This window comes from Delphinapterus leucas, chromosome 10 (assembly GCF_059928025.1).
Source record: "Delphinapterus leucas isolate spDelLeu-1000000601 "Yukka" chromosome 10, BTC_Dleu_Yukka2, whole genome shotgun sequence".
Taxonomy (NCBI): Eukaryota; Metazoa; Chordata; class Mammalia; order Artiodactyla; family Monodontidae; genus Delphinapterus; species Delphinapterus leucas.
In genome coordinates, this window is record NC_143138.1 from 2,936,025 (window position 1) to 3,057,920 (window position 121,896).

Genomic DNA, 121,896 nt, shown 5'->3' on the forward strand with positions numbered 1-121,896 from the left:
GCTGGGTCGTATGGTAGTTCTATTTTTAGTTTTTTAAGGAACCTCCATACTGTTCTCCATAGTGGCTGTATCAATTTACACTCCCACTAGCGGTGCAGGAGGGTTCCCTTTTCTCCACACCCTCTCCAGCATTTATTGTTTGTAGGTTTTTTGATGATGGCCATTCTGACCTGTGTGAGGTGATACCTCATTGTAGTTTTGATTTGCATTTCTCTAATGATTAGTGATGTTGAGCACCCTTTCATGTGTTTGTTGGCCGTCTGTATATCTTCTTTGGAGAAATGTCTATTTAGGTCTTCAGCCCATTGTTGGATTGGGTTGTTTGTTTTTTTGATATTGAGCTGCATGAGCTGCTTGTATATTTTGGAGGTTAATCCTTTGTCAGTTGCTTCACTTGCAAATATTTTCTCCCATTCTGAGGTTTGTCTTTTCGTCTTCTTTATGGTTTCCTTTGCTGTGCAAAAGCTTTGACGTTTCATTAGGTCCCATTTGTTTATTTTTGTTTTTATTTCCATTTCTCTAGGAGCTGGGTCAAAAAGGATCTTGCTGTGATTTATGTCATAGAGTGTTCTGCCTATGTTTTCCTCTAAGAGCTTTATAGTGTCTGGTCTTACATTTAGGTCTTTAATCCATTTTGAGTTTATTTTTGTGTATGGTGTTAGGGAGTGTTCTAATTTCATTCTTTTACATGTAGCTGTCCAGTTTTCCCAGCACCACTTATTGAAGAGGCTGTCTTTTCTTTCTCAAGATTGCTTTGGTTATTTGGGGTCTTTTGTGTTTCCACACAAATTGTGAAATTTTTTGTTCTAGGTCCGTGAAAAATGCCATTGGTAGTTTGACAGGGATTGCATTGAATCTGTAGATTGCTTTGGGTAGTAGAGTCATTTTCACAATGTTGATTCTTCCAATCCAAGAACATGGTATACCACTCCATCTGTTTGTATCATCTTTAATTTCTTTCATCAGTGTCTTATAGTTTTCTGCATACAGGTCTTTTGTCTCCTTAGGTAGGTTTATTCCTAGGTATTTTATTCTTTTTGTTGCAATGGTAAATGAGAGTGTCTCCTTAATTTCTCTTTCAGATTTTTCATCATTAGTGTATAGGAATGCCAGAGGTTTCTGTGCATTAATTTTGTATCCTGCTACTTTACCAAATTCATTGATTAGCTCTAGTAGTTTTCTGGTAGCATCTTTAGGATTCTCTATGTATAGTATCATGTCATCTGCAAACAGTGACAGCTTTACTTCTTCTCTTTTGATTTGGATTCCTTTTATTTCTTTTTCTTCTCTAATTGCTGTGGCTAAAACTTCCAAAACTATGTTGAATAATAGTGGTGAGAGTGGACAACCTTGTCTTATTCCTGATCTTAGAGGAAACGGTTTCAGTTTTTCACCATTGAGAACGATGTTGGCTGTGGGTTTGTCATCAAAATTCTTTTACAAGGCTCACAAGCCAATGTTTGAAGACACTGGAGTAGGACACTTGCCATCAAGGATCGCGGTTATTTTTATTACATGTCAGCATGCATTAAGTTCCTCCTTCGGGCCAGGCACAGTGGGCTTTCTTTGAAATAGATGGGTCTCCCTGTGCTGGGTCTCCCAGTGGTGAGTCACCTGGTCTCAAAGCTCTCCTGTCACCCCACACTGAGGAAAGTGTGCATGAAACTCCTGTGACTCGCCCCAGAGGCCCTGGAGGGAGGGCAGCTGGTACCCAGGCACAGACGGTGGGGCCTTGTGTTCTCTGTGTCCAAGTGCGTGAGGACATGGCAACTCCAGGTGGGCTGTGCTCCAGAGCTGGTCTCCAGGTGGGGTGCGGGTCCCCTGGGAGGGCACTGGTGGTCCAGAGAGCCAAGCCACAACAGGACACACAAGAAGTCTACAAGTAACGGATATACATACATACTGGGAGTGGCGCTCAAAAGTGTCCCCCACAGGGGTCATGATCCAGCAGGAGATCAGTGTGGGGCATCACCCACGAGGCCACTGCAGAGGAAGCTGGGCTGAGCCGACCTTGAGTGATGGATGGGCTGTGGCTGTGGATCCTTGGAGAGAAGCAGGGAAGATGCCCAGTCGCAATCATTTAGGCAGACGTTTATCAAACAGCTGGTCTGACTCAGCTCCGCTCAGCACTCCGAGGAGTTGGGGGAGGCGGGCACACATGTGATACGGAGTCCAGGGGCGCACATGGGGACAGTCCAGGTCTCACGCCAGGCAAGGCCGTGTCCGTGGTGCAGGGAGTGCCCCGGGAGCTTGGGAGTGGGAGAACTCACATCGGTTGGACGGCTTAGGGGCCAGGGTGGCCCTGCACGGGGGTAAAGAGATGGGCGGGGCCGGGAGAGGTGAGTAGGATGTGGGAAGAGGGCGGGGCATCGCCGGTGGGGAGAATAGGTGCCTAGGAGTGGACAGAGCTGACCGCGGGGGGTTGAACAGCAGGGAATGGCCGCAGAGTGTTAAATGCCAGGGCTGGCCCGGCTGCTAAGATGGCATTCCTTCAGCTGGCAAACATTCACGGAGCACCCGTTCACCAGGTACTGCAGGAACCCAGCGAGGAAGACCGCTCAGCCTTGACCCTCACAGACACTGAACCAGAATTGGGATTGTGAGCGGGGCTGGGAAGACGATGGTCAGATGGTCAGGAAGCTCATGAGAGGCGGTCTGACCTGGTCCGGGGCGTATGAAGCGTTGTGGGCATCAGGGCAGACTGGTGGGTTTGAGGGGGCACCGGAAAGTACGTGAGTCAGACTGGGGGGCATCTCCAGAGCCCAGGAGAAGCCACTGCTCTTTGTTCCCAGTGCCTTGGGGACCACGAAGCCATCGCATGTTCTTCTCCAGGGAAGTGGCTTATGGCTGGTTAGGCCCAGGAGGATCCACGTAAGGCAGCGTGCAGGACGGGTTTGGACAGAGAGGGAGTGGCCACCGGGGAGCCAGTTAGGGAGACGCTGGGAGAACTTAGGAGGGATGGTACACACCCTGCATCGTTGGGTTCCAGGCCCACAGGGAGGACAGATGCACCCATGCCCTTGATTTAAGAAAAGGTTCCCACCACAGCTCCATGGACAGTCTCTAGTCGCCACGGACGTGCTTCCAAGGGAGAGCTTTAGACCCCAGGGGAGGGGGGTAGGCTATGAATATATAAATCTTGATAGAAAACAAACAGGAGACAGAGTTATCTTTTTGAAAGTATAATTACATTTCCCCACATTCATTTCAAGCTATTATCAGCTTCTTTCTTTCTGTTCTGTTCTTCTTTCCTCTTTAAAAAAATCTTAATGTTCTTGTGTGAGTATGATTATTATATTCAAAGTGCTTGCAACGAGCCCACCTTAACTGAAACCACAGCTCTTAGGATCTCACCCCAGTAGGATCTGCACCCCAACAGGGCAGAGAGGAAATGCAGAAATGGGGCGGGGCCTTCCACTGCCCAGCAATGGACAATAATAACCAGACCGTGGGATCACACCTCAGGCCCTGGGAAAGCGCGGGAGTGTTTAGATGGCTGTTTCCAGGGAGCACTTGGGACATGTGCGCATGGAAGGCACCTCCGCAAAACCCGGTCCAGCTCGGGCAGGGCCCAGGGCGCAGGGTCTGGCGGCAACTGAGCTCTTTCCCCCTGGTCGGAGCCCAGGGCCAGGAGGACTGAACTTGCAGGGCTGATTCGTGGCAGGGTCAGCTAGCTTGGCCCCGAGGAGAACTATTCTCTCCACCAGCTGTGCCCCCAGCCTGGCCAGCATCAGACAAGCACAAGCCGGGTGGCAGGAGCTGTGTCCTCCCTGGGGAAACCAACTGGGCGCTCAGCCTCTCGGCAGGCACGTCAGGGTCATTATATCTGCAAACGCCTCCCCTGTAATGTCTTCAGTCCCCTTCCTGGGAGCCACGCCATGAACATAAAATGTTCCCATTTAGACTTGAGGAAGGAAGCAGTGTCCGTTGGGTGAATCAAAGGCTTGGACATGGAAAGAGCCAAGATTTGCTTCCCATCTTTATGGAAGATAATCTGTTCTCGACATAAAAAGGTACTTAAGGCCAAGGGAGAGTTGATGTGAATCATTTTAACCAGAGGCTCAAGGAAGCGCAATGGGGTACGACCCCAGCCCTCTCCCCAGGGTACACAAGCAACAGTTTCTACAAGTGAGGTCTTGAGCACCAGATGTTAAAAGGCAGAGTTTATCAGCAATCTCTGAAACACCCACGGCTGTTCCTCTGACCATGAGCTTACGTTTGACAAGAGACTTGAGCTTGTCACTGTACCTTTTCTCTTTTCCTTTTAGATGTTTAAAATGCGTGTCTGAGCTCATTTTCAGTGGCTCCTGTCTACCTACAGGAAAGAGAAGACGTCAAATCCCTGCCAAGCCAGATGGTCTGGCTTTATCTTCATTTTGGCTAAAAATGAGATGTAGCCTGTTCTAGATTGTCACGCACACCAGGTGTGTCCTTTCACGTAAGCCATGGTCACTCTTTCTTTAAAGAGCCTCTGCATTGCTGCAGTAAAAGCTATGCCTCCAAATGCTTTCAGGCTAGTTTTAATTGTTTTACTCTAAGAAGGTATCAGACATAATAAAGATGTGTTCTTTTTACTTGTTTTACTGACACCTGTAATTCCTTCAATGACATTTCCTATTCTCTCTCCAAAGTTGATGCCAAGCCTTGATCTACTTCATAAAGATACATCTTTCTGGACTCAAGCCTGAGGGTGTGGGGCAGAGTAGGAAGTGCAGAAAAGACAAAGTGTGAAAGCATGAAATTAAAAGAAAAATTAGTCCATGGAAATCATGAGCGTGCCATCTTTGTTATTACGCAAATCCTTTGTTATTACGCAAATCCTTTCCAGATTATTATTTAGATGCTCATTTTGGAAATCAAAACATCTCTATCAAAACATAAACAAAGGGCTTCCCTGGTGGCGCAGTGGTTAAGAATCCACCTGCCAATGCAGGGGACACGGATTCGATCCCTGGTCCGGGAAGATCCCACATGCCGCGGAGCAACTAAGCCCATGTGCCGCAAGTACTGAGCCTGTGCTCTAGAACCCGCAAGCCGTAACTACTGAGCCTGCGAGCTACAACTACTGAAGCCTGCGCGCCTAGACCCTGTGTTCCGCAACGAGAAGCCACCACAATGTGAAGCCCGCACACTGCAACAAAGAGTAGCCCCCACTCACCACAACTAGAGAAAGCCCGCACACAGCAACGAAGACCCAAGACCGTCAAAAACAAATAAATAAAATAAATAAAAATATTTAAAGCCAACATATCTAAAGATTAATATTCTTAATGCATTCAAAAATATTTGGTTGAGCTGATAGTCAACAGTTTTTTGACCTACAAAAATGTTAATTAAGACGCAAGAGGGAGGAGATATGGGGATATATGTATATGTATAGCCGATTCACTTTGTTATAAAGCAGAAACTAACACACTATTGTAAAGCAATTATACTCCAGTAAAGATGTTAAAAAATGTTAATTACACATGATTCAATTTAATACTAAGACCTTACTGGATAAAGGGGTCCAGATTATTAGTGGAAAATACAAATGGCTTAAAACATGTGAAAAATGTGTGACTTTACTAATAATTAAATAAATGCAAATACAAAGCACAAACAATCCATTTTCAGCTGTCATAAATAGCGGGGATGTTTAGAGAGTCCGCCTGTCCGGTGCTGTGTATAGGGAAACAAGAACAGTGCTGGAGGGAATACAAGACAGCACAGCCTTTTTGGAAAGCAAACTGGCAATAATGTAACAAAAAAAACCTTTTTTTAAATGTTCAAATCTTAGTTCTAGTAATTCCAGTTCTGTGAATTTATCCAGGGGAAGAAAATGTTCTGTCCAAAGATGTACATTGCAGTATTTATAACAGTAAAAATTTGGAAGCAAACCCACGTCTAAGAATAAAGAAATTAGGCAGTAATTAGAAGCATGGAAAGCAGAGTCAAACAAACTTGTCTATGAATCCCTCTTTGGCTGTTTAAAAATTGTGTAATTTAGACAAATTGCTAAAACTCTGCGCCTCAGTTTTCTTATCAATTTACATGATGAGAATAAACTTCTACCTCGTTGGGCTGTTACTGGAATTACATTGAAAAATGTACATAAATTGCTTGAACAGTGGAATGATCAAAGCATACAGTTAGATAGAGATCATGGTCCAGACTCCGTAAAATATGCACAGAAAAAGAAGATAAGAACGCATGAAATGTAAGCCAAAATTTAACAGGGGTTGTCGGGGTCTCGGAATTAGGAGCTACTTTCCTAACGCGCTTTCAACTTCTGTGTCATTTCTAACTTAGTTATAATGAAAATGCGTTATTTTTTATCAATGGGAAGGTTAAATTGTATTTTCCTCACATACAACACCTCTGGTGTTGGCCTCCAGACAGAGCAGGTAATTGTTTTTGTCCCTGGCTCCCAGGCAGGATGGAAGGGCAGCTGGGACGCAGGGACAGAGACCAGACAAACACCTGGGACACCTATCTTCAGGGTCCTGGATCTGCAACCCTGGCCCCAGGGTAGGGGAGCTTCAGGGAGATCAAGGCTTCATAGTGGAGCCCATCACCCCCTCTCAGGATGCTGCCCCACTCATGGTCCCCTGGTTCTCTGAGGTACTTTGGTTCCCTCTCCTGCTGATGGTGGGATGGAATAATTTGGCTTAAATATTCAGTCAGCTCTTATCCCTTTTTATGGGTTGAATTGAGTCCCCTTCCAAATTCACGTGTTGAATTCCTAACCCCCGGTACTTCAGGATATGACTTTATTTAGAAATAGGGTCATTATAGATGTAATTAGTTGAGATGAGGTCATTAGGGTGGGCCCTAATCCGATACAACTGGGGTCCTTATAAGAGTGGAAATACGTTTTCGTTTTTGTTTGTTTTTGTTTTTGTTTTTGTTTGGCCGCGCTGAGCGGCTTGCAGAATCTTAGTTCCCCAACCAGGGATCTAACCCGGGCCCCAGCAGTGGAAGCACCAGGTCCTAACCACTGGACCTCCAGGGAAGTACCAAGAGTGGAAATTTGGACACAGACATGCAGACGGTGGCACTCCCTCCACACAGGGAGAACGCCATGTGAAGATTGGAATTACACTGCCACAAGCCGAGAAACTTCCAGAAGCCAGGAGAGAGGCCTGGAACAGCTCCTTCCCAGCCCTTCAGAGGGAGCCTGGCCCTGCCGATACCTTGATTTCAGACTTCCAGCCTCCAGACTGTGAGACACAAAATTTCTGTTGTCTCTGGTACTTGGTTACTGTGCCCTAGGATACGAATAAGGCCGCTGTTCACTCACTGATGTCATCTCTCCCTCCTTCCTGCCCTTCCAGTGACAAAAATGAAAGGCCTCTGGATCAAATGAGTGTCCGGCTCTGGTCCAGCGGGCAGAACGGAGCGGAGAAGCACGCCCAGGCGCCGTGTGGCCTGTGATGCAGGGGAGTTGCTCTGAACCATCAGAGTCCAGCCCTAGGCGCTCTCAGCCCCACGTGGGGAGGGTGCTACATAAACTCTTCCACCTGTTGCCCAGACGTCTCTTTATGGTAAGAATCTCCCTCCCCTTTCACTGAGTGTGTTTGTATCCCGTCTACCATAAAAATGACAGAGGCAAACATCAGAGGAAAGGCAGTAGGAACATACCTGAATTACTGTGTTTGTTAACTAATTAAGTTGGTCTGGATGCAAAAAAAAACGGCCCCAGATGTGGCTTAACACGTTAGAAATTCACTTCTCTCTCATGTAAAAGTCCCAGCTGGCGTGGGGGACTTGCTAGTGAGGTCTGTCTTTGTTACAGGCTGAATCTTTGGGGCCAGTCCTGCAGAGTGCAGCCCGGGGTTCCATGCCACTCCCATTGATGGCTGCAAGGGACACACACCCACGCCCCCCCGACATCACCCACCTCCACTCCCTCCATGCCCAGTGTCAGGGTCAGGGCTGGGTTAGGAAGCAGGTTGTGCAACTGTAACGTGAAGAGGAAAAAAGTAAGGGTTTACGGTGAAGAAAATTGGAGCGGCAGCCCTCATGGTAATTCACGGGTGTGGCAGACACATCGGCTTACCTCTGTCTACGTGAAAGCAAGCTTTTATTTCAACATCGTTCCCAAAACACTTAAATTATAAGCTGTAGGGAACACAGATGATCAACCCACTTACTCGTTAAATTTTTAAAATTAAACACTTTTGGGGGGGAACAAATTAGCTTCTATTTTCAGAATCAGCATCTTAGAGATTTTTATTGCCTACAAATAAAAACTGACTTCATCTAAATACCAACCACCATACCTTTTCCTCTGCTTTATCTCCATTGCCCTAGTATTGTCCAAAGGTGTGTATGTACGAATAAAAATGTCTATCAACATCAAACAAAAAATATTTTTAGGCTCTTTAAATTTTTTGATTGCTTTCTTCAATGGATCTTGATACATTTTATACTTTCCTTTTGTAGGGGAGCAAAATTTGTCAACCCAAAATGTGTCTCTTTGTTTGTTTGTTTTTTGCAGTACGCGGGCCTCTCACTGCTGTGGCCTCTCCGGTTGCGGAGCACAGGCTCCGGACGCGCAGGCTCAGCGGCCATGGCTCACGGGCCCAGCCGCTCCGCGGCATGTGGGATCTTCCCGGACCGGGGCACGAACCCGTGTCCCCAGCATCGGCAGGCGGACTCTCAACCACTGCGCCACCAGGGAAGCCCCAGAATGTGTCTTTATGGCATGAGGATTAATTTAGGCTGATTATTTTTCAGGAACAGAAGACTCAGGAAGTCTCTCTTTTTACCACCTCCCACTTCCCCCTTAGCTGCCTAAAGAATCGAGACAAAGGGCCTGTTCCTGGAACAGGGCATCCCCAGAGACATCTGCCCAGTATGGGCAGATGGGGTGAGGGAAGTCGGCACGGCCCAAAGACCAGAGTCCACTCTGTGTCCCGCTGTCTCCACCTGGCCCAGCAAACAATTATTTACCAAACACTTGCTTTTCCATCTTCCTGTGAATTGCCTTCCTCCCCTGTGACATCCCAAACCACTACCCCCAACATCTTCTTTGGCTTCAGCTAAAGATGGTGTTGAAGGTGGGGGTTTTGGCCATTTGGGCGAGTTACTCAGTCTCCCTGGGTCTCTCCCATGTGTACAGGTTACTTGACTTTTGTTTGATTTTTCTCCTGCTAATCTGTCTCATGTCACTTTAATTCTTAGGCCAGCCGGAGGAACCTAAGAAGGGAAGAGGAAATTCTCTTCCTCCCGTCATTCTTCAGACTCCTTCCTGTTTCTTTAAGTTTCGATCAGTGACTCACCCCGTCTCTCTCTCCACCTCGAGTACAGAACACGGTGATGGCATATAACAGGCACTCAATAAATACGCGATGACTGAACGAGTCCCTGTTAATGATTCTTAATATCTGGAATAAAGGCTCCTTAGGGAATGTGATGAAATCAGTGGATTCCCTCCTTAGGTAACTGAACCCACACACAAAGTTGCATAACAGTTTCAGGGCTCATAAAACCCTATCCTCTGACCCCGGGGTTCTTTAGACCCCAGGTATCACATTAAAGTGTGAGCATTCTTGAAAGCACTAAAAGCTATCTGTTATAGGTTCCTGGTGTAGGAAGGAAAGATGGTCTCCGGTATTAGATTTATGATCGGGTAATTTAAGACACACTCCCTCACTACTGATCCTACAGGCACCATCTATAATGAAGAAAGACCGTTGGAATTGGTACTCAAAGGGTCCACAAAACTAAGTTAGCACAAAAGGCCCAAAGGGAGGCCATCTCCAGGCCTCCTGCCTGGCAACACTCTGCCTCGGGCTGAAAGCACCGCTGGCGTGAGGCACGGCGGGCCTGAGGAGGATAGACGGGGAGTATTCCTTGTACCCGCTCAGCACACTTTCTCAACAGACACTCTTGGTGAGGCAATTCTAGCCCAGATTTTCCTTTGCTTCAAGTGTCCCCGCGTTCTGTAAATGAGTCTTCTAACCCCCAGACAATAGACTTGGACATTTGTTGTTTGTTTTCTCACACATTGGGGATATTTGAAATTTCTGACTGATCTTGCTTTAGGGGATGCGTGAAAAGTAGGTCACGCTTCTTTCCCTAAACAGAGTTCAGGCAGATGGCTCCCATGTGCAGTCTGGTTTCTATCTTGTAAGCTTGGGAGCCGGGCTTTCTGGTAACAGTGGCCGTACTTTGCTCTATACAGGGGTTTCTCAACCTTGGGATTACTGACATTTGGGGCAGAATAATTCTTGGTCCTGAGGGCTGTCCTGTGCACTACTCTGGCCTCTACCCACTGGACGGGTAGCACCCACACACATCTCCCACCACCCTCCTGGTGTTGACAATCAGAAATGTCTCCAGACGTTGGCAAATGTCTCCCAGGGGGCAAAATCCCCCCCAGGTGAGAATCATTGCTCTACACCAATGCTTGGTCCTTTGAGTCTCATAATTGTAAACTTGAGAAGCAAAGGATTTTAGACGTCCTAGGAGCAAAGCCACCTCCCGGAGGTTGGCCAGAGACAGACCACCAGTGACTGACTCACTCTTCCCAAAACACACAGTCACACTTCCCACACCTGGCTCAGTGCTCACAGAGATGACAAAAGGGAAAAGAGAAAGCCCGGCTCCCTTGGAGGCGCTGGCTAGAGCTTGACGCCCTGTGAATTGGTTCTACCAAGCTCCCAACTACCCCACAGGTGAGTTTCTGGGGGAGGAGAGAGCCCTTGGCAAGGGCCACATACAGGTCACACCCCTTCAAGGGGAAAAGCAGTTCGCCCCCAGCAGACACATAACGCGCAAAGGGCGTGGGCCTAACTGCCGAGGGACAGGTGGCTCCTGTGGCACCTGGAGAGAACTCAGGTGTACTGCCCGAGTGCGAGGAAACCCTTGTCACTCGTCAGGCACAGTCTGCTGAGGACCAACTTGCGCAGCATCTCCCAGCGGCCACTGCAGGGAGCCCTGGCGTCCCGCCCGTCCTGCCTGCCCTCTCCCTGGTCTCACGGCACCTCCCCTCCCACCCCCAGCACACACAGACGCTCCTGGAGAACTCAGAAGGTGAGAGCAATGCAGCAGTACCTTCCGCAGCCTCCGCTCTACAGGAAAAGGCCCGCCTGCGCTTCCAGGACTGAACGCCCTGGGATGGCTCCAGGACCGCCTCTCGCGGGCCCAGCTCAGCCCCGGGCAAGGGCTCAGCAGTTCTGACCGACCACTGCGCACACAGCAAGCCAACCACCCAGGTTAAACCCAAACCCACAAAGACACAGAGATCAATATGTTTTAAATCACTCTATCGAGCTCACGACCCGCAGGCAGCTTTCCTGCACCCCAGGCAGTAGGCTCAGCCACTGCAGCCCCCAACTAAGGGATCCTCTCTGTCTCTTTTTTCCTCTGCAGTCCCGGACCCTCTAACTCCCCCTCCTGCTTCCACCCAAGCCCAACTCACCTCCACTTTTTTCTCTCCCCCTTCCTGGATCTTCAGTCTTTCCCTCCAGGAGCTGTTACAAAACTCTGTCCGTGGCATAACCACATCAGTGTGCCCCGGCAGTAATCGTGTGAGTCTGGGGAGCCTGGTGTAAATGCCATCCTCATATTCGTGAAGGTTTACACCAAAGTGCTCAGCAGTGTTTTGGTTTCCTCAATAAATGCTTGTGAAAAATGTTCTTAAAGAAAAGCTGATTTTATTTTCCAAATAACCCGTTCAGGTTGCAGCTGCTTTTCATTTCTAAGTGATTTTTTTATTGGCACCCGGCCCCATCACTTTAAGTATCTCTGCCTGAAACCTTCAAGTGACTAGTAAGCTTTGAGCGAGCACTTAGATGTGCTTGAACGAATTCACTGAAATTATTTATCATAGCTAAAAATTAGAAGCAACCAGAGTGTAAAAGGGAAAAGAGTAAATAAATCGAGTCCGTCTTCATACAGTGGAGTGCCATGAGTCACGCTCATATCCTCAAAGAACACTGCATCTGATGGCATACTTTAACAATTCTAAATTATGGTCCCATTAGATTATAATGATATCCATACATTAAGGAGAAGTGATGTTATGAGTGGATTTTCATTTCCCTCCTTGGGAATCCCCGAGGATTTCAGATTCCACCCTATGAACTTATTTGCAATCAGAAAAGAAAACGAAACACAATTTTAAAAATTTCGCCTGATATGAATTCTGGTCCCTCCCATCCCTGGTGCACCTACCCAGTGTGGCCCTGTCCCCTGCAGCGTGAGCAACACCTATGATACCACTGAGGGAATTGTGTGAGAGGGCAAATGGAAGAGATTTTTGCAGATGCAATGAAGCCTGTGATCAACTGACTCTAAATTAATCAGAAGGGAGATTGCCCTGGGTGGGCCTGGCTTAATCAGGTGAACCTTTTCAGAGCGGGTCAGAGCCAAGAGACTCAAAGCGGCAGAGAATCTCTCCTCCCTCCAGAATCCCTAGAAATGGCCGGAGAGCCTTCCTGGGCTCAGGAAGAGGGGACAAAGGTCAGGGAGGGCACACAGAGAGAAAAGAATGAATCAAAGGGAGGCCCAGCCTTCCTGCACCTTCTCCTGCCTTGGAGAAGCAAGCTGCCGTGAGATGTGCAGGAGAGGAGCCGGATTCTGCCAACAAACACCTGCACTTGGAACAGGACCCCGCCTCAAAGGGGACCCCAGCCCCAGCTGTCACCGTGACTGCAGCTTTGTGAGACCCTAAATGCACCTGGACTCCTGACCCATGGAAGCTGAGATTACGAATGTGTGTGGTTTAAAGTTACTGCGCTGGTAGTAAACGTTCGCACAGCAATAGGGAATCCCTACAAACATTGCTATAAAAATCCAAAGTAAAGCCAGCACCCCCGCTGCTACACTGGTACCCACGTCACTGGCCGGGAGCAGGCCGGGAGGGCAGGGCTTGTCAAGGGTGTTGGCCAGGCCGCCTTGAATGGAGATGCAGCAGCTCACCTCCAGGGCCCACACTTCATCCCTTACACCTCGCCCCGCCGCAATGGTCTCTCTCCTCTCCTCTCCATTAAAATGGAGCCCCCCTCCTGCCCTATCCACCTCCTCTCCCGTGCGGTTGCTTCTATCTCTGCGGCTTTAGCTACCAGCCCAAATACCCATGCTTCCCCACAGTCTGTCTGTGGTCTACTTCTGCGTAATTCTCCTGCTCCTGTGCTGCCCTTGACCAGAGCTCCTGCGAAGCTGCTGTTTCCGCCTCTAAAATGCATCTCACGTGTCTGTTCACGACTTCCCACTTCATGGCCACAGCCATCGGCTCTCCACTGAATCGTCTTGAACCTTCTAGGTGCACAAGGTCTCCAATTTTGCTTCCCATTAGAATCACCTGAGATGCTTTAAAAAATTCCAGACTGCACCCCAGACCAGCTAAATCAGAATCCCTGGGATGGGACTGGGGGCACCCAGACAGCAGTATGATTTTACACTTTCCAAGGGATCACAATCTACAGCCACGTTTGGGAACCTGTGTTCCAAGTGGGGGGTCTACGGGTGACCCCTCCTGTCCATTCTCCATGTGAGAGCCCAAGGGATGATTTTAAAGTGGAAACTGACCCTGGCACTCTTTACTTAAAACCCGATTTCACGGGGGGATCAACTCCAAACTCCTATGTTGGCCCAAGGCCTCGAGGGTGCCCTGTCTGCCGGGCCCTCCCCCTCTCCCACATCCTCCCACCCAGCTCCCACCTCAGCCCTCAGCCCGCTCCCCCCTCTCCTGCGGGGCGGGGGCTTGCTCGTCCTTCCCCTCCCCTCCGCAAGGAGCCCCTCGCTGGCCCCCGCCTTCCATCCCCCTTATCCTCTCCTGCAGCACCGGGCTCTTTTCCTTAGCAGCGCTTATTCTAAACCATACCCGTCTGCTTCCTTGTTTGTTCCTCCCCAGGGGGGCAGAGACCACGTGTGTTCTGTCACCACTGTATACCTAGCACAGTGCTGGCAGAGAGTAAGAGGCTCAACAGAAAACATGTGAGAGACGAACACTGACTTCAGGGAGGAACAGGGGCAGGACGTGCACGCTTGTTTATAGAGCCCGAGGCGATGGCCATCTCAGACCTGCAAGGGCCCTTTACACCCACGAGATTCACCGGGCGCTTTCAGGAAGGTTCAGAGTCCTGAGCAGCACTCCAGCAGGTAACGCCCTCGATTTCCTAGTCTGCAGAACAACTTCTCCCAGGCTCTGGATGAGACAGAAATCGCAGTGAGTGAGGCACCACAGGGCAGACGAAGGCTCCCACCCTTCTCCCTCCCAGGTCACCTTTGCTCCTTAGCGAACTCACAGACCAGTCCACGCCAAGGACCTGGCTGCTCACTCAAGCTCTCCCCACACTAGGGATGTGAAATCGGAGGTTGTCAAGGTGGTGGTCCTGAGGTCCAGCTCCCCAGCCTTTGCCCTTGCTGTCCTTTCCGTCTGGAGGGCCTGTCTGTCTTCTCAGCCTGCTAACCTGCAGTCTTCCTGATTCAGGCCTCCTCCCTGCTGGGTTCCCCGCCGCCCGCCGTGCCCCATAGCTTCTGAAGACCCCTGCACACCCCGATCCCAGCGCAGTCAGCAAGCGGCGCTGCTGTTATCTGCCAAGTTCCCCGTCCCTCTCAGCGGCCGGGCACTCCATACTGCCCAGGACCAAATCGTGTCCGGCTGTTACTAATCTCCAACACTTCGCGAGTGTATGCGTTTGCTAGGGCTGCCACGACAAAATACCAGCCTGGGTGGCTTAAACGACGGAACTTTATTTCCTCAAAGTTCTAGAGGCTCCATGGTTCTGGACGGCATCTCCTGAGGCCCCTCCCCTTGGCTTGCAGACAGCCGTCTCCTCCCCGTGTCCGCGCATGGTCTTCCCATATGCCCACCTGTGTCCTGATCTCCTCTTCTTAGAAAGACAAGAGGCATATTGAATTAAGGCCCACACTAATGCCTTCATTTTAACTTAATCACTTCTCTGAAGTCCCTGTCTCCAAACAGTCACATCCTGAGGTGTGGGGTTTAGGACGTCAACATATGAATTTTGGAGTGGACACAATTCAGTCCAGAGCAGGGAGAGACTGGCTCGTAGATATAAGTAAATGTTCCTGCTGCAATCAGAAAAGAGGGCTGGAGGAAAATAGAGAATGAGCAAAGGCACGAGCTCAGTCTCTAGCTGGCAGGTCAGTGATGCCACTCCCGAAGGTGACAGGAGGAAGGAGAGGCAGGAACGAAGTGGGCATGTGCTGTTTCCCAGCCGGACAGGCGCGCTCCTGAGTCCGGTCTCTCCCTGGTCTCTTAAGTGCTCACCCCCCACCCGGACGAGCGACTCTGACCCTAAGTTCCCTCACCTGTAAAACGGCGATCAGAAATACAATTCTGACTCCAATCCCAATGTGTGTTTTTTCTTTAAACACCAAGCAATTAACTCAGTTCTCCTCGGACAGCGACCCGATGTCCCACAAATTCAATTCAATTCTGATACCATCTACCAGGAGATAGATCAGATCCCACAGGTGAAGGGCTCAGTCCCATAAGACGCCCCCCCCTTCAGATGCCAGTCACAAGGCCAGGTGGTCACTGGTGCTTCTGACTGACTGTAAACCAGAGTTTCCCACAACCCCTTCCTGGGGTTCCATCTGGGGTTAATCTGCCAGAGCTGCTCACAGAGCTCAGGAAACCCGTTTGCTCGCTAGATCGCCAGTTTATTACAAAGGATACTAAAGGATACAAGCCAACAGCCAGATGAAGTAATGCATAAGACAAGCTCTCGAACAGAGGACCTTCTGCCCCCGTAGAGTTTGGGGCCCAGCATGATGGCACATGGATGCGTCTGGCTCACAAACCCAGAAGCTCTCCAAACCCCATCCTTTTGGGGTTTTATGGGGGCTTCCATTACAGAGGCGTGACTGATTAACCCTTTGGCCAATGGTGATTGAACTCAACCTCCAGCCCCCCATCCCCTCCCCAGGACAGAAAGCTCCAAGCCTCCAATCACATGGGGATTCCCTCTGGCAACCAGCTCCATCCTCAGAGCTTCAAACAGGCACTCATCGACATAACAAGAGACACCCATATCCCTCTTATGGCTTAGGAAACTCCAAGCGTTTCAGGAGCTCTGTGCCAGGAATGGTACAAAGACCAAACGTGTATTTCTTGTTATAGATCCCAGTGTCATGGGAAAACACCCAACTCATGTGGTTGTTTGGAGGCCTAACTGAGACAATGCACCTAAAATGCTCGACAAAGCGCCAGGCACATCATCATTTATTTAATACAGCACAGACCCTGTCCTTGTGCCACGATTACTTTGCAGCTTACTAAGCGAACAAAATAAATATGTACACATACTCCAAAATGTCATCCAGCTGGATTTTTGAAACAGCATTTTCAGTGCCTGATAAAATAGAACTTTCATTACCTAGCTGTGATTTAGAAATGTACACCACGAAGTTCTGGCTGAAAAAAAAAAAAGTTTTAAATCCACAATAAAAGTCAGATATTCGGAAAAGAGCAAAGAAGAAAACTAATATTGAAAAGCTGCTTCCTTCCACCCAGTGACCTCTCCTCGGGTACCCATTCCTCTATCAGAGCCGAGATGATGGAGCTATTCCTGATCCTTCCTTCCCCATCCCTGCCCTGACCAGGAGGAGAGGTGGTGCCCTGTGCATTTCAGTAAGTGCCGTATTACGCTTCCTGGGGGTCTGGGTGGCACAGGCGGTGTCCTCACACTGTTTATGTATTCCTTCGGGACTCGTGATTTTATTTTTTTATTTGTAAATTTATTTATTTTTATTTATTTTATTTTTGGCTGCATTGGGTCTCCGTTGTTGCACGCAGACTTTCTCTAGTTGCAGCGAGTGGGGCTACTCTTCTCCGTGCATGGGCTTCTCACTGCGGTGGCTTCTCTTGTTGTGGAGCACGGGCTCTGGAACACAGGCTCAGTAGTTGTGGCTTGCGGGCTCTAGAGCACAGGCTCAGTAGTTGTGGCGCCCGGGCTTAGCTGCTCTGTGGCATGTGGGATCTTCCCAGACCAGGGCTCGAACCTGTGTCCCCTGCATTGGCAGGCGGATTCCTAACCACTGAGCCACCAGGGAAGTCCTGGACTCGTGATTTTAACTTTAAGATTATTAGAGGGATTGACAGCCTCTCGGCCCTTGTGACAGAAGCCGTCATCTTCATGCTTGTAGCAGAGGCTGGGTCCCCAGGTCAGCTGTGCTGCCTTCACCACGGTCCCCCGTGGGCGGCCACAAAGCATCACCTTCCTGGGACACCTTCCTGGGAGTGCTGGACACCTGCTCTCTGCCCTCAGCAGGGGGCCCTCGGAATGGCCACGAGCCGTGAGCATGGGGTCTGGAAACCCTGCTGAGTCACAGTTTCGCCCTTGTCCAGCCCTAGAAGTGACTGGGGAGCCTTCCTGGGCTTGGGGAGAGGGGACAAAGGGCAGGAAGGGACGCAGAGGGAAAAGAATGAATCAAAGGGAGGCCCAGTCTTTCCGCACCTGCACCCAGACCAGCATGTCCTCAGACACTTTCCCTGCCCACCGACCTGCCCTGAAAGGGACGGGGTGGCAGCTGAGGCCACTAGTCAGGGGAACCTGAAACCCCTGCCTTGACCAACGCTCCTACCGTTAAAATCCCACGAGGCGCTGAGGCCCAGGGTTAATGTCCAGGCCGGCATGCACGTCCAGGGGCCGCACACAGCAGCCCGGGACCCCACAGTTCTGCTGGCCTCTTAACGCCCGGGGTTTCCATCTCTGCGGTGGGGTGAGAACAGCCCTTAGCTCATTGGTCTGTGAGGTCAGGACGGGGAGGATGAGTTGAGCGATTATGCAAAGCTTGTGGCGTCACCTGGTGCCTGGTAGACGGAGCTCAAATTCCATGGCCTTCGGGCGTTGTCTTAGTGGCTCTGGCCCCAAAACAAATACCGCTGACTGGGTGACTTACGAACAACAGAAACTTATTTCCCCGCAGTTCTGGAAGCTGCAAGTCCCAGATCAAAGTGGCAGCCGCTTCTGTTCCTGGTGAGGGCTCTCTTCCTGGGCTTCAGAAGGCCACCTTCTCACTGTGTGCTCATATGGTCCAGAGAGAAAAGGGCTCTGGTCTCTTCCTCCTCTTAAAGGGGCACTGGCTGGATCAGATTAGGGCCCCACCCTCGTGACCTCATTTAACCTTAATTACGTCCCCCAAACCCCACCTCCAAGTACATTCCATTGGGGGTTAGGGCTTCAACGTGTGGGTTTGGGCAGGGGGACACAAGCAAGCAGCACGTAACAGGCAGACTGCATTTCCCCTGGTTGGGGGCTCGTGTCACGCAGAGGGATAACCCTTAGGTGTGCAGCTGGGGTGATCCCGTCTGATCAGCACATTCATGATACTGCACTGCCAGACGTATTGCCTTGACGTGGGGGGCAGTTTCTTAGACCCATTTCCAAGCCTCTCTCCTGTCTGGTTTCCGAGGCTCCCATCTCATCAGCTCATATCCAGAATCTCTCTACAAGAACAATGCGCTCAGCCTGGTATTTGATTTTGCGTCTCGGCTGCTGCCTCTCGGCGGGACCCTTTTGCTCTCTGCTCCACAGCCTGGGGGTAACTCATGCACCTCCGTTGCTGGCTCGTGGGATTCTGAGAGCTGGGACCTGCAGGATGGACTCGACAGTCATGGGCAGAAGGGGAGCTAGCAGAGTGTGGGCTCTGTCCTATGTCTGTCTGTAACATGGAGAAATCAAGGCAGTGTAAAGGCAGACAAAGGGAAATATGGGGATATTAAAATAAGGGGATATTAAATAAAACATCCCTTTGTAGTTTCTCTCCCCCAGATTGAGTGCAGGGATGCCCAGAGACTCGGGCCCACGCCCCTATGATGCAGACAGTGGATAGTGCCATTGTACAGATGAGTGTATGACTGGGGCAGGGGCCGGCTCCTCCCAGGGGACAGGCCTCTATTCTCCAGGAGCTCGGCGCGGAGGGAGCCGGGCGCCACCCACACGGGACGATAAGGCTGCGGGGCGCAAGGTGGTTGCCCTGTTTGCCTTCTAAGGTGGCTTCTCCCAGGCCTGCTCTCCTTTCCCTCCGGCAGGTGCCTCACACCTGGCCAGCCCCAGCCAACTCGGCCTGGGGATCAGTGGGTCCAGAGCATTCTGAGAAACGCCGGGAATTTGCTTGGAATTTGTTCGGATGGCCCTCAATCCGCTGATAACCAGGGAACGCAACCTGCTTCATGCGGAAGCAGCACACGGGGCGGGAGGAAAGGAGAATGTCCTGGAGACGCACGGCGTGCGCACACAGGCTCACAGCGCCAATCACGCGATTCAACTCTCACTGGATTGGTGTTGAGCACCGCCCACCCCAGCTCCGCCCGGCTGTTTGTGGACAACTGGGGAGGAAGGTAGCGGTCACTCCTTAATGGCCCACAGTGACGCCGTTTATTTCAAGATGTTTCCCTCCAGATGCGAGGGCCACGCGGCCTTCTCTTCCTGCGCGGGTGGCGTCCGGAGGAGGCTGCTTCCCGCTCCTGCCCCACCCCCTAGCCCCGCCGTCCACGCAGCCACAGCCTCTCCCAGGCACCTCCCCGTTTCTCTGTGTCACAAGCACGTCAGTTTATCAAATGTGAAACGGAGGAAGGGATAGAGAACATTTTATTCCTAATGCATGAATAGGGGGACCTCACTTTATATCCCCCAAAAACCCCGATTATAAGATTATTCTGGAGACAGAACAACGGTGTCCAAATTAAGGCCTGGCTCTGCAGTCCTTACCCTCAGAAGAGAACATCTGTTTGAGCTCCAGAAGGTGAAAGAGGTGGGGAGAAAGCAACAGAGGCAGCATTGTACTGGGGCGTTCGGGTGGCCGGAGACATCTCCTGGGGGCAGCCAGAGACGTGGCAGAATGCCGGCACCAGGCAACAGCGGAGAGACCTGCAGTGCTGGGCACCTGCGAGGCTTCCCAGGTGTGGGACGGAGGGGGCGGGGCGGGAGGACGTGGTGCCCATTGCACATGATGGCGGGATGGAGGGTCGGCATCAGTGAGCCCACGGGGCTCCAAGCCTAGGCCTCGACCCCCCGCCGGTCCCGACGCCCGCTGCCTGGACCTCCTGCGGGAGCTGCAGTGACAGGCCAAGCGCATCCGGCTCCCGCCTAGTCAAGGTGGACACGACCTAGTTCTCGATGCAAAGAGAGCGCTGCTGGTGGGTCCCAGGGACCTGCTGGAAAGCTCACTTGAAAGGGTTCTGATCTGAGAGCAGAAAAGCTCAGAGGAAGGAAGGAAACCCCATTTTTCTCTGCAGACCACTTTCTTAGAACTCCGTACACTAGGCTCAGAGGATTTTCCCTGGGTTGCAGCTACCAGAACCACGAACCCCGCTTCCCCTCCCTTGACACCTGCCGTCCATCCCTCTGCATTTGTTACCTGCCCTCTGACTCTCCCCCAGGGACGTGACAGTGAGGGTTGTGGTGGGACTGACCGAGCCTGGAGAAGCGGCAGGACTCTCCAGCCTTCAGGAATCTAACCGGCTACAGTGGCTGATGACCCATTTCCTGACAGGGAGGAAGACCTTCCTGACAGGAGCGCTTAGGGACCAGGTCCAGGGCCCTTCTCCTGGGTGGATTCTGTGTCTCATCATGTAGGAGGTGCTTCCTAAAAAAGAGCAAATATCGGGCTTCCCTGGTGGCGCAGCGGTTGAGAGTCCGCCTGCCGATGCAGGGGACGCGGGTTCGTGCCCCGGTCCGGGAAGATCCCACATGCCGCGGAGCGGCTGGGCCCGTGAGCCGTGGCCGCTAGGCCTGCACGTCCGGAGCCTGTGCTCCGCAACGGGAGAGGCCACAACAGTGAGAGGCCCGCGTACCACACACACAAAAAAAAGAGCAGATATCAGGTTACCTACACAGACTGGCATCATTTGCTGTCACTGAGACTCAACGAGGGATGGTCACTAGGCAGAGAGGCCAACAGGTCCTGATGGGAATCGGTACAGGGTCCCTGCCGGGGGTGGCCAGCCTCCCTAGGGTTTAGGATGCCCTTTCTGGTCTCAGTATCCCAACGAATGTCCTTTCTGTGCACAAAGTACTGAGCGCAGCACTGAGGCCCTGCTAGAAATCAGCTCTGTTCTCAGGTTCTCCAGGGACCAGCTGTGCCTGGGTCGATGACACTCAGGGAGGGGGAGTCCACAGTGGGGGTGATTGCACGCGGCTGCCCCGAAAGATGACCAGCGAGCCTCCAGCCCTGCCATCCCTGTTGGACCCTGGGAAGTAAAGGGAGCCGGGCACGGCAACATGCTCACCAAACGCCGTCCTGTAAACCCACCAATCAGAGGTACTTCTCCCCTACAAGCTCTCCACTGGGACAGATGCTGAGGCTGCAAGGTGCTCACAGCTTTGTGCCCTTGGCTTTGATTGGAACCCCTCTGAATGGAGACCCTTTAATGGGGGGTGGGGAGCAGAGAGAAGGGGTCCTTGGGGAAGTTCACGCCTGAGGAAAGAGCAGGACCCTCTTTACCAAAGGTCTGAACCCCTGGGACCAGGGAAGAGGAGGGCAGGTGGGCAGGCCCACCCTGCTCAGGCCCCAGTTCTCCCTAGATTGTTACCTTGACAACACCAGGACTTGTCTGGCGGGCACATCTCACCTACCCTCATCCAGACCTAGCATCCCAGGAGGCACACCACGCTTCACTCCAGCTCAAAAGTAAGACCTGGACCAACCTTCAAGGACATGCGGTGGAGTAGACAGACTTCTAGTCTCTGAGAATTTTTTTTTTTTTTTTTTTTGCGGTACGCGGGCCTCTCACCGTTGTGGCCTCTCCCGCTGCGGAGCACAGGCTCTGGACGCGCAGGCTCAGTGGCCATGGCTCACAGGCCCAGCCGCTCCGCGGCATGTGGGATCTTCCCGGACCGGGGCACGAACTCGTGTCCCCTGCATCGGCAGGCGGACTCTCAACCACTGCGCCACCAGGGAAGCCCTAGTCTCTGAGAATTTTTACAGTGAATTAGTCAGGGCTCTTCAGAAAAACAGGATGTTATATCTCTACCTATATATAGGATCTATGTATGAATAGGACGGGGAGAGAGATGTATTGTAAGGGACTGGCTCACGTGATTGTGAGGGCTGGGCAGCTGACAGACTGGAGAATCAGGCAAGGGCTGATGGTGCAGTCTTGAGTCAAGGACGGTCTGGAAGAAGAATTCTTTCCTTCTTGAGGAGCCTTGGTCTCTTAAGGCCTTCCACTGACTGGATGAGACCCACCTACACTGTGGAGGGTAATCTGCTTTACTCAGGGTGCACTGATTTAATCACTTCCTTTAATAAAGCATTAAAAATAACAACGGAGTGGAAGCCGCAGTAAGACTTGGTGAACAGACCAGTGATAGTCTAGTAGCAGGTGCTCTAGGCAAAGCCACACAGAGGACACTCCCGCCTCCCCCCGGCCCCCCTCACACGAGGAGAAACTGCACGAGACCCATTCCATCTCAATCTCTTTAATGTCTCTGGGCAAAGGAGGGGGTGCCCCTCCCACCTGAAGGAACGCCTGCCCATTCTTTTTCTTTTCCATGAACTCTGGAGAGGATTCAAAAACCAGAACTGCCCTACTCACCAACATAGTTTTACCTTGAATTTCACCAGCTATGTCAATAGCTCCAATACATAATGAAGTTTGGGACTCAAACTCTGAGAAAGCTGAAAATCTCACAGCAACCCCGGGTGGCTGACACATTCGATTCAATCCAGCTGACACTTGCTGGGCGGCCAATACGCCGAACGTCGTGCTAAGTGGCGTGAAGGGCACAGAAGTGAGTTGAATCTCTCCACCCAGGCACCCACCTTCCCCTGACCACCACAGGTGGGACTAGGTGGGGACTAAGGGTTCAGATGGTCTGCGAACGGGTCAGGTCATGGCCTCCCCCTACCCACTCCTCAGAGGCTTGAACAGCTTCCCAGGCCACTCGGTGACAGCCAGCGTCCTTCTGGTGCTTCATGGCCCGTCCGACCTCCCAGGCCGTTCCAGACCTCCCTGACCGGTCCTCCCACATGGGCCGGCTCCCCTCTGGCCAAAGTCGCCACCTTCCTCAAAGTCTCAGGCACAGCGGCACCCAGACTACGGGGAGGGGTAATACAACGGCAGGAACACCAGGGCTGGGAATCTCGGGGCCACCCTCGTCGGTCTGCCACACGCTTCCACTCCCAGCTCGCCGCAGCCTAAAGGACCACTAGCCCCGAAGGAGTGGAGTGGAAGGAACTCCTGCACTGAGGTCTTAACCTATTTGATTTCTTTGGGCCGGAGCCTTCCCAGATATCCCCCAAAGCCAGGGAAAGTTCTGATGTGCAGAGACACGCAGCTGCTGCGGGGTCGGGGTGTGGCCTGAGGAGGACAGCGTTTTCCTCTATCTCCCTAAATGAAATGGAGCCGGCAGGGGTGGACCTAGCGCTTAACCAAGAAGCAACTTTTGCACCAAGTAATACCCACCTGCTGCTCCCAGAAGCAGCGTCCAAAACCCCAACCCGGCGATTGTCTGTGTGCAGCCGAAGAGCAGACAGCCCCGAGCACGCAACTAGACGCGTGGTGCTGACGGACAGCCTTCCCTGTCAATGGCTGCTAAGTGTTAAAAAACATTTACTCCAGTGCTGGGCTCTTGCTTCCCGCTTTATGGCACTTGACCCCATAGCTGTGAGACGGCCTGAGCACAGCGCACGTGGAAAAAAGGGCCCAGCTCACATTCTTCAGGTACCCCTCCCTCCTGGCAGTAACGTTTTACAGCCTTTCTCAAAGGTGAGCCTTCTAAAAACTTAATCACCAGGCACGAGCTTTCTTCTCTCTCCACAATAAATTGTGAATTAAAAGAGGACAACATGCTGGGCTTTAATTTTAAAAGGAGCCACAATGAGGGTGGTGGAAACACAGAGGCTCTGACTCTCTGTTTGGCTTCTGGCCAAGGGAACAGCGGGTGTTCCAGAGGCACCAGCTGTTGGGACCTCCGCTCTCAGCCCACCCCCACCCCCAGGTTGTGGTGGGAGAATCTCAGGGTCCTCACCGAGGGAGGGACCGTGGAAGAAGTGGACAGCAGGACACGCGCACGGAACATCGCGCAGCTCCAGGTGGGGATCTGGGTTCGGCCTCCACGTCTTACCCTCTTATGCCTTTGGGCAAGACGCTCACCTTCACTTGTCACATCTGTGAAATGGAAAGACTAATAATAACCCTACTCTGTCCACCATGCAGTGTTGACAATCACCATCAGTATTAAGGGCTTGGTCACCTGTGATGTATTTGCAAATAGAAGGTGATAGTGCTACTATTAAGTTAGCGTTTTTCCCTCTATCCCTTCATCTTACCTTGTTTCCTCCATTCTCTATATGGAATTTTAAAGTCATAACCACAACCTTTATAAAATTTAGGAAGCAAGACCCCATATCACTGTGACACTGCTCAGAGAACATCCCCTGGGTGCCTTCTTGAACCTATGCTTCCCCCACCGCCCACAAGTCCTTTCTATGATGAGGACTCAGTGGTTACTACGGGGACAGGGGCCTTTGAAAGGAGGGCAAGGGCTCGGGGCAGGGAGAGCGCAACCCCACCTGGAATGCTGCCTGGAATGTTCCCTAGCCCTGTCCATTTCCCTCACACCCTACCCACCACCTGGAGCCTCAGAGCAGGCAGGAGAAATGATAACCTTGATGTGTGAGTAAAGGCTGTATTAGTCAGCTCGGGCTGCTACAAAAATTCCATAGGTGGGGCGGCTTAACCACAGAAATGTCCTCCCTCACAGTCTGGAGGCTGGACGTCCAAGGCCAAGGTGTCACAGGGCTGGTTTCTCCTGAGGCCTCTCTCCTTGGCTGGGAGATGCCGCTTCCTTCCTTTGTCCTCACGCGGTTTTCTCTCTGTGCGTCTGTGTCCTCATCCCATCCTTTTATAAGGTCATCTATTGTGTTGGATGAGGGCCCACCCTATGACCTCATTTTAAATTAATCACCTCTTTCAAGACCCTGTCTCCAAATACAGCCCCACCCTGAGGCACTGAGGGTTAGGGCTCCAACGTGTGAATTCGAGGGAGTGCACAACTGTGCCCATAGCAGGCGTCCGTAACGGTGGTATAGCCCCGTGATGAAGATAGGGTTGGGTGAGGAAAGGGCCACGTGAATGGCTCACGTTCCTCGTCTTTAAAAAAGCTGTTAGAAGGACGACGTTCGGTCACTATGTAAACATTTGATACACGGCCCCTGAATGGGAACTAGAACTCTGTGGAACCTCCCAGTGGCTCCTGTTGACAAGCTGGTTTTTCTTGCTGCCCTCTTCCTATCATTATGACCCCAGGAGCAGAAACCAGACATGTTTAGTCACCAAGTAATAGAATACTTCACTGCTGCTCTCTGAAGATGATGGCATCTCTGAGATCTTTATCTTTGCAGCAAATGAACTGAGGGCCAGAGTTTTCTCATCAGCTGAAGGCAGGAACCTGGCGGGTGGGCCCGAGGGGAGCAGGGCTGACGGAGGGAGCGTAGGTCCGAGAAGACACCCAGGGGATGTTCTCTGAGCAGCGTCCCAGTGATATGGCAAGGACAAGGGGTCTCTTTCTGGCCACCACAGGAAGCTGGAGAAATGCCGACAGATCACAGGGAAGGATGGAGGCTGCCTGCGGCACCGGAGCCTCTGGAGAGGACACAGACCTTCACTGCAAGGACCAAACTGGGCAAAGGAAATGGAGACAGAGCCATGGGGACCCCCAGTGCTGGGCCAGAGGGCCTAGGAGGGCAGGGCGACCAGGAAGTGGGTCTCTTCGAGGCCAGAGGCAAGTCCTCCCTCCATTCAGGGGCAGAGGGCCCGCAGGGCTGGGTGGACATGCTATAGGAGGTGGGGACAGAGAGTGTCACACCCCAGGCAGCATCACCGATGAGGAAGAACAGGCGCCAGGAGGTGGGGATGGTGCCGAGAACAGAAGGCTCACCTTGCCCCACCAGCGAAGGGCCCTGTGTCCAGCGGGAAGCCCTGTCGTTCTTGTTCATGAAGTCAGGAAACGGGCCACCCAGAGAATGGTCGTTAACTGAAAATGAGCCCCAGACAAGTACGGTTTCAAGACCCCAGGATGGCCAGGACCCAGGTGCCCACAAGCACCTCAGAGGTCTTTCTAGGAGCTACAGTTGGGTTGTTGGATAAAATACAGGATGCCCAGGTAAAGCTGGATTTCAGATACACGAGGATTAATTGTTTAGTATTAGGATGTCCCATGCAATATTTGGGAATAAAAATTATTCATTTATGTATCTGAAATTCAATTGAACTGAGCATCCTCTGTGTTTACTTGCTAAATCTGGTAGCCCTAGCCTGTAGGGTCACTAGCGGCCGTCATTTTTAAGTTGTAAGAGTCGGACATGGGTTGGACAGGCTGTTCCTGCAGGCTGCAGACAGTGTGACATCACAGATGGTTAGCAGGGCTGATTCAGGGCTCGCTCAGCCCTCCCTAAACGTAGTAATGCTCTCGGCTTCCGCTTATACACATCTGATTCAACCGGCTTAACCAGAAGAACGTTTACTGTGCCCCATAACTGGGAATCTAGATGCAGCATGATCAGTGGTGTGTACCATCAAGGACCTTCCATTTGTCCATTATGTCATCCTCCGAGCTGACTCTACCCCTGGGCTGAGAGCGAGACGGCGGCAGCAACCCCAGCATAGCTCCCAGGCATGGTCAGGCTGTGTTGCTGGCATGACTTCTGAGCTGCGGTTGAAGAACAGGACAAAGGTAAAGGGCTGCCCAGGATCCCATGACGTCCGCGTGCCTTGTGGCCAGCGAAAAGCACGAAAAGATAGGCAGACTGAGTCAGGGTCAACGTGTCAGGTGGAGAAAGTTATCCAACCTATGTACTAACATATTGAGAATTACAATAAATGTGAGGGCAGTAACTACATTTAAAAATTGGAAAAGGGACTTTCCTGGCTGCCCAGCGTTTAAGACTCTGCGCTTCCAGTGAAGCGGGCACAGGTTCGATCCCTGGTCGGGGAGCTAAGATCCCGCACGCCATGCAGCGCTGCCAAAAACAAATTTTTTTAAAAAATAAAATTTAAAAATTGGAATTGACTGATTATAGAGTAAGGAGTAGGATATTGAGGGGACCGCCTGAACAGCATCCTTACATTCTTTTCTAAAATGTCACATGACTCCCGAAGAACGGACTGAAACATTTGGTCTGCTGCATCCCACCTTTGGGAAGTTACCTGTTGCTGACAAATGCACTAGGCGCAAAACTCAGGAGCAGCTTCCTCTGTGCTTACAAAGGAAAACACTGCGGCTGATTTATGGAAATGCTTCCCTGCGGGGTCATCTCAGCAAACGAGACACCATGTGAACTTGACCCTCATTCACTCTTTTATCTGGTCTCTTCTTTAAGTTCCTTCTAAAAGTAGAGGACTGTTATCCAGGAACAAAACTATGTGAACAGTGTAGATGCTTTTAAAAGGTCATTTAAAGGCAGTTCTTTGAGAAATACTGCCAAAGGGTCCATACTTTAACACAGTGAGAGAAAATACACACTGGCAGTTGTACACCCAGCTTTTTCTTGACTTGTCTAAAAATAAGAAAACATATGGAAGACCATACCGAAGTTTTGAAGTATCACATCCGAAATCAAATTTGTCAGATTCGATTTCCAACTTTCTATGAAATATGAGGGCAGAGTTAACATAGGTAATAATATCTAAAAGAAACCCCCGGCATTGTATTGCCTCTTCTGCTAAGTAAATACCCCTCTAAGAAGCTCACATACAGACTAGAGCACATACAATAAAAATAAAACCCTTGTGTTATAAGTGTCTTCAGGTACCCTTTCTCCACCAAATCAGTCAGAAACCAATATTTATCCGGATGAGTTATTTATCAAATCTCTTCCAAAAATCTTGAAAATGCATTCAATCTCAATGTACTTTTGAGGGTGCTTCCAATCTAAAATTGGCAACAGTGGAAAGGGTGTTAACTCCAAAGGCTGGTTTAACTAAGCGGACCTGGATTCTGCTTTTAGCTCTGGCCCACACTGTGACCTTGGGCAAGATGACACTTGCTGGGCCTCAGGCTCCTTGTATCAGTAAGGATGGCATTCAGCGGCCTGTAACTGAAAATCTAAACCACAGTGGCGTTTCTAAAAAGGGTTCATATCCTCAGAAACCTAATGCCCTGGGCTGATGCCGCAACCCCGCCACGGTGTCAGCACCCCAGCTCCCCACTCCTGCATTCTCTGCCCTCTCGAACGTGTCACTTCCATCCTCACGTTTGTCACTTTCGATGGCATGACGGCTGCTCCACCTCCAGTCTCACAAAAAGAAAGAGAGGAAAGCGGGAAAGAAGAGACTGGGCTTCCCGAGACTCGAAGATCACATCTGCACAGTGACTGCTCTGCGTGTCACGAGGCCCCCAGCCTCGTTCTCCCTACGTGCAAGGGGCCTGGGGAAATGAGGCCTTTCCCTGACGCACTACTGCCCCCAGTGAAATGGAGTTCAGTTGATGAGGAAGAAGACGGAAATGTGTGTTTGGCTGGCAAACAGCAATGCCTGCCGCATGCCTCACGTGAAACAAGGGCTCCGCTAGCTCCCGATCTACTGTCCGTTCCTTCTTGCACTCAACAAAATACACACGGGAGGCCCCTCTCTAGACCAGTCTTCTAGGTGCCGGGATGCACCAGCCTACCTGGGACCGAACTGGGACAACAATAAGTACTGACTGCCTTGGACCGTCAGCCCCCAAAAGTGGTTCCGGACAAACTGAGAGCTGGTTTAAAGCAGAGACTTCCCTTCCTCACTCAGGGTCTCAGCATGTGAGGAGGCAACGAGTCTAACCGTGGCCTGAGCTGTAACTTGTATCTGCTACTCTCGCCTTCCTGCTCTGGCTTAGCGCTTTAGAACGCCCCAGCTCTCCAATGGTCCACGAGCAGAGGGAATCCCTCTTGGAGGAAAGAGCCCAGATCCTCTGTGGCCCGTGAGGCCACACGCCTCCTCCCACCTGTCCCCCAGGGACAGCGGCTCATCAGGAGACCCTTCCAGGCAGTCCATTTCCATATCACCATTTAAATAAAAACTCAGCTGAGAAGCCTGGAACCTTCACCTACTGTTGCTGCCCAGGGCAGACTGTGCAAGCCTTTGGGAAGCGCCGGGGAAGGTCACATCAAGAGCACCCAAGCCCTTACGTTTGCTGGTTTTACTTCTGGGAACCAAGCTCAGGAAAATCATTCAAACTGTAGAAAACGTTCATGCACTAAGGTGTTCACTGTGGCATTTGGTGTAACAGCACACCAGGGAAGCAATCCACATATTCAGCAGTGGAAGAATATGGTGGGTGCGCTCTGTAAAATACAACCGCTAACTCTGATGGTTATAAAGAGCAGAGCTCATCAAGAAAAATGCTTCTGTGGGGCTTCCCTGGTGGCGCAGTGGTTGGGAGTCCACCTGCCAATGCAGGGGACACGGGTTCGTGCCCCGGTCCGGAAGGATCCCACATGCCGTGGAGCGGCTGGGCCCGTGAGCCATGGCCGCTAAGCCTGCACGTCCGGAGCCTGTGCTCTGCAACGGGAGAGGCCACAACAGTGAGAGGCCCGCGTACCGCAAAAAAAAAAAAAAAGAAAAAAAGAAAAATGCTTATGTGAATGTATAGGTGAAAATTGCAAGATACAAACTTATAGTTAAATGATCACTACAACTTTAAGTATACTTACAAGGAAGAAATACTTGAAAATGGTAATAGTGGATAAAGGATTATACAAATATGGGTGGTCAGATTTTAAGTGACCTATTTCTCTTAGTCTTCAGATTTTTATGTGTGTTTATAGAACTTTTTGATGGAAAAATAGATTCATAATTTGAGAAAGTTCAGGGAAATTCAAGGCTCTGTGAACTACTTCACCTTCTCTAGTGTGATGGATTAATTCTGGGAGAAAATAACAACTCAGTAAGTGTTTTCACTGGTATGGCTTAGAAGGAAGATGACAGGAAGAGAGAGAAACAGGAAGGTAATGCTTTTTCTGAATTTTACCAAACTTGATAGGACTCACTTTTTTTTTAACCTACCCCTAGTAGTTGAATAGTATTTAAGGAAGCTCTTGTCCCTCTGCTTAAACTCCTAAATTCCAAAACCCATCTTTCTGCATAGGGCACAGCATCATGGCAACAGTCTGGATTTGCGGGCCACCACTGATTTCCCCTGAACCATCTGAACAAGGCAAGCAAAAGATTCCCTTTTAGCCCACCTGCAATTTTATTTTTCAAAGCAGAACAGGTTTTACCTGTTTTACCTTTTTCTCTTTTCACCAAAACTGCCTAAGCAAAGCTAGCCAACGCGTTTGCAAGCCACGTTATGTCCACACTTTACCAACTTGCCCCAACCTGTCCTGGCAACCACACAGGAGAGAGGAAACTTGCTGTCCCTCCTGTGGATGGAAATGAGCTCAGCCTCAGGCAGGGATGTGGGCCTGAATGCTTCAAGTCTCTCCTCAGCTCCTCTCCCAAGTCAGGCTGCAGAGTGATGGCCCCTGGAGGCCCCTCAGCACCCTGCTCTGATGAATCCGAACCTGTGGTTACTTGATGAGTTTCCAGAACACCTCGCTGGTTCAGAGATCTGAGCTCAGCCTCCCACTGTTGGGGACACAGAATGGTTAAGTCCCTGCCTTCAAGGAGCTTGCAGCCCAGTCAGGAAGGCAGACGGCCACAATACACAACACGCACACAAACAACAAATGGCCACACAGAAGAGGTGTGGGCTGGGGAGAGAGACGTGCGCTGAGAAGAGAATCCATATCTCAGGGCTTTAAGTTCAAACACAGGCGACAGGGCACGGACAGGGCCAAGTTTCAACCCCGTTCTGGAGGTTGTGTCGAGGGTGTTCACGAACTCTCCGTATCTAAGGGTCTAGAACAGTGGTTCTTGACTCTGGAGGGAGCGGCGGAGAGAATCAGCTGAGTGTTACGGAGCCCTGTCCCAGAAGAGTGCACACCATCTACACGCTAATATTTGCATGTCATTTCAGAAGTTTCATGGACTGCATCCTTCCAAAGCCATCCATCGACCTCCAAGACAACACAGTAAGATTATAACTAATATCGAGCATTTGCTGTATTGTAGGATCCGAATTCATGCTGTACCTATATCCTTTCCTTTCATCTTTCCAACAATAATAAGACAAACGAAGCGCTGTTTCAGTCACATGCATGGAAAAACCGAGGCTCAGACAAGTTACCCAAATTAGAAGGCGGATTCAAGCCAAGTGAGGCAGCCAAATCTGTGCTCTTTCAAACAACTGCAAGAGGTAGAGCCGCCACTATTACAAACGAGGGAACGGAGGGCTCAGGAGGTTAAGTCACTTGCCCCGGGCCACAGGACCACTGATTCAGAGCTCCTGACAAAGAAGCAGGACAAAAGGTAAATGCTCTGAAACCCCAAGCGAGGCGTACTTGTGGGGAAAGTTCCTGAAGCAGAAACTTCGCATCTGGCTCGCCACCCGCGCGCTTGTTTCTCTCTAGTGGGAGGCAGAGGGATAGAAGGCTGCGGTCGGCACTGTCCACTTGCACTGTGACCCTACTGCAGCCTGAGACAGCAGGGAGCCCGGACCCCCAACCGGAGCGAGTCAGTGGCGGCTGGAGGAGGCGCTCTGTGAGAACCACACGCCAGCCTGGACGTTCTGGACCTCAGGCTCCAAAGGACGAAAAGGAGAGAGGTGAGCAGGGACCCTGACGTGCACGAGACGATGGCGCGCTGCGCAATCCACCCATCAATGTCCTGCTCAGTGAGCCTCGCTGCTGTGCCCAGCGCGTGGGGAGGCCACCCATTCCTTCAGGGCCAGGCATGCAAAAATGCTGTGGGGAAATGAGAGAATCGACACTGGTCAGGACCACGCGTGCACCTGCCAGGTCCCTTCACAACACGTGTCTCCGGAGAGCCAACACTTCCTTCCACCATCGGATAAAACATTTCTAAATGCCTCACTTGGAAACAATTGCAAGCCAGTGATAACACGTGAGTCTCCCCTCATTTTAGACTGAAAGTGGGATTAACCACCATATTCACCATGGTCGGTACCGGGCACTCGGTGCTGCTTTCAGAAGTCAGGTTCGCTAGCAGAGGATGTGATCATCTCCCAGCCTCAAGGACAGTCGAAAACTATGGCTCTGGGAACAAGAGGTTACTTCTGATCAGAGCAATCAGAAAGGCCTCGTTTTTACTTGGGTATTAATCTCATCTCTCACATTAAACCAAAAGGAGTCAGGCTAAAGCAGTGTTTAAAGTACAAGCTCTGATGGCAGAATATCCCTGCCCAGCCACTTGTTAGTGTGTGACTTTGGGCACATTCGCACAGCCTCAGCTTTCATCCATACGATAGAAATAATAATACTGATTGTTTCAAAAGGGTTGTTGGGAGGATTCAACAAAATTACGTGTGCAGGATCTGGCACAGGACAATCCTCAACAAAATAGTAACTATTATTATTATTAAAAAAATTTGAGAAGAGACATTATGCCCTTAGAATGTACAGATCAATGTTAGACACTCACATATTTAATGGATAAAGACATAATTTTGTAACGTGGAACAATTTCTCCCCAAAAGTTATATCCTTTCGGTGGATCCATTTCAGCAACAGTCTAGCATTTAACTAACCGATTTTTTTTCAAGCCAAAGAAAACCGTGTAACTATGATAGAATTATTCCTGAACCTGTTTTTGTGAGGGCATTCTGTGAAGCTCAGAATTTGCAATAATTTCTAGTGAAAGCAGAAATAAAACAAAATTCTTTCCTGGTAGCAGAAAGAACACTCAAAGACATTCTACCAGCTCTTTTGTTTTGTTTTGTTTTGGTCTTGTTTTGATCTCATAAAATACAAAGAAAACAAACAAAACAAAACACTTCAGGTGTTCCATTGCAGTGAATCCAACTGTGTGAAAGCATCGAGCAGAATAGAAGCTGATGTCTCATTTGTCCAGCTCTTCCCGGGGCAGATCATTTAGAAGCAGGAATCACACAGATCCCATGACTTTGGATTCCCAGCACCCAGCCCAGTACCCGCCCATTGTGAGCCTCAGTATGAGACCTTGGGTAGAATCTTATTATTTAACGGCCACTCATAAACAAGCAACACATCACCTTTATGTGCAAAAGCCCCGGGAAGGCAAAGCTAGGGTGCTCCCGCCTCCCCCTCCCCCCTCCCCCCAGAGCACACTCTCCACCCAGAGTGGGCAGCCAGCAACAGCCTAGATCAGTCCCACAAGTGAGAACTTGGCAGCATTTCCCTGAAAGGTGCTCACTTTGTAGAGACTAGTGGTTCCCAGCTCCACCTCTTTTGTTCGAGTGCCTGCTCTTGACAAGATGGACCATTCTCATCCCAAACACGTCCCCAGACTTTCAAAAAACAGCCTGGTAGGTAGGTGCTGCCATGAGAATGACTCAGCCTAAAGGGAAGTTGGTTTTCTCTGATTGCTGGACATCGCTCTGTATCCTTTATGTGGGAAGGGGCGGCTGGGTGACATCTTAGGGGTAAAAGGTAAGGTGTCTTCACAGCTGCAACTATCCAGCTAATTCAGAGTGAAACAGCTGTTTTAAGCCTCTCATCCAAAAGTCAAACTGCAGAACCTTCAGTAATATTGACCCTGGGGGACTGGGGGCAGGGCCGAGCCCCACTACCACGGCCGGCCTGCCCCCCTTGGTTCTCTCTCATGAGTCTGTGTCGGAGGTGCAGACTCAGAACCTGTTCACCGAATCCAGACGCAGCTGCATTTGCTTCGTCGGTGCGGTGTTGGCCCACACAGGTTTCCTCAGAATTTTTATTATTTGCCAAAGCATTTTAAAAGTAGGAGATCTGTATTAAAACCCCAGATGTCTGACTTCTCAGGAGAGCTGACTGTTCGCAGCCACCCCCGGGCGGCTGGCTCTGAGCAGCTGTGGCCCCTGCAGAATGAGCGTCCGGTCCCTGTGATGCCGTCTCCACCCGCCTGGCTATCCCACCACGTGTAGCGCCTGCTGGGTCCTCGTGTGAACGTGAACCACTGCTCCTGCTCTGCGTGAATCCTACTGGGGAAGCTTGACCTTAGTTTTGCAGGCCAGCCGCATACTAGGTGGGACCCCGCTGAAGAACCAGACCAGAGAGAGCAGGTGTACAGCACCTGGACCCCGCCTGATCTCCACCACACACCCCCACGGTCTTTGTCTCATTTAGGGTGCCCAGGAGGCTCAGCAGCTCTCAGCAATGACACCAGTGAGTGATCCCTTAGCCCTGGCTTCTTCAAGGATCCCCAGGACATCCTGAGAAGGAAAGCAACCAACCTCGACTTCATCGGCCGTCTTGGTCCTCAGGGGCCCAGAGTGCCACTGGCGGATGCCTCTCACAGCTTTGCTATGCCATCTCTCCGTCTTCAGGGTGGGCTCCACTTAACAATCCCCAACAAATAGGAAAAGGCGTCTGGGGAAGAGTTTCCAAAAGCTTCCCTTGGTAGCACATTCCAATGCCTAACAATCCTCCCTTCAGATGAGGGACTGTTTTCATATCCAACCAAAATCACCCTTGAGGCAGTTTAAAGGCATCTCATCTTATGAATGGATGAAGAAGACGTGGTACATATATACAATGGAACACTTCTCAGCCGTAAAGAAGAATGAAAAGTGCCATTTGCAGCAACGTGGATGAACACAGAGATTATCATACTAAGTAAGTGGAGTGACTCAGACAAAGACAAATATTATATGATATCATTTATATGTGGAGTCTAAAAAGATGATACGAATGAACTTATTCATGAAACAGAAACAGACTCACAGACATAGAAAACAAAGGGGAAGAGGGGGAGGGATAAATTAAGAGTCTGGGATCGGCAGATATAAACTACTATACATAAAATAGACAAACAAGGTCCTACTGTATAGCACAGGGAACTATGTTTGATATCTGATAATAAACTATAATGGAAAATAATCAGAAAAAGAATATATACATACACATATATATATATATATATACATATAAATACACACACACACACATATACACACACAGAATCACTTTTCCATACATGGAAACTAACACAACACTGTAAATCAACAAAACTTCAATTAAAAAATAAATTTTAAAAAAAGTTAAAAATAAAGGTATCTCATCTTACTTGATCAAGAGAAATGTGGAAGAACTGCTCGGCACTCCCTGCAAAACACATCCCTCTGTGGACAAATACAATTATTAAATCAGCATGCAGCCTTCTCCTCTAGCTATTAAATCTTACTTCTCAACCTTTTAATCATCGTTGAAGCTCTCACCTGAACCTTCTGTGAATTCTCTGCATCTCTCTAGATTCATATAACCCAAAACTAGATGCAGAACTCCAGCAGGGCTCTGAGCAGTGCTGAATATAACAGAGATTGCTTTGTGGTTTCTAAATGTGTAGTTTATTTTGTACTTGATTTCCAAACCGGAGCACTTTATTGCTGACTCACGAACAGCCCAGGGTCCGCAGGATTTTTAGATACTTTTCAGCTCAACGTGCATCTACCTTATCACTGCTCATTGTAGATCTGAAAGGTTGGGTTTTCCCTCTGCAAGCACAGTGCCTTTGTCTCTTATGAACTCTGCTTGTGTTAGTTTCTCTCCATATCCCTAAGCCACCAAGGCCGTTCAGAATTCTGAACCAGCTGGATCTCTGTTCCAAACGGATTTTCAACCCAAGCCCCGTCACCCCCAATACCCCTCTACCCTCTTTGCTCAGGCTGCCAGCATCTCCTGCCTGGACGGTTGCAGTAGCCTCCCCAGTAACCTCTCTTCCACTTCGCTCCTTCAAGTCCAGTTTCCACACAGAGGCCACAGCAATACTATTAAAATGTGTACCCCACCTGCTGCCCCTGTACGGTATGGGCCTGCTCCCGCGGAGGTGATGGCGCATTTTGGGGAGGGGGGGAGTGATGCTATCCTGAGGGCCCAGCTAGGTGTAGGGGACAAGGACACAAAGACAAAGGGGTGTGTGATGAAGGGAGATCATAGAGGGCCAGCAGGAGGGGATGTTGAACCCAGGCAGAGGCCCCAAGGGAGACGGGCAGTGCAGTCCCTCCTCTTCCTAGGGCTGCGGTCTGAGTGGATCAGGTGCCAGAGGCTGAGCCATCTTTTTAAAAAAAGGATCACACAGCCCCATGACCGTGCATCTCCCTGGGGACCTGCAGAGACAGCCGTGCAGGGGTGACATGTATTCATGGGCACACCGGTGCTGAGTCTGCCCAGATCAGCGGAGGCGGAGGAGTGGCGGATATGCACGCCGACTGAGCGGTGACGTGGCGTCGCCTGAGCGGCCCCATGGCCCGCTCCCTCACAGCATGCTGCTGGCCCAGCAGAGCCAGGCTGCTAGCCGTGTGCCGGATGTGGGCCAGAGGGGTGACCAGAGGCGCCTTCCTCCACTGGAGTCCGTCCAGATCTCTGTCCGGGTTCGGGGTAAACAGGAGCTACGCCTCACACTTGCCACTGGCTGTGCCTTTCCCCTGAGGCACCTGGGAGACCTTGCTGCCCACTGGGAAAACCTCACTTACTCCCAAGCCCCCCGGCCAAGATGCCGTGGTACCCAGGCCACCCCAGGCAGGGCACGACGGACGTGACTGGATTGTGGCCGAGGGCAGGAGGAGACCAGCTGTCACAGAGCTCCACAACAAGGGCAGGATCAGGTCAGCTCGAGGACACGTCCCAGGTGCCCTTTCCCGTCTCACTGGGCGAGGGAATCTGGCATGACGCCCACACACAGCCCCTGCTCAGGCGATGCCCAACCTATCCTGCCAAGATCATTCCTTCTGCGGCCACCGAGTGTGCAGCTGCGGCCAAAGGGGCCACGCCAGGAGCCGCAGCCGCGGCGGCGGCAGCGGGCGCCGTGAGCGCAGCGGCTTGCAGGCCCGCGGGCCCAGAACGGGCAGACGCAGCCCGGGAGGAGCAGCCCCCAGGCTGCAGGAGCGGCGGGGCGGCGGGTCCCCGGGGCGGCCTCCCGCGGTCACGGGGGGCGTGCAGCGTGGCCCAGGGCGCGACTGGGGCCCTGCAGGGGACAGCACAGACGCGGCAACCTCGGGAGCACGGGGACAGCAGGTCTAGGATGGAACAAAGAAAGGCCCAGACGTGGGAGCCTCGCGCCCTCCCTGCAGAGGGCCGACAGCAGGAGACCTTCGAGGGAGTGTCACGGCTGGTGCGGGGAGGGCAGAGCGCGGGAGGAGAGCTCTCGGGCTGCGGCGGGGCTGACACAGCAGCGTGAACCGTCCTCCACCTGGACTCCTGACAGGTGACGAGAGAAAGCCGCCCGCGCAGCACGGGGCGGCGGCTCCTGTCTTCACAAAACCACCACCTGGAAGAGCCTGCAGCTCCGCAGTCGGGGGCCTGGGACGGCCAGTCCGGGCTCCGCAGTGACCAACCAGCAGGGCCGGCTGTCCCTTCAGGAAGGTCCCTGCCAGCCTCTGCCTCTCGGGCGCACCGCTGGGGGGTGGGCCGCCGAGTCTGAGGCCTTGGAGGAGCACGCGGGCCACCGAGGAGACAGCAGCGGGTGGCCAGGGGCCGAGGTCCCTGCTCCCACCCTGACCTCTGGGATCAGAGAGGCGGTAACCTTGGACCCGATAAACAGCCTGGAGCCCCAAGTGTTCCCAGGTCCACTGCAGCTTCCCTTCCTGTGGTCAGAAGGAAGCCGAGATGTGAGAAGCTCAGAGGACAGGCATCCTCTGGGGTTCCACGTCCCACGGCCCAGCAGTGACTGCGCAGTGGAATCCGCAATGCCCCCAGCCCCCACAGGGGACCCACCTCACTCCCTCCCTCTGGGAGCCAGGCTGGGGCACAGCCTTGCCTTCCAGTCCTGGCTTTGGTACCCAGGCTGCTGGCTGGGAGGCACCCCCCATCCTCCCACATCTCCCCCAGGACCCTGAACGCAGACTTCAGTCCAGGCCACAGACCTAGCAAGGGCAGGAGTCCCATCTCCTTGGGATGCCCAGGGAGGGAGGACGGATGCTCTGGCCTTATCAGTGGACAGAGTCGGAAAGTGTGTCGTGTAGACTCAGCGATTCCAGAGGTCTGAGCTCTGGAGAAAGGCCCCCACGCATTCCAGGAGACCAGCAGGGAACGCTGGTAGGAAAGCGGTTTGTAGCAGTGAACACGGGGAGCCCCCAAATGCCTCCGACCAGGAGCACGGAGAGAGCGTGGACAGGCACAGGGGGGCCCAGCTCCAGAGCGGGAATGACCAAGGCTGCACCTCACACACTGTCAGACAGTGAAAAAGCAAGTGGCAGAAGAACACATGCAGAACAGTTCAAAGACAAGGCCGAAAATGTACGGCGAAGGCACACGTTTGCAGCCACAGTAGAGAAACAGGGCAGGACCGACACAGCAGCCAGGAGCGTGGATGTGTGCGGGTGGGGAGGGTGTGTGCAGGATCCGTGTGTGCAGCATCCGTGTGTGCAGGATCCGTGTGTGCAGGATCGGGGCGGCACACACAGGGGCTTTGACGGAGCTGGGGGTTGATTATAGTTCTGAAATAAAGTGCTTGTACTCAGGAGCTTCCTATCATATTTTTTCACTTTTTTTTTTTGGCGTAACGCGGGCCTCTCACTGTTCCGGCCTCTCCCATTGCGGAGCACAGGCTCCGGACGCGCAGGCTCAGCAGCCATGGCTCACGGGCCCAGCCGCTCCGCGGCATGTGGGATCCTCCCGGACCAGGGCACGAACCCACGTCCCCTGCATCGGCAGGCGGACTCTCAACCACTGCGCCACCAGGGAAGCCCCTTTTTTCACATTTTAACATCCCTGAAGTCAGGATGGTCTTTAAATTCCCGTCGGTCAGGTGGCAGTTGTGATGTAGTTGCATTGCCTTAGAAATACCTTAAACAACTTCTTTCACTTACGTTTTCCTTTTTTTATGTAGGCACAGTATACAACAGAAATCTGTCCCTGTCTGAAAGATCACTTTTAAAAAGTATTAAAAATTCTAAATGACAAGAAAAACATGGAAGTCAGGTCACTTCAGCCTCTGCTGAGAAGTTCTCAGGGACTTCCCGTCACACTTAGCCCAAAGCTAAAGTTCTCACGGGGGCCTTCAAGGCCTTCAGGATCTTCTTCCTGCCTCCTCTTGGGTCATCCGGCCCTCCTCCCTGCTAACGGCTCTTCAGCCCTGGCCTCCTGGCTGCTCCCTGCCTGGAATGCCCTTCTCCTAGACATCCCGTGAGGTTTTCTTTCTTTTTTTAAACAGGAGTCCTATTTTATTTTATTTATTTATTTTTGGCTGCATTGGGTCTTCGTTGCTACGTGTAAGCTTTCTCTAGTTGTGGCAAGCGGGGGCTACTCTTCATTGCGGTGCATGGGCTTCTCATTGTGGTGGCTTCTCTTGTTGCAGAGCACAGGCTGTAGGTGCACGGGCTCAGTAGTTGTGGCACACAGGCTTCAGTAGTTGTGGCACGAGGGCTCAGGAGTTGTGGCTCATGGGCTCTAGAGCGCAGGCTCAGTAGTTGTGGCGCATGGGCTTAGCTGCTCCACGGCATGTGGGATCTTCCCGGACCAGGGCTCGAACTGGTGTCCCCTTCACTGGCAGGCAGATTCTTAACCACTGCACCACCAGGGAATTCCCCATGACATACTTTCTAACTTCCATTTATAAAGACACTCAATGAACCTCAGAGTCTCTTGACATTCTTTCTAACTTCCATTTATAAAGACACTCAACGAATCTCAGAGTCTCTTGACACTGATGTCAGCTTCTCCAAGGTAGGAAACTCTAGGAAGGAAAAGACTCATTTCAATTGAAACTCTCATGATCTGCCTAATTACAATCCAACCTGGTTTTCAAAATTGATTTCCTGGTCAAACTTAGCATCACCGACAAGAGAAAAGCTGACAGCATAAGCCTCAGTGGCAATATCATACATCGCCTTCTGGGTGTTCTTGCCAGAAACGTTTTACTTGAATCTGGTCATGAGGACCCCGACATATAAATCCAGATTGTGGTGCATTTTATACAACAACTGGCCTGAACTCATCAAAAATGTCATATCATCAACAACAACAAAGTGGAGGAGACTATTCCAGACCAAAGGAAAGTGAAGCCGCATAATAACGAACACAATGAAGGAAACGTGGTTGAATTCTGGGGGAGAAATCTATAAAGGACCATTGGGAGATATTAGGAACATTTGAATACGGGCTGTATGTTAGATTATATTGAATTAACGGGTTTCTAAGGTGTGATCCTGGCATTAAGGACACGGAGGAGAATGTTGGTTTTTAGCACACACACTTGGAAGTAGAGGGAGCACCATGACATCTGCAATTTTCAAACTTCTCAACAAAAAAATGGAGGAAAGCAAACGTGACAAGATGTTAACAACTAAGGAATCTGGGTAAAAAGATGTTTGATATTTATCCTTTCAATTTTTTATGTTTGAAATTCCTAAATTCCTAAATAAATTTTTTTAAAATCAGTTTCTTCTATATTGGAGCAAAATATATACCTAAAAGAAAGGTTTATAAACCCAAAAAATATTATGGCGTTTTCAATGTTTTTAAATAACTCACATAATTTGAAGAATAACAAGGGAAGTGATTGCAACAAACAACATTTTACCATCGAAGCTGAAAGGTGAGCAGGGTGAGGTGTAAGATGCTGATGGGACTTTGACGTATGATGTCTGAGCTGAGATCCTTGCCTTGTCTTCTAAAATCTAGCCTGACTCCCGTTCAAGTGCCACAGTCTATTTCCAGCCATAGTCATCTGGATACGTTTATAAAACTTTGTAGCTATCAGGATGTATTTCATTTGGCCAATATATGCCATCAGTGGAGAACAAAACTACTCAACATTAACATTTATTTTAAAACTGCTTAAGGTCTACACTGTCAGAAGAAAGACTGTAAAATCTGGCAAACAGCTCCACATTTCAAAAATACTGAAACTAGTAAACATTGAAAACATCCTTCAAAAAATGGTTTACATGACAGCAAGATTTGTAATTATTTTATAACAAAGTATTTAAACTCAAAATTTTCTAATTATTGTGATTTAAAACATGAACTATCATTTCATGTTCAATAATTTTATTTGTATAATTTGCTTAGAATGACTTTGCTATAATTAACATTTGTAGTTATATTAACAAGAAATCAATACTTTTTTTCTTACTTGAGGAAGGACCACTGTTGTCTCATTCACACGATAGCACTGAATTGTTATCAGCCCTGGTTAAGTTAGGTGAGTAAAGAAATAATAATGGTAAAGATAATGGCAAGAATAAAACAAAGGAATAGGGCTTCCCTGGTGGCGCAGTGGTTGACAGTCCACCTGCCGATGCAGGGGACACGGGTTCGTGCCCCGGTCCGGGAGGATTCCACATGCCGCGGAGCGGCTGGGCCCGTGAGCCATGGCCGCTGAGCCTGCGCGTCCGGAGCCTGTGCTCCGCAACGGGAGAGGCCACAGCAGTGAGAGGCCCGTGTACCGCAAAAAAAAAAAAAAGGAATAGAAATATGTACAATGGAGTAACAAATTCAAATCCATGTTATTAGTACGTTGGTAGACATTTTAAAATCAAGTACCAATTAGCTTTAAAATCTTTGAAATTTTGCATGCTTTGTCTCCTTACGTCAATTAAAACAACCAAGAGTACTCGATAATATTAGATTTGTGAGCACCTAAATTAAATTTGCAATCAATATTTAAATTGGGGGAAATCAAATTTATTAAATTCATAAGTTCTTTTTAATTTAATCATTGTGTAACTAGTGTCTGAATATTTAGATGAATGTTGATTGTTTGAAGCTTAATACATTGCACGTCCAACAAAGGAGAAATTGGATTGAGTATTTCTCTCCACACACAAAAAACCCAGGGGCATTCCAGGTTCTACCAAGAGTCACCACACCCAGGAATGGATGCCTGGACTACATATAGGAGGCTAGTGGCCTAGGAAGCAACCTGGCATGAGACCCCTGCCCAAGAGGGACACTTGACACTGGAGAGTGACCAGCCAAGGAGTCAGATCCTCTCTCCTAGACTCTGACTCTAAGACAGACAGAACAGTCTTCAACTGTCTATGGGTAAAAGCAGGCAGAAATAGCAGAGCAGAGAGATGCTTGTTTGCAAGCCACTCCGATAAAGACAAGACCTGCTTCCCGGGGAGCAGCAAGGGGCTGGGCTGGTCACCCTGGTGCCGTTAGGTCCCCCAGCTCTCCTGGGCCCGGGGCTCCGCGAGCCTCCTGGGTGAGCTCCTGCATGGTCCACTTCTCTTGTAGCCTGAGGTGCCATGCAGGTACCCGGGAGGGTGGGAGTAAAGTAGAACCTAGCCTCCGAGCTGTGCAGGAAACACGTGGGAGGAGCATCGATCACTGTGCTGCTTTAAGCACTGAGGGTAAATAGCATGTGCCTTATTCAATCTCAAGACACCTGTAGCTTAATAATTAAAATGTAACATCCGAAAGGCACCAACAGTAGGTATGAACCAAGTGCAACGAGGCCACCTAGAAGGGAATGAAGGATGCCTCGGAGGCCTGAGTATGAGGAATTAAGGATTGGGAAAGACTCCAAGGAGAATGGGGCATTTGGCCTTGAAAATAACAGTAAGAGATTTTACCAAGATGCAAAAAAGGGGAGAGGGGATGCGAACCAGTGCTACAGGGGCAGCATAGTCTGGGGGGTCAGGGACAGACTGTGCCAGTTGCCTGTTTTCAAATCCTGACCTTACAGCTTGCGACCTGTATGATCTGGAGCAAACTCTCTATCCCTCGGTTTATAATGATAGTACCTACCCATAGGACTATTGTGAGGATTAAGTGAGTTACAGCATGTAACGTTCTTAGATCAACGCTTCACCTGTGATTAGCACTCAGTAACGTTAGCTACTATTATCTCTGTTTCCACACCACGTGCTAACATAAACCTCCCACTCTTCTTCCTCACTTCTGCTCTTGGTGGTTTTGAGCACACTTGGTGCTTTGTGTTCTGCCCTTCCACGTGAGTGCATTCTGGCTTCGCCTGTTCAGGCTGCCTCTTGCCCAGCAGGGCAGCGTGCTCATGGAGGCGTTCTTGGCTTTTCCCACCTGTGGCACTAGACCCTGCATTAGACACATCCCCAGCCCGGTCCTCCGTTCAACCTCGGCAGGTCAGAGATACCTTCAAACAGGAGCTCTTGAACTTGAGATAGATTCAAACCCAACTCTATCCTTTGCTACCTTGTGCATATTAAACTCTTTGAAGCTTGGGTTTTTTTAAGTCTTTATTGAATTTGTTACAATATTGCTTCTATTTTATGTTTTGTTTTTTTGGCCGTGAGGCATGTGGGATCTTAGTTCCCCGACCAGGGATCGAACCCGCACCCCCTGCACTGCAAGGCGAAGTCTTAACCACTGGACCGCCAGGGAAGTCCGAAGCTTGGGTTTTTTAATCTGTAAATTGAGGGTAACAACATCTACCACATAGGGCTGTTACTGTAAGGCTTAATTAAAAAAAAATAAGTACGCAGAGCTGTTTGACCTAGTGCCCAACATATAATAACTGCCCAATAAATAGTAGCATTATCATACAAACAACAGTAACCTTGCAGTGGTGTACAGATTGTTATGTATTTCCTCATTTTTCTAGAAAGAGTCATAGCTTTTTTTTTTTTTTTTTTTTTTTTGTGGTACGCGGGCCTCTCACTGTTGTGGCCTCTCCCATTGCGGAGCACAGGCTCCGGACGCGCAGGCTCAGCGGCCATGGCTCACGGGCCCAGCCGCTCCGCGGCATGTGGGATCTTCCCGGACCGGGGCACGAACCTGTAACCCCTGCATCAGCAGGCGGACTCTCAACCACTGTGCCACCAGGGAAGCCCGAGTCATAGCTTTTATCAAATGATCAAAGAGGTCCTTCTTCCTGCCTGGCGTTCTCCCAGTGCGGAGGGACTCTTGCTCAGACTGTAATGTATGGCCTGTAGTCCTTGGCTAGGACTCCTCTAAGTGTGTAAAACACAGAAGAGAAAGCCTCCCCAGCCTCGTCTTCGTCTGTGGAGTCACCTTCCACGAGGGAGTCAGGGAAGACAGATATGCCCATGGAAAATAATTGGAACGTGAGCTGAGTAGGGCCACACCTCTCCTTCCTTCTCTCCTCACAGCCTCACCCCAGTTCCCAGGGTCCCCAATTTGGTCAACTTCCTATGCCAGCTACTCTTATTCCAGAAAAGGATATGAAAAATTCACTGGTACTAAGACCAGGATGAAAAAGAACACAAGATTCCCGGAATATCTGCCTTTGAGTCATTGGGCAGAGCTCAAATCAAAGGGATGAAGCCTAATTAGGGAATTACAGGCTCCAGGAATGCCAGGGAGGAAAAATGCTGTGTTACTGGGAGATGTTCCCAGGACATGAGGCCTGTCCCAGGTGTGGCAGTCTATATGAGCTGATATGGAAAGAGACATTAAGTGGAAAAGGCAAGATACAGGTCAGTGTGCCTAGAATGAATATACATATATATGCTTGTATATAAATGGAAAATGTCAGAAAGATACAAAGCTAATTGGTAACGATGACTACCTGGGAAGGAAGCCTCGCAGGATTGGCAATCTGGGGTAGAAGAAGGCTTATTTCTACTTTTTTTTCACTTATATTCTTTTATACTGTTGATTTTTTTTTACCATATACATATATATATATATATATGTATCACTTTTTCAATTTAAGAAGTTTGAAAAGACAGCATGAGTAAATTCAGTGAGCTATGAAATCTTTTGATAAAACCAACCGCGTGAAATATTACTTTTAAAAACTAACAAGAGACCACAGTTAACAAAACAGGATGCCATAAATCAAACCCACAGCCAAAATATTTCGCTAGGATTCAAAATTCAGGTTAAATTCTGTGATACAAAGTGTCATTAAAGGTGACCGATGTACTGCGAAAATTGAGAGGAAATACGCCCAGTGCCGGAGCGGGCTTTCTTAACGATGTAGGTTTTTATTTTAGAAAGGACATCCACTACATCTCCACACCTATTTCTGAACGAAGAAAAAGGGTTTCAGAAAGCTGTGCTCTTCGCTGGTTAAATCGGCCCCTCCTGCAAGCACGCCTCCGGTTCTGAGCCTGAGAAGCAGCACCGCACACACCAGCTGCCTTGGTCCTTACGGAGAGCGTTTTCCCAGCAGGCTTGGAGTGATAAGCATTAAGGTGGGTCAAAGTCAGCAGCCAGAGAACATGTGGGTGTGCGGTGTGAATGCGTGCACAGTCACAGGCCTTTCATCACGCTCGTGATTTTAGGGGCCGCTCAGAATTTTGCTCAGTTTCTCACGCTCCTGCCTTTGGGATGTGATGATTACATTTGCTGACGGAGAAAACCAAAACCAAATCCCCACAAGCCCTGAGAATTAGAAAAGTCCCCAGTGGAACATTCTACTAAGAAGGAGGAGAGGAAAACCTCACATCTCCAGCAGCCAGACGCCACCATCAATTCCCAAAGGTGTTGAGCACAGCAAGAGAGAAAGTACTCCTCCAGGAAAAACCCTTAGACACATTCTGCCTCACTAAATACCACACAACTGAAAATAAACTACATTGTTTTTTAAAGTTGGCTTTGGAAAGACACTATTAACATCCAAAATACTCATATGCTCTAGGCATCATGAAAGTGGCATATAAATTTGCGAACGAAAAAGGCAACTGAGACAGTAAAAAGGCAACTGACAAACATTTAAAGGCAGATGGATCTATGAAATCACACAGTAGGTTCCACATTATAGGCAGTTTCCTGGTGAATTTCTTTAAGCATGTTGGCTGAGGCATGCCACTGACATTTGTTAAGAGATAGATCCAGACCAAATTAATCTGCCAGAGTCTCCTATATTTGGCACAGTTGGACATAACAGGGAGATCCTCCATCCTTAAGGAATTACTCTATTTAGAGAGAGACATAGAAACGCATGGCAACAATTAGAATAACACCATATAGTGAGCTAGATCAAAGTGAAAGCCTGTTTTTTTCTAATTAACATCTATAACGGTTTACAATATGTGCCAGGCACTACACGTAGTGCTTCAAATGCATTACCTTATTTAATTCTCACCCATCTGCATGAAGTAGATGCAGTTGCTCTCCCCGTGTCACAAATGATAAAACAGAGGCTTAAAAAGATTGGTAAGTACCAAGCCCAGGGCCCAGGCCCTTAACCACCCTGCTCTGTTTCCTCTGATCATTTCACCAGAAACAAGCAACAAGCAGAGCTGCCGGATATCCCAGCCACACATTTTCAGGCACTGGGTCTGCGTCAACACCAAAAACAAACTTCCTAAATTTACTAAGTTTTTTAATAATCTGTCAGCTCTATGTGCAGCTGCACCAAAGCTGGGTGCAAAAAATGTCATCTCGGTCCTTTTCCGTCACCTTTAGAAACAGTCCTTCTTTGCCAGTTTTGACAAAGTAAATGTAAGACTTGGCCAGAAATGAAGGGGAAGCAAAGCTGCTCTATGTTACCAACGTATAGATTATTCTTTTATCATTAAGAGGTCATACAGAATTTAATTTCCTCTTCCTTGATTCAAAATGTTCTGTTACTTATACAAGAAAAATTAAATCAAATCAAAACATGTTTATCTCATGCAATAAATGTTTCAGGAAAGTGATGTATAAACAGAATTACATGTTAAATATACAAGGGAGAACTGGTTATTGGAAAGAAGTTGGTAATGATTCATTTTGTACTGCAAAGAATTCTTTTGTATGAATTTATTTATAACACACCCCATACCAAACACGTTTCAGGCAGCTTAGAAAGGTACATATAATCCCAGATAAAATAAAATCTGAAAACAGTAATGGATTTAAGGCAAACGGAACGTAATGGTAGCCAGGGGCAAAATGAGTGCATGAGATCCATGAAGGTCTTTGGCCTTCACAGGGGTGGGCCCACAATTTAGCCCTAAACTGTCCAGCAGCCAACATCTAGACTGAAACACTATCGGTACACAATTATAGGCGTATGGAATACGCGTTTACAAAACAGGTTGATATTTTCCAAATGATTCCCGGACCTCCTGACCTTAAACGAGAGCCTCCTTCTGCTCCCAGACCCTGTTTCCCCTGTGGCCACCTCCACGAGGCTGCTCTTTCTCCCGAGTCAAAGCCATCCTCCACCTACACTGTTTCCTTCAGACCATTTTTTATCTACATTTCGTAAAAGCTTCTACTCCCCGTCATCTTACAGCGTCTGCTCACTTCCGCTCATCCCTCCAAGACTGGCATCTCCTCCCATTCTCCCACCGCGCACCTGCGCACATCCGCTTCCGGGGTGACGGCTCTAAAGGGATGCCCGCCCACACCCATCCTGTCCGCGTCACTTCCCTTGTCCTGCTCCATTCCACCCCTTCAGCTGTGCGCTGTTACCTCCGTGCACCCCGTCTTCCTCATAGTGCACCTCGGGAATCCCCACATCAGCCTTCCAGGGCCGGTTCTCACCCCTGCTGCACGCTACAGCCACGTGGTCACCTAGTGCCGGTGCCTGGGGACCTCCAAGATTCTAATGTAACTGACCCAGAGTGGGGCCCAGGAATCCGAGCATTTGTCGAGCACATTCCAACAGGCAACCAGAGTTGAGACTCCGGATCTAGTCGCTGACTGCCATCACCTGTTCTTCCTGCTTCGGCCTGGTCTTCAACCTCGTTGGGTCCCCTGATCCGTGACCTCTCCTGGCACATCACCACCCACGGCTCTCCTCTTTCCCTTTCTCAGGCCTTTTGTCCTCCCAACCAGTTTTAATCCCATGCTTCATTCACCTCTGCCACTCTTTTTCCAGTATCTTAAACTCTCTTGACCTATCATATTTACATAACAACTATGGAAACCCCCCCAAAAAACAAACAAACGAAAAACTCCAATCTAAAGGAATCCAACTGTTCCCCTTCTTAGTGCCTGAGACTTCTGAGCAGTTCTTGGGGGGAGAAAGATCAATATTCCTCTTGTAAATTAAAAATTAAAAGGAAGTATCTTAGCAAATTAAAGATAGAAGAGAACGACCTTGATTTAAAAAATGGAATTTGCAATAAACAATTCAAACATAAAAGTTCCAAATGAATCTAAGTTAAATTATTAGATTTGAAAAAACAGCTTAGCAAATTTTCTGGATAGATTGTCATACAAAACTCAACTGTGTTTCTCTATTGCAGCAATAATGAGTTTGAAAATGAAAAAAAAAAATTTCAGATGCCATTTACTCCACCAAGTACTCAGGGATAAATCTGACACTGTTTAAGTTGCCCAACTGAAATCAAAAACTTACATTCACACAAAAACCTACACATGAGATTTTACAGTGGCTTTGTTCATAATTGCCAAAACTTGTAAACAACCCAAACGTGTCTCACCTGGAGAGTGGATAAACTGGAATACATGTCTTTGATGGACACTTACTCAGCAATATAGGGAAATGAACTCCTGATACGTGCGCAAGCAGGGTGAACCCCAAAGGCACTCTAAGAAATGCAAGCCTGACTCAAAGGCTACACGCTGCAGGGTTCCATTTCAATGACATTCTGGAAAAGGCAACCTATACAGACAGGAAACGTGACTGCCAGGCGCAGAGGTGGGAAGAAAGCTTTACTAATGTGTGGGACAGGGAGATTGCTGGGACTGTTTCTATATCTTGGGTTTTTCCCCAGCTTTATTGAGGTATAATTGACATATAACATTGTGTAAGTTTAAGGCATACAATGTGATGATTTGATATCCATATACATACTGCAAAATAATGTGCACAGTAAGTTTAGTTAGCACATACACCACCTCACATAGTTACCTTCTGTGTATGTGGTGAGAAATTTTAAGATTTATTCTCTTAGCAAATTTCAAGCACACAATACAGTATTGTTAACTGCAGTCACCGTGCTGTACGTTACATTCTCAGAACGTATTCATCTTATAAGTGGAACACTATACTCTTCGACCACCTTCACCAATTTCCCCCACCTCCCAGCCCCTGGCAATCACCAAACTACTCTCTGTTTCTATGATTTTGGTTTTTTAGATTCTGCATACAGATGAGATCATACAGTAACTGTCCTTCTCTGCCTGCCATATTTCACTTAATATAAGGCCTTCATGCTTTGTTCATGTTGTTGCAAATGGCAGGATTTCCTTCTTTTTTGTGCCTGAATAATATTGTTGTGTATATGTAACACATTTTTGTATTCATGCATCTCTCAATGCACACTTTAGGATGTTTCCATGTCTTGGCTACCGTAAATAATGCTGCAATAAACATGGGGTGCAGATATCTCAAGATAGTGATTTAAATCCTTATTGTTCTATATCTTGAGTGTGGTGATTAAACACACACAAAAATGCATTTGTCAGAATTCACAAGCTTGTATAATAAGGAGTGAATTTTGCAGGATGCAGATTATACCTTAATTGTAAAGTTTTTAAAACAGAAAAAATAAACTCTCTATTCTACATTGTTTGCTTATACAAGTTAATATTTTTTAAATCTCAGTAATAGAATTGTTTCAAGGGGAAGTTTGTAACAATTCAAAATTGCTATTTGTATGTCCTGTGGTACTACATATTCCTGTGTTTAAATAGTAGCTTTAAAATAAACAATAACACAGTGATCATAAGACAAAAACCAGAACTTGCATTATTTAAATTTTGTCATTCTATGAAATCACTTGGAATTTTGATTGGTGTTTAAGTTTTGAAATAATGAAAAAGAGTGAGAAGTATAAGGTTTGTGTTTGATGAATGCAAATTTCAGTTAACATATAAAATATTTTATATAATTTGATTAGTATGTTTAAAGTTGAGATTTATTTTATTTTACTTAAATTTGAATTATTAAATACTTAATGATTTTAATTTATTTGAATTCAGATTGTTTAAATTTTTTAAATTTTAAATTATAATTTATTATAATTATGAATTGTTTTAAAACTAAAGAATAAACTAAGAAAATACAACATTATATCGGGGTACAATTTGGTAGTTGTCTAAATTATACCTTCGGCAGACTGTTCAAATTTATCAACATTTATTTGTTACAGAGCATTTTAAAAGGATTTCTATGACTATTTCCATATCTGTCACTTCATGTAAAAGGAAAATTTGAAATTAAAATTAACAAAAATGTTTTCAACAGCTTATATGAGAAGGTAGATTTAAAAATCTGGCTATACTGTCTTGAACATGCATATATCAAGATCAATTTTGACAGTCATTGACAAATTCGCAGAAGTAAGGACTGGAAACAGGAGCAGCGGGAAAAGGATAATCTTTTCAATAAATTATGCTAAGTTAACTGGATATCCACATAGGAAAAGAAAGAAAGAAACTTCCCTCCTGCTTCATACATAAAAGTCAATTTAAAGTGGACTGAAACCTGAATGTGATAAATAAAACAATACAGATTATTTAAGATAATATAGGAGAATATCTTCACAATCTTGGGTTAGAAATCACTAAGTACAGAAGAAAAGATTGATTGATTTGTCTTCATTAAACTTAAATCTGTTCATCTAAAAATACCATTAAGAATATGAAAAGGTAAGACAGCATGAGCTTAAAACTACTAAAGAACAATAAAACCTGGAAAACCAAGCGCTGACAAGATGTAATTCTCAGACACTGCTGGTGGGAGGGTAAACTGATAGAAGTACTTTGGAAAACAGCCTGGCATTATCTAATAAAGATGAAAATAATATATCTTATGATGATAAGGGACTTCTGGCTATAGCAAAATAAAAGGTCAGCAAATCGCCTCCTCAGAAAGCAAGTATAAAACTGGACAAAATCATTTAAAACAACACTTTCATGGCTCTGGAAGTTTACTAAAGGGAAACAGCAAATGGAGAGATATTTAGTCATGAAAAGCTGTTAGAACTTTGGGGTAAGAATAGAAAGAGTCTGCAGACCTATTGCTGGCGGCAGCTCCAATCCTCCTGCCTCTTGGTCAGCCAGGTGGTCTTATCAGGGAATGAGAAACAGTAGGTTTGCTGCTGAATACTTATGGGTTTAGAACGCATATACATATTCAATATAGTATCTATTTCTATATTATATCTATGTTATATCATATGTTATTATATATAACATAGATATAAAACAATAAAAGCACAAAGGGACGGAAATGAATTGGATTTATAGTGAGGCAAAGTTGCTAATTTTTACTGGAATTAAGTCAACATTAATCTTTAGTAGATAGTAACAGGATGCATAGTATAATTACTAGAGTAACCACTAAGAAGATAATTCATCAAATAGACCGGAAAAGTCAACTCAGGTGACATAATTGGGAACGGAGAAGTAAAGACCTCCAAAAATCCTCTCCTCCATAAAAACCATGAGAACACTGGCAAAAAGTGTCAAAATCAACTTTTTCAAAACGCTGGAAATTAACCAAAGGCTTGAAACAGTCTAGGAGTGTTTATTTAAGAAACACAGCTGAATCTCAGTAAGAACAGTGAACTCAATGGCATTGTAAGTTGCCCGATTGCCACCCCCCCTTTCCTCAGCTGTACAGTAGCCTTGAAAATCAGCATCCCACAACTGCAATGAAATCCAGCCGCCCAGCAGTCACTCGAAAATTTGCGGCTCTTTCAAAACCCCATTCTCAGAAAATTATCATTATTAGACTTGTCTGGTGGTTCCCTGGAAGATCTCACTTGCAAGGCTTGTTTTATTTGATCTTACCCAGAGCTTGCCCCATAAAAACAGCCTTTTCTCAGGGCCATTTGTTGAAAAAAATCAGCGGCAATCATTTACTATTGCAGTTCCCTGAGGTAGCAATAAGAGTCGGGGCAGATAAACCAATAAGACACTTAAAAAGAAAAGGTGGAGAATGAATTGCCTACAGGAAGCTTTGAGAAGCTTCAATAAATTACTGGAAATCTAGAAGGCCACATGCAAGCACAGGGCTTCCTCATGCTCAGAGAAGACCTGAGAAGGCCCTAAGCTCTTATCTCTGGTTGACCTTGATGCTCTACACAAGCAGGAAGTGAAGGCTAAGGCAGAGTTGTAAACTGCCTGGGTGAGTTCTGAGCCCCTCAGCAAAAAATGGGAGACTTATTCATTCCAGGCCTTTCCTGAAATCTCTTTTCGATCATTAACTGACCCCTAAGCTAACCAAGCAGAGACTTCAGTGGCCACACATGACAAAAAATACAAGATTTATGGAATTAGTTCAGGGAATTCACTAAACAAACTGCAACAACAACCACTGCACCACTAACAAAACAACAACCACAATAAATGCCAGGAAGGGAGAGAGCCTGATTTCCAGAGTTACCACATTTTATTATTTTAAATTTTCAGTTGCCTTTTTTTTTTTTAAGTACAAGACAGGCAAAGACACAAGAAAGTGTGGTTTATACACAGAAAACAAAGAAGCAATAGAAACTGTCTTTGAAGAAGCCTAGATGTCATCAGACATACTACTAAACAGAGAGTTTAAATTCACTATTTTAAATATATTCAAAGAACTAAAGAAAGCAATGTGTAAAGAACTAAAGGAAAGAATGAGAATAATATCTCACCAAATAGAGAAAACAAATGAAGATATAGACATTATTTTTTTTTAAAAAAAGAACCAAATAAAAATTCTGGAGTTGAAAATTTTCATAGCTGAAATAAGAAATTCACTAGACAGGCCCAATATCAGATTTGAGCATGCCAAAGAAAGAAGCAGAGAACTTGAAGATAGGTCAATGCTGATGATCTACTCTGAGAAGTTTGTTTGTTTGTTTGTTTGTTTGTTTTTGAGGTACGTGGGCCTCTCACTGTTGTGGCCTCTCCCCTTGCAGAGCACAGGCTCCGGACGCGCAGGCTCAGCGGCCATGGCTCACGGGCCCAGCCGCTCTGTGGCATGTGGGATCTTCCCGGACCGGGGCACGAACCCGCGTCCCCTGCATCAGCAGGCAGACTCTCAACCACTGCGCCACCAGGCAAGCCCTGTCTGTTTTTTTAATGAAGAAAAATAAATAGAGCCTCAGATACTTGTGGGACATCGCCAAGCATACTAACATATGCTCAGTGGGAGAAGCAGAGGGAAAGAAAAGGGTCAGAAAGAATATCTGAAGAAACAATTGCTGGGAAAGTCCCAATTTTGAAGAAAAAAGTTAGCCAACACATCCAAAAAGCTCAACATACCCCAAGTAGGATAAGCACAAAGGAATACACACCTAAACACATTATACTCAAATATATGAAAGACAAGACACATCAAAACCTATGGGATGCAGTGAAACCAATGCTCAGAGAGAAATACATAGCTGTAAAAACTTACACTGGAAAATAAGAAAGATCTCAAACCTATAACCTAAGCTTCCACCTAAAGAAACTAGAAACTTTCCACATACTTGTGATTTTTCTAGACTTCTTTCTGTTGTTGATTTCTAATTCCATTCCATTGTGTTTAGAGAACATACTTTAAATAATTTCAGTCTTTTAAAATTTATTGAGACTTATTTTGTGGCCTAACATCCTATCTAGCCCGGAGAATGTTCCATGTGCAGTTGAGAATAATGCATACTGTGCTGTTGCTGTGTGGAGTTTTCTGTGTGAATGAAGTCTCCAGCTATTATTGTTGATTGCGTTTGTGCATCCACACAAATGTATAATTACTGCATTATGTCATTGTCTTTGAAATAAAAGAAAAAAGTCTCAATAAAAATACATTTATATTGTCTCATATCTATCCATGTAGTTGTCTTTATCAATGGTCTTTATTTCTTTATGTGGACGCAAGTTACTGTGTAATGTCCTTTCATTTCGGCCTGAAGGACAAACTTCTTGCTGGGCAGGGCAGCTAGAGATGACTTTGCTCAGATTTTGTTTATCTGGCAATGTCTTAATTTCTCCCTCATGTTTGAAAAATGGTCTTGCTAGATTATAAATGTTAGTTGACAGTCTTTTTTTTCCTTAAGCACTTTAAATGTACCAGCCCACTGATTTCTGGCCTCCATAATTTCTGATGAGAAATCAAGTGTTAATCTTACAGAGGATCCCTTGAACATAAGTCAATTTTCTATTGTTGCTTTCAAGAGTCTCTGTTTGTCTTTGGCACAAGACATATAGAAAAAAAACAGCAAATTGGCAGAAATATACCCTATGTTATCAGTAATCACATAAAATATAAATGGATTAAATACTCCAATCAAAAGACAGAGGTCAGCAGTATAGATTTTTAAAGAAGAAAAAATCCAACTCTACGTCGTCTACAAGAGACACACATTAGATTCAAAGACATGAACAGGTTGAAAGTAAAACAATGGAAAAGATATACCAAAAGAGAGCTAGAGTGACTATACTAGTATCACATGAATTGACTTTAAGATAAAACATTAATAGAGACAAAGAAGAACATTTTGTAAGTAATAAATGGGTCAATCCATCAAGAAAATATAACAATTATAAACACAGGCATATATTAGTACAAAATAGATGAGGAAAAAAATAATAGAATTGAAAGGAGGAATACACAATCAACAAACACCATCAAGAAAATGAAAAGACAAGCTACAGAGCAGAAGAAAATGTTTACAAATCATATAGCTGACAAAGGACTTATATACAGAATATATAACAAACTCTTTCAGCTTAGAAATAGAAAGATAAAACAACCCAATTTTAAAGTGGGCAGAAGATCTAAACAGCATTTCACCAAAGAAGATGGCAAATAAGCATATGAAATGATGTTCAACATCATTAGGGAAATGCAGATTTAACCCAAAATGGTAAAGCCATTTTGGAAAATAGTCTGGAAGCAACTTATAAAGATAAATATACATTTAACACTTGATCCAGGAATCCCACTCCTAGGTAATTTCCTAGGAGAAATGAAAACACATGTTCACACAAAAACCTGTAGGCTTTTTTTATAGCAGCTTTATTTATCATCATTGAAAACTGGAAACTACCCACATGTCCTTCTACCAATGAATGGATTAAAAAGCTTTGGTAAACCCACTTAACTGAATACTACTCAGAAATGAAAAGGAAGAAACTACTGACACACATAACACAATGAATAAATTGTAAATGCATTTTACTAAGTTAATGGAATCAGAATCAATAGGCTACATGTCATATTAATCCATTAATATGACTTTCTGGAAATGGCAAATTATATGGATGGGAAAAAATCAGAGGGTTCCAAGGGCTGAGCATGGGGATAGGGTTAGGTTAATAGCAAAGGGGGCCAACAGAAGGGAATTTGGGTACACAGTACAGGGTAGATACATGACTCTATCCACTTGTCAAACCCATAAAACTGCAAGCTACAAAGAGTAAATTTTACTGTATGTAAGTTTAAAAGAAATCAACCATAATGCAGGGGAAACCCAAAATGGAACAAAAAAATCGTAAAAAATGAACTTAACTGGGCTTCCCTGGTGGCTCAGTGGTTGACAGTCCACCTGCCGATGCAGGGGACACGGGTTCGTGCCCCGGTCCAGGAAGATCCCACATGCCACGGAGCGGCTGGGCCCGTGGGCCATGGCCACTAAGCCTGCACGTCCGGAGCCTGTGCTCTGCAATGGGAAAGGCCACAACAGTGAGAGACCCATGTACCGCAAAAAAAAAAAAAAAAAAAAAAAATTAACTTAGGATAGGAAAAGGGCACTTGTGGAAGAAGTGGTGAAATGCAAATAAAGCCTACAATTCACTAAGTAGTGTTGTAGCCATGTTAATATCACAGTTTTGACAACTATTCCATCATGTATAAGATGCTAACATTTGGAGAAGCTGTGTAAAGGCGGTATGTACTGTTTTTGCAAGATTTTTGTAAATCCAAAATTGTTTCAAAATAAAAAGGGTTTTTAAAGCAAATGTTAAATTATAATTGTAAAACGGAAAAAGGTATATGAATTCTGATAGGTATTTGAAATAATGCTCAACATCAATTGTCATAGTCATAATGTAAAGTAAAACTAAAATGAAATACGACTACAAACCCACGAGAATGGCTAAAATCAAAACACTGGCAATATCGCGTACTGGCAAGGATGTGGAGAAAATGGAATCCTTACACATTGCCGGTGGGAGTTTAAGATGGCATGGCCTCTTCGGAAAACAGTGTGGCAACTTCCTGAAAAGTTAAATATATATTTATCATACGACTCAGCAATTCCACTCCTAGGTAAAATTAAAGAAAATTAAAATACATTCTCACAAAAACTTGCACATGAGTGTAGCATCATTACTTACAACAGCCCCAAACTGCAAACAACCCCAATATCTGTTAACTGGAAATGGATAAACAAAAGGTGATGAATACTAATATCAATGAAGAATACTACTCGACGATAAAGAGAAGCCACTGACACTGCTATGACATGGATGAGCTTCGCCAACACTATGCTAAGTGAAAGAAACTGCACACGAGAGCATGAATTACAGAATTTCATTTGTATGAAATGTCCATAAGAGGCACATCTACAGAGACAGGAAGCAGGTGCGTGGTTGCCAGTCACACAGCCCTATACCTCCAACACACCTTCCACATTCTACCCTTTCTCACCACCTCCACTGCCACAGTCCTGGTCCAAATGCCCGCCCCTCCCACAGGAATTAACACCAATAGCCTTCTGGTGGGTCCTGTGCTTCTACCCTCAGCCCCATCCTCTACTCTCAGCACAGCTAAAACCTAAATCCGATCCTCTTACTAGTCTCAGAATTCTCCAATGGTTCCCCATTCTACTCAGGGAAAAGCCAAAGTCCGTAACGGGCCCACCTCTCTCTCCTCCCCCTCGAATCTCCCGGCACCCACGATGCCGCACCCACTCCGGCCTCCTCGCCGTTCCTCAGCCACACCAGGCATGGGGACCTCTGCTCAGCCCCCCTCCACCCGCATGCCCTGCCTGGGCTCTTAGCTCCTAGGTTTGCTCAGATTCCACCTTCCCAAGGAGGCCTCACCCTGACATCTCTATTTGATCTGCAACGTGCCTTCCCGCCCCAGAACATTTACTCTGCTCGCCCCGCCCCCCCCCCCCCCCCCCCCGCTTCTTTGTCCCCAGCACTTACCACCTACCAGCACACTGGAGAATTTTCTCATTGTGTTTACTGCTCTGCTGTCTTAACTCCCCTATGAGGATATGTAATCTTTCTCCTCCAGGGCAGGAATCTTAGTCTACTTGGTTCACTCATGTGTCCAAACACCTAGAACAGTGCTTGACACTTAGTAAGGCCTCAGTGAACATCTGCTGACACGAATGAACAAGTGAGTGAAAGAATCGTGAATCTGAGACAAGTGGCTGTAGGGCAGTTGTGTGATGTGCCAGTTAAGAGCCACTTGCGCTGAGTCCTGTGGGATGACTGAGATCCTTTGAACAGAGGACCAAGACTCTAGAATTCTGGCCACAAAATAACTGCATTCACTCAGGGCCACCGCTAACCCATGAAGGGCCTCTGGGTGAATTAGAAAGGGTGGCCCTTCCTCCTGGCAGATGCAGCCCTGTGCCAGGGTGATGGCTTGGATGTTGAAGGGTGGCCTGGATTTTGTCCCTCTCACACCTCAGCCCGGTGACATGGCACAATGCACGACCTGCCCAGTTGTACATGATGGTCTTGCGTCCACGTGGACTTCCAGAACCAGAACATGCCCATAGCTGTCCACTCCCCACACCCATACCCTCCCCGCCGCAGCTGTGCCCAGGTCTTCCTGTGTAGGCGTACTCATCCCTGGCGAATGGTCCCTGTGGGCTCACCCTCACCCTCTCCCGAGCTTGCCCGCTCAGAACTGCCCTGGCACCGTGGCAGACTTTTTGCTCTATATTTGATGCTTTCTCACCGCTCACCCCTCTGGTTTCCAAATCCTCGCCTACAACACTGTCTCTGGACCCCATTTGCTCTGTGACTCAAAGGAATGGCCCATCTCCCCTCTCCCAGGCTAAACCTCACTTCCCCAAACCAGTCTATGGTCAGTATTAAATTCTTCCCAGACTAGACTGCACTAAATCTGCCCCTCCCCACCCCCATGGTCCTCAAGCTGTGCTCCAGAACCCTCGGGGCTGCTGCCCTGAGCTGCACGGAGTTGCAGGAAGGGGACACAGGGTCCCTGCTTCAACAAATGCACCTCTACTCACAGTATTTATAGCTTTCAAGTATGATTTCTGCCGGAAAAAAAGTTCTACTTTTAAACAACACTAGAATATGGATATTTGATGCCTTCAAGATGGACACTCACTTTAATTTGGTAAAAACTTTGTCACAGCATCTCCCTCTTAAATGAGTTCCAGCAGAGCGCCTGTAGAATGTCTGGCTCTGAGTGATGGAATTACTTGGTGAGCCCTTCGGGATTAAAAGGCTACACTATGCACGCTTTGGTGACTTGCTTTCTAGTATTAGAAACCAGATTAAAGTTAAGGCAAATCTACCAGGTAAAATGACTTTGATTTTTAAATGCTTGATCTCTAGCTGTTCTTTCTGAAAGTAATTATACAACAGGGCCAGAATCTTCTTGTAATCTAAGTACTCACTCCCTAATTTATCTGTCCTGCGCAAGTTCCCCATCTTGGTATGTTTGATGGAACACACCTATACTTACGTGGGACCTAAAATGTAAATGATAAAAGTGACTCATGGTGAGCCATGTTCCTACTTGTCTGCTTAAATTTGCCACCGTGGGTAGATGCTCCACAGGGGCAGGGTGGCCAGCCTGCTGACCCTGAGGAAGAGATGGGGGAGGGGAGCAGAAAATGGGAATTACCCGAGCCTCTAAAAATGACCCCCGACTCAACTACAAAAAATAAACAACGTGGTTTAAAAATGGGCAAAGGACTTGAACAGACATTCCTCCAAAGAAGACATACAGATGGCCAACAAACACATGAAAAGATGTTTAACATCATTAATTAGGAAATTGCAAATGAGAATTTTTTTTGATAGTGGTCATCCTAACGAGAGTGACATATTAGGATGACTACTATCGAAAAGGAAGGGAGGGAGGGAGGAAAAAGAAAGGAAAAGAAAAGAAAAGAACAAGTGTTAGCAGGGATGTGGAGAAACTGGACACTTGTGCACTGTTGGTGGGGCGTGAAATGGTACAGCTGCTATGGAAAACAGCATGGCAGGTTTTCGAAAACTTAAAAAGAGAATGACCATACAACCCAGCAATCCCACTTCTGGGTGAACACCTAAAAGAACTCAAAGCAGGGACTTGAAGAGGTATTTGCACACCCATGTTCATAGCAGCATTATTCACAACAGCCAAAAGGTGGAAGTAACCCAAGCATGCACTGATAAGTGAATGGATAGACAAAATGTGGTCTATACATGCAATGGAATATTATTCAGCCTTAAAGAGGAGGGAAATTCTGACACAGGCTGCACAATGTATGAACCTTGAGGACATTATGCTCAGTGAAATAACCCAGTCACAAAAGGACAAATACTGTGGGATTCCACTTACATGGGGTTCCTAGAATAGTCAGATTCATAGAGACAGAAAGTAGAATGGGGGTTGCCAGGGGCTGGGGGCAAATGAGGAGTTAGTGTTTAACGAGGATGGAGTTTGGGTTTGAGAAGATGAAATGGTTGAAGATGAATGGTTGGTGGTGACGGTTGCAGAACAATATGAAGGTATTTATCACTACTGAACTGTACACTTAAAAATGGTTAAGATGGTAAATTTTATGTTATGTGTATTTTACCAGAATAAAAAAAAATGGGGGAAAAATGACCTTCTGACTTTAAAGAAGGCAGCTGTGGCCTGGGAGAAAAGATAGGTGAGTGCACTCCAATTTGACCGGCCTTCCAACGAGAAGCAGGTACTTTCAAAATCTGGTCTACAGTGTTAACCAAAGACGTAAAGAAACACAAGGCTGGCAGGCGCATCAGTTGTAATGTGCTTTCTTGGGGGCAGCGAGGAGATACGTATGATGTGTGTGCCCTCAGTTATAGCAATTCCACTTTTAGGCATTTCACCTCAAGAAATAATCACAGATGTTCATAGGATGCATCTGTAAGGATGAACATTTGTTTACAATAACAAACGACTGGAAACCACTTAAAAATACAAAACTGGGGCACGGTGAAACAAATGAAAGTGTCACACTGCCACCAGTATACAATTAATAAAAACCTTACCGTTAAAGAATATTTAGTGGCATGGGGAAATGTTCTCAATAAATCACTAAGTGTGAAAAAGAATTACAGAACAGTAAGTCCACTATGCACATATTTTTGCTAAAAAATTTTACATATGTATGTAAAGAGAAAGAGCTATAGTACAGTTGATTTTATCTTCATCTTTCTACTTTTATTATTTTCCAAATTTTTCATACTGTATATGTACTTTTTATGTGATCAGAAATAAAAACACTGTATACATTTTTCCAAGTTAAATCTGAGTCTCTTCATTCTTAATTGGAAAACACTGGGCCCAGGATAGGCTGAAATTTGCCCTTGTCAGGTGCAAAGAAAGGGAGCAAAAAAATGCCCCCTTTTTTTATTGTCCTAAGTCAGGTTTTACTGTCAGAAACCACACTGTAAGAGAGGGTTTAAAATGTTTAAGAGAATAAATTTTGCAATCACTCCAAAAGCACCTATTTGCATGAAAGTCATTGGTATGCAAATTTCCAATCACTCCCGTCTTATTCATTAAAACCAGTCACCCAAGTTTCTCGCCAAGCAATAACTGATGGGGGTGGGGAAGGCAGAGGGGCACGAAAGGGGAGGACTCCGGAGCCTGGAAATAGAGCTACATTCCCTTCAATACCAATTCTGTATTTTAGACTTTCAGATTCCCATTTCCACGATTCCATCATCCACTATGTTCATGACATAACTTTTATTTTATAGTCATCTGTTTGTACTAGTTCCCCCATTTGGACGTCTGCTGGCACTGTGCATTTTTTACTTGTCCCAACACTAGTGTGGATTGGCTCTGGGAGCTACATTCCAAAATACCTTGCCAGACAGTAAGGAATGCTGCACTGCGATCCCTGCAAGAGGGACAAAGTTAGAGGAGAGGAGCAGAGGCTGAGTGATGTTCGCCACTGGAGGTTCACGACAGGGCACTCAGGCCCCTGGGGTCCTGGGAGCGCAGCCCTGCAATGCCACAGCCCACTGTGCGCTTGCCTCATCTGTAAAACCGCTGACTCCAATGCAGGGAGTACAGGAAGGCCTGGTGACAAGGGGACAAGACGTCAGTGTGGCTGCAGGAGAAATCTCAGCTCTGTGCAACCAGAGGGAGCCCGTCCTTGAAGTTCACACAAGCCCTCTAAGCTGCTTCCAGGGCATGGAGACCCTCCAGAGCCAAGCAAAATTGTAGTCACATTCACTTCAAAATGAACCCCACATGATTCACATACTAAGCTAGAAATGTGTAAGATATTCAGTGAGGGGGAAAGAAGAGGAAGAAGGGCTCTTCAGAGAAAAAGCCCCATCACTAAGCCGAGACGTCGGACTGTGATGTTTGTTAAAGGACAGTCAGCTTAGTTCTTGCACCCTCATAAAGTACAGGGGAGCTATGGTGGGTTCAGGCCAGCTCCACCTGCCTGGGGTTCCTCCTGCCTGGGGCTCCTCCTACCTGGGAGTCCTTCCTACTGAGGCTCCACCTGGCTGGGGTTCTGCTTACCTGGGGGCCTGGGGATCCACCTGGCTGGGGATACACCTGCTTCTCAAGTATCCCCAGGGTCTCCCATGGGTCATGGCCAAGGTACCACCTGCAGGGGATCTTTCTAAGACACAATTCCAGCCATCCCCTGCATTAACGTCTTCTGAGACTGCCTGTCACTTTCAGGATAATAGCTATTCTCCACAGATCGTGTTCTGGGCCTTTCCTGACCCACCCAGATGCTCTAGCAGGACTCTGGCAATCTGGGCGGGCCTTGCCGCCAGAGCTCCTGCCTCTGTGCATGTCCCTGCTGCCTGGGATGCAACTCCTCCTGTATCCGCCTGAGAAACTTCTACGCCAGCTTGGAGAGCAGCCCCAAACCACCTCCTCCAAACTCCTTTGTCCCTGGAGATGAAGAGAGTAGTAGACAAAGTATGAACCTATGAATTTAAAAGGTCTGAGCTGCATTCTGGCTCTGTCACCCATCATCTGTGTGGTCTTGGGTGCCTTAACCTTGCAAACCTTTGTTTCTCTGTCGTCAAGTTACGGGTAACAAAATCCACTCCACAGAGCTCTTTGGGGGGATGGAGGATGTTGCCTTCCCCCTCCCCCAAGCCATGAGACCCCAAGAGGCATCTTATTCGTGTGTATCCCAGGAGTTTCCAAGGCTTTTACCCCTGGAGGGGCCCACACACTGCCTTGTGAATGAGTGAGAAAGCCCGCTGATGGAATTTTCCTTTGCGGGCGGGCGTCGGGCACGCCTGTGCGGTGGGTTTACAGAGGTGGTTCTCCACTCAGACCCCCATCATGATGCCTTGGAGTGGTTTTAAAAATTGCCACTGCTCCTCCTGGTAAGAGATTCTGCTTCTGAGGGAGAAGCATCTTAGTGGCTGGGGCTCTGTTGATAACCCTCCAGGGGGCGGCGTGGGGCAGCAGAGCCGGCAGAGACACTCAGCACCTGAGCTCTGCCTTCCCATCTTTGTCTCCTCCTCCTCAGCTTACAGACACCGCCCACCCCAGCTTCCAGGGGAGGCAGGGGTCGACTAGGGGAAGTGGAAAGAGGGATGAACTGGGGGGAAACGTGACCAGCCCCAGCTACAGGGACTAAGCAAGTACAGTCAACAAAACAAGCAGGTGTCTACTGCCAGGTTTTGGCAACTGAGTGTTTTCCTGTGAACTCAGCTGACTAAACACTGTAGCCAGGGACGCCTTCTGGGCGGTGCCCTACCAACTAGTGCACGTGCGTGAACAGGCTGCCCCTCTGAGGGTCCTGAAAGGTCAGCTGGGCGCTCCCAGGCCAGAAGGCCGCAGCAAAGGCCACTCCAGTGAAGACCCAGCCCCGGCTCAGCTTACCTGAGTACCGAGACCCTGCCGCCTCCTGCAAAAATCCCAGCAGGAACCCTGCTCTTGGGCCGCAGCAAGAGAGAGGTCAGTTAGCTCCCAGAAGACAACCACAGCAACTAGCTGACCCGTCCTCTCAGACTTTGGGGACGAAGTGCCAGCTGCCTACTCCCAGGAAGCGGATGAGGCTTCCTTAAATGTAGGAGAGGAGGCAGGCTTACGGGATGCTCTGGGAAAACGCAGAGGAGCCCCGCGTTGCCCAGCCCCCAGGAATGGGGAGGGTTGGCCACACAAAGCCGTTCCCCCAGCCTCCCGCCCTCCTTTCTCCCCTCCAGGCTCAGGCCCCCTGAGTGAGGCAAATTGCAGCTGCCAGCAACCCCGTGCGGCCCAGCTCCTGGGAGACCCCCACTCCACTTCTCCCCTCACCCCTCCTCTCTTGGGACTGGCAGGACCGACTCTCTGGCAGGTCTGCGGGGAGATCTGGTTGGTAACACCTGGATTCGGGGTCGTCTGGCTCTCAGCGGACGGCCGCCCGTCTTGAGAGTCTGGGAGCCTGGGTTTCTCTCCCCGTCAACCCTGGGCCTGCCCCAGACATGAGCCTCTCCTTTATGTGCCTCTCGATGACATCACCACGTGTCCTGAGGGAGTTTCTCCTATTGTGAGACTACAGACAACTGAGCTCTCCCCCTTTTTTCACAGTTCCACAGTCAGGCAGCACCCTCAGGCTCCTGACAGCATGACGGGGAGGTGCCTTGTAGGAAGAAGTCAATACAATGGGAAAGAGATCGAAATCTATCAGCATCAGGGCGGACCTGGCTAGTCTGCTGCTCAGGGACCCAGCTTCACTGCTCCAAGCGCAGGACATGGAGCTGGGGGGGGGGGGGTAGGGAGGTGGGGGGGGGGCTGGCTTCACACACCCGGAGGCTCCCCGCTGCTCTGTAAATGTCTTCTCTCTCCTACCACCAACCCATGGTGTTTAACTGCAAATGAGTGGGTGGCGAAGAGAATTTCCCACCTTGGGAAGAAGCAGTTGAGTCTGCCAGTCACTGAAGACACGTGATTTTCGTATGTGTAATGGGAAAAAGTCGCTCTACCTCAGTCTTACAGGAAAATCGAGTGGGGTGGACAAGGGGGTTTTGGGGCGGTAGCTGGAGCCAAGCATGCCGGCTTTACCCTGCACACATCACTGTGTGAGCACAAGCCCTTGCGTGAGCAGGAGGGGGACGCGAGGGTCGCCTCTTTCCTAGCAGACCTCAGGTCCCACGGACAGCCGATGCACTTGGTGAAACTGTGGAAGGAATGATTCCTTCCACAGGAATCTGAATGATTTTAGGAGTTTGGGGCTGGGAATAAAGCCGGGAATTTCATTATCTAGGCAATGAGTGATGGTAGCTGCACCACTCCTCCCCAGGAGGAGATCAAAGAGTTCATCAAGGGCCCCAAAAATCACTGACCAGGAAAGATTAGAGGAACTGATGGTACACCCACAGAAGACCAAGGTGAGAAGGGCCAGAAAAGTAGACTCTTGAGAAGCTTCCAGAAGCTTTACAAGTAATGAAACACTTGAGCAATTATTTTTTTTTAATATGAAACCTCTATGGAACAAAAATTGTTCCGTCCCCCCAAATCTTCGGTGAAGTCTGCTACCCACGCAAAGGCCTTGGTGAGTTTTTTTTCCGTGAAGGCAGAGGGAGTTATGAAAGCTACCAAAAAGGCTGAATTCCCCATCTGGGCTAGGCTGTGGTAGGGCGTGGTGTGCTGTGGCACCATATAGAATGGCATGGGGCAGTAGGATGTGATGTGTCATGGTGTGGTGTGGTATAGTGTACCTGGGGTGGGTTCACACAGTGTGGCGTGCTATGGTGTGGTCTGGTGTGCTGTGGCATGGTCCACGGCGTGACATGGAGTGTCAAGTTGAACGAACAGGCAGGATACAGGATGAGATACAGGATAGACAGTGATTATCGTCAGAGAGAGGGTGGTTGGGGACTGGACTGGAAGGGACACAGGAGAGCTAACTGGAAATGTCCTGCAGGAAGCTAGAGAGAGATGCAGGAAGAGCACCCAAAGGAAAAGTCAGACCTGGACACCTGGATGTGAGTCGTCCTCTAGAGGGGACAAGGGATGTTATCACAACAGGAGGGCCATCTGCTGAGTGCAAGGACAGAGCCAGGTGTTTTACGTACATATCTCCCTGGTCCTCACAATGATCCTGAGAGATAGCACTCGACAAAGTGAGGCTCAGAGGTGAAGCAGTTTACCTGAGGTCACACAGCTAACCAGTGATGGAGGTGTGTGTGAACCCAGGTAAACCTCAGCTTTTTTCTGGGAGTACTCATACCTAAAGGAGGATTTCACAGAGGTTTTCAGAAGATGCTCTGTACACATCCAGGGAGAACAAGGGGATGATTCTAATCACTGTACCCACCTGCACTGGTTACCCATAACATTTGGTGGTAGGGAAGAGAGCCCCAAAATGCTGGCTTAAACAAGGTAAGGGTTTACAGGACCACTGGGTGGCCTACGCCAGGGAGGACACTTTACACTGTGGTCCAGGAGGAGCCACTGCAGATACCAGCAGCCCTGGGGCCTTGTTTTTCTCTCTCAAGAGGAGAAATCAGAGGAGGGTGGGCGAGAGCTGGCGTAATAGTTCCCCAAATCATGAGGAACCCAGGTCCTGTCTAGATTTCCACTCTACTATCTCCACGCTCATGCTTATAAGATGGCTGCTGGGACTCCAGCCATCACATCCACGTTCTAGACAGGAAGAAGGATGAAGGGCAAAGAGCAAAAGGAGCAGACTGCCTTAGGTAGCTAGCTCCCTTTAAACTGCTTTTCTGAAAACCGGAAGCTCACCTTGTACCCTCCATTTATACCTCATTAGCCATAACTATATTACATCGTCATTCTTACCTAGGATGGGAGGATCCGAGGTGTAGCTTTTATAAGTGGGCATACTACTAAACCCAAATAAAATTGGATTCTGTTAGTACTGAGAAGAAGAGAATGGATATTGGAGATCATTCTAGCAAGATCTGCAAACTCACTTCCATGACACAATCACACCTGGGAGCTCTAACGCCAGGTGCCAGCTCCTTCACAGGAGCTGTGACACTGATCACAGGATCAGGCATGGAAAACCCAGCCTCTGAACAGAGAATGTCATAGTTAAATCTGACAAATATTCATATCGAGTATGAATTTGAGGTCAGAGAATGGAGACAGTGGGTTTTGGACCATACACCTCCTCATTGCAGGACTGGACAGTGGGAGGTGTAAGAACCACAGTCATGTTGTACCATCACTAAGTCCATTACCCAATTTGGAGGAGCTTCGGGTCTTTGTGTCCTCTGGTGTATCTAAGTTAATGGATTTAGGTTTGGAAAGGAATAAGCTTTGATAAGGCAGTATTCTTTAAGGGGCATTAACTTATCTGTTCTACACAGCCTGGACTCCAGAATTTTGTCAGAAATTGTCACTTGGGCATAGCCAGACCAGGTACCCATTCTTCACAATATCCAGAAATGTCCTGTTATGAGTTGAATTATGTTCCCCCACATTCACGTGTTGAAGCCCTAACCCCCAACACCTCAGAACATAACCATAGCAGGAAACAGGATCTTTACAGAGGTAATTAGGTTACCTCTGTAAAGGTCAGAGTTCAGTTAGGTGGGCCTTAATCCAATCAGACTGGTGTCCTTATAAGAAGAAGAGATTAGGACACAGATACACAGAGGGACAACCGTGTGAGGACACAGGGAGGAGGTGGCATCTCCCAGCCAAGGTCAGAGGCCTCAGGAGAAACACCCTGTGACACCTTGATCTTGGACTTCCAGCCTCCAGATTGTAAGAACATAAATTTCTGTGGTTTAAGGCCCCTAGGCTATGGTCTTTGTTACAGCAGCCCTAGCAGACTAATACAGGCTCTTTCCCAGAATAAATCGCTAAGAATGATTGAACCTATACAGGAAAGAATGAGAAAAGCATACAATTGACTAAAGGGCTAACTTAAGCATAATTCTTCACGTATCAGGCTACAATTCACACACAGTAGAGTTCTGTTACTAACGGTTAATTCTCCTCACTAGGAAATTGGACCCGGCTGGGGTAAACGCCTCTGTCTTGGTGTGGCTCAGGTACATCGCTCCTTTCCTACTGTCTGGTGCTTCTCTGAATAGGGATTTTTAACAGCAGTCACAGGGTACCTTTCATTTCATTGCCTGCCATTCTTCAAAGCTCCATTTTTAAGTGCCGCGTTTCCATCAACTATCTTTTTAGGTTCTGGTGAAAGCAAGACCCGTACGATGTTGAAATGCACAGCGCTTCTCCTCCCTTCCAGGGGCCGGCTCCTCCGCGGCCCAGCCAGTCCAACCACAGCGGCTTGTTAGCTGGGAGATGGCGTCTCTATTCACAGGCTTCGCTTTGTCCTGTGATTTGGGAGTGGGGGTGGGTGTTGATATATGACTCTTGCATTTTGGTGGGAAGAAAGAAACTTCCCGTTTGGTTACTGTCACTGACAACAAAACAACTTCCTACCATTCCTCAGGCTTCCCTGACTCAGTGATACTTCTCATCTGACACCTCACTGCACCTCCTGTCCACTCCCCAGTTGGGGTATTTAACTGTTTTGTACCCGCTATGTGTAGGCTGAGGAGGCTTTGCCAACCCATCACTGCTGGCTGTTTCTGAATCAAAGCATTTGCCTAAAAAAGAGAAGGAGAATTCAATGAAGCAGAGTTGAGGGGCCTGGCACAGCTGGGGGTGCCCAGAATCCCACAGCCTCCCGCTTAGGGCATGGTCTGCAACAGCAGATGGACATCCCTTCCCCTCCCCACATGGAGCCTGGACCTCTTACTCATCACTGATGGGGAAATCGGTTAAATAAATAGATTAAAATTACCAAAAAGAATACATTAGAAAGATAAGAAATATGTGTTATCTGTAAAATAAACTATCACAGAGAAAAACCAGAAAGTTCAAAAATAACTAAATACTATATGCAAATTACTTCATTCTTTTAGGTACAATATTTGCTAAAAGAGGATGAAGTGGCAAATACAAGTCGGGGGGCGAGACCCACGGGGCCTGTACAAGTCGGGGGGGGGGGGCAAGACCCACGGGGCCTGGGCCAGAAGAAAAACTCTTGGAGGCCCCGCAGGGGCTGCCTCCCCAGGGACACAGGCTGAGGCCCAGACACGCCGTAAGGCAGAAAACATGCTCGCAGCGCATCTGCCCTGTAGGCTGAGGAGTCTGGTGAGCCCCTTAGCTATTCCAGATGATTTCCCCGTGGCCCAGCTCGCATGTAAATCCAACACCCAGTTGGCAGGCCGGCTAATTCCTCCTCAAACAGGCCACCTGCCAGAACGGGGTGAGCTCTCGGAGGAGCTAACGAAGGTGCATATAAAATCTGCTAACGAGGCCATTTCTAAACACACACACTGTCTAGGGGAGGGAAGAGGACTACGGTTCAGGAGACACTCGGGCTTCAGGAAGCAGGATGCACAGACATGGCTCTGGGCCGAGCTCTGGTCCCTGCTCTGTCCCTAGCCAGCCGTGGGACTCTGGTACGTCAGTACTGCCTGCATGTCACCGTGTCCTGTAAGAAAATCAGGGTAAACCACAGAGCTCTGCGGTCACTCCGGCTCCCATGGTGTCGGGCCAAATCTGCTTGTTCTCCTCAGTCTGGTTTGGACAGGTGGGGTGGCTTCCTTCGCCTGCCCCACCCATGCACAGAGCAGGCCCGAGTCCCCCGCACAGAGCCTGAGCCCAGGGCCCGCCCTGTCTGTCCAGCAGGACAGCCTCACCACAAGCCGCCAGCACTGAGGAGAGAGGCCAGAACCCCGAAGCAGCTGCGGTCGGACGCCCGGGGAAGATGTAGTAGGAACGTCCAGGCCTGGCCAAGCAGCAGGCCAAGCAGAGTGGCACCTGCGTGGGATTCAGGAAGGAGGCTGCGGGGCTGAGCCCGAGGATGGGGACAGGCGGGGCCCAGCTGAGGGGCAGGCTGCTCCAGGAGATCGTCTGCGGACAGGAACGGGCTGTCAGAGGTCCAGCTGAAGGCCGAGCCCAACCTCGTGGAGGGGCTCATGCTCCGACGGGTGGTGTCTGAGTGGGGTCATCACCAAGAAGCCCCGCCTGGTCTCCCTTTGAAGAAGGACGTGCTGCTCAGCCAAGGGGAGCATGTCAGCAGAGAAGCCCCACTGTCAGCAACTTCGGGGTCCATCCTGAGGCTGGCCCAGGCCCAGCTGTCTCAGCCTGGGACACAGGACACAGGACAACTCTGAGGACAACAGTTGGCTTCTCCCTCCTCTCCCTGCCCAATGCCGCCTCCTGCCAATTCCATCTCCGAGCCTGTTTCCAGAGAACCTGCCCTGCCTCTGAACGGCTCCACGATGACCCTCAGTCCCCAGCTTGCGGGCTGTATCCCCTGGGGTCCCCTCAACAAGAGGTCTTAGACCGGGACCTGCTTCAGCCGGCTCACATCCGCTCTCCAGCCGTATCTCTTGCAACTCGGCTCAGTGATGGAGGCTGGAGCCTGGAACCGACGTGGTGGGAGTATTTACACCATGGAAACTGGCAAACTCTGCAGATGAGGGCTTTTTTTTTCCTGGAAAGCTGGTTGTTAAACATTCACCAGCACACCACTACTTCCGTATAATAATAGGACCAGACTCTTCACAGAGGCCTGCTTTGCTCCATGGCATGTCGCGAAGAGAGCAGAAGTGTGGAGAGGATGGAGCATTACAGGAGATGCAGGATAAAGCTGCAGACGATTCTTCCAAGAGCAGACATTCTGAGGGAGGGCCTCCGGGGTGCCCTGTTCTTATGGGGGATCGAGTTGTTCTGGCAGCAGTGGCAGACAGAAAACCTGCACCTGGCTGGTTGGGTCCAGATGCACAGAAGACAATGAACCTCTGGGCGCTGAGAAAGGGGAAGAATATATTTGATGTCCTTTAAACAAGTATGAAGAGAAATCTTCCATTAGGCTAGTACATTCTCCTCTAAAAGAACGGCTTACTGGTAAGTAATTCGCCGATTTTCTAACGATGCTCAGATATGGCTTAGAGTGGAGACATCATAGACACCTATTAAATGAATCAATGAGCCAATCCTGACTTTCAGATAACCAGAGATACCTTACAATATGTAAAAGAAATAAACATTTAAAAGATAGCCATCCGTATGAGCTGAGAGCACACTCGCTGAGAGAATGTGTATGTTAAAAAAATAAAGTTACCATATGATACAGCAATCCCACTCCTAGGCATATACCCAAACAAAACTATAATTTGAAAAGGTACATGCACCCCTATGTTCATAGCAGCACTATTCACAATAGCCAAGACGTGGAAACAACCTAAATGTCCATCAACAGATGAATGGATAAAGGAGATGTGGTATATATACACAATGGAATATTACTCAGACATGAAAAGGAATGAAATAATGCCATTGCAGCAACATGGATGGACCTAGAGATCATCATACTAAGCGAAGTAAGTCAGAGAAAGACCAATATCATATGATATCACTTACGTGTGGAATCTAAGATACAACACAAATGAACATATCTACAGAACAGAAACAGACACACAGACATAGAGAACAGACTTGTGTTTGCCAAGGTTGGGGGTGAGGGATTGGGAGTTTGGGATGAGCAGATGAAAACCAGTATATATAGGACGGAAGAACAACAAGGTCCTACTGTAGAGCACAGGGAACTATATTCACTGTCCTATGATAAACCATAGTGGAAAAGAATATGAAAAAGAATCTATGTATAACTGAGTCACTTTGCCGTACAGCTGACATTAACACAACATTGTAAGTCAACTATACTTCAATAAAATACTTTAGAAAAGAAAAGAAAAATAGGAAACTTGTCAGGGAACCAAATCAACACTGGAACGAAGGTGTTCCTGTAGCTCAGCTTGATGGCTTAGAGACAGCAGAAGTACGAGTGGGATAAGTAGGCTTATCCTGTGTCCAGCTGTGTGTCCCTGATAACGAGAAGGACAAGGGATCTAAACCTCCTTGAAGATGGGAAGATGCAAGTTTTAAAATTAAGGCCTCCCCCAAAGACGCTTTATTAAAATCTTTCATAAAAACCTAGGCATTCAGCTCCTTACTTTTGGAAGCCCCGACATCCAAGAGGGAGTGTATTAATCACTGAGGGGCAGACTCCAGGGAACTGAAGAAAAGCTGCAGTGGGAGAAAGCTGAATGAAGAAGAGGATGCTGTCATCGTAGACAAGGCTGCAAAGGGGCCACGTGTCCTTTCGGGAGCTCTAACCTCTTCAGAAGAGCACCTCCTCCCTTGCAGGGGGTGGACAAGAAGCAAAGAAACCTTCCTGTGCTTTGAGCATTCTCCCAGGGGCCCAGTGCAGAGGTGAGCCTGCCTCCCTGTCCGGCAGGCTCTGATGTCCAGGCAGGTCTGGGCTGCCCCACTGGGGTCTTGCCAAATGCAGAAAGCTGCTCTACCCAGCAGGACAGTCAGGCGGCAGGATCCTGATGTTTCAACCCGAATCCAGAAGAACCTTTGCTCCAGCCAAGTTCTTCCTGAACTTCTTCCATGATAGGAGAGGAAGCCAAGGAGAATCATGTATCAAGAAAAAATGTCTGCATTCCCACTGAGAAGGGAATTTGGAAATAAAGTGTGAGAATGAGTGAGACAGAAGCCCAGGCAAGAAAAGATACTGAGACTCTTGCAGAACGACCCAGCTCCTTACTGAGGAGGGCCACGGCCTCCCGCCATGATCCCTGCCCTCTTTCCATTCCCTCCAGCCTCACAGCTAGTGGTGTAGATGGTCCCGTGGCTAATGGTGTAGATGACCCCGTGGCTAGTGGGTAGATGACCCTGTGGCTAGCGGTGTAGATCAGGGGTTCTCAACCCCCGGGCCGCGGTGTCCGCATCCTGTTAAGAACGAGGCCGCACAGCAGGAGGTGAGCGGCGGGCCAACGAGCAAAGCTTCATCCACCACTCCCCATGGCTCCCCGTCGCTCACATTATCGCCCGAACCATCCCTCCCCGCAACCCCGTCCATGGAAAAACTGTCTTCCATGAAACTGGTCCCTGGTGCCAAAAAGGTTGGGGACTGCTGGTGTAGACTGTGCCGTGGCTAGTGGGTAGAGGACCCTGTGGCCAGTGGTGTAGCTGGTCCCATGGCTGGTGGTGTAGAAGGTCCTGTGGCTGGCGGTATAGATGACCCTGTGGCCAGTGGTGTTGATGACCCTATGGCTAGTGGTGCAGATGGCCTAAGGTACAAAGACTAATATCAGAGACCTTGAACTGAGGAAGAAAAAGTGTTGCAACACATCAAGCACTTCATGTGCACAGAGAAAACCATGGTGCTGAAAGTAGTAACCCAGGAGTTTCCAGAGTCCCACGGAGTGAAACCCAACCTTCAGCCAGTGCTGAGATCCCTTAGCAGGTGCCAGAGGGCAGCCTGGTGGTTGCAGGGATGGGAAGGGCAGGAGACACAAGCTCCCTCGCTCTAAAGAGGAGCTTCTTCCATGCACCACTTTGAGGCCAAGCTTCCAAGGCTGGCTCTTATTCTATAAATTAAGGGGGAAAAAAAGACTAACAGAAGAAAACTACCAAGTTAAATAATAAATACAAGGTAGGAAGTTTAGAAAGAATTTTTTAAGGCTTAGAGAAAAAAAATTGTTGAAAGGACAAAAATTTTTAATGGGACTATTATTTTAAAAGAGTTTGGACTAATAAGGTAAAAATCAATATTTAAGAGAGACGATTAGAAGTCCGTGAGATTTAAATGTTAACACAAAAGTGAGCACTGAACGCCAAAAATCACTAAGGCGATATGTTTACAATATAAAAGCAGACAGTTTTAAGGGTAAAGAACAAGAATAAAAATGCAAAAGCTATAAAAGTAAAGATTTCCAGAAAATGTTTTCAAAGCAAAAGGCTTGGAAATTAGAGCAATGGTAGAGGGAAAAGGAAAAAACGCAAGGAACTATTTAAGCATAAATCAAGGTAAGAAAACAATCTGCTTCCTTCGCAAGGTAACTGGAGTAGAAAGCCATGAATGTTCCCTTGGTAATTTCCATGGTGATTTCCTCTTTAACCTAAAAGCTATTTTAGGAGTTGGTTTTATAGCTTACAAATACATGAGGTTACTTCTTGCCATATACTCTTTTTTATTGTGGATTTCTAATTTAATTGCATTGAAGTCAGAGAATATGATTGTGTTATTAGAGTCCATTTTTATAAATGTTCAAAGTGTGCTTGAAAATACGGTATGATCTCTACGTTAGGTGCAGGGTTCTCTTTTTATCTAGTTTATCTTTTGTCTAGTTTAATTGTGCCATTGAAATCCTTCGTATCTTAATTTTATATCAACTTGATCTTCCAATTCCTTATAAATTTTCCTTGTAATTCTTTTAGATTTTGCTTCATATATTGAGGCTAGGTTGTTAAAAACATACAAATTTATGATTGTTGCTCCTTGCAGGATTGCTCCTTTCTTATTATGTCCTTTTTATCCCTATTAATGATCTGTGCCCTACAATTGGTCTGCCTATTCAGTTTTTCCAGTTTAGCTTTCCAATTTAATTTTAACTATTCTGTGTCATTTCTTATGTTTCTTGTAAATAGCACAAAGCTGAATTTAAGTTTTAAAAATCAACCCTAAAAGTCTATGTCTTTTAAAAGGCCTTCAACTATTTACTCTTATCGTGATTACTGATCTATCTGGACATATTTCCCCCATCTTTTTCTTGTGGTTTTGGCTTTTTTTTTCTTTCTTTTTTTCTCCTTTCCTAACTTCTCTTAAATTTCAATGTTTTCTTTATTCCTTCCTACTTCCTTTGCTGCTTTTGAATGATACGTTGTGCTTTGTTCTTTAGTTTTACTCTTCAATTTTCAACAATCATAATTAACCATAAATAAGAAAGTTATTCAGTGTCTTTATTCTCCTTTCAAACACAACCAGAAACTCAGCATCCTTAACCACCCCTGAACAGCCCCTTCCTTGTGAAGACTGTCTAGAATTTGAGTTGCAGGGTTTTTTTGTTTTTTGTTTTTTTGCGGTACGCGGGCCTCTCACTGTTGTGGCCTCTCCCGTTGCAGAGCACAGGCTCCGGACGCGCAGGCTCAGCGGCCATGGCTCACAGGCCCAGCCGCTCCGCGGCATGTGGGATCTTCCCGGACCGGGGCACGAACCCGCATCCCCTGCATCGGCGGGCGGACTCTCAACCACTGCGCCACCAGGGAAGCCCATGAGTTGCACTTTTTTTAACATACACACAAAAATTATATTTTTTTCTCATTGATTACCTTTGGTAAAATATATATTATTAATTCTTTGTATTCACCATTGCTTCTTAGATCCTGCTCCCCCCCTCTTGGTTCACTCTTCCTCTGTTTGCAATATATCTGTGTTAGTTCTTTCAATAAGAATCTATAAGTTGTTAACTCACTTACTCTTTGTCTGAAATTTATTTACTTTGTTCTCATTCATAAAGAATAGTTTAGTTAAGTACAGAATTCTAGGTTGTCAGTTATTTTTCATCAGCACTTCAAAGATACTTCAAAGATACTACTCCAGTGTCTCCTGACATCTATTGTTGTTAAGTAGATGTCTGATGTCATTCTAATTATTTTTATAGGTTTATTGTTTATTTTTTCTAATAGCCTTTAATGTTTTATCCTTATTCTTGATATTCAATGTTTCACTGCAATGCATCTGGGTATGGATTTACTTTTATTGATTCAATGTACACTTTTAATCTGAAAAACAATGACTTTCAATTCTAAAAAATTCTCAGTGATACATCTTCAAATTTTGCTTTACCCATTGAGTCAATTCTTATTTTCTTCTGGAATTCCTATTTTATGATTATTGGAGCACCTTGAACTCCCTTCTGTAACTCTTCTTTTTTAATATTTATTTATTTAGTTAGTTATTTTATTTTGGCTGTGCCAGGTCTTAGTTGTGGCACGCAACATCTTTTTAGTTGCAGCATGAGGACTTCTTAACTGTGGCGTGCGGACTTCTTAGTTGCGGCATGCATGACGGATCTAGTTCCCTGACCAGGGATTGAACCCAGGCCGCCTGCATTGGGAGCGCAGAGTCTTACCCACTGGACCATCAGGGAAGTCCCCCTTTTGTGACTCTTAACTTCTCTTTCATATTTCCTGTTTCTTTTTCTCTATATACTATATTCTGGTGATACTTCCAATTCATCAATTTTTCTCTTCAACTGTGTCTAGTGTAGCATTTATTCCATTTGAGTTTTTAAATTTCATTTATCATTGTTTCTAAGATTTCTAGTTGGTTCTTTTCTGTATTCATCTACTGATATTTTTATTTCTGTCTGTTTCTTATTATTATTCATCTTTTACATACGTTTTCTTTCCTTGATCTATTTGAGGGTCCAAAGATGTAATGGCTCAACACAATAGCAGCTAATTTTGGTCATGTGACAACCCTGTGTGGGTGAATAGGTCAGTAAACCAACTCCTCCAAAGGGTCATTGAAGGACATAGGTTGATGGAGGTTTTGCCCTTTTTCACGTGTGCTCCCGAGGTTACAAGGAGTGTCTCTGTCCCAGTGAGCTTGTAAATGGAGAAAGCATTTGGGAAGTTTTTCTGAGTCAGGTATGCAGTGGCACACCTCATTTCTACTCACATTCCATTGGCTGGCAATCATATGCTCATGCCTAATTGCAAGGAAGGCTAAGAAATGGAGTCTAGTCGTGCACTCAACAATGAAGTGATTTTTGACTAACTAGTCTTTTATTGTTATCATTTTGCCTACAGTGAATTGATCTCCCAATAGTTTCTTTTGTTGGTAGCCTTCCTTAGTGTTCTTTTTCGATATGTTTAGAAATTTTAAGGAATTTCAGTTGTAGGCTCATCTTGAGTGGAAGCCTCTCTCTTCTGTCTCTCTCCCCTTCCACTATCTGTTGTCCCTGCCTAGCAATTTGGTGGTCATCTTTACATACCTCTCTCTCAGGGCTCCCAATCTTGAAACAAATATTCTCTCAGTGGCTCAGGACTTCCATGTTATAGTGAATATCTCAGATTCAGTCATCGAGGCAGCAGGCAGCCTGGCCCAGGTCCTGGTTACAAGGCTGGGTCTGCTTCCTCTCACCTGCCTGCTATTTGTATAAGCCAGGGGCCCCCAAACAGAATGAACAATCAGTAGTAAGCTCTTCCAGCTCCCATCACTGCAGGGAGACCCATCCCACCACCTAGTTTCATGAAATGGGCCTGGCCCAGATCCCTTGCCCTATGTGAAGTGCTTTACTGCCCGTGACTTTGCAGAATACAAACTCCCACCCTTTGTACCTGCTTCAGAACCCAAGCCCAGAAGAACCATGACTGCAGTACATCCTCTTAGCTGTGTTTCTGTTTTGCTTTTAGACCATGGAAAGTTTGTCGTATTTCCAAATGTGTCGGAGATCTGTTAATGCTTTCTTTTTGTATGCTCTCTATTACTGATATGTGGTTTTTTGGAGGAGCTTTACTGCAGGGGTTGTAAATTTACAATATCACCCGGAACTTGGTAAAACAAGAATCCAGAAGTCACTGAGGGAAGAAGTGGAAAAGGTGAGAGAGTGGAAATCAACTGAAAGAGGACAAGCAGTGTCGGTGAACCCAGCGGCCCTCCATGTAGGTCTCCTGCTGTCACTTCAGTGTCCTGCATCCATGGAGATGTAAGCAGCACAGATAACATGATGCCTTTACTCATAAATCTAGAAGATCCTCCTCAACTCACAGATGTCTTAGCCTTTACCTGTAACAGTAGGACGTAGTCTTTATACAAACAGCAGCAGGGCCCCAGAACAGAGTAAGTAGAAGCTATTCTCATTCCTATAAACTTCCTGATAAACACACAGACAAGCAATGCCCAGTATAAAGTGGCCGTGTAGCATAGTGTAGCGGTGAGAGCACAGGCTTTGGAGCCAGGTAACCTGGGTTGGAGCCTGGTCTGTGCCACTATGACCTACAAGAACCTGGGCAGGTTGTGGGGCTTCTCTGAGCCTCAATTCTCTCATCGGCAAAATGAGGATAATAATAATACAGTATCTTCCTCAAGGTTTCATTTGTATTAAATGAGTAAATATTTGCCAAGTGCCTGGTCCAGAGCAAGGGCTATGTAAGTTCTTGTTAAATTAAAATACATACATAAGATGCAGGGCTGTCTTTCATGACCTGGTCATCTCATCCTCCGTCAACCATGACCAATGACTAGTAGACATCTCTATCTTCGGTCTAGACTTTCTCCAGAGCCTAGCTGTTTATTGCCAACTGCCTACTGGCTGTCTCTACTTGGTTGTCCCACCAACACCTCAAGCACGGTAAGTCCAAAACTAAATAACCTCGCCTCCCAAGTCTGCTCCTCCTCCCGTGTCCCTCCTGGTCAGCAGCATCGCCATCCACACCAAGGGAAACCTGGAGCTCTTGGAGGGCCCACTCTTCACCTCGCCTCCCCAAACCCCCAGCTTCCTTGCTCCTCTGACACACACACCTCCCCCTTCCAACAAGACCAAACCTTGACTACTACTCCCCCTTTCGTACCCACCCTCCACTTTCCATCCCCTCTACTACTTACTGCCTTGGTCCCAGCCCTCTTCGAGTTTCTTAGGAAGGGAGAAGGGAGAATGGATGCTAAGTTAGCAATAACAATGCGCACTAAAGAGCAGTACAAACACATTCCCGTTACTAAAAGCAAACAAGTCTCATCCCAGCAACCACATCAAACTGAAGGCAGGTCTCTTGCATCATCATTCCCATGATGAGAAGCACAGCTCCTTGGTGCTGGAGCCAAACGACAACATAGTCTGACTGCTGAGAAAAGACAAATAAACAGCTGCCATGAGCAGGAAACTATGTGAACAAGGCTTTTGGAATAGAGCCCAGGGCTTACGTCAGGGCAGAATAAATATATTCTGAAATCACAGCCTATCTCAGTCCCCCTCTGTTTTCCCTTCCCCGTATAATTATTTGAATTTAAAAGTATGTAAATTTAAAATGTTAAAGATGTCAACAGATTCCTGTATCAAAGTGACAAATTTTCACTCCCACCAAAATGCTGATAGATGCAAGTTTCTCCAAACTTGGGCCAGCACTGGGTATTATTGGACTTAAAAACTTTGCCAATCTGATAGGTAAAATTGGCACACTTTGTTGTTTTGGTTTGCATTTCTTTAATTGTGAATAAAGTTGAACGTCTTTTCATACAGTTAAGTCGTTTTCATTTTTTTCTATGAATGCCAGTTTATGCCCTGCGTCCACTTTTGCTCATTGAATGGTTAATCTTTTTCTTACTGATTTGTAAAAGCTCTTTGTATATTGAGACAATTAACTCTTTGTAATATGAATTGCAAATTTTTTTTTAAACTTGTCTTCTCCTCCCTTCTTTTTTTGAGTTAGATTTTTCCAGAGAATACTTTTTTGTTTACATGTTATAAAATACAGTAATTAATTTTTCTTTACAATGCATTGATTTTATGTTTTACTTGTTTAGGGCTTTGAAGATCTGAAGAATTAAAGTCTGTATAGAGAATGTAAATGGCAACTGCTGCCCTTCCCATTCAACTGCCCATCCCAGCAGCCTGGCTTCCATCCCCATGATCTGAGCACTTCCTCCAGCAGGGCTGATGCTCCATTGACGTCTTTCATGATTATTCCTGGGAATTCCCTAGTGGTCCAGTAGTTAGGACTCAGCGCTTTCACTGCTAGGGGCCTGGGTTCGATCCCTGGTCGGGGAACTAAGATTCCACAAGCCGCACAGTGTGGCAAAAAAAAAAAAAAAGAGAGAGAGAGAGAGAGAGAGAGATTACTCCTTTGTCATAAACTGAGAGTCTGTCATATGCCAGGTAATGTTTTGATTCAGGCGAGATAGGAAGATTTAGAGGTGATTTAGAACCCTGTGTTGTTGTGTTGGAATTGGAGACAGTGTGAACTCATGGAGATACATATAGATACAGATACAGATCTCAATATAGAGGTAAATACAGATATAAATGCAAGTATACACCCCAGGATACATTCCCTCACTCTCTGCTGAGAGAATCTAGAAACAATGACACCCAGTAGCAACAAGAACACTTAGTATCCAAATTTTGGCTTCTAAATATCATTCTGCACTAAATGGAACCAGGGATCCTTGGAGAAATGGCTGATTCAATGATCCAAGCAGAGAAAGAACAAGATGAGCCTGGAACATCTTGTTCTACCAGAAAGTAAGAACGTACCCCCAAATTAGGGAACATTTCAAAAAGATACAGAAGCCAGTTTAAAGGGGTTCCCACTGACCAAACCATAGATAATCTGGTTGTCAAAATAAATAAGGATAGTTACAGATCATAGTCCATTGAGCAAAATAAGAATTCATGAGTCCATACTAGTATCAATATACAGATAAATAAATATACTGAAAATTTGATAGGAAGTACATATTCACATTGCTGCAGTATACTTCCCTACAAAATAATTATTAATTACAAGAAAAAAATAAAGTAACTCCATGGCGGAGAAGCCTGCAGATACAATTTTAATCAAGTGATCAAAATAAGCACCTCCAATGACTAAACAAATGGAAACCATGCACCAGGTGATAGGATGCATGAAGAGAAACACAACATCACGTCTGTGCTATTCTTGCCAAAGATGCAAAACCTGAATTCAATGAGGAAATAACGAATAAACCAAAGTTGAGGTACCTCCTGTAAAATAACTGGGCTATTCACTTTTAAAATGTCAAAGTCAAAGAAGTCAGGAATTCTATAAAGGATATTATTGGGACTAGTAGCAAAACTTGAATAGAGTCTGTGCATGAGAATTTGAAGGAGAATGTGTTTGTTCATAGGAAATATATGCTAAATTATTCTGGTGGATGGAACTTCAGGGGCTTTTAAAAAATTTCTCCTGTATTTATTTAACTCTCCTTTAACTTTTTTAAAAAATTAAACTTTTAATTTTGAGATAATTATAGATTCATACGCAGTTGTAAGAAGTAATGCAGAGAGACCCTGTGTACCCTTTACCCAATTCCTCCTGATGGGACATCTTGCAAAGCTATCATACAACATCACACTCAGGATACTGGCTTGGATACAGTCAAGCAAGACACAGAACATTTCCATCACCACAAGGATCCCTTGTGTTGCCATTTTATAAACACCCCCACCCCTCCTACCTTCACTTCCTTCTCTTTCTTTGTTTTTTATTAAAGTCTAGTTGATTTACAATGTTGTGTTAATTTCTGCCACACAGCAAAGTGATTCAATTATACATATATCTATATATATACATATACATACACACACACACATATATACATTCTTTTTTATATTTTTTCATTAGGGTTTATCACAGGATATTGACTATAGTTCCCTGTGCTATAAATAGGACCTCATTGTTTATTCATTCTATATATAATAGTTTACATCTGCTAAGCCCAAACTCCCACTCCATCCCTTCTCTACCCCACTTCCCCCTTGGCAACCACAAGTCTGTTCTCTATGTCTCTCACTTCCTTCTTAACCCCTGGCAACCACTAATCTGGTCCCCATTCCTATAACATGGTCATTTTAAGAGTGTTATATAAATGGAATGATATACACTCTGTAACCTTTTTGGATTGGTTTTTTTTTTCACCCAGCATAATTCTCTGGAGATTCATCCAGGATGTAGCAATAGTTGGTTCCTTTTCAGTGCTGAGTAGAATTCCACGGTATGGAGGTGCCACAGTCTGTTTAACCATTCATCCATTGAAGGACATCTAGGTTGTTTGCAGTTTGGGGCAATACAAATAAAGCTGCTATAAACATTTGTGGAACTTCAGGTTGGTGAATTACTCTCAAGTAGTTCAAAGAAAAAAAGGTTTTATACTGTGTTTGCGATTTTTCTGTAAATCTAAGGTTGTTTCAAAACAAAAAATAGAAATAAAAGGAAAAAAGGTGAAAAATTCTTTCTTAAGATACAAGGAGACCATTACAGGAAACTTTTAGTAAAGTTCTTTCTATGCTGGAAAACATTTTTCCTTCTCTTCTGGATAACGTCAGGTGTTGACGTGAGACCCAGAGCAGTGTGATCATCTCACTACAAGCCTCAGAAGAAGCACAGCCCAGAGGATCCCAGGCAAATGGTCCAGAGCCCCTGGATTAAGTCATCCTAGAACCCAGCCTTCCTCTGAACTTCCAGCTACAGGCGTCATTAAAATTCCTTGTTAGTTAAGCTAGTCGTGTTGGGTTTTCAATTATTTGCCACCAAAAGCTTCTTGACTGATTCAGTCATTGAAAAAGGATACCATGGTCCCCTAGCAATGAATCCCACTCCCATTATAACAAATGTTATTGCTCCCGGGTAAATAAAATGTTTCCTGTTTACCAACATGGACAGTGGGGAAATACATGTACTGGGTATCTTCTGGAGATCGTTCACTGTGACTTTCAGATTCCAAGTAAAAGGGAGACCAGAGAGTGAAGGAATGTGCTCAGTTTATCCCAGTGGGGCACCTCACTAGGACAAGAATGAACACTGAGTAGTCAAGCAACTAAGATGAGCGTAGTCCTAGAGAACTTTTATAAGTCTGCAAAAATTTTCCCGTCTTTCCTTTTCTACCTAAAAACCTTATGTGCTTCTATTTACATTTCTATTATTTTTTCTCTTCTGGTTAAATCTTATTATTCCTTCCTCAGTAACCTTGAACAACTTACCAGTACCTGAAAGACAAAGTCTTATCGTGTCGTAACACTCGAGGTCCTTCCTAAGCAGACTCCAAACCATGGTTCGCATCTGTCCTCTTTCTCAATATACCTTATTCTCCAGCCTTACTTTTCACACGGGGCTATGCTATAGGCTGAACATCTGTGTCCCCCACCCAACCCCCAAATGCGTATGTTGAAGCTTAATCTCCAATGTAATGGTAGTGGGAGGTGGGCCTTTGGGGGTGATTAGATCATGAGGGTGGAGTTCTCATGAAGGCGACTGACGCTCTTACACAAGAGGCCCCACAGAGCTCCCCTCTCCCTTCTGCCATGTGAGGACACAGTGAGGTGGCACCATCTATGAACCAGGAAGTGGGCTCTCACCAGACACTGAATGTGCCAGCAACTTGAGCTTGGACTTCCAGCCTCTGGAACTGTGGGAAATAAATGTCTGTTGTTTATAAGCCACACAGAGTAGCTTAAATTCCACCCTGGTATTTTTGTTACAGCAACCCAAACCGACTAAAACAGGCCACACTCCACAGCTGAAGAAGGGAGTTACAAATATGGAAAGGGGAAAAACTAGACTGAACCCTGAGGTGTTGTTTGGGATTGGAAGACTGGTGTGAACTCACAGATTTCAATATGGATAGACGGATATAGACGTAAATGCAGGGGTGTATCAGGACAACTACTCACGACATTTACTACGTGAGCAGGTTACAGACGAGGTCCTTTAAGATGTCTGTTAGGGCGGAAAGGCAGCAGGCAGCACGAGATGGTGTCGGCGTCTTATCCCACTTTCTCCGTGCTTCCGGGTACCTTTTAAGGCAGATGTGATGCAGGAGTCCAAGGCAGTGCATGTGTCCCCAGCAGCTCATCCTGAATCAGTGGCACCCACAAGCTCTGATGACCATGTTTCTGTATTTTTTCAGGATGACTTTGGAGTTGTCATCAAAGCAAACCACTGAGATGGCATTCAGTTTCGTTGGCGCACAGCACGGTCTGGGGACGTACTCGGGATTCATAAAGTGAACCAGGGTCTGCCCGATGGCATGGTTGGTGGCGTTCACGTGCGCGTTGAGAGGGAAGGAGAATTCTCCATCACAGTAGTTGGCAGCGTAACCCTTGGGTGCAATGATCCAGTCCTGCCACCCCAGGTCCCTTTCCACCGAGGGACCTAGAAGCCATAGCACTCTAGAAATCAACGAGAACGCCTACTCACAGGAAATTTTTACTTCTTTATGCTTTTTTGTGCCTAACCCTACAGGTGCTCTTCCTATCAGAATTCCACCGACATGGAATCACAGCATGTGCAGCGCCGAGTGTGTGGCACTGATGGGCACTTATCCCCGCCCCTCCAGCGAGTGGGCTCAAATGTCCTCTCTCCTGTGGAGCCTCCTCAGGATATGCAGGCAGATTAACTTCTCCTGCCTCCGCACAGGGAGGATTTTCCGCACCTTCACGTAACATCAGTTCATCCCTCCTTGCTTTGGGGCTCATCGCCCCACTCTGTTGTGAATTTTGTGGGCAGGATCTCACTCTTTTTCCCGTCCCCAGCTCCTAGCACAGGGCCTGGCACAGGTGCTCGGTTAGGACAGTTTCGATTAGATGGAGACCCTCCATGGACCACACTGGCCCACCTGCAGAGCTAATCCCTGCCATCGGCATCATTAGCTCTGGGCCTCACCCACGGAAACCAACCATTCACGGGGAATCCAGGAGGAGACCGCCAGGGCCCTTTGTTCCAGCCCGATTTCTGTAGAAGACAATTTCACTTGCTGAACAGGAAGCAGTCTTCAGAGAGGTGACTCACCTGCTTGACAGGTCTATCTCAGAAACGTTTGCCTTGATGCTTTGCTTTTGCTGCAAAATAAGCCCAGCTCCACTCTGCCACTGGAGGTGGCGGGTACGTGACATGAGTGTTTGCATTTTTATGACGGCTTCCTTGGAGGCTGACTGGGCAAGCTCCCTGGCGGGGTGATGAAATGGCCAGGATCTGGCTCACCAGGGAGGCTGCGGAACTCCAAATATGCTGTTCTGAGCAAGCGCCCAAGCAGGAAGAAAGCTGCTGTGAGCAGAGACGAAAACCCTGTGCTCTCGGCTCATAGGTTTCCTTACTAACCACACAGACCAGGGTGAGCTTCAGAGAAGCACTTTTGCCGCTGAGAATCTTGGATAGAAGAGGAAATGGCAAATCCTCCTGAAGGCTCTGACATTGACAAAGCCCTGTATTCATTTTTTATTGCTGCCAGAGCAAATCACCGCAAATGTAGTAGCTTAAAACCACACCATTCCGGGCTTCCCTGGTGATGCAGTGGTTGAGAGTCCACCTGCCGATGCAGGGGACACGGGTTTGTGCCCCGGTCCGGGAAGATCCCACACGCCACGGAGCAGCTGGGCCTGTGAGCCATGGCCGCTGAGCCTGCACGTCCGGAGCCTGTGCTCCACAACGGGAGAGACCACAACAGTGAGAGGCCCGCGTACCGCAAAAAAACAAAAAACAAAAACCAAAAAACACCACTCCTTATTTCACAATTATGTAGCTCAGCAGTCTGGGTACAGTGTGGCTCCGCTGGGTCCCCTTTTTAGAGGCTACAGGGGTGAAGTCAAGCTGTCAGCAGGGCCGCCTTCCTTTACTGGGGGCTCTGAGGAAGAATCTGCTTTCAAACTCACTCAGACTGCTGGCCAAATTCCGTTCCTTGTGGTTGCGGAAGTGAGGTCCCTGTTTCCTTGCTGGCTGTCAGCTGAGGGCACCTTAGTTCCTAGAGGCCTTCCTAGAATCCTTGCACGTGGCTCCTACATCTCAGAGCCAGCAAAGGCACATTGACTAGAGGCACAGGGACTAGAATCTCCCTGACTTCCCTTTCTGTTGTGTCTCTCTAGCTCCATCTGGAGAAAGGTCTTTGCTTTTTAAGGGCTCAGATGATGAGGTGGGCCCCCCGGATAATCTCCCTATCTCAAGGTGAGTAACCTGAATTACATCGGCAAACCTCCTTTTGCCAGGTAAGGTACGCCCAGGTTCCAGGATCAGAGTATGGACATCTTCGGGGACCATACTGGACCTCTGTATCACAGGGCCCTACATTTACATCACAGAAGTAGGACCCACCTGGCATGAATACAACTGGGCTCTTTCAATTCAGTACAGCTGGTCTTCGATTTGTAATCTGTGGGGGAAAACTTTAAATCTCCAAATACAGAAAACCTGGCTTTCGAGTATGTTTCTGAGACACATTACTATTCATCCTTAAGGCTTATGGAATTGCACCCACAGCTCATTCCCTACCTCTGGGAACTGCTCCAGGATCTGGAGTCCAAGAAGTCCCTCAGGGCCAGGGAGAGCCCAGGATTAAACACACAGTAAGACCGGGGTCAGTTATTACAGGACATGTGCTTAAAGTTAGGTTCAAAACAGGCTGAGAAGGGAACGCAAGGCAAAATTCCCATTTGGTGATGGCTTAGACGAAGCCTAAGATCTAGGGCCGGATCTAAGCCAAGTGCTGTGAACAGGTGAGGGACACAAGTTCTTGTGGAGACAACCAAACTCCATTACTCTCAGAGCTGGGGAGACTTAGTTCTAGGTATCTGATACAGTTAAAGGAAGCTGAGGCCCAAAGAAAGGCAATCCATGCTCTGGAAGAACTGGGGACTATATAATAATAAGGAATAAATGTGAGAAGTAGGGTTTTATGGTCAAAGCAGGTCCAATAACAGGATCAGCTAGATGAGAATTGATAAGCCCTGTAGAGCCCTGCTTTAGAAGTGAATTGGATACAGGGGTCTGGGGCAAGGTCAAACTTTAGGGAGAAGGAAAGGGAGCCAGTTACACCGTGGCAGGCCCTCCTCAAGACACTGGACATATAACCATGCAAAAGTCACAGTCCTTCCCTCAAGGACCACAGGGTCTAGGAGGCACTAATTCTACATGAAAAGGGCTGAGAAAAGCCAGCAGCAGGGCTGAGGTGGCACACAGGAGGAACAAGAAACGCTTCTTCCATATAGAGACCTAATGCTCAAGGAGGAGTTAGGCTGGTAGTAGTCTGTAGCCAAGATGTGGTAAGACTCAGACCGGGGAGAGGACGAGGCCTTTCAGGAGTTTAGTGCGTAGTTTGGCAAGGCCAGTGTTTATGAACACGAGGTCCACCTTCCTTCCACTAAAGCCTCACTGCCTAGCAGTCCACCTTCTCTCCTAGCGTTTGAACAGTGCTCTAAGGCTGTCATTACAATGAACATGTCTGAAATGGTCTTCCTTATTTTGGCAAGAAATTTCTCTCTGCCCCTTCTCTCCACCGTGGGATAACGTCAGGATTCAAGACTAACCTATTAGCCCAACGTTTACTTTCAACCCGAAAAGAGGTGGAGCCAAGACCGGCTCTCAGACCGGTGGCCTCAGGTGCAGTCATGACTTGTACTGTTCTCGTGCTCATGGTGACCTGCTTCGAAGAGATTCTCCTCTGGCCACAGCCCTCTGTTTCTCAGAAATAGCTTGTGGCCAGAAAAACACGTGCTCTGTCACCCCCACTGAACATGCTTCAGCAGTCTCTCCCCACCAATCTGTCCAGCCACAGTCCCTGCTCGGCCTGAACTGTCAGGACATTCACTCAATTCAGCAAGCACGCTCCAAAGCATAAAGCTATGTATTGCATTGCACAAGTTGGGAGTGTTAACTGGCCAAAGCTTTGTTGAACCAGGATACTAAGATTAACTAGAATACTCAGGGTTAACCATCTACTTCAAAGTGAAGTTTATTATTGAATAGAAATGTTGTTCTAATGTTTTGCCCTCTGTTCCATATCTGTTTTCTAATGTCGAGCCAAAGGAATACCATTTGGCAAGTATCATCATGTCCTTCATTCTCTAAATAACGTTCAAACATCCTCTAATAAATGTCGCAGACTTTTCTCTGAATTTTCAGCATACTTGGAACCGTCTATGGCTTGAGCTCATGCGAGTTTGCTAATAGCACAGATGATCAAAGCGAGCAGGAGTGATGAACAGAGTTAGTCAGGGGCACTCAGTGGGGAAACGGAACTAATAGGATGGATGTGTATGTATATATACATGGAGAGAGACAGAGACTTATTTTGAGGCATATTGTCTCCCAAGATTATGGAGACCTGCAAGTTCACTATTTGCAGGATAGGCCGGCAGGTTGGAGGCCAAGAAAAGAGCCGGCGCTGCAGTCTGAGCCTGAAGCTATCTGCTAGCAGAATTTCCTCTTGCTCAGGGGTGGTTCTATCCAGGCCTTCAACTGACTGAATAAGGCCCACCCGCATTATGGAGGGCAAACTGCTTTATTCAAACATTTACCCACCCATTTAAATGTTAATCTCATCCAAAAACACCCTCCCGGAAGCATCCAGAATACTGTTCAAACACATATCTGGGCCCTGTGGCCCAGCCAAGCTGACACATAGAATTAACTATTACAGCTTCTAATTAGGACGCCCTCCTTTTCCTTCACTGACAAAGGCTTCAAGACTGTCTGGCTTTCCTCCCCGCTTTGTGACCTTCCCACCTCTTGGTCCCCTCTGGTTCTTCTGCTCCCAAGCCTGGCTGAAGAGAGGCCCAGCCACCCCCTCTTGCTGCGCTGAAGACAGGCATTCAGGCTTATTTAGTCTGCAATGCTTTTCTACTCATCATGCCCAGAAACAAACCAGGTGTAATAAAAACTACAAATGTGAAGATTCAAGGCTTAGAAAACAACACTTTCTTCCCATCCAGGACCCAGTTCTTGATGTCCTTTCTGAGATGGAAATTGGAAATGTCAGGCTTTTCTGTCTACTTATACCCTTGAAGGTAGATCTTTTCCAACCACTGGTCTTTGAACACCTGAAGTTGCAACAAGGCAAAATATAAGCCACTTGCTAAAGGCCTTGAATCTGAAGAGGATTGTTTGTATTTCTGAGGAAGTTTTAACTCTCCGCTCTAGGCCTGTTCTTCAAAAAGGAGTAGTCCCTTGGGGCATGTTCTCCCTGGAGGCTTATCCCTAGAGAGGAATTTATAAAATCTTTAGAACACTGTGTAGAATCACTCCACAAAGCCTAAGTCAAGGTTTTTAACTGAGCAGGAAATTAAAGTTATTATGTTTCCTCCTCCGCCTCTCTCACTCCACACTAGGAAAGTTAGGAATTTCCACCTTCTCCAAAGCAGAGAATCCAGCAGCCACAGTGCCGAGGCCCTCAGCTCTGTGCTCTGGCCCAGCCCTCTCACCATCCAGACCCTGCACCCACCGCAGCCTGTCCCCTCCTTGGGCTGACTTTCCGCCACCTATTCCATGGCCAAGCCACATGGGCAAACAGTGGGAAGTTGTGGCTTTTTCCCTCTTTTTCTTAACTGTTTGAAAATTTTAGGACCTTTACTATTATTATTATTCTGGAGAGGGAAAATAGACGCAGAATCTTAAGAATTCCAGGAACCATCAGAAGAGGCCACAGGGTGAAACTTTCTGTGGAGCACTCGTTTAACTCATCTGATCACACCTACTTTCCTGTCTCATCACCACTGGGAACGGATGAGTCTAGGACCCACCATCTGATGCCTTCAGGATCCCACTGCCTCCTCACTGGCCTCCATCTCACCTACAAATCCTCCACCCTTCAACCCATCCTCCATGGGCTCTCAGGTTACTCCTTCCTAAAACACCCCCTTCAGACAGATACATCCTCCTTCAAAACTTTCAGTGGGTTCTCGGTTCTAGCCCAGACCCTCCCCAACCCGAACATAACCTACCTTTCCCAATACGTCCACCCATGGCCTCATTCATTCATTCATTTGATATATACGTTGAGCATCTAGTCAGTGCCGGGCCCTAGACATACAGATCAGGGTGAGCTAGGTTAGGCACAGTCTCTGCTCTCATGTGCTTACAACCTGGCCGGGAGAACAGAGACTTCAACAAGTCGTTTCAGTGAGGTGTGATGAGATGACAAGGAGGAAGATGAGGTGCCAACATCCCCTCCCACCTGGGTCAACTCTCTGTTCCCACTTGGCTGGTTTCCTCACTGACCACTGAAAACAGCATGTTCCCTCCGCTGAGGATTTGCTCAGCCACCTCCTTCCCCTATGATGCTTCCCCTGAAAACCCTACCTGTCCTTCGAGGGCCAGGACATGTCCTGCCTTCTCTGTTTTTTTTGATCCATGAAACCTAGAAGGAATCTTCATTTCCTTCTAAAGCATGGTCCCAGGCAGCATCTTCTAAACCCTGCAAACTCTGCATTCCAATTCGTCATGAGAGGGATACTCACCCTGTCTTCTCAACCATGGTAGCTCACACTGGGGGCAACAAGAGAACCCACAGCCGCACATGCCCCTCACCCAGCCCCCAGTGCTCTAGGCACCACGCAGGTGCTGCCTTGTTTCTTCATGGCCACCCTGCAAATATTTATTATCCCTGTTTGTTTGTTTAAACATCTTTACTGGAGTATAATTGCTTTCCAATGGTGTGTTAGTTTCTGCTGTATAACAAAGTGAATCAACTATATATACATATATCCCCATATCTCCTCCCTCTTGTGTCTCCCACCCTCCCTATCCCACCCCTCTAGGTGGTCACAAAGCTCTCCCTGTGCTATGCGGCTGCTTCCCACTAGCTATCTGTTTTACATTTGGTAGCGTATATATGTCCATGCCACTCTCTCACTTCGTCCCAGCTTACCCTTCCCCCTCCCCGTGTTCTCAAGTCCATTCTCCATGTCTGCATCTTTATTCTCATCCTGCCCCTAGGTTCTTCAGAACCATTTTTTTTTTTAGATTCCATATATATGTGTTAGCATACAGTGTTTTTTCCTTTCTGACTTACTTCACTCTGTATGACAGACTCTAGGTCCATCCACCACACTACAAATAACCCAGTTTCGTTTCTTTTTATGGCTGAGTAATATTCCATTGTATATATGTGCCACATCTTCTTTATCCATACCTCTGTCGATGGACACTTGGGTTGCTTCCACGTCCTGGCTATTGTAAATAGAGCTGCAATGAACACTGTGGTACATGACTCTTTTTGAATTATGGTTTTCTCAGGATATATGCCCAGTAGTGGGATTGCTGGGTCGAATGGTAGTTCTATTTGTAGTTTTTTAAGGAACCTCCATACTGTTCTCCATAGTGGTTGTATCAATCTACACTCCCACCAACAGTGCAAGAGGGTTCCCTCTTCTCCACACCCTCTCCAGCATTTATTGTTTGTAGGTTTTTTGATGATGGCCATTCTGACTGGTGTGAGGTGATACCTCATTGTAGTTTTGATTTACATTTCTCTAATGATTAGAGATGTTGAGCAAACAGGATAGAAAGCCCAGAGATAAACCCCCGCACATATGGTCACCTTATCTTTGATAAAGGAGGCAGGAATGTACAGTGGAGAAAGGACAGCCTCTTCAATAAGTGGTGCTGGGAAAACTGGACAGCTACATGTAAAAGAATGAAATTAGAACACTCCCTAACACCATACACAAAAATAAACTCAAAATGGATTAAAGACCTAAATGTAAGACCAGGGACTATAAAACTCTTAGAGGAAAACACTAAGGCAGAACACTCTGTGACATAAATCACAGCAAGATCCTTTTTGACCCACCTCCTAGAGTAATGGAAACAAAAGCAAAAATTAACAAATGGGACCTAATGAAACTTAAAAGCTTTTGCACAGCAAAGGAAACCATAAAGAAGACGAAAAGAGAAACCTCAGAATGGGAGAAAATATTTGCAAACGAAGCAACTGACAAAGGATTAATCTGCAAAATATCATCCCTGCTCTAACGGGGGGAAAACGAAGGCTGCAAGAGGCAAAGTAACTTGCGGGAGGTTAGCAGGCAGTCTGCGCAGCTGCAGCGGGTGACCCGGGGTCTGCCCCCTGCTGCACCCAGCGCTTTCCCTGCCAGCACCGCCTCCCTGCTCAGCGCCCCGAGGGTCAGGAGCTGCTTCCCCTTCATGGGGAGGAGCACAGGGAATCCCAGGGCCCTGGCTTGCTGACTTTCTAATTAGCCTGAGAGAAGGCACCACTTTAAGTCCATTATTCCTCCAGCTTCTGGGCTGCAAAAGACAGGCCAAGTTTTCACGCTGAGCCAGTGAAGCCTCAGGACCCCTATTCAGGCTCCCCCAGCCCTGTGATCTAACCTGTATTGTTATTCATTTTCATTCAGATGCGTGCAGGGCAGCCCTGATCGCAGACATGGGGAGCCCAGGAGGATGAAAGGAGCGGCGTGTGGGCGTGTGCCGTGGGGAGAGGCCGACAGGGATGCAGGGCAAGAGTCAGGCTCAGATTCCAGCCCTGTCTCTATCGCACTATTAAGAGCTGTCCTGTACTGCAGGCTTACGTGTCAGCGCTGAGCTCGACTATTCCCATGCTCTGCTTCATTCAATCCACTAGTCACCAGAGTCTAGTGTGAAATAAAGGAGCCGGCTCTTCCAGAAACATCCTACTTCACCTGTGCCTGGACAAGCATTTCTCAGCCTCTCTGCAGAGTCCTGGGGTCAGGCTGTCAGGTGCCTGCCCGGCCCCAAGTAAAGGAAGAAGAAAAGACACATCACTGAAGGTGAAGCGCTGTCCAGGGATTCCAAGCCCCAACAAAGGAATTCTCTCTCCCTCTTTCTAAAAATATACACATATACCACTGCCCTCACCTTCACCCGCCACCAGCTCTTACAGCTCCTTAGCTGTTTCCACATCATCTCCACTATTCCACCAGGCCCTGGAGAAGGTGCGGATTTCACCCTATATCTACACATACACACGCGTCTCGCGCGCGCGCACACACACACACACATACACACTCTTTTTAGCTCTCAGAATCGCAGAATAGGAGCACTAGAGGGATCTTCAGTCTCTAATGGGAGCAGTAACAAAAACATTCTTTCTATAGATAAGTGTTTTTCCTGGACATTAATCCATTCACAAAAATAAAATTGGGAGTTTGAGCTGGCCTGTCCTTTCTAAGGTTGTGCCTCCCCCTACCCTGTGACCTCTGTCTCCCCACGACTCTCTGAAGGCAGGACAACGGCTTATGCTTCTTGGTAAAGTGTTATAATGTACTTTTCACATTCGTCAGTCTAATACTAGATTACTAGCTCGCCCCAGGAGGCTCACTCACAAGCTGGAGGTGGCGTCGGGGAGGAAGTCACACCAGCTACCACCCTTCCTCTCACTACCTTCGGATTCACGATTGGTTTTTATTTTTTCCAGTTTTATAGAGGTATAAATGATGAATAAAATTGTAAAGTATACAGCATAATAGATATATGTATACATTGTGAAATGATTACCACAATTAAGTTGATTAACACATCTATTAGCTCACACAGTTACCATGGTGTGTGTGTGTGGTGACAACGCTTAAGAGCTATTCTCTTAGCGTATTTCAAATATACAATACAGGGCTTCCCCGGTGGCACAGTGGTTAAGAGTCCGCCTGCCGATGCGGGGGACCGGTCCGGGAAGATCCCACACGCCGTGGAGCGGCTGGGCCCGTGAGCCGTGGCCGCTGGGCCTGCGCGTCCGGAGCCTGTGCTCCGCAACGGGAAAGGCCACAGCAGTGAGAGGCCCGCGTACTGCAAAAAACAACAACAACAACAACAACAACAAAACACAATACAGTGTTGTTAACTGTAGTCACCATGCCATACATTAGATCCCCAGGACTTACTCGCTTTACAACTGAAAGTTTGTACACTTTGACCAACATCTCCCCATTTCCACCCGCCAACCCGTCAATCAACATTCTACCCTGTATTTCTACAACTTTTTTTTTTTAAGATTCCACATATGAGTGAGATCATACAGTATTTGTCTTTCTGTCTCTGGCTTATTTCACTTAACATAATGTCCCCCAGGTTCATCCATGTTATCACAAATGGCAAGGTTTCCTTCTTTTTCTGGCTGAATAATATTCTATGGTGTGTGTGTGTATGTATAATTGTGATATATATAAATATATATCACATTTCCTTTATTCATTAATCTGTCAAAAGACACTTAGGTTGTTTCCATATCTTGGCTATTGTGAATAACGCCGCGATGAATATGAGAGTGCTGCGAGATGTTGATTCCCTTTCCTTTGGATGTATATCCAGAAGTAGACTTGCTGGATCATATGGTAATTCTCTTTTGTATTTTTTCAGGAACCTCCACACTGTTTTCCATAATCGCTGTACCAACTTTCATTCCCCCCAACAGTGCACAAGGGTTCCCTTTTCTCCATATCCTTGCAAAAATTTGTTATCTCTTGTCAGTTTTCTGGTCTTTTTATTATTTTTTTAATAGATCTTTATTGGAGTACAATTGCTTCACAATACTGTGTTAGTTTCTGTTGCACAACAAAGTGAATCAGCCATATGCATGCACGTGTCCCCATATCCCCTCCCTCTTGAGCCTCCCTCCCATCCTCCCCATCCCACCTCTCTAGGTCATCACAAAGCACTGAGCTGATCTCCCTGTGCTATGCGGCTGCTTCCCACCAGTCAACTATTTTACATTCGGTAGTGTGTAAACGTTGATGCTACTCTCACTTCGCCCAGCTTCCCCCTCCCACCCCATGTCCCCAAGTCCATTCTCTATGTCTACCTCTTTATTCCTGCCCTGCAACTAGGTTCATCAGTACCTTTTTTTTTCTAGGTTCCATATATATCTCTTTTGATAATAACCATCCTAACAAGTGTGAGGTGATATCTCGTTGTGGTTTTGATTTGCATTTTCCTGATGTTTAGTGATGTTGAGCATGTTTCCATGTACTTGTTGGGTTCCGTATATATTTTGGATATCAACCTCATATCAGATATATGATTTGCAAATGTTTTCTCCCATTCTATAGGTTGCCTTTTCATTTTGTTGATAATTTCCTTTGCTGTACAGAAGCTTTTCAGCTTATGTAGTCCCACTTGTTTATTTTTCTTTTCTTCCCTGTGCTTTTGATGTCATATCCAAAAAATCATTTCCAAGACCTTATGTCAAGGAGCTTTTTCTTTATATTTTCTTCTAAGAGCTTTACAGTTTCAGGTCTTACATTTAAGGCTTTGATCCATTTTCCATTAATTTTTGTGAGTGGTTTAAGATAAGGATAGTTTCATTATTTTACATAAGGATATCTAATTTCCCCAACACCATTTATTGAACAGACTGTCCTTGCCCCACTGTATGTTCCTGGCACCCCTGTCAAAGATGAGTTGACATGGGTTTATTTCTGGGCTCTCTATTCTGTTCCATCCACCTAGGTGTGAGTTTTTATGCCAGTACCATACTGTTTTGATTACTGTGGTTTTGAAATGTAGTTTAAAATCAGGAATTGTGATGCCTCCAGCATCATTCTTCTTTCTCAAGACTGCTTTGGCCATTTGGAGTCTTTTGTGGTCCCACATGAATTTCAGAATTTTTTTCAATTTCTATGAAAAATGCCACTGGAATTTTGATATGAATCTATAGATCGCTTTGGACAGTATGGACAGTTTAACAATATTAGTCCTTTCAATCCATGAAAATGGAATATGTTTCCATTTGTTTGTGTCTTATTCAATTTATTTCATCGAAGTCTTATAGTTTTCTGTGTACGGGTCTCTAGCCCACATGGTTAAATGTATTCCTAAGTATTTTAAGTGGGAATGTTTTCTTAATTTCTTTTTCAGCTATTCTGTTGCTGGTATACAGAAATGAAAGTGATTTTTGTATGTTGATTGTGTATCCTCCAATTCTCCTGAGTTTGTTGATTAGCTCTAACAGTTTTTGGTGGAGTCTTGGCCGGGTCCTAAGAGCCTGCCAGTTCTCTCTAGAGCAGTGCCCTGAAGTCCTCAAGTTTGTGGGTTTTCTCCCAATCACACAGCCGTCTGCAAAGTCTTGTGCTCACCATCCATGGGAGCATGTGCCAGGAGCTGGCCATGCGGGGAGAGGAGGTTGAAGTGCACAGAATGTTAGAGGTGCCCATGGGCCAGTTAGGTGGACCACAAGTGAGGTGTGGGGGAGCTTCCTGACAGAGGCCACAAAGCATTTAATAGGATGAACTGCAAAGCACTTAGCAGCATCCTTTTGATGAGTTCTGAGTCCTAGTTGCTGTGCTCCCAGCCCCTCCCAACTCCTCAACTGTGCAAATCACCTCAGTATTCTGGGTGGGGTGAGAAGGAAGTGGGCCCCTTGAGCAGCATCCCGCACAGCTCGAGAAGCTGGGTGCTCACTCACACACTGTCACTTTTCCCTGGGAGAGAAATGCAGCCCAAGGGGGTCTCTCTTGGCACTAAGCTGTGCCACCTTGGGGGAGAAGTGATGCAGGTGAAGGAGAAGAAACCATTCTTCTTACCCTTTTCAATGCATCCAGTCTCAGATTTTTCTGTTGGACCTTCTACGCTGGACTCCTGGACTCCCAAAAAGGTACTTCTGTCCATGCGTGATTGTCAAATCAACATTCTGTGAGGGGATGACAGTAGAAATTTCCTATTCTGCCATCTTTCTGACATCACACGCCTCAGGATTCATTTCAGATTTCATGATTCTCTAGTACCTTGTAAGTCTTCTCAGAGATGGCTTCTGCATATCTTTAGGTGGGGAGATTGTATCAAAACATGATTAGTTCCAGGAAACCCTAAATCCTCCCTTACTGTCCAGGATATAAAGACCTATTTGTTTCGTCGACTTGGGGAATCTTTACTGTCAGTCCAAGGCATCTTTGGTAATTAACCTTATCAACTAATCTTGAACTTTCTCTCACTCTCATCTTTCTTACATCTGGACTCTCATTCCTGCTTCTTCTCTCTCTCTCGGGATAATGTAGTACTTAGGGCTGTTGGGTTAGCCTGCCTGGACTCCAACCCTTTGCTACCTCCTAGCTTTGTGACCTTATTTGCTCTGAGTATCAGTCTCCTTTCTGTTAGCTGGGAAGATGTTAATATCTGGCCAAGTGGATTAAAGAATAAGTGAGATAATGCTTGCAAAATTCTTAGCAGAGACTGTCACATACTAAGAGCTCTGCGTTGATTATTTATTGGTCCTTCTCATGTAGAGTTACAGGCATCATCATTCACAGTGGTCCTCCCTACTCCAGGCTCTTGCGGGTTTTAGCTACAACCTGCAACAAAGGTAAGTATTGTAGCGGAGCCTATTCAACAAGCAAGTTTAACTTCCTGGAACCACTTAAAACCAAAAATGATGAGCTTCCTCACAGAACCCAGGATTGGTCTAATCCTAAAATGAAGCATAGATGGCTCTGTCCCTGGGAATTGCAGAGGTGAATGGACAGAGCTAAAAGCCAAATTGTTTCTTCATCTAATTTTACATTATCCTTTTATTCTGACTCACGGCCTCTTTCTTTCTTCTTCATCCTAAATATGCACCTTCACCAAACCCTGTCTTCTCTTGCTCCACGCAGCTTCCCTCTGGGGCCAGTGCACACCCAGGGCTCACTTCCAGGCTCTTGTCTCCTGCATCTGTTGCTCTAGTTCCAACTTCTTTCCAGGCTTCCAGTTCCAAATTTCCAGCTGTGGGATGTTTCCACTTAGATGTCCCCCCAGCACCTCAAACCCAGCAAAAAATACAGCTCATTATGTGCCCACACACACCAGCTTGTTTTTCCACTCATGGCACCCTCTTACTCCTTGTCACTGGTCTTACAAACCTCAGCCATCTCTCTCCACCTGCACCCCTCAGCCCATCTGTAACTAATATTATACCTGTTTTTCTTCCTTTGAACATTAGCTGCTCCTTACTTCCCATGTGCTCTACCAGCCCTGTCTGTCTGGCCCTCCTCACCTCCTGCCCAGACCTCCTGTACCAGCCCCCCCAACCCATTCCCTTGGCTTCAGCCAATCATTTGTCCAAGCCAGCCTATGTGCTGCCACCAGACTGCCCTTTGGCCCAGGCACACCTCTGTTCCAAATCACTCGTCGTCTGCATTGCCTGTGACCGTCTCTGGCTCTAGCATGCAGGAATCGCCTCACTTCCACCTCTGCTTAACGCTCTCCCTTTATTTCCCACAGGCTCAGCCAAACAAGTACCACCGCGATCTCCAAGCATGCTTTGTCCTTGTTGCCTTGTGCCTTTTCAACCTCCTCTCTCAAATCCAACCTTGTCTACAGCCCCTCTTCATTCTTCAAAGCTCAGCTCAGTGTCCTTCCCTCTCATGAAGTCTCGCCCCATTTCCCAAGCAGAAATAACCCCTTAGAAAGTCTCACCCCTCTGAATCCCCAAAGCTCTTTGAGTTCTGTTTGGATACTTTCAAGAATTTAATTCAACAAACACATACTGAACACAAATGAAATGAGAGAGTGTTGACACTGGGTGACAAGGGAAGGGAGTAGAGGAGGGCAGGTCCTCTTCTCTCAGTACCTCAGTTATCAGACCCACAGGCCAACAGCTCCGAGATGTAGCAAAGCTATGATGGAGTTGGGAAGAATGTGCCCTTAGAGTTAGGAATTACTCAGCTTTCCTTTCTCCCCCACACGCCCAGGGCTGGGTCCCTCCTTCCTACAGCAGGGTTTTCCAGCTCCACTGCAAGAAGCCCAGGCTTCTGTGGGATCCTGCCAAAGTTCCACAGGGTCACTTTGGAAGTAGAGGTAGGCCTTGAATATTTTCTGAGATTACATCCCTTTACTATGCTTTATATATTGTCATAATACTTCTGAAAACAATTCCTTTTTCTGCCTTTATCCAGATTATACCTACAAATACCCAGAAAATGCTCATTTTCTCCCAGATACGAAGACTGGGCCAGAGAAGGAACTCAACGGAACTGTCACCAAAAAGAGTAAAATGCATTTCATTTGTCATATTGTGGGTTATGTAATAATGTAAAATGAAAAATAAAATATTATAACTCCTCAGAACCTCTATTCTCAACCTGAATGTATCAGTATTTCCTTTTTATCATGTTTTATCAGACACCCCCTCACCTCCTCCACCACAGCTCCACCTGATCGGGTTCCTGGATTAACCACAGCCCCTGTCCCCTTATAAGACATGCCACAATCAAGAAGCCAGGCATCCGGTCCAGTGGTTAAGACTTCACCTTCCAATGCAGGGGGTGCAGGTTCGATCCCTGGTCGGGGAGCTAAGATCGCACATGCCTCACGGCCAAAAAATCAAAACATAAAACAGAAGCAATAGTGTAACAAATTCAATAAAGACTTTAAAAATGGTCCACATTAAAATAAAATAAAAATAAAAAATATAGGGCTTCCCTGGTGGCACAGTGGTTGAGAGTCCACCTGCCGATGCAGGGGACACGGGTTCATGCCCCGGTCCGGGAAGACCCCACATGCCGCGGAGCGGCTGGGCCCGTGAGCCATGGCCACTGAGCCTGCACGTCCGGAGCCTGTGCTCCGCAACGGGAGAGGCCACAACAGTGTGAGGCCGTGTACCGCGAAAAAATTAAAAAATAAACATAGTGTCACAAAATATTAAAAAAAAAAAGAAGCCAGGCATCAAGGAAGCTACTTGCTGGCACACCCACATGCTCCTTTATTCATTCTTAGTGTGAATGATTGCTTTGAAATTTACATCCTTTACATAAATAGAACATACACATGGAGTTTAATGAATAATCAGAGAGTACACTCTTGTGTAACCCTCCTTGGGGCCTCACGGCCAATACCTGGAAGCCCCCCTTATGTCCCTCCCAACTGAAAACACACCCAACGCCCCTGTATTAGTCTGCCTGGGCTGCTAAAATACCACAGACTGGGTGGCTTAAACAACAGACATTTATTTCTCACAGTTCTGGAGGCTGGAAGGCCAAGATCAGGGCGTCAGCAGGGTCTGGTTCAGGTGAGAATCCATTCCTGGCTTGCAGACGGCTGCCTTCTCGCTGTGTCCTCACACGGCAGAGAGAGGAAGAGGAAGCAAGCTCTCTAGTCTCCTCTTATAAGCCCATCATGAGGGCTCCACATGGCCTCATGACCTCGTCTAAACATCACCTCCCAAAGGCCCCATCCCCCAATACCATCACATGGGAGGTTCAAACTGCAACATGAGTTTGGGGTGGGGGACACAAACATTCAGCCCACAACACCCCCAGAGGTAACCATCTATGTATACATCACCAAATGATACACCAGAGCTTAGCTTTACCTGCTTTTCAACCTGAAATAAATGTGATCGCAAGGTATTCTTTGTCTTGCTCCTATTGCTCGATACTATGCCCTGAAGATTTACTCCTGTTGTTTTGTGTAAAGTTTGTCCATTTTCATTGTTACATAGTATTTCATTGTTCGACCGTATTAGAATTTATGTACCTATCCTACAGGTGTTGAGTGGTTTGGGTTGAGCTGAGTGAGCCAGGCTGCCATGAGCACTCCTGCCGTATGTACACTCTGGTGCACCTCTGCCTGGGTTTCTCCAGGAATCGACCTGAGAGTGGACGTGCAGGACCACAGGGTGTGTGTGTCTTCAATCTCCATAGACAACACAAGCTGCTTCCCAAAGAGGTTATTAGCAGGTTACAACTTTCCCCAGAGTTTCTGCTGCCCCAAATACTTGCCGACAGTTAGTATTTTCAGCATTCTTAGTTTTTGCCGGTCTCATATGTACTGTTACCTCGTTGGGGTTTCAGTTTGCCTTTCCCTGATTACTAATGAAGTTGAACCTCTTTTCTGAGTAGCGTCCATTTGGCTTTCCTCTTTGGTTTCATGCCTGTCCAAGTGTTAAGCTCATTTTCCTACTGGGTTATTTCTTTTTATGGATTTGGTTAAGTTCTTTATGTGGTTGACATCCTACTCCTTTGTCAGTTTTTGTGTCACAAGTATCTTTTCCCGCATTACGGCTTATCTTTTCACTTGTCTTATGATGAAGTGTGCACTTCTGCTTTCTCCCATTGGGCTCTATGCTTGCAAACTAGGAATGGTGTGTGTTCCTAAGGCTGTGCAGCCTGGTTGTTCCAGAACACAATGCACTGAATGCCTTGGGAAAGCTTCATAAAGACTAGGTATTTAAATATGTTTATATGGACAGAGAGTTATACAGACATAGAGATGCAGAATTAGGTGAGCTGATACAATTATAAAAGCACTGGCGATGGAGAAGGGTCATAAGAATCTAGGAGAACTCTGCCTTCATTTTTATTCACAAGTGTCTCTAAGATCTCATTCCACTGCAAACACTCTGAAACTAGAATCTGTAAATGATATACCTTGGGTGTGGTTTCTGCAAGGGAGACCATGCTGAACTCCACTCAGCAAACCTACACCCAAAGAAAAAGACCCGAAAACTGATGATTAAATGCACATTTAGAAATTCTGAGTTAAATTACAATATAGTACAGGAGCATCATTTTTAGTAATTCCCCACTTTAACTGATTTTTTTAAGTGAATTATTCAGTGACTGGTTTCATTCTTCATATCAGCAAGAGGGCCACAAACCAGCAAGAATTATGCTTCATTACCATTATTTTGTATACCAAATTAAAACCATTAACATGCATAAATATTCCAGTATTTGTTTTATTCTGATGAAATATACATAAAATTAACCATTTTACATGGCCAGTTCAGGGGTGTAAAGTGCACTCACAGTGTTGTACAGCCCCCACCTACATCCTCTCCAGAACTTTCCATCTTCCCAAACTGAAACTCTGCACCCATTAAACACTAACTCCCCACTTTCTTCTCTCTCAGATCCTAGTAACCAGCATTCGACTGTCTGTCTCTATGAATTTGCCTATTCTAAGTACCTCATATAGGTACACATACAGTATTTGTCCTTTTGTGGCTGGCTTACTTCACTGAGCATAATGTCCTCAAGATTGTAGAACGTGTCAGAATCCCTTCCTTCTTCATACTGAATAACATCCCATTGTGTGTATGTATCACTTTTTGTTTCCATTCATCCTTCAATGGACATTTGGGTTGTTTCCACCTTTTGGCTGTTGTGAATAATACTGCTATGTACATTGGTGTGCAACTGCATGAATCTCTGCTTACAATTCTTCAGGGTGTATACCCAGAAGTGGAATTTCTGGATCATATGATAATTCTATGTTTAATTTTTTGAGGCATGCCATACTTCAGTATTGGTTTTAATGTGAAAGATCTTATAATTTCAGAAAAAAATTAAACTCCCAATCCATGGGCTCCAGTCATATATGCCATATTGTTTCTTGGGTTCCTTAGAAACTAGTCTTGGATCGTAGGGCAACCTGATGCCGAGCTGGAAGGGATCCTGGAGGTCATATTGGCCACTCTCCTCGCCTTACAGAAATGAACAGGACAGCCCGGAGAGGTGATGTGACTGGCCTACAGTCACAGTCTCTTGGGAAGACAGGGCAGAGCCTGGACCATACAAGGTTGTCCTGAAGAAGCAGGTGCCCCAATCTCTCTAATCACAAGGGACACATGACCCCCAAAGAAGGAAGTGCCCTGCACTGAGCCTGCCTCACCCAGCCTGGTTGCAAGGCTAAGGTCCTACCCCCCTGCACAACTGAGCTTCCCCAAGGCCTGGGTGCTGAGCCTGGCGGATGCTCTACTGGCCCCATCAAGCACCACACCCAGGGCCACCCTAGAAGCCTGGTGCCAGTCAGGCAGTCCACGCCAAGAAGGCCAGGCCCAGCTCAAACCTGTTTCCTTGTTTTCCTTTCGGGTGTCTCCTGCCCTGCCTGCTGGTCTGTATTATTCTTGTCAGTGGCCCACCCTCCTGCTGAGTCTGAAATACGCACATGGGAGCTGGCGGAGGGTTTGCTGCTTCTTCATCACCTATCCCAGTGGTGGCTGAGCTGGCTCCTGGCACAATGTGGAATAAGGGAAGTTGGCCAGCATTTCCCAATTAATTTTCTCTCCTCCCCACTCAGGCTGTCTTCTCCAGATTCCCATGACCCTGGGCTCACCCTCAGGACATCAGGAGCTTCCACTGCAGCACCTTTTTCCTCCAAACTCTGCCCCTCGCTGTCAGCGAGCTGCAGTGCACAAAGCAGACCCACACATTTTTTTTCCGATAACAGTAATGAAACTGTCTTACGCGTTGTCAAATGGGCTTTGCTGTAGAAAAATCAATGTCTTGTCTGTTATCTCCAATGATCTCAACCACAGTCCTGTAGAAATATGTGGGGAAAATATGAAAATCTTTGTTTCTTTGATGAGAACACTGATCCTCAGGAAGGTGAGTGACTTGCCCAAGAGCACACAAGTGCGAGTCCAGACCTCAGAGCACATTCCTGCTTTAGTTCGGGGCTCCGGAAGGGGCAACACCAGATGAGAGACGAATGGATGAGTCCTCGTAGGGTGCAAACCTTCCAACCCAGGGCTCTTGGAGATTCAATGATTTGGCAAAGGAGCAGCTCTCAAAGGTGGGAGTGTCGGGGACCTGGGAAGACTAGAGGGACCCAGTGGGGGGCCTTTCTATATGGCCTTTAAATCCCATGGTGATGGCAGCCGCCTAGGACTCAGGAGGTCAGAACCCTGCCACGGGGCAATAGCAACAGCGTCTTGGGATCGTGCCTGGGCCCCGAGCAGGGCGGATGCAGACCCCTGGAACACCTAGATGAGGGGCCCAGGTTGAGGAAGACACAAGACTGCAGGTGCAGAGCTAACACTCCTGGGCTGAGCATGTTCCTGCAGGCTGCAGGGCTGTGCACCTGCCTGCTTGGAAACAGTTCCCCCAGCTCCAGCCCTCAGCCCTCCCTATGAATGTGCAAAAGCAGTGGAGGAGAGAACTGGCCACGAGAAAGTGTAAAGGGAGCAGAAGCCACAGCTCCTCTCCGAAATCCTCTCCCTGATGCAGCAGAACACAGAGATGCAGGCGAGGCATCCAGGTGAGCCCCGATGCAGGACTTGGGACAGCTGCCCATCTCAGCAGGAGGGCCCTATTCCTCAGAAAGGCACCTCGATCCTCTGGGAAGGAAGTGCATGGCTTCGGCTTAAACCACGGCTTTGAGTCTCCCTAGCTGGATGGATTGGAATGAGGATAACACTCCCGGAGAATGTCATGAGGGTGGATGGAAGCAGTGGGTACCAGAGTGAGGTGCGCTGGGGGAACCTTCTTTAAGAAAACTGTTAAGACGGCTGGCCTGAGTTAAAACAAAGTCCCCCTGGGAGGGATAACTGGCTACAGGTGAATAGGGACTCCAATTTTCCGATTAACCTCCAGGCAACACCCAGGTGGCACCTGCACCTGGGGTACCTTAAAATACTGACGCCAGGCCCTCCCTCAGAGACCCTGATGTAGTCATCTGGGTGGGGGTCCCCCCATCAGGACAGAGAAAAGCCTCCCCAGATGGTTCTAACGTCCAGCTAACAGTGAGGACCACTGCCCCGTGGGAACAAACTGCAAGATGGAACATTCTGAAGGACAGGAAGGTGGGAGGCACAGGCTGGGGCGCAGGGAGTACATAAGGGAGGGCTTGGCAGAAAGGAGATAGGTGGGGGGTCACCTTGAGGGGAAGGAGGTGGCAAACGGAAGCCCAGGAGCACCCAGGCCCACTTCCCTGCAGCCTTGCTGGGACCTCCAATGCCTTTCCAGGCACTTAATGATGGGGGGGGGGACACTGGCATTTGAGTGTCCATGAAAAAAATACATATAAATTAATTTTCTTCTTACATACAAGAGAATGCCATCAATTTATGTCCATTTGGATGTTGGCACATTAAAGAATGAAAGAATAGTTCTATGTCTCATACTCATACAGCACTTTTACATACGAAGAACTTTTACATCGGTTATCTCAATCAAATCTACTAGTTGACCTGGGAGAGAGAAAGGACACACACCAGTATCCCCATTTTTCACAGATGAGGAAACAGGCTCAGAATCAGATGACGTGCTTAGTTCCTTAAATGTTCAGGGGCAGAGCCCAGCTGGAATTCAGCCTCTCGATGCTCTGGTGCTTTCACCGAGGCCAAAGTGCTCCAGGGGTTATGTGTCAGTGATCCTTCCAAGACTGGACCACAATGTGACCAAGCTCATTCATGCAGCTCAGAGATTTAGCCTCGTTTGACCAGGACTTTGCAGTTTTCACAGGGAATATAGTTGAGTATGTTCAATTATTTGATACATTTGTACACACACCAAGAGGAATGTGTCTAGTAAGTTATTCAGATACTTTTAACTAAATTATCCCAACACCTAGACAATGCTTTCCTCGGTAATGTGATCTATTTATAATCAATACAGAGCGACAATAATTGAAGACTCTTGTATAACTTATTGTACCTATGTCTATTTCATTTTTACATTTTGCCCCAATTGGGTATTTCATTTACAAATAAAGTATTTTATAATATTTGTGTTTGGCTTATATATTAATTCTTTATTTGTAAAAATGGAAAGATTCTGCTAGTGTTTTGTCTCTCAGCTAAACCCTTCTACGGAAGCTGGGTTGTATCAGTCATGGGGGCCATGAGTGGGGACAGAGGCTCTTAACTTTTTTGGGTCAGGGTGGCCTTTGGCTGAATGGTGAAGCCTACAGTCTCCTCAGAATAGTGTTGTTAAGTGTATAAAAGAAAATATAAAGGATTACAAAGGAAACTGATGAGGTTGAAATACAGTTATCAAAATACTAAAACAGATCTGCATTATGTGTTTGCTTGTTAACCCATTAAATAAGATCTAGTGCCGAGTCTCACGCCCACTGTGATTTTGAGATGGTGATGATTTATAAATGATGTCCCAAGAGACCTGCAATAACTGTAGTATGAGGTGGAAAAATCTGACAAAGTCACAGTACTAGTGATATTACTTTGGTTTGTTGTCTACACTGAAAAATGAAGGAAATGCTAAATTTCAATTAGAAATAGTACAAATAAAGATACAATTTTTTTTCTCATCCAAGGGCACAAACCCTTTGATATCACGTTAAGAACTCTTGACCTAAGGGTTGGACCACGTACCTGGTGAGTGAATCCTAATTACAAGCTCCTGGGACAGCATTTCCCAAAATGTGTTTGCTGTACCACCAGTTTTAGGAAATTTTAATGGCTGTCTGTTGTGGGTTGAATTGCGTTCCGCAAAAGGTATGTTGACATCTGTACCCCTGGTACCTGTGACTGTGACCTTCTTTGGAAAAGGGGCCTTTGCAGATGTGATCAGGTTAAGATGAGGTCGTATTCAATTAGGGTGGTCCTAATGCAGTGTGACTGGTGTCTGTGCAGCCTTCCTGGGAGAGGAAAGATGCAGAGACACACAGAGAGATCGCACGTGTGACAGACTGGAGCGATGCATCTACAAGCTGTGGAACACCAAGGGCTGCGGGCAAGACCAGGAGCTGAAGAAAAGGCATGGAACAGACTCACCCCTCGGGGAGGACACAGCCCTGCCAATACCTCGATTTTGAACTTCTGACCTCTAAAACCATGAAAAAAAAATAATTTCTGTTGTTTAAGCCACCCAATTTGTGGCATTTTGATACAGCAGCCCTGGAAGATTGATACACTGTCCTTAGAAAAAACCATTTGAGATCAAAAAGTCTGGGAATCCATGAGCATTAAGTTTCCCTTTTGGAGGTACACAGTGCACCCTAGAATATCAGAGATTCTGAGGAAGATGCTCAGCAAAGTACTGGTTTAACCTAGAACGCCCTCCGAGTTCATTTAGCCAAAAAACAGTTATTTGTGGCACAGCTAAATAATGATGTTTAGTGGAATACCAGATGTCCCAGGAGCACAAAAAAACAACGATAAAATTTATAAAGGACCAAAAACCATATAGAGAAGTGTAGAGAAATGTGCACTGACCATAAGTAGAATCCCAGAAGCATAGAACAGACAGATGCCTTACAGGTCAGTTCACTATGGCCACTCAGTTTCACAAATAAGGAACCTGAGGCTTAGCTAAAAATGTGTTTGCCAAAATGCAGATGACACAGCCCTAGTGTGCATAATTGGAAGACAGATTTATCATTAAATTCTGAATTCTTTCAGTTGGGAGTCATGGGAATTTCTTTCTGAATAAACCCATCCTACATAAAAAGCTGGGTTCTAACTTCCTAACAAGTTAACTGAATGTTTACTCATGGAGGTGCCATTTTAAACTCTGCATAGGGACCACTAGGGGAGGTATCTGAGACCACCCATGCTCCAGCTATGGGACCCCCTCACCAGTGTCCCAACAGGAGGCTTGCAGCAGCCTCCTGGCAGGTAGGCCCTTGGCTTGGGTACAGGGAGAGCGGTTGAGAGCCCAGCACCTGTGTGAGCTCATCTAGGAAGTCGTGGGGCTTTGGGTGCTTCGGGATGTGACTGGGCGGGCACAGTGTTAAAGGTCAGAGCCTGGGACCAGAACCCTTGTCCCGAGCAGCGACTGGTCCAGGGAGCATGCTTAGGAGGAAAGGAGGGAAGCAGGAGACGGAGGGGACAGTCGGCCCTGAGACGCTTCCACGCCAGGACCCCTCGTGTTAAACCTTGGCTCGTGCATTTGCCCAACTCTAGTTTTTATGCCACCAAGTCATGCTGCGTTCAAGCTGTCCAGGCTGGGGAAAGATTATCAAACATCCAGAAATTTTGCAAGCCGGTTGTTAAACTATTGGTGGTTTGAAACTGGTCACAGTGGGAGTATTTTGACACCACGGCAATCAGCAGATGTTACAAATCAGAGTCGTCGTGCGTTTTCCCCGGAGAGCTGACCTCCTGCATGCCTCTGTCCCTTGGCTTACGGAAGTCTTTGCTTCCCTCCAGCAGGCTCTGCAACGTTGGAACTGGGCTTGTGGACGCTGCCCGGGCCCTGTCTTTCTAACTCTAGCTCGCTGGGTCTGTAATTTTGCCGTGGGAATCAGGGTTCTTCAGCCTGGGCTCTGACCATGTGGAGTACCAAGAGAAATGAAGCCTTTATTGCCAGAAAAGGGACCCTGAGAAATCTGGGGTGCAGCACCTTCAAAACACTGCGCCTCCGGGGCAGCAGCGCCAGAAGCTGTCCAGCTTAATCACTCTGTAACCAATCTCCAGCAGTTCACAAAAGCACCTCATAACCAGAAGAGAAAATGCAGAAAGCACTGTGCTCCTGTCTGTGCTCCTGCCATGCGGCCGTGGCCCTTCTGTCAGCTGCCCCCACTTGGAGCCCTTCCAGCCCTGGTGGGAGTGTCCTGATTTCGCTCCAGATGGTGGGAAGCCTGGCCAGCGGTGTGAGGTTCCAGCTTCCGCCAAGCGGTAAGAATGAATGACTCTAATGTGCGTCTCTTTAGCCACTTGACTCACTGCCCCTTCCTTCATTCTTGACATTTGGCCAAGATACCCTCCTGCTTTTCTAATCATCCCTCTGCAACAGCCTTGGAAATCAGCTGTCTCCCACTCACCAGAACACATACATCAAATATGCCAGATGAATGGAAAAGAGTACCAATTTAGTTCCCTTTTCAGGTAAAATGTGCAGGAACAAGGAGCCAGTTAGACCTGTTGAAACTTTCTGCGGGCTGGTCATTCGTGAGTCATATTTACATGACCCTGAATCGCCTGGTTTGGGTTTAGCTGCACAGTTTGGCCCGCTGCCTCTATGGCTGGCTCCATTTGGTCACGGAGGCCATGAACATAATGCTCTGCCGCCACTGCAGAGCGGATCAAGGGGCGGCAGAATGGAGAGGAAAGCAACGGGCCAAATTAACTGACAAAATGACCAATTTGATGCTGCATGGGAAATGCAACCTATGCAAATCTAGGGAGACCGATTCATTTGAAACATGAAATTGTTGATACCTGAATACTTTAACCTGTTTAAAAATGGAAGTTTTGCACAGTTCAACCTCACAGTTACATCCCCTTGATTTTCAAGTCATCGCTAATTGGACACCTCAGGATTGCTCGGGCTGGACGTGGGAGAAGCCCTGCCAGTCAGGAGGAGAAACAGTCTATCTCTTGCTCTGGTTCTGACACGTTCTTCTTCTCAAGTACAGTTTAGAGGGAAAAGCTCTGGTTTAAGAGTCAGGAGGCCTATATTTCAGCCCCAGCGGACCTCCTATACGGCCACGGACAAGCATTTCTCCTCTAAGCCTCGTTCTTGCCAACTGCAGCAACCCCATAAGCATTCTCGTGACACCCGAATGAGACGACGGATGGGAACACGGTGTTTTAAAGTGAAAGTTACTACACAGATCATTTATAAAGGCTGCACACATTAACCCTATTGCTATGTGAGTGTGTGTATACTCCCTCCAGAGAGAATAAATTTTGAATGCAATCGTTTAACTGATTACCTCTTTGTTCCGGTGTCATTCCTGACAGCAAACAATGCCACAGCAGTAACAAATGGCCACTGTATTTTCCATCACTCATCAGAGTGTAAAGTTCTGATAAACAGTGAGAAAACACATGGGCTCTTGTGGGTGGGAAATCCGTGTTATTGCCAGTAGCAAATTGCATTTCTTTGAAAAAGATGGTGTCACGGTGCTTAGAGATTATTTGCTTGACTGCCGAGACCTAAGGAAACTCCAAGAAGAGTCTAAAGGCCCCGCCTGGGAGACGAACGGCCTGGTGTCCCCCTCCCGTCCCCCTGGTTCTGGCATTTGTGCGACACGGCTGGACAGCTGCTTACGACTGGAACAGCTTCCTCGGAACTCCCTGACCGAACTGCGGGCCTGTGCTGGGGCGGGAGGCAGAGATGGAGGTCGAGGGCGTTCCTTCCATCTCCTCCGCTCCTGCCCTCGTCTCTGCTTCTCTGCAGCTGCCCCCTGTCCTCCCGTTCCAGTGAGAGCCCAGGCAGACGTCCCCCGGCGCGGCTGCCACACCCACTCCGCTGACAGTTCCTGCAGCAGCCCCGGGGGAGCAGTGTGACCACCACGAGCAGGCACATCTGCAGAGCGCCCCTGCCCCTGGCCCCAGGCCTGCAGGCTCAGCTCCCTGCTGCACTCGAGGTCTCCGGCTGGCACCACTTAACATGGCCCCTCTGCCTTCACCAGGGAGGCGTCAGCCCATGTGACTTTCACCTCCGAGATGTCCCACTCTGCTATTAGCAGCATGCTGTTTTCCAGAGACATACATGCCTTTAAAATTTCCAGGCTTAGAGAATATTTTTCACATTCTATCGATGACCTTTCCAAAGTTTGAATGGGTTATCCCTCTGATGTTAAGTGTAAATATTATTTTAAAGATGAAATAAAAGAATACCAAATCTTTGAGGACATTATGCTCAGTGAAATAAACCAGTCACAGAAAGACAACCACAGTACGATGCCGCCTACGTGAGGCTCCTGGAGTCATCAGCTTCACGGGGACAGAAAGTAGAAGGGTGTCTGCCAGGGGCTGGGGGAGGGGGGAATGGGGAGTTTCCGTTTTGCAAGAAGTAAGAATTCTGGAAACTGGTTGCACAACGATGTGAATATACTTAACACTACTGAGCTGCACACTTAGAAATGGTTAATACGGTCGATCTCATGTGCGTAATTTAATTTCTTTTTTTAATTTTTTAGAGAATACCAAATCTAGAAGTAATGAAGTTCGCAGAGTTACATATATCAGAGTGGCTGGAAGTAAGGAGATATTAAAAAAATCCTTCAACTAGAAATTTCCGTCATCATCCAAGATAAGTTGTCCCATTTTTACCAACTGGAAACTTTCTCTAGGAAACCTGCTATTTCTAATTGCATTTCTAATAACTATTACAAACACACAAAGTCAAAATGCAGGTAGATGCTATGGTCTGAATGTTTGTGTTGCCCCAAAATTCGTGTTGAAACCCTAACCCTCAAAGGTGATGGTGTTGGCAGGTGAGGCCTTTGGGAGGTGATGAGGTCGCGAGAGCAAAGGCCTCATGGTGGGATTAGTGTCCGTATAAAAGAGGCCACACAGGGCCCACAGCCCCTCCTCCGTGTGAGGGCACAGAGAGGGGTCTGTGACCAAGAAGAGCGTCCTCACTGAAGCTGTTGCCACCCTGGTCTCAGACCTGCAGCTTCCAGAACTGTGAGAAGTAAGTTATGTGTCGCTCCTAAGCCCCCACTCGGTGGTATTTTGTTACAGCAGCCCAAGCAGACTAAGCTGACGTCGGCTAGTGTCATCTAACACTTTGATGGGGAAAAGATCAGCCCCTTCACAGTTGCTGCTCCTCCCCTCCCGAGGCTAAGATTTAGGGACGGGCTCCAAGCCAGAAGTCTGACGCACAACAGTTGTCCAACTTACAGCAGGATGTGCCTCCTCGTTCACAGAACAGAGAGGGGCTCGTTTTTCATCCAGCTCTGCCTCCCTCAGGGTCAAAATTCTAGTTCCCCCCAATGCAGGGTCGAGTCCTTTCATCTCAGTTTTGACCAAAATGGAAACCAGGATCACGAGAATCCCTCGGGGCCAGTGTTGAAAGGAATTTCCCCTGCTCCTGCCACAGCCTCGAGGGGACATCCTTCCCTGGGTGAGTAATCACAGTTCCATATGACAGAACAAACAGCATCTCCTCTTTAAAAAAGAAGAACATGGAAGGAAAATCAGCTGAAGGAAGCAGAGGTGAAAGCCAGCCTGGACTCAGCGTCCCGACGAGATGTTGCTTCTTGACGGGCAGAGCTCGCTCAGAAGCTACTCCAAAGCAGAGTTCCCTCAGAAGTCAGGAGGACTTCTTTGGGTCCATGCTCCAGGAAATAAACTAAGCAAAACAGAAAAAGGCTCAGACTAAATCCAGACGAGTGCCAGACCTGCCCTCGCTGCTGCCGTAACCTCCTCACCGAGCTCACCCCCTGCCCAGTGCCCACCTGCAGCTCCCGGGTGACCTTCGTTCCCAGACAGCTCTCTGCCCAACAGCAAGAGCATATGAGGCCGCCCACTGGGTCACGAGGTCGCCTCTGTGTCCACGAGCTCTTGCTGGGGGTGGTCTCTTCCCTGCTTCTGCTCCCCTCCACCCCTGCAGTCCTCCTGGACCTCCACGGTCCTCACTCACCAGCCAAACCTGGTCCACGACCAGCTCTGTGCCCTGACCATGCCTGTCTCTGGAACCTGACAATCAGATTTCAGTGTTTCTCCAGACTCAGTCCACTTTCTCTGAAGCCCTGGCCTTGCTGTGATGGACTTGGTCCCAATTCTATGGACTAACTTTGAAAAGATGACCACTGCTCATGGTTTCACGCCACAGGGAGACAGGAAAAATGGGGAGAGAGGAGAGAGAAAAGAGATGAGAGAAAGAGGCTCTGTGGGAATGCCTTCCCTCAAACTCATAGTTCACTTAGAAGTTACCATGTACAAATACAGAAGCAGCAGCCAAAGAGTGAGCACCGGCCACCAACCGCCCCCACTCATCCCGCCCCCAAGGTAAGGATCGCCCTGTGTCCTCACCCTCACCCTGCCACCGGCCCCATGATCCCTCGTTTACTGTAGGACTCTGCAGTCCTCTGGGACAAGAGCCGCCTCCTGGTGAGTCCCAGCACCTCCACAGAAGGTGGCACCGAGCAGCCATGCAACCAACACTTGTCCACGTGGCTACCGCAGGCAGACCACGGGCCCAGGACCCATTAGGGCAGAGCCGCTTCTGTCAGAGCAAGGCCTCCGGGTCCCGTCGTCCTAGACCATGAGGTCCAGGCCACCAGCAGATTTCGTGGCCGCCGTTTTCCAGTAAATGGACCGACTGCTTGCTTCCCCCTCCTCCTCCTCCCCAATCTCACCCACCCTTACTCCCAGGGGAGCATTCAGTCATGCATGTGTACACTGGGCTAAATAAAGTGGACCATTTATAAAGCGGGAGTATTCTCCAAGCACAGAAGCAGATTCCTGGGCATGTTATTGTGATGAGTGTAATTCATAAAATGCTCCTTGGACCAAACTGTCCAATGAAAGGAGCTGCTAGACTGAGCTTTTCAGACTCAAAGCGGATGCTCTTTACTCAGTCCCGATGAAGAACCACGTTGCTCTATGCCCTCCACAGAAGGAAACTTCCGAAGTACGGCTGGGGATGGTAAGATGCATGGGGCCAAGGTACCATTTCAATTTCCCCTGTTCTTTCAATTGTTAACACTTGCTTTCAGAAGTTTTCTATTTATCGAGGAGGGCGTTTTGAAGGCAGCGTGTCCTTCATCCACTTTAAAGATCTCTTACACAGGACTGGGTGTTTTCAAAGCCCCACTCTCGGGGTGCAGTGGAGGGCAGGGGGCTTGGTGGCTGTGATGCTGCCACGGGTTAAAATGCTTCTCCTTCCTTTCAGAAGGAGCTGCCAGGGAGGAGGGCTCAGAAAAGGAGCTTTGACCTCCTGGTGGCACCACCTTGGAGTCATCACTCTAGAGAACACAGGAAGAGCGCAAAGCCTTTCATAGATTGCACCCCGTGCAGTGAGTACTTGGGGTAACCTGTTTGTGAACTTTAAAAACACGTTCAATGACTCTGAGCCCATCCCCTGATGCAGTGCAAGAATTAGTCAGCATTGCAGTAAACATGGACTCACCATCTGAGTTCAAATCCTCCCAGCACATTCTACAGACTCATCACTTAATTTAGGCAACCACCTGGAAACACTGTTGCAACACAAACATCCATTCCAAACCTCCGCACCGTGCTGCTCACGGGGAGATCCAACTGAGTCCGGAAAAGATGCGTGTGCTCAAAGCTCTGGGGTTGCCGGGGCCTTTGTCTTCCCAGAATGGAGCCAGCTGCCCAGCGGACCGCACTGCAGCAAGCGCTCTGCCTGCAGCTGCACCAAAGAGCTGTCCCCCTGCTTGAAATCTTGGCATGACCTGGAGTTTCCCTCTCTTTCTTCCCCCAACCCCCAAAATCATGGCCAAACGGCTTTCTCATTTTTCCTGTGGCTGCTCATAGAATTCTGATGCTCGAATCCAAGCAGAGTAGGGCAGACATCACCCCATCACCCCAGCCTTTCCACTGTCCTCCCAACTCTGGCTCATCTGTGGGCCCTCCTCCCACCTAATAACCCTGCACCTGCACGTCTTCTTGACTCTGTGCGCTTCTGCCCAAGCATCCCCAGAAACCCTCTATCCTCAAAAGGCCAATCCTATCCTCAGCATGGTACTGAAGAACCGAGAGCCGGACAGTCCCACGTTCAAATTCTGGCTCTGCCCTGGTGTGCCTTTGGGCAACTTAATGCACCCCTCTGATCCCTCTGGTCCCCTTCGGATCTCCAGAGATACAATAACAGCACTGACAGGCACCTCCCAGTGGCTCCTAACCCAGTGCCTGTCTATGCTGGTCATCTGCCGTCCGCTCTCAAGTACATCCATGAGCTTTCTCTTCTTGGGCTCTCTTGCCAAGTGGCTTCCCAGGAGCTCTGGGGATGTGGCACATATATACAATGGAATATTACTCAGCCATAAAAAGAAACGAAATTGAGCTATTTGTAATGAGGTGGATAGGCCTAGAGTCTGTCATACAGAGTGAGGTAAGTCAGAAAGAAAAAGACAAATACCGTATGCTAACACATATATATGGAATTTAAGAAAAAAAATGTCATGAAGAACCTAGGGGTAAGACAGGAATAAAGACACAGACCTACTGGAGAACAGACTTGAGGATATGGGGAGGGGGAAGGGTGAGCTGTGACAAAGTGAGAGAGCAGCATGGACATATATACACTACCAAACGTAAAATAGCTAGTGGGAAGCAGCCGCATAGCACAGGGATATTGGCTTGGTGCTTTGTGACCGCCTGGAGGGGTGGGATAGGGAGGGTGAGAGGGAGGGAGACCCAAGAGGGAAGAGATATGGGAACATATGTGTATGTATAACTGATTCACTTTGTTATAAAGCAGAAACTAACACACCATTGTAAAGCAATTATACCCCAATAAAGATGTTAAAAATAAAAACAAAAAAAAAACCCCGCTCTGGGGATGGGGAGGGGCCAGGGTTCTTCACCCTCTCACCTCAGGCAGCGTCTCTGAGTGGCTCCACCTCCCACCAGGAGCCCCTCCCTTCACCATCCCAGCTCCCACTCGGCAGGCCTGAACTGGTTCCCATTTCCAGCCAGTGCCCCAGCTTCTGTGCTCAAGTTAATATACCTGATGCTACAGCTGGCTTCTTGCTTTATTCATCTCTAATTTGCCTCACCACCCCCTGTGTCTTCTCAGCTCTTCCCAGGTAATAAATTCCTTGTATTAAGTTCTCTCTGTTGAGAACATTTTGAACGACTTCTCTTTTCTGGCTGCACCACGAGTGATGGAGGGGCCCCCTCCCTTCTCTTCCATCTGTCAGTTCACCGGACGCCCCCAACCCCTGAGTGTGATCCCCACCATATTCTCTCTCTGCTATTCCAGATCCCCCACCCCTCAAACATATCCAGTTCCCCTCTGCCCTTGACAGAGACGACCCCCTGCACAGCTGCCTGATTCCTCACCCAGCCCCTCCCAGCCTTCCCTGGCTACGGAAGCCTTAAACATCTTCCCACCAGGAGAAATAGCCCACTCGGCTGAACAAACGAGTCCACCAGCTCCGGTGATGGAGGGAAACAACAGCTGCCATCGTGCTAAACCTTCAAAAGTAAACAACCACATGCACTCCCTGTTGGCAGGGGCTCACTGGGATGTGTCTTATGGCAGCTAAGAATTCTGGCTGGCAAGGGGTCAGGATAGAGAACTAAGCACTGAGACCCGAGTTGACATTCTTTCCCTTGGATAAGGAAACATCATCTGTCCTGGAGAATCTGGATTTTCCACAGTAAATTTCCTCCACCCCAAGCCTTTAGTCCATCTGACAATATAACCTTCACTGAGAAAAGGGCAAGCTGACAGCGGTGACCTCAGCAAAGCCCGGGGTCTCCAGGTTTTGCACAAGAAGGACGTGTTCCTCCCTAATCGGTTCAGCCACCTGTTCAGTCTCCATGCCTATACTTCCCTTGTCAAGGAGCCTGGTACCAACCTGACAGTTGTTTGAATTCAGTTGTATTCAGTATGGCCGCCATAATATTTGCGAGGATTCGGAATGGCTCCATAACTGGTCTGGCCACATTATTTCCCCAAGTCCTCTCCTTTAGAAATATCTCTTTTCATCAAAGGAAGAAACACTTTTTTAACCTCAAATCTAACAGTGACAAAACCCTGTTAAGGGGCAGCCCGTGACACAAGCCTACAGAAAGCTTCTCCTCCATCTTTAACATAATGAGTTTCCAGCTCTCTGTCCCAGCTGTCTCCACAGCAGCCCCTCACTGGTCAGATACCGACAGGTGGTAGGCAGATGGAAACCTGCCCTGGCCTCTGGGAACTGGGAATCCGGGGAACAGCTTTCCTGACTCCTGGCTGGACTGAGATGGAGGGAAGCCCAAACTATCTTGGCACTATCCCCAAGAGAGCACTGCTGAGGGGAGCTCAGTGGAGAGCACTCAGAAAGTCACTGCATTCAAGTGCTTGCTTTGAAGAGAATCTACTGCAGGTCGCAAGGGACGTCCAGCAATGCTTAGCTCTGAGCCCAGTTGTGAGGGTGGGTTCTGGGCTGTGCTTGTTCATTCCACGGCTTCAGGGAGTGGCACTGTGGAGACACCAAGCCTCACTGACATTTCGGTAATTAAATTCCCATTCCATGAGACTTCCCCTTTATCTTAGAATTTTCTGAAAATGGAGTCCTTGACTGATTAACTCAGGGATAAAGACAGTCTTCAGGGAAGATGTTCTGTGTCCAGAAAGCATTAAATCATGCCAAAATCTGTATTCGTTTGCTAGGGCCTCCATAACGAAGTACCACAGACTGGATGGCTTAAACAAGAGAAATTTCATTGCCTCACAGTTCTGGAGGCTAGAAGTCCAAGATCAAGGTGCTGGCAGGGTTGGTTTCTCCTAGAGGGCTGCCAGGGAGAATCTGTTCCATGCCTCTCTCCGAGCTTCTGATGATTTGCTGGCAATCTTTGGCATTCCTTGGTCTGTAGATGCATCCCTGCAATCTCTCTTCATCTTCACGTGGTGTTCTGTGGGTGTGTGTCCTTGTACAAATTCCTCCCTTTCATAAGGACACCAGTTATACTGGATTAGGGCCCACCCTACTCAAGTATGAACTCATCCTAACTAATTACATCTGCAACGACTCTATTTCCAAATAAAGTAACATTCTGAGATCCTGGGGGTTAGGACTTCAATATGTGAATTTGGAGGAGACACAATCAACAGTCCACCCTCTGGACAGTTAATGCCTGTCTTTCTCACATGCAGAATATATTCACTTCATCCCAACATCTCCAAAAGTCTTAATTTATTCCAGCATTAACTCTAAGTCCAAAATCTCATCTAAATACCATCTAAATCAGATATGGGTGAGACTTGGGGTATGATTCAACCTGGGGGAAAACTCCTCTTCCACGAACCCAGGCAAGGTTTCTATTTGCAGAATACAACAGGGGGGCCAGCACAGGATAGACATTCCCATTCCGAAAGGGAAAACATGGAAAGAATGAAAGGACCATGGGTCCCAAGAAAGTCTGAAACCTAGCAGGGTAAATTCCAGTAAATTTTCAGGCTTGAGAAAAATCCCCTTTGGCTCGATGCTCTGTGGTCGATCCCAATATTGGGCAAGGCCATTTCCCTTAATGACACACTCTGTTAAACCTATGAGGAAAATCACGGATTTTCCAAGCATTTACAGATCTTTCATTGGCCAAGCTGCAGGATCTCAATGTATAACCAATGCTTTCAACACTCGTCCAGAGAATTCTTTCTTTCACCTCCAGAATCAGAGTGGGAAGCACTGTCCCTCTGAAGAAGATCACTATTTATTTTCTTTTTAAACTAACTTTATTCTTTGTTTGTTTTGGCCGCACGTGGGATCTTAGTTCCCCGACCAGGGGTCGAACCCGGGTCCCCTGCAGTGGAAGCATGGAGTCCTAACCACTGGACCACCAGGGAATTCCCGCAGATTACTATTTTAAACGGTGCAAAGTAGATCTGTGCTCTGCTTCTCTTAAATCTACATTCAAAGATTTCAGGGCCTCTCTGGGACAAAATGGATGCATTTCCTCTGCCACAACAAATAAAAAGGAAGCATCCTGCTCTATAACTGATGAGCTAGTCCAATAAGCATGATTCAGAAGCAGCTGAATGTACTGACCATATACCGCCAAATAGAAGAGGTTAATATTCATCACTTGAGACAGGATAGTCTAGCACGGGGGTTTCTCAAAGCATGTTCCACAAAACACTTGCAGCAGAATCGCCTGAACTGCATATGGAAAATGCACATTCCTGGGCCCTCCTCCAGGTCAACTGGGGCAGAATCTCTAGAGTTAGTGCCCATTTTAAACTAGTTCCTGGTGACTGGTGATCCCTATGGGCGATTAGGTTTGAGAACCACTGGTCTTTTCTAAGTCCAGCCTTTGGTATCAAACCAACTGAGGCCTCTGAAACAGCTCTGCCTGTAATTAACTACGTGCCCTTGAGAAAATTACATTAACATCTGTGAGCTTCAAGTTTTTTCAGCTGAAAAACAAAGATAATAATATACTTCCCAGAGTCCTCGAGACAGTTAAATGACATAATGCATGTGAATGATAGAAAAGATGGTAAGACTATTCGGGATTCATCAGATGTGGTTTTAGAGACTCTATTTCAAGGAGCTGTTTTCAGTAAAGGAGAAAAGGCATGTGGCATTTCAGGGCCGAGGGGGGAGTCCTGCACAGCCTGTGTCAGAGGGCCGTCTGAGAAGCGGGTGAGCAGGGCGTGCAAAGCTCTTGGTGCAGCCCTGGCTCACACTGAGAAGCCAGGAAATGTGAGCCACCAGTGCTCCTGCCGCCGGCGCTGTGCGGCCGGGAAGCCAGCAAGGGTCCAGCTGGGGCAAAGCCAGCACAGCGAGTGTGGTGGGCGGTGGCCACAGGTCAGGCATGACAAGTGGGACGGGGCCAGACCTGGAGAAGGCTAGGAAATCCTCGTGAGAATGTCAGGAATCCACTGAAGTTTTCTGAGCACAGGAATGATGAGATTAATCTAGCAGAAAAAACTATATGAGGGAAAACTCAGAGGCAGAAAAGCTAGGTTAGGAGACCAATGTATAAGCCAGAAAAATTCTGAGCTAAGCAGAGTCAGTGCAGGCACAGCTGGCCCACAAGACACCTGGTGGCGCAGTTCTTTTTCTAGTTCTAGTATGAACTAGAGAAAGATGCACCCTCCAGGTGACACCCCCTCCAGGTGACGTAGGCCACACCTGGCACAGGGCCTAGAGAGCAAAGATGAGTGTCTGCCCACGTGCCCCACCAGCCAGGGCTCCAGTGCAGTGATCAACAAACATGACCATACACAGCTGTTTCGAGGTCAGTAAGAACAGAAAGAAGAAGGAAAAAACATTTACTTTCATGCTAATACATGAGCCATTCACTCTCATATTACCCAGAGCTATCAAAACTGTCTTAAATTCTCATCTTTGGTTCTGGCACATTGACATCCAAACACTGGTATTTTAAAGGACTAGACATTGTCCTCTAGGCAAATATGTGTGAACAAACTCCTTCCCAAGGAGCCTGACACACTGCAGGGATGAGCCAGTCAACAAACACCGTATTTCCCCCAAGGACATATAATATATGTGAAGTCCCTGCCATGGGTCTGATGTACCAGGTGCTAGAAATTCATCGGGGGTGGGAGGGGATAGCCCCTGCCTTCAAGGCTGGCAGGGAAGACAGACAGTGAACAGAAACATCAGCAACTGCAAAAGTGCGGGAGCCGGGCAGACACCCTGGGAGGAGAGTCATTGTGTAGTTGTGACAGGGACTGTATGACCGCCAAAGCCAAAGATATTCACTCCCTGGCCCCTTACAGGAAAAGTCTGCCCACCCCTGATTTAGAGGGTCCGTTTTCTTGGAGAAAGTTGGTAACTAATCTGCCATCTCCTTTCTACGTGCTTTCTGGGTAGACAAGAAGCTTTACCAGAAGGATACAGTAATTTGGAAAGCTGACTTTTTTAAAATGAATTTATGAAAGCAAAATGTAGTGTATGCATACAATGGAATATTATTCAGCCTTAAGAAGGAAGGAAATCTTGGCAAATGCTACAACACGGATGAACTTTGAGGACATTAAGCTGAGTGAAATAAGCCAGTCACAAAAAGATAAATGCTGTCTGATCTCACTTATGTGAGGTACCTAAAATGGTCAAATTCACAGAGACAGAAAGTAAAATGGTGGTTTCTGGGAGCTGGGGGAGGGGAGCACTGGGAGTTGTTTCATGGGAATAGTGTCAGTCGTGCAAGCTGAAAAAGCTCTGGAGACTTGTCACACGGCAATGTGAATGGACTTGGCACTGAACGGTGCACTCAAAAATGGCCAAGATGGTAATTTTTTTAAAAATTATTTTAGCAAGACCAAAATCTGGTACGGTGATGCAGCAAAAAAGCACTGGACTCTAGAATCAGGCAAGTTTATCCCCAGTCTTGGCTTGCCGTTTATTTGCTGGAAATGAGGGTGGTCTGCTGGGACGGGGACAGCAGACCACATTAGATCATCTGTGCTGCCTGCCTTTCTCACATCTCCTGGCCTGTCTCCTTCAGAATCGGGAAAGACAGTGGTATAACTTTGCAATTAAGGACATTTGATCAGTGAGGCTCCCTGTTAGAACCTCCCTAAATCAACTGTTGACCTTGTTTTATGATAGATTCTTCCCTGTTGCTGTCTCCACAACAGTTATAGCAAAGTTGTGGTCAGCTGCCTGTTAGGTAAATGCTATGTTATGTGTTTTTTTTAACCACAACTTAAATTTTTTTGTTTTAATTTAAATGAATTTCTGGAACCTGGAGATAGGATACTAAAACACGTAGGTTTGTTTAGCGTTTTATGTGAAGTATCAAGCTGAGTTTGACAATTTCTAATCTTTCTGGATAATTTATCATGAAAATTGGATTGAGAAATAGTAATTAGATGTCTCTGTGTTCTTGCCAGAGATGTGCACAGTTATTACAGAGTTGCATTAGCAATAATAATCCTCTTTGCAAACAACCCCTTGGTGAGACAACTTGCCCAGCTGTCATGGATGAGGCTGGCCGGGCACCACCGAAGCTCTCGCGGACGCTGTTCAAGCTCCACGACACTGCTCGCACTCCCTCCTCCCTTCTGCTCCTGGACCCTCAACCCGCTCCTTCCCAGGTCTGCTTCAGCTGAGTCTTCTCAGCCTCCTTTGATTGTTCACGCTTGCCAACCCAAGCGTTCAGTGTGTGGACTCCAGAGGCTCCCCCCAGCCTCTCCTCTCCCCCCACAGACAGCCTCCTCCACACTCCTGGCTTTCCTTATTCCTACATGTTGAGAATTCTCAAACTCGTACCTCTTTTCCAGACTTTCCCTCTGAGCCCAAATGCCTACCTCACATCTCTGCTTGGATACTGTACAAGTTAAGGCACAAAGAGACCACAAAATGCAATGTCTTAACAGAGGTGTAGCTCCCTCTCAAATCATAGCCAGGCGACAGGCAGGCCCGGCCTGACAGACGTTCTGCCACCCTCCGCACGAGTGTCCCAGCTCTGGGTCCAAGGTGGTCATTTCCACCCCACCACCACATCCGCATCCCAGCCAGCAGGAAGGGGAAGAGGGTGAGGGGAGCACAGGTGGATTCCCCTTAAGGGCGTGACCTCAGAACTTGTGCACATCACTTCCACGGGCCAGAAGTTAGATTTATGGACACACCCAGGTGCAAGGAACATTGGGAAACAGTTTCTGTAACTGGGCAGCCCTATGCCCAGTGAAATTCAGGAGGACTTCCTATTCAAGGAATAAGGGGGAAATGGCTGTGTATTAGCCATCTCTGCTTCAGATTTCTCACAAGCACCTCAGGTTTGACGTATCCAAAACCAGAGTCGTGATTCAGTGTGTCATTGGAGTGGATGGCACCACCGTCCACCCTGCTGTGCTCCCCAGAAACCTCAGCACCTGCACACACCCCTCTTTCCCTCACCCCTAGACCCAGCTCATCACGAAGCCCTGTTAATTCTTAACAACGAGGCCTTCCTTTCTCTATCTCTCTTGCCGTCCTAACACGAGGGACCATGGTCTCTCACCTGGACCTCTGCATAGCCTCCTGAATGGTCTCTTCACGTTCACCCTGGTGGCCTCCCCTCCTCTGCTGATGCTGCAGCTGGGGTGATCTTCCCCCGCACCAATGGTATTCCAGTCTCCCCATTAAAACCATCCACTGATATCCATGTTCTTAACACAACTTGGAAATCCCTGTCTGTGGGCCTCACCCTGTGATGCAGCCCCATCCATCTCCCGGCCCCGCCTCTCTCTGCACTGTCACATTCAGCTTCTTTCCACTCCCCGTGGCCTGTTTCTTCCAGCACCATCCCTCCAGCTGGAATCCATCCCCACCTTTGTCCAGCTTCCCTCAACGTGCGGTACAGTGATCACTCTGGAGGGAAGACTTCTGTCACCCTCCCACTGGACCAATTTCCTCTGCGGGGCTCTCACAAAGCCACGTGGCCATTCACTCTGGCATTTACTCTGTGCTAGGTTTGTGCTTTGGGTGTGGTTCTTTGATGCCTGTCATCCCCATGGGACTTTTAGCCACATGAGGCCAGGCACTGTGTCTTCCTTTCCCCCTCTCCCTCTCTCTCTCTTTTTTTTTCCTTACCATTACATCCCCACACACATAGCACAGTACCTTGTAAATAGTAAATTCTCAAAAATACTGGATGAATGAATGCAAGAATTCAGAACTGGAAGAAAGTGGATCCGAATTACTTAATCTGCATTGTAGCATTTTATGAAGTTCAGTAGTGTTGCTAACAAGTACAAGCACATGATTTGATGACACAGGGCTGTATGGAGCTTCTTCTATGGGCTCAGCATTACTACAACAGTAAAGACCAGAAGGGGAACAGAAAGGAGGTAAGACTTAGTCTCTGTTCCCTTCAAGGATTCAACGGCAATTCACAGAGAAGCACCACGTGCTAAAGCAGAAAGACAAAAACGAAACTCAAAATGGTAATTTCCAAATGACAGCACATGACTCAAAGCCCAGAGAAACGCTAACACAGAGTCTAGTGAAGTTCAGATGCAAGAAAGGTCAGCACAGCCCAGAAGATCTGGGATGTCTGTGAACAGGTCACGCCTGCACTAGACCGTGAAGGGTAGGGAGAGAGGGTTAGGACAGAGGAAACAGGAGGTCCTCAGCAGGAGCAGGCCGGGCACACTTGCGAGGGGAGATCGGCCGTCGCTGGCTAGGATGGCAGCCCTGTCTGCGAGGAGGGCACAGTGGGAGTTGGGTTGGGGACCAGGCTATGAAGTTCTGTGGAGCACATTTGCTCTTTATCCAGAGGATAGTGGGAAACTGCTAACAGTTTGGGAGGGAAGTGGCTGAAGAGAAAGTTTTAGAACAACTGGTCTGGAATGGTGTGCAAAACGAACTGGAGGTTGTCACCTGGGGTTTCTTTGCTGAGAACTGTCACCCTGGCATGCAGGCATTGTGCCAGGCTGGCCTCCTTCACAGGGCTGTGTATCCAGGGGCAGGGAAACCACACTAGGACCCACACTCTGGCTGAGGAGGGAGGAGGTCCATCTTCCCCACAGGCTTGGGGGCACCAGAAGGGGTCATTTATGCTGCAATTCTCCACCTTCCAAGGGCTGACCTGTGTAGCTGAGCCTGGGCACCAGGACCTGAGTTTCTGGGCGAACAGTCAATGGACAGCGAGAGACCTACCCTCCTTCTCATGGGAAAGGATTATGGTTCATAATCCTGGGCTAATTCAGTACACAGAACATCCCAAACTCAAGCAC

General features: G+C 47.4%; 1 long non-coding RNA gene across 3 annotated transcripts; it reads right to left on the minus strand.

The window, feature by feature from the left end:
* Positions 1-59,821: 59,821 nt before the first annotated feature.
* Positions 59,822-120,757, minus strand: LOC149748115 (uncharacterized). Of its 3 annotated transcripts, none has more exons than XR_016394507.1 (2): positions 94,717-120,757; positions 59,822-69,670 (listed from the first exon to the last, which is right to left on the minus strand). It is a non-coding gene; the product is annotated as an uncharacterized LOC149748115 (long non-coding RNA). The 3 variants fall into 3 exon arrangements; XR_016394506.1 differs by having other exon boundaries at positions 59,822-80,635; XR_016394505.1 differs by having other exon boundaries at positions 59,822-94,294.
* Between the last annotated feature and the right edge of the window lie 1,139 nt (positions 120,758-121,896).